The sequence below is a fragment of the Procambarus clarkii genome, chromosome 71, assembly GCF_040958095.1.
Source record: "Procambarus clarkii isolate CNS0578487 chromosome 71, FALCON_Pclarkii_2.0, whole genome shotgun sequence".
Taxonomy (NCBI): Eukaryota; Metazoa; Arthropoda; class Malacostraca; order Decapoda; family Cambaridae; genus Procambarus; species Procambarus clarkii.
Window position 1 is genome coordinate 18,911,330 of NC_091220.1, and position 144,179 is coordinate 19,055,508.

Here is a 144,179-nt window from a genome sequence, read left to right on the forward strand (position 1 = left end):
GGGGTGCATAATAAGTGAACTAAACTAACTATGCCTTGCAAAGTGCTGAAGGAGGTAATCACGGTCAGAATGAATTAAAAGGAAGCACGCGAAAAGGGTAATTAGTGTAATGGACAGGGATAAATCATGCCTAGCTGACAGACATGATTACAAGGTCTATATAACAAGGCCACAACATGAAAAATGGACGGGATCGCCATAGCCTGTGCTACTTGCCCCGCTCCTGTGCCAGGTAAGTTACGGGCTCACCATAGCCCGTGCTACTTGGAACTTGTTCCGAGTAGCTGAATCTATAACAAGAATGAAAATGACGCATTTTCCTCGAGATTGTCACACAAACATTTGATAGTATATTGCCTTATATAGTTATCAAGGACTGACGAATACAAGATATGAAGGGAATTAGGATAATTATGGCCTCGTGGCTTGCTGTTTCAAAGTTCAACAAGCCACAATGTAGGACTGAAAACAGGAGATGTTTTTTTCACTCACAGGGTTATAAACCCATGGAACCGCTTACCTGCTAAAGCCGTAATTGTCATAACTTAAATTTTAAAATCCAGCTGGAAGATCATGGCAAATGGGGGGACCTTAGACAAGCCGCCGGCTTCCTATTTTTTAGAGTTATATACAAGAACTCTAGTATATATAAATACATACATATCCTGTTGACCAGACCACACAATAGAAGGTAAAGGGACGACGACATTTCGGTCCGTCCTGGACCATTCTCAAGTCACAATCGACTTGAGAATGGTCCAGGACGGACAGAAACGTCGTCGTCCCTTCACTTTCTAGTGTGTGGTTTGGTCAAGATGGTCTGAAATATGGTCAACATATTTCAGCCACGTTATTGTGACTCCTCGTCTGTCTATACATATGCTCGTCAGGGCCACTAGTGCTAGTGGCCCTCGGGTAAACTCAGGTAAATTGTATCTGTTATATTTAACCATAGTCCATAGTTTATACATTCCATTCACAGTCGTTATAGGTACTATTACTTTTAGAGGATGGGTTAGAGAAACATTGAATTGGGTAAAGGAATACCTGACGCAGAAAAACCAAAGAGCCACAATTAGAAAAGAGGTGTTGTGCTAGCAGGGTGGTTATCTTGAGATGATTTCGGGGCTTTAGTGTCCCCGCGGCCCGGTCCTCGACCAGGCCTCCACCCCCAGGAAGCAGCCCGTGACAGCTGACTAACACCCAGGTACCTATTTTACTGCTAGGTAACAGGGGCATAGGGTGAAAGAAACTGCCCATTGTTTCTCGCCGGCGCCTGGGATCGAACCCAGGACTACAGGATCACAAGTCCAGCGTGCTGTCCGCTCGGCCGACCGGCTCCCTGGTAGCCTCTGCGAGGATAGGAAATGCAGGTTGTTAAAGGGTTTAACCCTGAACGTGAATAAATTAATAAACATCGATGGGATAGATAGGCCAGAATTTCGCGTACCACATGTCAGACCAATCCTGGAGTATGCAGCTCCAACATGCGAATTCATACCTAGTCAAACATAAAACGAAGATGGAGAAGGTTCAAGGGTTTATTACCAGACTAGTTCCAGGACTAATAGGTCCTGGAACACTTCACTTCAGCCTCAACATGGTTGTTGAGGCTGACACTTCAGCCTCAACAACCCGAGTGCAACTCCATAATCTCCAGAGACTGCAGGGGTGCCTACCATTACCATAAATGGGAATTAAAGTTCAATTTATTGTTCGTGTATGCCTAAGAATCTTTCCTCTATTCTGAGTTTGGCTTACGCTGTTGTTTGAGAAGATTTTCTTAGCTGAGAGTTAGGCTGATGTACATAAGAAAGAGAATAAGTTGGCCGCGGGCAGTATAGGAGTAATGTCGGTCACGGTAACATGTTGGTTTTTATCACTTAGATAAGATATGGCAAGATGTGGGTGTATTGAAATGAGGAACTCCTATATCCAAAACAGTCGGCATACTGTACAAAAGCAAATAATATCTTCCCTTTCCCCCAACTCTGCATTTTTAACACTACTACTCAATAATTCAACCCTATCTAACTTATGTATCTATGCCTATGGTTCACCTTCTATTAATACCTCAAACCCATCTTCACTCAGCAAAAATCAGTTATCACAGCGATAACAAATTCTGTCTTTTGACAACATACAGCCTTTTTTTTTTATTGGAGATCTATTGAATAGTAAACCATACATATTAGATATTTTATTTTATTATTTTGTATAGGTCAATTGACCCAGGATGCAGCCTACTACAGTAGCCTAACTCCCGGGCACCGATTTTCACCTCGGGATCATTTAATTGAAGTAACCTATCAGTATTTTCTTATCAGTGTCTATATACGGGAGAGTGATATCTAACTTTGTCCATCTTACCAACCTTTTTTAAATACCTGTTATGTTATCCTTTCTTCTGACGTTTGAATTCTTTGCCGAATCTGGCCCTAATATTGGAGGTGGCTTCCACAACTTCTCGTTTCAGTGCATTCCACTTGTTGACCACTCATACAAAGTACCAGTTTTTCCTTATATTTCTTCGACTCAATATAATGAGGCTTTCTATTTTCTCTGACGTTCCAAACAGAGGGGCAAGAACACTGTATAGTCTCTGACACCAATTTGTAGCTTTCAGATTCAACTCCATTAAAACTACCCTATGAGTCCTTAAGGTAGATCATATATATATATATATATATATATATATATATATATATATATATATATATATATATATATATATATATATGCGTGTGTGTTATTAAATATGACCGAAAAAGTTAGATTAATAATTCTAACACGAATTTTCTCAATATTTTTTATGTTTCTTTTCACTGTCGATGGTAATTGAAAAATCAATTCTCCAAAATTCATTTTTATTTCTAGTCTGACGCGACACTTGAACACGTTTCACCCTGTAACCTATCTCTTGTCTTGTCACCCTGAGGTCCCTCAGGGTGACAAGCACCGGCCCCGCCCCACACACAGAGAACACTGGGAAGCTAAACCCAAATCTTGGCCCCCAACTAAAACCCGAAAGGCATCCGGTGCCCTCCAGAAGAGCAGGTACTAGGCCCACCACGTCCGAGGACCCACCAAGAGCCCACCACGACTGAGGACCCACCAGGAGCCCACCACGACTGAGGACCCACCAAGAGCCCACCACGGCTGAGGGCCCACCAGGAGCCCACCACGGCTGAGGGCACACCAGGAGCCCACCACGGCTGAGGGCACACCAGGAGCCCACCACGGCTGAGGACACACCAGGAGCCCACCACGGCTGAGGGCACACCAGGAGCCCACCACGGCTGAGGGCACACCAGGAGCCCACCACGGCTGAGGGCACACCAGGAGCCCACCAAGACCCACCAACTCCCGGCACCTCTGGACCAAGCCGGCGCCGGACACCGTCACCCCGCCAGAAGAACCAGCCAGAAAACGTTCAAAATATCCAACTATCCTGTGACCCGCGGCGCTATGTGCGCCAGGCGTCGTAACAATCCGGACCGTCGAATAAGGATGCCAAACGACAGTATCAAATAAAAAATCGCGAAAACAATGTCATCCGGCGGCTCCCAGGCGGAGGAGGTGTCCAGACGTCCGCTTCTCGTCAAGATTGAACCGAGTCCGAATGCAAAAAAGTTGACACACAAAGCTGATTGATTGATTGATGAAGATTAAGCCACCCAAAAGGTGGCACGGGCATGAATAGCCCGTAAGTGGTGGCCCTTTGCAGCCATTATCAGTATCATTATCAGATCTGTGGATCGAGTCAGTAGTTGTAGTAATAGTATAGTAGTTTATTTACATTAATAACACAAGGGAAATACAGGGTACAGTTTAGACTCTCATAATATTTTGTTTGGAAAATAACAGAACAGAACATAGAGTAATATAATAATTTAAGGTCAATGGGGCCACAAAAGATTACAGGATTATTATTTACATTCGTATATGCATTAAATACACGATATTATAGTCTTGTCACAAGAATATATGTCCCACTTATCTGTGTATATATACTGAAAAATGGCTTTGGTCCTGAATTACGATGTAGGTAATGGTTGTTTAGTAAGCTTATATTATTATATTACGATGATAGGACTTAAGTCCAACACTAAACGAAATTAGTCGTAGAGTAAGCAATGAATGAGTGAACTATGAGGAGAAAGCTCCAAGCCATTACGACGATATGCGATAGCTATACTAGCTATATGCTGTATTGTGCATATTAATTTTTGTTAAACTACCATTCAAGCTGTCAATGCAATCAATCTGAGCTACCTATGTGCTTTAATATATCTACAAATTTCTCTCATCTTTTATTTTTTTTCTTGCTATGTATCTGTTATCATTTTTATAAATTTTGCTAGTATTTACCTACTTAAAATTTTCTTAGATTAAGGACCTGCCCGAAACGCTGCGCGTGCTAGTGGCTTTACAAGAACGTAATTACTATGCTATGTAGCCTCACAATCCAAATGTACCTTCTTGTATATATATAAATAAATAAATATAGCACTTGGAAGAGGTCAGGATAAGGATTTGGGATGGGACGAGAGGGAAAGAAATGGTGCCCAACCACTTAAATGGTCGGGGATTGAACGCCGACCTGCATGGTAGAGTAAGCAAGTAATTATCAAAAGAAGGCGTCAAGCCGGTGAGACTGCAGCAGTAATTAATACTTAGTTTAGTCCATTTATTATGCACCCCATCTTGTGGGCGGTAGTGGAAAGGGTTACAGAGGCACATAATGGGCTCAGGGACTGAACCCCACAATTCGTTTAGCTAAGTAAGTTACAATCTTCATGAGCTAGTTACAAAATTCAGTATAAGTCGAGCAATTAGTAGTGTGGCTAAAAAGAGTTAAAGTTTTTTTTATTATTTTCTACCACAGACGTGGCCACACATTTACAATGCTAACCAACATATATACATTTGCTTCTGTCCTCCATGGACAGGGTTAGAGATGTGTTAAACATATAGCTCAGCGATTTATTGAACAATCAACCACAGAAGGTGATTCGGTACTTTTAAAATGCTAAGCTAACCTACATACGTAAATACATAGATACACAGATTTACGTATGCCCTACATAAAGTGTTCGAAGTGTCATTAATGTGTATTTACAAATTGAAATGCAATTCTGATCAGCTTCCATATGTACTTTATACACCAGAGTTAAAGTGGCGGGTCCGGGGTCGAGGCGCCCCGGCTGTCACCCACGTCACTCCGGCCACGGACCACAACCGATCCAAATAGTGACTAAGCCTACGAGGACCTTTGTTGCGGTCGCTCTCCTTAACTTCTTCAAGTTCCAGTAGTCAGGGGCTATTGACGTGGCTCATTTCGAGGCGGTTATAACTGGCTGACAGAAGAGCCTTGTACAATGGCCAGTGGTGGCGTGTACAAGTTCCGTTGTAACCTGTTGGGACACTCAAAGGATGTGCGGGCTGTGGCCACCACACCGGAAGGTCACATCATCACAGCTTCCAGAGATACCACGGCTAAACTATGGGTTCCTCAGGACAATGGGTGAGCCACTGCTACTTTGTGTTGGGCATTTGGGTTCTCTTAACCCAATCAAAGCATTGGCCAATTACTCATTAACCCAATTGATTCGGGTTCGGAAAGTGCTCCGAACCCGAAGCATTATTGGTAGTATTGTAGTATTGCTACACCATTGCTACTCTGTTGTTTTTTTAATACAAATCTAACCTAACCTAGCCTATTCTATCCTTACCTAACCTAATAAGATTAAACTGACATCACGAAAGTAATCTTGTTGCATCTGTGCATATTTATTGCAACTCTTCGGGCTGTGCTTGTCTAAGCCATGGCCACATCCTAAGATATGTTCATAAAGTTGAATGTACCATGTAGCCAATTTTTTTTAATATAAATATTTATATGCAAGGCTTAGGATAGGTTTGATTTGTAAGGTTTAGTTCAAGTTAAATTAGGTTAGGATAGGTTAGGCTAAGAATAGGTTAGATTAAGTAAGGCTTAGGATAGGTTGGATTAGGTTAGGCTTAGGATAGGCTGGATTTGGTCAGGCTTGGGCACCTCTGCTTAGGCACACTAGCCGCCTCTGTCGGCAACAATTCAAGGTTAAACTTGGGATAGGTTGGATTAGATTTGCTATTTTGGTTCTGTTTGCAATTATTATATTATTATGTCTAAAACAATAAGTATCACTAAACAATAAATGATTTATTGTTTAGAATGATACTTTATACAGAAGCCCATATTTTTAGGGGAGCACTGTACTGTACTATACATTCCAAAAAGCTATTTTTTATAATCTGGACCTATACTGGTATCCAAATAGTGAAGAATCTAATGGCAAGTGCTTTGATAACTAATCAAATAACCTATTGTTATTCTTTATTAGGTGCATGCCATAATAAATTCTAAGTATAAGAGACTTGTAATGCATTTATTATGTGTATATATTTACTTGGAAAATAAAGAGAACATTGATATAATTGGCAAGCTAGGCACAAGTTCAGCCTTGGTTTAGTTCTATTTAGACATACAGGATATGCCTGGAGCTGAGTGGGTCACTCTTTATAATGGCTGTTCTTCTGCTAGATAGGTTAAGCAGGGCTCGTAGGTGGAAAACATTTAAACTTTGTCTGACCATTCATTGGTCACAATGCAGTGATGAGTAGTGTACTAAAAATGATGCTGTGTATTAAAAACTGCTGTTGTATCAACTCGGTACTGCATTTAGTCAATTATTCAACTTGTGTGCTTGCAGGTGTGTAGTATTGGATAGGTTTGTATCTGCCCGAAACGCTTTGCGTAATGGTGGCTTTAGGCATTGTATATACTAGCCCTATCTATAAATCCATCAATCTTTGTAAAATCTCTTGTATATATGTACCTTACCTAAATAAACATTTATTTATTATTTATTATATATTAATTAGTGTACATTGTAAATTATTATTATTCTGTGTGGTTCTCTATAATTCTTTTATAATTTAATTAACTTTTTGTCATTTCCAGGATATCATATATAGAGCAACAGGTTTACAAGGGCCATACTTCGTATGTGACAAGTGTGTGTGTAGTGCCGGGTGATAGTGACCATCCTGAAGGCTTGGTTGTGACAGGATCCAGAGATACAACCATCTTGATCTATTCAATGAATGGTGGATCACCTTTGCATGCACTTACTGGCCACTCGGATACCGGTACATTATTTTTTTTCTGTTGGAAAATTTATTATCTTCTAAGTAAATTAACTTCGTACTGTATTTGGCTTATGAAATAATCATACATGAACTATAGTCCCTATATGAACACCTCTTATTTTACTCTATTTACAGCTTAATTCAATAGTAGAATGTCTTTATTATAATTCAATATATCAAGTATTAGATATACTGTATAGTTATTCATTTATTTATCTGTATCCATCTTTAAGATAATAAAATAGTTTTATTAATGTACAATATATAGTTTTTACACAATATAAACTTTGTCAACAGTGTCATGCCTTGCTTGGGGTCATGGGCTGTTGATCTCGGGTTCTTGGGACCACAGCGGTAAAGTGTGGAGCAACTGGGAGTTCAGTTACGAGTTAAAGGGGCACAATGGACCTTTGTGGTGTGCAACATTTGTGCCAAGTAAAGGAGAAAGTGGAGATAAGAAATCCACCGCCATACTCACTGCCTCGGCCGACAAGACAATCAGGTTGTGGGTAGATGGAAAGGTGAGACTGATGCAATCTTTTGTTTAATTTACTGTATCTTTGCCCAGGAATTCAATATCGTCCAATTTGTATGCCTGTATTTTTTTTTTTAATCTTTGAAACGTACCCAATTTGAAATCCTTTGGAATTGTTAAAAACGGTAATTCTTGTCGTCCACAATTTGTCAATATTTTTCAAATCTAAGATTTGCTTAGCCACTTAGTGCCCTTCTAGTTTCTATCTTCATGCCTTCTTTAACGTAAACTTATTTCCATTTAATAAAGTGAATTTGAGCTTTTGTTTTGTTTCCCTAAATTATGCCTATTATTCATCTAGTTTACTGCAGTTTGAAAGAGTATTGTTTTTGTTGTAACTTTCTAAAGCCTGCTTTAGTTTTACTTGCCATAATCACTTGATAATTTCCTTGTTTTTTGTTTGTTGCCTCAAAATTCTTAAATATTTTATACACTACAGTAGATTTTATTAATAAACTTTGATTTGTTTTTATAACCTGCAGGAATGTAGAACATTTACTGGTCATAAAGACTGTGTCCGAGGACTGGCGGTTTTAAATACAGAGCGTTTTCTGTCCTGCTCCAATGATGCTTCTGTTATTCTGTGGGCCATCACAGGAGAGGCTCTTTCTACATATTATGGACACACAAATTTCATTTACTCGTAAGTGATTATTGCATTCTTAAATTTTTCTCATGCCATTACAATCTAAATACTGTAGCAGATTAATTTTTAAGATTTTTTTTTTTTTAAATAGTCGTCTGTATTGGTTCAAGTGTTCAAAGAGCAACTCCAATCACTGGGAAAATTTTCTAAAAATATATCCTATTATGAGGTTATATAGTAATTTATTAAAAGGGCTACTCTCTCCCTATTCTTCTATTCTTTTCCACTTCTACTCTTATAATCCTTATGCCCATAAATGATGACTGGTACAGGCTGATGTATGACTTCTCATGGCACATTTGAAGATGTTTGAGGTAGCATGTTGCCCACACAGTGGAAACGAGCAATAATTGTCTCCCGCACTGTAACCAAAGGATTCTGGTACAGTAATTGCTGTGTGTGTGAAACTCGGCTGAGAAAGGGCTGTGAAAATTACATATGCTCTGTGCTGTGACAAGTGAAAATGAAAAATCACATGAAGTGTATATGGAAAAGCTCCTTTGTGAGTAAGAGATGCTTATGAGGAAAGTTAACTGAAAATTCCATTAAACAGCATTGTGATAGTCAGGGCAGCAGAGTGATATCTCCCACCTGTGCAACACAAATCTATACAACAATTTTTGTTGGGTTATATTGGTGCTACAGAGGCACTGTAGATCACCACAGTAGCTACACAGTACATAGTTATAGGAAGCTCACTCCCAAACACTCTAAGGGTTTTAGAGCCCTACCTGCATCAGCATCCACACCAACCTTGGGTTCCCTGCCTTGAGCCCATCACATTCTGACTGTTGTATAAAAAGATCTGTGCATCAGAGAATCAGGGATTCAAAGGGGGGAAATGGGAACATCTGTGCATCATGTTCTGAAAGGGGCTTTTTATATTACTACTGTATTGCTTACCTAAGCTACTAATATATCTATCCTATAAATTATTATAGCATGTGACATACTTCCATCCAGTCCCACCTTGCATCCAGCTAAACTGCTACAACATACCCCTTTCTCCCTCATTCCACCTTCCATCCAGCCCAACTATTGCAGCACCACTTATGCCTTCTGTACACTTCAGTATCTACAAACTGACACCCATTAGTCAGTATTTTGTCAGTGTTCTTCTCAAACTTTTGATACTTTTATTTCTGATGTGCTCATTCTCTTGACTCATTTATACTTGCTGGTATCAAAGAGGTACAAATTTGGCCATAATAAAATAATTGGGTTTGGAGAATAGAAAATACTATATCTGTGCCACCTATATACTAACATGGGTTCATCACTGACATTTCCAGGATAAGTCTCTTGGGCAAAGGACAAGACTTTGTTACCGGAGGGGAGGACCGAACGATGCGAGTTTGGGGAGCCAATGGCAATTGTATTCAGACTATTCACATGCCTGCACAGTCGGTATGGGCTGTAGCAGCCCTCCCAAATACAGATATTATCTGTGGATCAAGGTAAGATTAAATAACGTAAACATTTACATTAATGGTGTTGAGCCCCCTGCAGCTATGTTTGCAAGCAATCAGTCATTTATAAATTTTGTTTAATTATTTTAGTACTGAATATTGAATACAAGTACAGAGTGATGTCACTATTCTCTTGTAAATTTTAGCAAGTATTCTCTTAATAGTTTAATTTTAGAGCTAGAGATAATAGATGTTCTGTGGGCAGCATTTTAATGCTTTTTCTAAGGTTGTTTCCTTCTGTCCTTTCATGTTCATCTTCTGTCTCGCATGAATGCACATGCAGAGGACAGTTGTTATTCTGTGCACACATTCTTCTTTCCCTATCCAAGCAAGTAGTTAAGGCTTCACTTCTGTATACTGTAGCAAAGCCAGTATGTGCACTATGTTGACAGACATTTTTGGCGTTCATTCCAATCTCTTTTTAGCTCTTGAAGGTATTTCGTCAGTGACCTCACGATTACAGTGCCAGATGCATTATATATCTTTCATTCAATTAAAGGCATGTGAGATATTTGGAAAAACTGTGTGGCCATTCCCTCAAGGATAGGAAAGTTCCAAGCAGGGGAAAATGTATACTGTACTTAAATTTTTTATTGCAGTGTGGGGAAAGAGGGACATTGTTTTTTAGTTATGTCAACAGTGGTTTATGTGGTTGTTTAATTTTACCCAAAGTTTAGAAAAATAAAGGATCTTTTTACTTGTATTGGTTAAGCTCTTATTATTGGATTATCTGCAATATCAACAATGAATCAGGCTTTCAATCGCCACTTTTTATATATTTTGCACATTTTGGTCACATTCTTGCATCATGGCACCTTTGTGTGTGTGTGTGTGTGTGTGATTACCTAAGTGTAGTTACAGAAAGAGAGCTATGTTTGTGGTGTCTTGTCTTCCCAGTACTGTTTGTCGTGTGACGCTTTGAAACTACTGACAGTTTTTAACCTCCACCACCTTCTCGCTTAACTTGTTCCAACCATCTACCGCTATAATGAAGTGAAGCATACTGTACATGTTCTAGTGTAGTGTTGTCAGGGACAAGAAGATTGTCAGGCTTATCGGAGTACTTAGTCAGTGGCAAGGCTGTATGTACAGTGACCCTTCCAATTACTGGTCAGACCCAGTGGTGATTGTGTATGAATGTGTGCCGATAGTTTATGTATTAATGCATGGGCATGGCATGTGGGTGCTTAAACAGAAGTTACTATATTAGAGACGCATCTAAACTCATTCTTCAGCTTTCACCTTGCCTCTCTGGAGCTCTGACCTCAAGAGTGTGCCAAAGTAATTACATCAGGATTATATTTGTGGCTGGAAATTGAGGGAGAGTATTAAATAATGCTAAGATGTGCAATTTATTAAGAAATTTGAAAAAATTTTGCTTTTGCAAGTATTTAGGATGTCTGTTTAATCTCGTCTGCATTAACCCTCAAACCGCTAGTGTAACAAACTAGGCTGTTGTAAGAATTATCCAGAGTGGTTTATCGACAAAAGAGAATAGGAAGCTGAGCCGCATGGTGACCTGACCCCCAGGGGAATTCGCGGTGGAAATAACCAACGCTTTGTTCATAGCTGCGTAAAATGAATCATCCTATAAGTATTCAGTAATTTAGAGAAAATTAGCCTTTATTCATTTTGCATTAAAATTATATTGTATAATAGTACTGGATACAATATCAAGAGTATTCTAATTATTGAGTTTAAGTCACCATCAGTGACGTCACGAATCGGATCTAACTTTTAAGGCGGAGTGACCGGCGGTCATAGGTCATCAGGGGTTGACAGGTCTACTATTTCTACTATTTCTACTATTTCTACAAGTTTTAATAACCATTTTTGTGATCGGGAACAGCTCTGCCGTTAGATGTTTGTAATTTAATTCAGTAAAATAATTCAACCAGTCTGGATCAATTCAGTATAAACAGAGGATAATTGTTATAACTTAACCTTGCTAAAGTAACTGGGTAAGCGATGCGGAACAATACAATACTCTGTCTGGGGTAGTCCAGACAAGGAAAAAATCAGTGTGGTCACGGAAGCAGCTAGGAGAGGTCAAACATCTTACCTCTCCCCAAGAACAGGCCCAACACCTAGAACTGTGGTCGCCCAAGGTATAGTTGCTATTGTTAAGTATAGAAATAGTCTCATTTGCCACTCAGGTCAAGTAGGGAGTGTTAAATTGATAGGGAGTGAACATATTTAGATTTTGTTTTAGTTTTCGTTTAATAAATTAAATTTGTTATTAATTTGCATTTTATTGGTTCCATGTGTCTTATGTGTATACTTGTCCTGGTCACGTGGTCCACACGAGGCAGAGTTGCATTGGGCGCCGATTCTAACATCGAATCGGAATTATCATTACCGTGTAATTTATTCCACACTCAAGGTCATCGTTTATAGTGGGGATCAAGCCCCTAGGTTGATTAATTAGCGTGATCGATCCAGACCTCGATCATTGCTCTTGTATTACTGGTCTGGTGGTGGCAGCAGAGGTGACTCTAGGGTTTTGTTCAGAGCTTAGGTCACGTCATACTGGGTGTAGAATCCTAAGTCGGTCAATCGTCTTAGGACCACGTGGCGTGGAGTTGGCTTTGGTAAAAGTTTTGGAGTCCCTTGGTTTAGAAATAAAAGTAAGAATACGGGTAGAGGGAGTAGAAAGAAGGAAGTAAAGAGAGAGGAACCCGAACCCGTGTTACACTAGGGGCCCAAATGGAATTCACACCCACAGGCGCAACAACAAAAAAAATTCCAAAAAATTCTTTCGTCTTATAGAAGTGTTCATTTTTGTTCCCTGATCACGGAAAAAATAACAAAAAAATCGTAGGTGGCATATTTTAGCCGCAATAGGGTAGAGAAGTGTGGCAAAAAAGGGGCGTTGGCAGAGCCTTCGCCAGATGAGGTCTACTCCGCCCGAGCTGTCAGACGGCAGTTGCCACAAATATATTATTACCTAATTATTTCAATGTCTCTGATTTTTTCTTAGTTTTTTGCAGTAATATTATTCCATACAGTGAATTGTGGTATATTTATATTATAAAATGTGTGAACCATCGCTGTACTCAAAATTATGGTGTGCATATTAGTGATTCAATTATTATGTTCATAAAACAATAAACAAATAGTTTTGCTGTTGTTACACTATATACACAGGTTATATATAAGTATTTGCATGTTTTGTACACCATAACGAACTACTAAGTTGGTCTTGTGAGTCAAAAAGCAATGAGGAGTGACCGCCAAACACCAGCGAGCCACTCACTGCCACTCCCTCCCTCAACACCACTTCACTCACCCTCATTCACCTCCTACAATACTCTTTCTGTATTTATTCACTATACACAGACATTATATATACGTATTTACATGTTTTGTTCACCATAACTGTACATCTAAGCTTGTATGGTGAGTAAAGGCCACAAAGACGTAGCTACTCACACAGTCAGCTGATCGGCGGCCACCCTCAAGGCCAGACACACTAATATTTGTCCTTCAACAATATTGTTTGTGGTGTTATTACGCTATTCAGTATACACATATTATATATAAGTATCTACCTGTTTTATTCACCATACCTGAACAAATAAGCTGGTATGGTGCCCAAAGACCATAGTGGCCATCAGTAAACACCATGCCAAGACGTGCAGACGACGCTCCTCCCTCACCAAAATGGCGGCTCCCAACCTACTCCTCTCGCTGTTATCACACTCTATACACACGTTATATATAAGTATCTACATTTGTGTTCACCATATCGAACCACTAAGCTGGTATGGTGAGTGCAGTCAATAAATGGTGGCCACACACAGTCAGAAGACGACGCCACAACCCTCCCTCGCACAGCCTTACGCCTCCCTCCATGGAGCACAGCGCTAAATATCGCCACAATCCTGCTATTATCAGAATCCTGGTCAGTTTTATCACAGTCAGGGGGCTTCAGTAATACTATCACTGCTAAATAATAGCAGTATCATTTATATTATGGTATTTGTAGGCGATGCTGTGGTCACAAGCTGAACAGCGGTGCTGTGAGCTCATGCTGCGTGCGCCAGCCTTGGTGGCTTGCTCAGTACTGACGCTGTAATACCCAAGAATGTTGGCCTGGATTTTTTTTCTAGGTGGCATCTGGCAACTATCAGTCGTGGCTGTACTATAGCTGCCCCTATCCCAGGCGGGTTGTTTAAATTATAGCGCTAGACACGAAATCATATATAAATGATGTGCGCGGTTTCGGTTTTGTCACTGATATCATTTATATATGATATGCGCGGTTTGAGGGTTAAAGCTTGATTTGTGCGGGTTTGGCATTGCACAGGTTTTGAAAAAAGAGCACAACTCCCACACAGAACAATGGCTGCCTGTACTACTTTTGCATTATCTTTAGCAGGATGTGTAAAGTTGGCACAATAGCTTAGCTTGTGCTGGTGGATCTTATGTCATTGGATAGCCAGAGTATCATTGTGCATAGTGCTAACTGAATCATTGTTATGCAGCATCATTATACCATAGTCCTTATGGAGATGAATTCCTTAATGCAGAATTTATTGCCTACTACCGTACCAAAATATTAAAAGTTCATGGAGTTGCTGGAACAATATTACGTGTGATAAGCATGCTATTATAAATATACAATATGCTGTAGTTGCTCTCATGTTCTTTGCATACAAAACAGAACACTTCCAGATAGCTCCCATATTTGTCATTCATGAGAAGGTGAGTGAATGCTGGTGGGGGAGAGTGAGCGAGTTTCCTAACCAAATTTTCCCATCCCATTATCACTAGGAAATGTGGCTGCTGGTGCAGCATAGTGTGGTTACTGAGGGGGGTCACTATATACATAATTCCTTAAACTTAGATTTTTTCCTGTAAGTGGAAAGGTAAATTCTAGGGTTTAGCGAGATTATTCTTATTCGGCTGTGGTTTAAATAATTCTATATTACAATTTTTTCTTAATAATCATTTTATTCATATAATTTTGCTATCTTTTATGTTCCCATTGTAGATACAACTGGCAAAGATTCAAGAATATCAGTGCTAGAGGTTTGGATGGAGCATTAATAATTTTGTAATATTGTAACAAGTTCCTCAAGAAATGCATAGTTTAATATACTCTGTTTTTTACAGTGATGGTATGTGCCGTGTATTCACGAATGTTGCAGAACGGCAGGGTGACGCAGAGAGTCAAAAGGAATTTGAAGAGAGTGTTGCCAAGTCTACCATGGCTGTAGGTGATCTCGGAGGTATCAAGAAAAGTGAGCTTCCAGGTAAAGAGATTCTTCTGGCTCCTGGGAAGCGTGACGGACACACAGTGATGGTTCGTGAGGGTGAGAAGGTGAACTGCTATTCTTGGTCAGCCTCGGAACAACAATGGACTGCTGTGGGCGAGGTAGTGGGCGGTGCTGGAGGGTCACAGAGTACCTCTGGCAAAGTGTTGTATGAGGGTAAAGAATATGACTTTGTATTTGATGTTGAGCTTGATGAAGGTAATCGGCTTAAACTGCCTTATAATGCTTGTGAAGACCCATATTTTGCTGCTCAACGTTTTATTCACCATCATGAGTTGCCTCAGGAATTTTTGGATCAAGTAGCAACATTTATTATCAATAATACGAAAGGTATGACTCTAGGAGTGGAAGCTAGTGGTCAGTATACCGATCCATTTACAGGCGGTTCTCGCTACCAGCCGAGTACATCCCTTGGATCGGCTCCTCTTGATACCGACCCTTTCACAGGTAGTGGCCGATATATTCCTGGGTCATCGAGTGGCAGTCTCGGAGAGAATATTCCAACTGGTTCATCAACTCTGGGCGCATTGAGCGTCGCTCCTTCCTCCTCTCATTTCTTTCCCCAGTTAATACCTTTAAAGTTTGAGTCTTGCAATACTACCGGTATGCTCTCAAAATTAACAGAGTGCAATTCCATGTTGAGTCCAGAGAAACAGCTTACTAGCCAAATGCTTGAACAGGTGGTTGGAACTGTGTCAGTAGCCAAAAACTCTGATCCAAAACTTTTGGCTCCCTTGGAAACTGCCTTGCAGTGGCCGGTAGAACAAGTGTGGCCAGCCCTAGATGTGTTAAGGTTGGCATTACAGTCAGAGCACATGCAAAAGGAATGGCTAGTTAAGGAACGTGGATTAGTATTGATTAACCATCTTATTTCTCTCGTTCAACCGCCTTCATCAACTAATGCACAGCTACTTTCCCTTCGTTGTCTGACAAATATGGCTGCCCATGAACCTGGACGTGGTGTGTTATTAATGGCATGGGAACAAGTGGTCCGTGCTGTAGTAGAAATATCGCCATATCCTAACAAAAATATGGAAATTGCAGCAGCAACAGTACTTCTCAATTACAGTGTTATATTAAGCACTGCTGGAAATATAGAAAATCAATGTCAAGTTTTGAGTGGTGCTGGTGCAGTGGCCTTGTGCTCAAAGGAGCCGGAGGCACAATTCCGTGCTCTTGTGGCAATTGGAACTCTGCTGCATCACAGTACTGAATGTCGTTCCCTTGCGGGTTCTCTAGATTTAAAGTCTGTGGTACAAACCTTATCAGGGATTACATCACCTTCTAAAGTTGGGGAGTGTGCTGGACACGTACTGCGGCTTCTTTAGCAGTGAGGAGCTAGTAATGTGTACAATACTTTGTATCGTCTGTAGATGCTCTTTTAATACTGTAATGTCATATTAAAAGATTTGTATTAGCAATGAAATTGCCTTACATACTTGTAAATTTAACTGGTGTATAATTTGAATGTTGTGTTAATATTTAACATAACCACAGAAATTCAGCAATATGATTGTGCTCTTGTAGTGTGCAGCACCTGAAGGCTAGTGTTCATATTTAAAACAAAAACTGTATTGTAATAAATGGAAAATGTATGAAGAAAAATAAAAGCAACAAAATAAATACTTCAAACTATTTATACACTAAATTTCCTTTTGGTTTGATTTATCATGTTTCTAAATATTTGTATTGGTAACTATTGTTGTAATTAGTTACAGGAAAGAACAATGATTGCCGGCACCCCATCTTTGTCACCTGGTTTTGTGTGTGTGTGTGTGTGTGTGTGTGTTTGGGGGGGGGGGAAGAGATCCACCTACCTCTAGGGGCCTTGTCTTATAGCTATTATTATGATAAATGATAATAAATGTTTATTCAGGTAAGGTACATACATACAAGAGATTTTACAAAAATTGATAGATTTATAGATAGAGCTGGTATATACAATGCCTAAAGTCACTATTACGCAAAGCGTTTCAGGCAGGATTATCTGGTGCACTTCTGTATATTTTGAAAAATTCAGTACTAGTACTTAGATTTTTAAACCTTTTTAAGAAATGGGCCTTCCTACTACCCTTTTTAAATAAGTTAGCTTGCTATTTTGATTTATTTGCCAGCAAACATTCCCTCTTGGAAGCAAATTAAGCTAAACAGGCAAATAAGTACTTTTGCATCTTCAGAATCCATGATGATATTTCTCCAGATACTACCATACTTCATTTTCATCCAGATATAATAGTTTCTTCAGTTCCTAACACTGATAAAAATGGTTTTGAGAGCTAGGTATATAATAAGACAATTGCCTGGATTTATGTTTGGGATCGGAAGAGGGGGTCCATTCATAATTATAGTTATTTTAAAATGACAGACTTGACAAAGAATGTAGCTAATAAATATCTTGATTAGTACAAAGCTGAACATAAAAATGGAAATTGAGAAGTAGTAATATACTGTAGCCCTGGATAGGGAGCCGGTCGGCCGAGCGGACAGCACGCTGGACTTGTGATCCTGTGGTCCCGGGTTCGATCCCGGGCGCCGGCGAGAAACAATGGGCAAAGTTTCTTTCACCCTATGCCCCTGTTACTTAGCAGTAAAATAGGTACCTGGGTGTTAGTCAGCTGTCACGGGCTGCTTCCTGGGGGTGGAGGCCTGGTCGAGGACTGGGCCGCGGGGACACTAAAGCCCCAAAATCACCTTGAGATAACCTCGCCACCCTTTCTACCATCACTTCCTAGCTAATGTTAAGAAATCCATTGTCTTTTGGAGCACATGATTCATGTTGCAACCAAAGTCCCTTTTCTCTAAGTGTATATACATTATGTGCACCTTTATGTACCAACATGTATGTTCTTATTGGTAGGGAAAAATAAGTTGTTGGGCCCACCTCTTCACCTATGGGGACTGTCCTACACTACTGTTTCTATGAAAGTTTCGCGAGTATTTATCCAATTGTAGTTGGAGAACTGTGCTTGTGATGTACCAATGTTTGTTTATACTTTATCTTGTACTCAATGAAAGAATGTGAAAGAAAGAAATAGTAGTAGTTCTGTATGGTTGGTCCGTAAAGAAGATACATAATACAAATAGTATTAGGAAAAAAAAATGCCTTATGAACTATGTTGGCACAGAAGAACAGGCATAACTGCTTCAGATTCTCGCTGAACCAAATCAAGTTTTTGTTTGGTTACTGAAACCAGTTCATTCTTCTAAATGGTAAATAAACTAATAATTTATAGTCTTCAAAATTACTGTCAGTAAAATAAATATATAAATATATTCAATTCTTACCCTGCATGATTTGGTTATGCACCCCATACCCATGCCATGACAGATAGTGGAAAGGGATACAGACAATGGGTTCAGGAACTGATAAGATAAAACAGGCAAAAATAAATTATGTATTGGATTTAAATATTTATTGCAAGTTCAATCTTACGACAATCTTATTTAAAAATTCTTTGAATCACTTCTAAGGTGATGAATATGAAATTTTCACACAAAATATACACACCGAGTCTTTAAGAAGCTTGTGTAAAAAAATAGCGTAAATACTGTACCACGCATAACAAACTGTTTACAAAACACATTGCCAGTTACAGCAGTAAAAATTTACTAAAGTTTTCTAAATTCATTTATAAACAAAACTAGAAATATTGCATAACTAGTGCTTTACTATGACTAAAAATTGTACAAAACTAAATTTATAGGAGCAGTTGAGGATTAACCTAATACATTATTGACAATAATAATAATACTATTATTAGCAAAACATTTTAACAAAGCTTCGGATATTGATTCAATGTAATAAACTCATTCGCTACAAAAAATTTAAAAACGTTATACAGTACAAAAATATTTTTGTATTATCTGAAAAAGCTAGTAAAATAATTTTGTAAATGACATTATATTAATTAGTTACTTTAAGAACCACTTAAAAATATTCCAAAGTAACATGTTTATTTTAAATAGTCAACCATTCAGACGTAATACTTTTCTTCAACACTGCCATGGTAGATATACTCAAAACCTGGCTGCTGACATATACTGCATTATCTTTATGTCAATGTACATGTATAAGCAGTATGTGTGTATTTATATTCCTACTGTATATATATATATATATATTTACACATACATTATATACAGTACAGTACGTATGCATTACTTTTATTAAAATATCTACAAGCAAAAATACTGCATTATAAAAGAAAAATGGTAGATTTAAGAATCTGTGAATTCTGATACTGTACTGAGAAATTTAATAGTCTAGGATTACAAATATTAACATTTTGTATGTCATTTCCCTAATGACAGGAAAATAGCAATGAGGGAAGAGAAAAATACACTATGAAAGAATACATAAATGGCAGTATATAAAGAAAAAGCTAAAGTGGCATTGCAAACGGACAAGACTGTGTGTGTGTTTGTGTGATAAAAATGCATAAATGAAATTGTACGATGAATGAGCAAAACAAAAATGAGATAAAACTAACAATCAACAGAGTGAAAAGCAGTACGTGTGTTTGAGAGCATAAACTTTTGTGATCAGTATGGTATATGGCTTTTGAGCATTTTGCAAGAGTAACTTTTTCAAAGTTACAAACCATCCAGCAGTTTATTTCAATATTAATTTTTGTTGTATACTGAATTCTCTATTCATGTATTAATACACTGTACAGTACTGTTATGCAGTGCAATTTACAATCCATTGAATTAGATCTTCATGTGTTTGTTTCCCCATTCATTTTTGTGCAAGCAATTTCTTCACTACTCTGTTTAGCAATATAGTCAGTTTTGTTGTCCACATTACTCTCTTGTGGACCATAAACTACCAACGTCATATGGTTATCAAAACAGTCATCTCCATGGGTGTGCATTTCATCTAAACAGTTGAATGCCCGACCACAGCATGGACATTCATCAATAGAAGACCGAATGGAACGCTTCAGTTTCTGTGGAAAAAAATTAAATATTGATATATATATACACTGAATAATGTATGTATATCACGAAAATAAACACGTGATTAAAAATGTGACAGTGTCAGACCACGGAGGAAAAATGAAACGGGAATTTCCTTAAGTACTTTCATATTCTGACACTGTCACACTGAATAATGTATATACCATATAGTATATTTTAATATTAGTATATTTTAGTAGTATTTTTTTTTCTTTTTAAAGTTTCATTAAGAGCAGGGCAAGTTATGCTTTACCCTGCTCTGCTCTGCTCGTTTCAACTTGGGTCTAAGGCTACAAGTACAGGACTGAATATATACGAAACTAAGCAAGATGAAAACATGCAATAGAAGGAAGGGTGATGTGCTCTGATAACTTGCTCAGTATGGAAATTATTCAACTGGAAAGTTAATACAATTAAACAAATTAACACCAATGTCTACACTAGCAATAGATAGTCACTGTTATGAAATAGATCCTAAATGTTGTATAGCTGCCACCCATCAGGGATAAAGTCACAATCACCACTCCATATATCACACAAAACAGATGGTCATTTACAAAGTAGATGAACACACTGAATGATATCTTGGTAAGAAATTTGAAATGCAACAATGATACAAATATTGTTAATAAATACAATATTATATTATATAAACAAATATTTAATCTACTTATACATGTACCAAACCCTTTGAAGAGAACCAATATACAGTGGAACCATGAGTGACGAGCGGCTCCAGTTACGAGCATTTTGAGTAACGAGCAAGCCACTCGCAAAAAATATGTCTTGACTGATGAGCTTTTGCTTGATTAACGAGCGTTCCCGCTGGTTCTCGGACACCTCCGACGAGTTTTGTTGTTTTGCAAGACGAATTTTTCACATGACAAGCTCGGTGCTGGCAAGAATGTATCTACAATATACCTGTACAGGGATTATCTTTTATTTTCAAAATGAGATTATTCTAATAACCTACCTCTAATAAATTGGTTCCTTTAGCATTAAAAACAGCTATTACTGCAAAAATTGGGATTGGTACAATGGAGAGAGCAGCAATCACCCAGCCAAGAGCAATAGCCCAATCTGGATAGCTGTATTCTCCTTTGTTATACGTTGGTCGCTTGTAGTCCACCATTGAAAATATCCAGATGGCCTGTTTATATATAAAAACAAGATAAATATAAAATCTTGATTCTTAATAAATTGATCAAGTAAATTATATCACATATCAAAAATATATTTTGAAGTAAATTATGTTCAATTTTTGTTTAGAGTTTTATTGAGTTAAGAATCTTGATATAGTGTATTTGCATATGACATATTTGTTAAAACAGTTACTTTAAAATAATTTTATACACGAAGTCCACATATTCAAGACTTACCAAGATCAACATTGGTGCAGCAAAGTACCAACAAAATCGAAAGTACCTAGACGGCAAACGGCCCGTCATTTCTCGTACATTTCTTGCTAGCCGATCTGCACCATAAAACCATACAATGGCTGCCACTTCAAAGAAGGCCAGGTACATTAACGACACTGCTGCAGCGTAGTAGTCAATCAGTTGGAAAAAATATATGCCACCCTGAGAGATAAAATAAAATGATTACATCTGATGGTTTGGAACCCGCTGACATTGATAACCTGTGCATTTACATTATTTATGCTTCCTGTATAAGTTATGCAGATTCAGAATGCAAGACATTGACGAGATGTCAAGCTCATACAGAAGCTCCCATCTCTGATAAAATGGAAAACACACACGCAGCATTCCACACCGAGCTCAAATGGATGGAATAAATGTCATGACATAACTCAATTGCTGTACTACATAGGAAACCCATAATTACTTACTTTATTCTTACTTTGAATGAAAAAATTGAACAACGACTTTGCTTATGAAACAAATTTTTCTGAAAAATTAAAAATGTGTTACATTCCTTTCTTTCACTTTCATATACAAAACCAGTAATGTATACAGTGTGTATCTTTTTTGTCCTATTGGTGGCACATTCCCGAAAGGCAACAACTCACCCCTACAATAGTTTAGTTGTCTAATGTTTACCTAGTAGTTACATACCTATATGCCATAAATATTATACATTAAAGTGTTACCTTCTAAATTACTGACAAACATTTCTTGGTTTTTATACAATGTTCCTCAACAACAGAATGAATTTACACAGTCATAATAAACCATATTTACAGGATTCAATAAATTCAGGGAAATGAATAAGTTGGCACATTTATGTGTGGAAATAATACTAAGACAGGCAGAAAAAATGCTCTCCCACCAATCATTAATTGCTTTGGTAATATTCATTCAGTGTTGTCACTGGCCAATATATTGTTCTATACTCTTCGACTATACTGAACTGAAAGGACTTTCAAAATTTACAATTATTTTTTAAGTCATTTTTTCCTACTGTAGTACAGTATTTGATTGTTACCATCAGAATAGGCTAGTTTACTGTGCACTTCATAGTCATCACGTGGGTCTTCCTTGCACTAATTTGTTCTTGGAGAGATTGTTTTTTTTAATATGTTGACCAGACCACACACTAGAAGGTGAAGGGACGATGACATTTCAAGACAATCGACTTGAGAATGGTCCAGGATGGACCGAAATGTCGTCGTCCCTTCACCTTCTAGTGTGTGGTCTGGTCAACATATCTTAGCCACGTTATTGTGACTCATCGCCTGCATTGTTTTTTTAGACATTTTAAAAACTTTGTGAAGTTACTGACTTCTGTTTAAATGCCACCTACTGTACCCTCAACCCTATTTACCCAAAATAAATATAGCCTTTAAGAGCCATAATTTTGAAGTTGTATATTTTACAACGCAAAACATATCCACTATTGACCTATGTCAAGGGAGCCGGTCGGCCGAGCGGACAGCACACTGGACTTGTGATCCTGTGGTCCTGGGTTTGATCCCAGGCGCCGGCGAGAAACAATGGGCAGAGTTTCTTTCACCCTATGCCCCTGTTACCTAGCAGTAAATAGGTACCTGGGTGTTAGTCAGCTGTCACGGGCTGCTTCCTGGGGGTGGAGACCTGGTCGAGGACCGGGCCGCGCGGACACTAAAAAGCCCCGAAATCATCTCAAGATAACCTCAAGATGTCAGTCTTAATCTGGCTACTCTTCTGTCAAATAGAATTTCTCTGTTGATAACTTACTTGCATGACATTGGGAAGGCCAAAGAAGAAAGATACGAGGCAGACAACCAACACCAAGACTTCGTGATGCCTAAGGTATTTCTGAATCCATTTTGGGAAACCATCCTGAAGAGATGTGATGATGACCTAAAAAACAACCACCCAAATTCATGCTTTAACGCAAGATTTCACTTCTGAAATGCAGCCTTCAAAGACATTAAACTCATTGTGTTACAGTATTTCTATTGTATTTAGGTATTTATGAATCATCCTAGAATACAACAGATTATAAATGCAAAAAATATTAACTTGGTTCTAAAAAAACAGGGAACAGCTTAATTGATTGTTTTGCATAAGGAATTTAAAGCATCAGCAAAGATTGAGCTGATTAGTGATAAACAGATACACACAGTAAACTGACCTCAACTGTTGCAAACTGTGAGTCAAGGCCTAAAATAAGAAGCATCATGAAGAACAAAATCGCCCAAAGATTGGCATATGGCATCTTGGCCAGAGCTTGTGGATACACCATGAACACTAGTCCAGGACCTGTAAAGAACATGATTATATTTGTGGAGAACTTAATATATTCTGCAATGTTAATAACAGTCATTTTTAGGAATTAAGAATATTAAATGCATCAATAACAATAAAGAAATATTATTTGTACCCAGCTGTTCCTTGAGGAATAGTGACAATTCAGAACATTCCAGTCCTTCCTAAATCTTAAATTCCCTATTACCATTTGCTCCCTGGGTTGCAGTCCAACTACTTGGGCTGGATGGTAGAGCAACGGTCTCGCTTCATGCAGGACGGCATTCAATCCCCAACCGTCCAAGTAGTTGGACACAATTCCTCCCCCGTCCCATCACAAATCCTTATCCTGACCCCTTCCCAGTGCTATATAGTCGTAATGGCTTGGCACTTTCCCCCTGATAGTTCCCTTCCCTTCCCTGGGTTGCATTAACAATGAAGGCAACAAATATACACTGACCAACCTGACTGGTTCCAGTAACCTAAGTCCAGTAACCTTAGACTTAGTCTAAGAACCTTAGACTTAGTCTAAGAACCTTAGACTTAGTCTAAGAACCTTAGACTTAGTCTAAGAACCTTAGACTTAGTCTAAGAACCTTAGACTTAGTCTAAGAACCTTAGACTTAGTCTAAGAACCTTAGACTTAGTCTAAGAACCTTAGACTTAGTCTAAGAACCTTAGACTTAGTCTAAGAACCTTAGACTTAGTCTAAGAACCTTAGACTTAGTCTAAGAACCTTAGACTTAGTCTAAGAACCTTAGACTTAGTCTAAGAACCTTAGACTTAGTCTAAGAACCTTAGTTCATTTCATAACCTTAGTTCACCATAACATTTAAGAAATGCAGACAGACAATATAACTCCAACAATAATATAAATATGGAGATTGACTGCAGTGAATATTTTATGCAAAATCAGAATCAAGACCACCACCAAAGGGGTAAACACTATACAGTAGTTTGAAATAATTGTGCTAAAGAATAAGTGACCCGTACCAAAACTTAGATGTGAGGATTTATTTAACAATTCGTGTGTCTCAAACACAAGCCAGGAGCAACACTTCATCTTCAAAGATACTGAGCTGCTTATCATAGAAGAAGACATTAGGAAACTGTGTAGAATCAAACTCAATAAAATAAAATTCAACACTGTTGCCATTATATCTAAATGAGCATAGCATAGTAAAGTATTTTAAAACTATAAATTTTAACAACATCCTCCCATTATTTGCTTTCTCCTCCTCCTGTTTCTTCACAGCGGATGCCTCCGTTTACATAGCAGTAAATATATACGTACCTGGGAGTTACGTGACTGTCCTGAGACTAGTGGGACCTCAACAAGCCTAACAGGCATCCTGTCCCAGACTATGGGAAATCATACTTAGAATATTCAAATCATTCCTCCACAAAACATTACCACCAATACTTATTATAAACTTTGGGACACATACATGATACAGAGTAAATGGTAAAATGACAAAAAAAGCTTGACTACAGTGTGTGCACATTGAGAAAACCATCTTCTTGAGGTTATCTCGAGATGATTTCGGGGCTTTAGTGTCCCCGCGGCCAGGTCCTCGACCAGGCCTCCACCCCAAGGAAGCTGACAGCTGACTAACACCCAGGTACCTATTTTACTGCTAGGTAACAGGGGCATAGGGTGAAAGAAACTCTGCCCATTGTTTCTCGCCAGCGCCCGGGACCACAGGATCATAAGTACAGCGTGCTGTCCGCTCGGCCGACCGGCTCCCTTACTGAAGTGTGTGTGATGAGAGGTGTGATAGGAACCTTTGAAGATGAAGTGTTGCTTCAGGTTTATGTGTGAGACACAAGAATTGTTAAATAAAAAATATGAAGCTCTTATGGAGAAAAGAAAATGTAGAGAGGAGGAAGAATGGTGGCTAGGAAAAGGGGAATGTTCAATGCTGAAGACAATATTAGGAGTACCAGTAGATGGAGAAAATACTTTGAAAATCTAATAAGTGATGAAAGAGGCATTCAATACTGAAGACGATATTAGGAGTACCTGTAGATGGAGAAAATACTTTAAAAATCTAATGAAAGTGATAAAAGAGGTGTTCAATTTGAACATAAATCGATTTGATGACGAGAGATGAGTGCATAATCCGATGGTGATGGCAGTGATGGTTCAATCTTTAACAAAAGTCTAGTTACCTTCCGCAACAACATCATCGATCTCTTTCCCTTGTTCCAGTGCAATATTGCCGAGTGTAGAGAAGACGATCATGCCAGCCAACAATGATGTGAATGCATTAACGAGACTGATGATCCAGGTGTCCACTACTATGTTGTTATTGAACTTGTTGTAAGATGAAAATGCTATCATTGATCCAAAGGCAATGCCTATACTGTTGAAATTCTGAGCAGCTGCATTTACCCACACCTAATGTGAAGAAATATTAATGAACTTTTGGTATTAATACATAAATGAGCACATAAAAAGTGCTCAGTTTATTAAGTGAAAGAACTTTTTCAGTGAAAAAATTCCCAAATACAAAATATGGTTCAGGAACCAGAAACAATTGCCTTAAGTACTGATTGGCTTAAGTACATCTTTGCTATGGTCCATGATTGTCTAGCAATTTTTTGTATTATTTTGTTTGGTCACAAGAAACATGATAGTAGATGATAATGGGGGACCAATGATCATGATATGTAGAACTTAACCAGTCAGCCAAATGCTAATACTGTTCTGTACATGATAACATATATCTTATTACATTTTGTAGACAATCCTCTAAGACTCAAGTGGTAGTACTGTACAGTTGTTAAAATAGTAAATTAACTCATTCCAAATTATGTTTAGCACACTGAAGGGTCATTAAGTAAGACATACTGTACATTACATCACCCTTATTGTAGGAGTCAAAATTTGACAATACACAAACAAATTATTTTAGTTTTACTCAACTAAAAATTAGATTTTGATGTAGATTTGTTATTACATGGCACACAAACAAAACACTATATACAGTATAGCACAGTATTTTTATGTAACCCAAAACAGTAGAAAGAACAACAAATTGACCCCAGAGGGGAAGGGAAAGTGTGTCTTTTTGCACTCGACTGAAATCCTGGTGAAGCAAATATGGTTAGCCCAATAGTTCATTTAGAGTAAAGACCCCACACACACACACACACACACTAACAACAAATAACTGCTCTATACTGTACTGAACTATGTAATATTTTCTGTGAAAAAAAACTAATATAAAGAAGATAGGCAACTTCCATAAAAAATGCTTCTATACAGCAATGAGAGAAAAATATTAAAGCAATATTGTCAAATAAAACTATATTTTTCAAGAAGTTTCCAGTATTCCATCCTACACTACCCATGCTGTAAACAGTAGCACTTTGATAAACAAAAAATTATCATTTATCATTTAATCATCTGAAGCTCGTACCAATGAAGATACAACTTTCGCTTCCTTTAAATGTCATTAACTGAAGTAAATAGAGTATAATAAGCATTAACATTAACTTATAATACCTGAGCTTTCAGTAGAAGCTCCCATCGAGGTCCAAAGAAGTATTGAAGACCTTTGTTGGCACCCGGTAGTGTCAATGCTCGCCAGAGGAATGCACCGATCAGCAAGTACGGAACAGTTGCTGTCACATATACCACCTATAAACATCACCGTAAATTCCAGTTCATTCTCTGTCATATATTGTACAGTAATAATAATAAATGATGATGATGATGATGATAATAATAATAATAATAATAATAATAATAATAATAATAATAATAATAATAATAATAAATCATCATCAGAGAGTAATCACACTAATATGATGTGTCAATGAGAAAATTGTGGGAACATACGAACACCCACCGCATAGGTTCAAACCCTCATCACGGCTCCTACGGATTTCCTCAGCAGTAATAATAATAATAATGTTTAATATTTCTGCATTGTCTCACTCAGTTGCTTCCTTAGGCATAACACTGCTGGTCCCCTGAATGGTATAACCCAGACAGGGCAGGGAAACATCACGCAGTGGCATAACTGATGTCTTTTAAAACTTCTCTTGTCAGGTCATACTGTTGCAAGAGAGATGCAAGTGAGTAGCCCATTTATATAAAATGTCCATCCAAGTCCTGCCAAGCTACATGCTTGCTGGCCTGACCAATAGATATCGAAAATCATCACCAGAGGACAGCACCAACACAAAAAAAGGGGGGTTCACAAACTCAACCCTATTAACATTCTACCATACGCAGGCGATGAGTCACAATAACATGGCTGAAGAATGTTGACCAAACCACACACTAGAAGGTGAAGGGACGATGACATTTCGGTCCGTCCTGGACCATTCTCAAGTCGAATGACCATTCTCAAGACAATCGACTTGAGAATGGTCCAGGACGGACCGAAACGTCGTCGTCCCTTCACCTTTTAGTGTGTGGTTTGATCAACATTCTACCATTATACCAGACTGGTTCCTGTATACAATTCAACCAGGAAGAGAAGAAAACACTTCAATTAATCAACTTGTGCTTATTCTTAGAAAATGTTTATTATCAAAGTCTGAGTATGTGCATAAATGTTCATTATGTTGTGCATTGGGATTGTGAAATTAGTGGACATTTCTCGTATGCATTTATACACAATAATTTACTGCCTGGTTCAGTTGTGTAGCAGATGATGTACTCTACCCTCAAGTTCACTACCAGAAAGCTTTAGATACAGTCCCATACAAGACTACATGGGGATAAAAGGACAAAAGACTCGCTGGAAGGATGTTAAACAACCGTGGACCTCTAAATGTTCATACAGTGTTCTCTGAGCCTATGACACCCCTGCTCTTCACTGCCCCAATTCTGCATTCTCTTCCATATCTTTCACTCCAGTATGTTCATATATTACTGTGTAGATTTGGTACCTGGCCCTCCATTTTCCACGTGTATATTATTTTATATCTCTCTTGTCTCTTTTCACACCGCCCAAACATAATGAGATCTCTCACTATATAAAAGATCCTGAGAAAAGTAGACATAGCAGACAATGGAAGGTTATTTAAATCAAAAGGAGGTTGATGAAGGTGATATCAGTGGAAACTGGACATGCATCGTGGATAGGAACGAGAGCCAGGGCCCATTTGGTTTTGAGTTAATTGTGCTGACAACTGTCCTACAGAAGTTTATGGATCACAGCAAGACATGAATGTAAAGATGCCACGAACCACCTCATCAAAAACAGTAGTTTGAAATAACATCTTGAGGTTATCTTGAGATGATTTTGGGGCTTTAGTGTCCCCGCGGCCTGGTCCTCGACCAGGACTCCACCCCCAGGAAGCAGCCCATGACAGCTGACTAACACTCAGGTACCTATTTTACTGCTAGGTAACAGGGGCATAGGGCGAAAGAAACTCTGCCCATTGTTTCTCGCTGGCGCCCGGGATCGAACCCGGGACCACAGGATCACAAGTCCAGTGTGCTGTCCGCTCGGCCGACCGTCTCCTATGCTGGGAATAGATATATTGATGTTGTTATATCCTCAAATTTAAGGATATATGGATAACTTATGGATATAATTTATGGATAACAAATTGTAGATATGTAAAGCAATCTTAAGTTATACTCACACGACCTGAAGATTTGACAGACTTCCAGAGTGAGAAGTAGACAAGAAGCCATGCGAGAAACAATGCCACTAGCAACTCGATCCTCATGGACCCCATCTCATTAATTCCGTCACTCTTTTGTAGAACTACTTCACTGTAAGTTATAAACATTATGTAAAGAAAATTCAGAATATGAACATTTAACGCATCTTTTGAAAAATTAGAACAACAGTATTAAAAACTTACAACACAAACCTACACTACAGAAACAAAATATTACACAACATATGATACATAAATTCAAAATACTACAGTACAGTGTAAAGCTAAATACTAACTCAAAAAACTCTTCAGTTGCAGACTTAGTTCCATTTGGTGCCTCAACCCCCGGGCCATAATCATCAAAGCAGTTTACAGCCCACGTAGAGTTGCAATTACTCCACGGCAATTCGGCATAAAAGGATTGCACAAGATAGAATATTGCCCATGCAATGATGACGTTATAGTATGTACACAGCATGAAGGATATCACCACACTTCCTACTCCAGCACCTGCAAAGACACGGCTTCAATTGACTTCTTGTATCATATGGTCACTCCCTTGATAGGACTGACTCCTTGTACACCATCAACCTAAACTTGCATATTCTGCTTCCTAATATACTGTAGTATGATCCATCACTGCCTTATGCAGATTCATTGTAATAATTGTGACTTGTCGAAAAAGTTCATCCGTCATAGTAAATAATCTATCACTGGTGTATATAATGATCCCGCAGATCAAATGATCAATTAATTAACACATCATATTACCGTACCGAATATGTTTTCATTACAACCTACCTACTACTACTACTACTAATAATAATAATAATAATAATAAATACAGTAATAATCATAATAATAAACAATTATAAACAATAATAATTACAGTAAATAATAATAATAATAATAGAGAAATCACACTAATGTGAAGAATCAACAAGAAAATCCGTAGGAGCCGTGATGAGAATGCGAACCTATGCGTTGCGTATTCCTATGTCATGGCCTAGTTGTCTGGGGGTGTGTGCCTGGGAATACCCAACGCATAGATTCGAATCCTCTTCACGGCTCCTACAGATTTTCTCAATAACAACAATAATTAAATAAATAAATAAATAAATAATAATTACAGTTAATGATAATACAGTATGTAATAATAATACTGTACCTGTAATGTAATATTTTACATTACAGGTACAGTTACACAATCTGTAAAATATTACAGATTGTGTTTACAATGCTGTATGTATGAAATCCCAATCTTCTTAAGCAAAAATAAAGTACCTGTACTGTACCTGTAAATACAGTATAAACCTCAAAAAATGGCCTAATTGGTTTCAAACCCACTGTGAACAGTATCTTTTTGTAGATCTGCCTTATCCTTGTTAGCTATCCGATCTAACTCGTCAAAATGTGTCACGGAAGATTTTTCTCAAGATTCTTTGCCACCAGAACTCACTCTTTCCTGGCAATGTACTCTAAAACTTGTACTTTCTGCTAATTCCAACACAAAACATTTTAGTTAGTTTCTTCACATCCCAGCCGTCATTATCTCTATGAAACCAGGTAGCCTTTTCATGCAATTAAAATCCTATTTACCTTTGACTTGGTCTTTGCCAGACCACTTATGTTGGTCGACATCTTTTCTGCTCAAACATAATGAAAAAGAAACATGCATGAAAATCTTTGAGTAACAAGAGGTAACACCGCACTAGAGAGAGAAAGGCAGAACTTGACCTCATCACACCGGAGAAGAGAAAAGGAACAAGGAGAGGAAATGATAATGACATACAAGATCCTAAGGGGAATTAACAAAGAAGAAAAAGAAGCAATATTCAAAGGGAGAAAGAGTAGTTCTTGGGCCATAGTTTGAAACTACGTATAGGGGAATCAAGTGAGCAACAGAGATAAAAAAAAAAAAATCCTCAGTTTAAGTTGTAAATTTAAGTGGAATTTAGGTGGTTACATTAAAAATGGTGGAAGCAAAAAACAATTGTATTAAAACTACTAACAGTTATAAAGGAAAGATCTAGGAGCTGACATTCGACCCTGAAACCACATTTAGTTAAGTATATCTAGGTGGGTACTCTCACCTATTTGTGCCCCTTATTTGTGTTAACAGGATCAAGCTTCACCAATTGGACTCTGCCTTTCCAATCATTAGTCAGAGTCATTGCAGTAGATGATTGGAAAGGTGGGGTACAAAAGCTGAAGCTCATTGCTGCAGGTATAAACAAAGACAAAGATATTGCTGAACATGCGAGCACACATACATGTCTAACCTTAAATACACACATTAGCAGCATTATCTCAGACATTATAACAACCTTTGAATAGAGGGCATATTTTCTCCAGTGCAGCCACGGGTCCCCTTCGTGTGTACTGGCCCACAGTCAACTCCATCAGCAGTAGGGGGATGCCACAGATGAACAGCATGATGAAGTATGGGATGAGAAATGCACCTGTTGAGAAACTTTCAGTCACTACCCGGAAACTTGCATCACTATACAATACTTGTGCTGCATTTATAATATTGTATTCACAGGGCCGGATTGCCCAATAGGCCAAGTAGGCAATGGCCTACCAACACTATTTTGTACCATAAAAATGGACAAATATTAAAAATTACTTTATCACACTGCTCTATTATTTTTGTATGTAATTCCTGTACTGTACACATCATTTTCTGGAAAAAGGAACTGAAATTGTATCGGTATTGAAATATGGCCTCTGCAAAACTATACATAATATAACCTGCATATAATATTTATATGTACAATATAACTTTGATTATTAATGATTACATATTATGATATAAGCTGTCTACATGTATATGTTCAGCCTTTGAACAGCCACATTGACAAGAGGGTTTAGGGAGGGGGGGGGTGGCCTACAGTCCAAAAATGGTTAGATCCAGCCCTGTATATGGGTACTGTATATACAATAATCATAACTCACTCAATATATATGTGCATGCTTGCAAGTATGGTTTTTTATATAATTCTAAAGGTTTAGAATTTAAATGTGATTAGTCTTAATTATGAAACACAAGAACATTAGTTATATATATACACGAAGAAATCACACTAACGTGATATGCATCAATGAGAAAATCAATAGGAGCAATGAGATAACGCAAACTAACAATTAAGAGTACTCTCAGCTGTCCACTTTACCCCTGTACCATGACATGGTATAAGCTATACAACCTGGGATTCTACAGAATCCACAGGAAGTCTATTGGCTGCTACTGTCAAGCCGGTACAAGTTTTACACACAACCCCTCATGCAATCTTGTGTAGATATACATCACATTAGCATGATTTCTTTGTGTATCTGAAACTAGAGCACACAGTTGGTGAACTACTTTACCTACACAAGACTGCACAGAGGGGGTATATGGAAAAACCTTGTACTGGCTTCAGTACAAGCCTCTCAACCTGGACTCTTTAATTAGTTATCCAAAAAATTAAATTTAGCAACAATTAAAAAGGAGAATAGACTATTACTGACCGCCACCGCTCTTGTAGCATAGGTAAGGGAAGCGCCAGAGGTTGCCCAGGCCGACAGCCGAGCCCACACAGGCCAGGACGAACTGGGCCTTGTTGCCCCAGGTCTGACGAGCCTCCAGGCCCTTGGAGCGTCTTGGATCATCCTGCCAGCCCCTGCATCACACACATCAATGTTAACATTATAATCCTGCACCACAACGTTAAAACAACAATCCTGCTTCTCACACCACAACGTTAAAACAACAATCCTGACTCTCACACCTCAACGTTAACATTATAATCCTGCATCACACACCTCAATGTTAACATTATAATCCTGCATCACACACCTCAATGTTAACACAATAATCCTACACCACACACCTCAATGTTAACACAATAATCCTACACCACACACCTCAATGTTAACACAATAATCCTACACCACACACCTCAATATTAACACAATAATCCTACACCACACACCTCAATGTTAACACAATAATCCTACATCACACACTTCAATGTTAACACAATAATCCTACACCACACACCTCAATATTAACACAATAATCCTACACCACACACCTCAATGTTCACACAATAATCCTACATCACACACCTCAATGTTAACACAATAATCCTACACCACACACCTCAATGTTCACACAATAATCCTACACCACACACCTCAATGTTAACACAATAATCCTACACCACACACCTCAATGTTAACACAATAATCCTACATCACACACATCAATGTTAACACAATAATCCTACACCACACACCTCAATATTAACACAATAATCCTACACCACACACCTCAATGTTCACACAATAATCCTACACCACACACCTCAATATTAACACAATAATCCTACACCACACACCTCAATGTTAACACAATAATCCTACACCACACACCTCAATGTTAACACAATAATCCTACACCACACACCTCAATGTTAACACAATAATCCTACACCACACACCTCAATGTTAACACAATAATCCTACACCACACACCTCAATGTTAACACAATAATCCTACACCACACACCTCAATGTTAACACAATAATCCTACACCACACACCTCAATGTTAACACAATAATCCTACACCACACACCTCAATGTTAACACAATAATCCTACACCACACACCTCAATGTTAACACAATAATCCTACACCACACACCTCAATGTTCACACAATAATCCTACATCACACACTTCAATGTTAACACAATAATCCTACATCACACACCTCAATATTAACACAATAATCCTACACCACACACCTCAATGTTCACACAATAATCCTACACCACACACCTCAATGTTCACACAATAATCCTACACCACACACCTCAATATTAACACAATAATCCTACACCACACACCTCAATGTTAACACAATAATCCTACACCACACACCTCAATATTAACACAATAATCCTACACCACACACCTCAATGTTAACACAATAATCCTACACTCATTATTATTACATTATTAGTCGGTAATATCATGCAAGAGACAATTCATAAAATTTATATACAATATAAAATAAATAATGCACGCATTAAAAAAAAGAAAAAACATGCAGGCAAAAGAAATAAAACAAAATTATTATTCGTAATATTATCTTTGTTGCATGAATTCAGTATTCCCAAAGTTCAGGGCATGACACGAATGCTGGGATAATTATACCAGCGATTGCCTGTAGCTATGAGAAGTTAAATGAAGTTTTAGTGTACAATGGTGGCTATTGTCCCACGTGCCTTTTATATTTATCTATGTTCTAATTCCATCTCTTTACCACCTCCACTGAATAACTTAGAATTACCTTGTTCCCCGTCTCAGTTGTTTAAGATTCAGATACTGGGATGTTAAAAATGTCCCAAGTAGCACGGGCTATGGCGAGCCCGTAGTTAACTTACCTGGCACAGGAGCGGGGCAAGTAGCACGGGCTATGGTGAGCCCGTAGTTAACTTACCTGGCACAGGAGCGGGGCTGTAATTGCTCATCTCAGCTGTGTTTCCAGCCTATATAGTCTGGAATCAGGCTTAATGCTTTTCCCTTTGATAATGCCTCCTCCTCCGGTTTATAATTATTTTGGCTTGTATCTACCTTTCCTCATCCATAAAACAGGCTACATATATCCATTTCATAAAAATATGGCATCTCAGTATGTTATCATATCACCCCTGGTTCTTCTCATTTTCTAGCGAGTAGGCGAGTTATCTTAATTTCTCTTCATAACTCGTATAGTCTCAAGAAAGTTCTAGGCCTTCTCAAATTTTGTTCTTGTGCTTTACAATGTGATGTAAATTTGCATTGTAAATTTACAATTTACAATCCGCGCTGGTGATAATATTCTAAATATGGCCTGACATATGCTAGGCATGTTCTGAACGATTCATAGCTTAACCATCTAAATATCTTTACGCTTGCAAATGTTGACAAAATGTTTCTGATTTAATATGCAAATTTCGGGGTTGACATGAATATTCAGGTGGTGATACATTTCCCTTCCCTCAATCCTCGCGTGAACACTCAAATAAAAAAATAATGTCGAGCCATCCAGAGAATGCCGAGGTCTGAATATTGAGCCAGATGCGTGTGTGTGCGAGGCATTTCAATATGAAGTGGGTGGCAATTTACGGGTGACCTTGCAGCAAGTAAATCACCCACTACCACCACCTTGCATACAAAACCTGCGCTCCTTCGTACATATCTGAGCACTAGGTCGACATTTAAACGCAAGATGTTAACCCCTCTGATCGAGCGAGCTGTGATTCATATTTCCTGATTGCGAGCAGTCGAGTCTAAAAGCCTGATTGCCAGCCTACCAACCAGGCCTGCTTAGAGACCGGGCCATGGAGACATTGGTCCCAGGAACCGGCACAAGGTTCTGTTTTTATCAATTTAAGTGAAGACCACCAACTCTATTAGTCTGAAGGTATGGAGAAGTGATTTGTGGTAGCACCACATGCCTTTCTTCCTCCATTTCCTGAGGACGTCTTAACGATTTTCAACTGAAGCACTTGTCTTCTTAGTATTTATGACTTCTATTTTAATGTCCTCAAATTTGTTCACTTTATAACATTTTAAAGGTCACACTAAGATCAGTCCTGTCAAAGTCTTGTTAGAGTTGTTAGTCACGAGGTCCTCAGCCTTTGAAAATTAACCTAAATTGGGTTTGATTTTGTCGGTCTGCTTTGTCGCTTAAAGTTGTCCATTGCAGCTGTGTCTTTTTGTAAATGAGGTCTCCATGCTGGGATACACAAGTCCTGACCGAGCCATATATGGGTGTTATGGGGATCTCATGAGAGAGACCACTCTCATTTTCGAAGATCTGATTCATTATTCCTAGTTTTATGAGCCTATTTTTTTTTTTAATTGCCACCTCTCCTACCTGATGAACAGCTTCTAACAATTAGTTTTTTTTCAATCTGCTACACGGTAGGGTTCTTATGGACTTCTGACCATTTGTAGAGTTCAAGATATAATTGTGCAAGTCCGCATGTCTTTTTCACTTCTTACTTTCCGGCAGATCTTTGATGTTGTTCATAATGGTGTTATCTATGCCATTGATGAATAATTGAACATCTAAAAATAATTGGCTCTACAATGGAACTTTGCGGTACTTCCTTCACAACAAATTTCCAGTTTGATTCTTTTCCATTTACAACGACTATTCCTTTATAATATGTTTGAACTATGATTTTATTAATTTCAATATTTTATCATTGATTCTGTGTACTTGTAGTTTCTGGGCGTGTCTTTCGTGTGCTTCCTTGCCTAAACCTTTAATTAAGAGACGTTCATGTACACTACATTTAATTAAATTGTGTGTGACTGATTACTGTTTTCAGAATAGTGATCAGCTTCATTAACCAGATTTAGTTTTTGGATTTTTTTTTACAAAAATCGTATTATGATACTGTTACAAGATTGTATTGGGACGAATTCTTTCCTCAATGCTCTTAGTGAGGTTAGGTTGATTGGTCTGCAATTTTCTGTACCCCTTCTGTTTTTTTTAAATTAGGAATGATGTTTGCATATTTCAGAGAGATTAATGGATGTTTTCACTACGTTTTTTAAATGTTTCTTTTAACTGATTTAATTTACACGATGGCTACATTCAACACTTATTGTAAGTAGAAAAAAGTGCAGTGAAGTGCTGACAAGCTTGTACGATAAGAACTAGGTTAACAAAAGCCTCATTACACACGTCAGTAATAATACAGTTACTAATGCATTCACAAATTAAAACAAACATGTCAAACTGAACGATAAATAATAGTAAAAAAAAGCCACTATAAGTAAACAAATAATTTTAGCAAGCTACCACAAATGTAGTGCATTTTGCCTGTTCACTGTGTGAACTAAACGACATCAAACAAAATCTAAACAGCCCATCAGGAACAGATAGACCAAAACACTGGAAGTGAACATAAAATGTAGCAGTGCAGAGTCTGCGGTGGCTGGATAAAGGGGAGTGTGTGTGTGTGTCGTGGTAACCGCCTGCCTACCTTCCTGTCTGCTGACACAACACCCCCTGCTCAGCTTGATGCTTGTCTGCTTCTTCCTCCTCCTCCTGCCCATCATCTCGTTCCTGCTGCAGCTGCTCTTTCTCTTCCTCCTCGTGTTGGCTACTGTGCCGTTTTCTCTTCTGGGATTCCAGACACATGATAGCAGGTCCAGTCACTCCTCACACTCCACTGGGGGGTAGAAATAGCCTACGCTATTCTATCCCTTTGAGATGTATTTTTTCTTGTCTCAATAAACATACTTGAACCCAACATGCACTGAGCCAATGTGTATCCACAGAAAATTCTTGCACAGCTTTAAATAAAGTTCCTTTGCTAATTTAGGCCAAATTAAATATGTGGGGCTTTTTCTATGTCTGTTCAATTAAAATGGGCTGGCATTTTTTGGGTCGTATTAGGCTATTCTCTTGGTGAACTAGATGTTGTTCTGGAGTACTTTGGCTTTGTCTTGGCATGTTGTATGAGCTTAGCTAGTGCCCTGCAGACTGTATTCTTGAGTGCATACAACCCTGGTATCTTGGCACTGGCTTTTGTACTACTAACGTTTCAAGAGGAGGCAAAAGGGAACGAGTGAGTGAGTGTGTAATTACCTAAGTGTAGTTACAGGATGAGAGCTACGCTCGTGGTGTCCCGTCTTCCCAGCACTCTGTCATATAACGCTTTGAAACTACTGACGGTCTTGGCCTCCACCACCTTCTCACCGTGTGTGTGTGTGTGTGTGTGTGTGTGTGTGTGTGTGTGTGTGTGTGTGTGTGTGTGTGTGTGTGTGTGTGTGTGTGTGTGTGTGTGTGTGTGTGTGTGTGTGTGTGTGTGTGTGTGTGTGTGTGTGTGTGTGTGTGTGTGTGTGTGTGTGTTTCTCTCTCTCTCTCGCTATGTGTGTGCGTGCATGCGCACTTGCTGTTGTTCTTAATTCCTGTTACTGACACTACACCTGCACAGTCAGTACATCTCACACACACACACCATCTTTCTCGCCATACCCGTTGCCACTGTTACGTAAGCTCTGCTATACAAGCACCAGGCTCATCTCACATCTGAACAGCCATGTATAATAAGAGTCCAGAAACGGATAATTTAATTAAGACAAATTCAGAGCCCTTCAAATAAATTAAATATTCCACCGAGTGCACTAACTCTTAAGTTTTATTATATTAAATGCACGAGAAATCACAGTTTTTAGCAATAAGTATAAATATGTATTGTATAATTTGTTCACAAAAATGTAAATAAAGTTAGTTTTAGCCTCATCATTTAAACTGAGAAGCGTTTGTGTACAAGTTGGCTTAATCCTTGGTCTGCTAACGTCGCCTATAAGCGTTCTTCGCTAGCCTGACATAATGTATTAACTAAGTATATAAAACGGTGAGGTAGTGACAATGACTATAATTTAGTCTGCCAATAAAATCATAAAACTAACAAGAACATATGTAGCGATACTGCCATATCTAATTGATTTATTTACAGTGCAACTGAATTCAGCAGTTTAAGGGTTAAAATGATTGGACATGTGTATAAAGCACTGGATATATGTTGTTATGGAGCAAGCCAGGAGGAGCCATTGCTTTGTGGATAGATATTAGTTCTCTAATATCTCACAGATATTAGAGAACGCGCTGGTGTTTATGAAAGAGAACCCTGAGTAGTACTGTGCAATATTTGATTTCTAACAGCCTCAAGAAAAATGTAATTAGGTTATAGTAACCGATGAAGCCAGGTTATGGTGATCATCTTTATAGCTGGATTCTTAGCGTTGATACGTGTGCAAGACATTTTGCTGGAGTTGACAGGTGTAAAATAAATCTTCGCTGTTAGTAGCTGACTTGGGAGCCTCCTTAACGGATATCGTTTGATAGCTTAAGATACAATTTTGCTAATATTGCTGTTTGATGTACCTAAGTACCGTGACTAGTTATGATTAGGAGTACACTATGTACATAAGGTAGTGGCGACAGACCCACACCGATATGAAAGCTCTCTGGTGGTACTCTGCCAGTTCTGCTGACACAGGCCTACAGAGCAGCTTGAGGTATTATGTAATGTGATATTATGCAGCTTCAGGTGTGGCAATTTCATTGATATTGGTGGGCACACTGTAGGTAACTGGACTCGCACATCCGCCGAGTTCATAGTAACAGATGGCCATATCCATTACTAGCACTGGAATGTGTGTAATGCAACTATGTTTGACCCTTAAAGGGTCTGTAAGGCTTCTTTCTAGCTTGACAATGAGGATACTTCAGAGGTTGCTGCCGGTTTGGAATGGTTCTTCTTAGTAAATCATTGCTGGCTTGAATTTTCACAAGACTCAATGGCTGTTTACAAACAAAAAACAATCTTAATTAGAGGAGCAATGTTAAGTAATTCACAAGTTTTCAGTGCATACATTAATGTTCAAAATACACAAAATTGAGAAAATATTGAAGCCATACTTAGGCACTAAACACCCTGGACATCCCACCACACACACCACCGTAAGAACCTTCAACATTTTCTATAGATATATCGCACTCTTACGATTTCATTATGCACCAAAGCAATGCGTAAAATGGCGATGGAACTCTCACTGAGGATAAACACATCTTTCAAGTTTTCATAAAAGCGAGATAATGGATAAACAAAACAATGGACGCTCGCTCGAACGGAACCCGCTTCTCTGAAAAGTCGAATGTCATCCATGATTTCCGATGGTAAAGTTTTGCTGACAATGGTTCCATCACACATTATTGGCAAATTACTAATAAAACAGGCACGAATATTCGTGGACCGGAATTTTCGATATACGAGGACATAACTAATAACCATAAGGAATTCTCAAGATGTTACAAAATTAGATATTACAAAATCAGACTACTTAACGCATCATGCCCCTGGACTCAGGGCATAACATGTGTGTTGCATTTCTGCTTATCAATTGCTACTCTAAGTCATTTCATCAACAAAAATCTAAATGGCTTCTTGAAATGACCACCGGGGCACTAACTAATGTAATAGAAACCTTACTTTATACCATATATAAAAGTTTTCGAAGCTTTACACACGTAGACTCCCACAAAATATAGCATGGGAATCGATAGACTTCCTCCCCCCCTTCCCCCTAAAAAAATATGCATTCCCCATACTCGAGATAACCTAATACCACTTTTGCCTTAGAATAGTATGCACATTCGTAATTTAAATTGCTAGGACTCAAGAAATACAGAAGAATGATAAAAATATAGTAAAATTATCCCAAAATATAGCATCAACCAAGAACTACGTGATGATAAGGTTGTTCAATCAGGCTGTCTTTACAGCTAGTCTGTACAGCTTTGTGTGGATATTTATATATGGGTGTGTGGGGGGGGGGGGGGGGTAGTAAACGAGTATTGATGGGGGGGACTATCAGGAGAAAGCGCCAAGGCATTACGACTTTATAGCTCTGTGAAGGGGTCAGGATAATGATTTGGGATGGGACGGGTGGAAGGAATGGTGCCCAGCCACATGGACGGTCGGGGATTGAACGCCGACCTGCATGAAGCGAGACCGTCGCTCTACCGTCCAGCCCAAGTAGTTGGGGGGGGGGGGGTGGAAGTGTTGGTTGTACTATGATTTTTTTAATTGCCAGTTGATACCTGGTTGATGGGGTTCTGCGAGTTCTTCTACTCCCCAAGCCCGGCCCGAGGCCAGGCTTGACTTGTGAGAGTTTGGTCCACCAGGCTGTTGCTTGGAGCGGCCCGCAGGCCCACATACCCAGTTCTCGTTCTATATCTCTAAGAACAAGACATGATTCAACGTAAACACACTAGTTATCATCAAAGTACATAGCCCAACAGCACGAGGGAAAGAAATATTATAATCCTAAGTAATGCATAACTGACGTAAATAGGACAAGATATTTTAAAGAAATCGTACGGAAACTAAAGCAAAGTTGCACTACGGCTACTGTGTTGAAATATCAATAGCAGTTATACCTTTTGCTCAAACTGTGTGTATTTTAACTTCATGTAAATGAATCGACTTGAGAATGGTCCAGGACGGACCGAAACGTCGTCCCTTCACCTTCTAGTGTGTGGTCTGGTCAACATATTTCAGCCACGTTATTGTGACTCATCATCTGCCTGTGTATTTTAAGTTTGAAATCAAGACGAGGCGTTCTCGATGACCAGGAAATGTATATATAAATTATATGATAAGGTGGATACCTACCACAATCCAGGGCTACCCTGGATAACTACCACAACCCAGCACTGTGACGATAGACAGGGTTATCAAGACCAGGGAGAGCGCGCCAGGCCGAATTGTGGTGGTGGAAGTTTGAGATGTCAATATTGATGTCAATATGTCAGGGCACCGGCGGCTGTGGAGATATTGATAAGTGTACATGTTTGCCATGTATTCTCGGTCTCGTGATTTGACAAGTGTTTAATATGTACCTTTGACTTAACCATAAGTGTACGAACCTATAGATCAGGGGCCAGATTCACGAAAGCACTTACGCAAGCAGTTACGAACGTGTACATCTTTCCTCAATCTTTGACGGCTTTGGTTACATTTATTAAGCAGTTTACAAGCATAAAAACTTGCCAATCAACTGTTGTTATTGTTATAAACAGCCTCCTGGTGCTTCGGAGCTCATTAACTGTTTAATAATTGTAAACAAAGCCGCCAAAGATTGAGGAAAGATGTTCAGATTCGTAAGTGCTTGCGTAAGTGCTTTCGTGAATTTGGCCCCAGACCTCCAGAACTAAGAGAGATGAGTTACGAGGAAAAGCTACGCGAATGATGACAATTGTTCAAGGAGACATGATTACCATATGCAAAATTCTAAGGAAAAATTGATACGGTAAATAAAAACAGATTATTTAACACGGGTGGGGCTTGCACAAGGTGGAAACTGAGTATCCAAATAAACCTCAGTCATAAGAACTTTTTCAGTATCGTAGTTAATAAATGAAATGTACTTGGAAGTGATGTAGTGGCTGACGCCACACACAGTTTCAAATGTAGATATGATGGAGCCCAATAGGCTCAGGAACTGTACACCAGTTGATTAACAGGACCAAAGATCCCAACCTCAACCCCGCAAGCACAACTAGACGAGTATCTACATGGCTAGTAGGAGGTGTATGAAGAACTAGACCTCACTCACTCCTAGACACTGGTAGGTAGGCGAGTACTAACACATCAAACAAAACATGTCTACGGGGCAAGTAACAAAATCAGTAGACAGACATTGTCATATGGGGGTGCATACTAAACTATTACTCACAGGATGAGTATGGGGTGCACACTAAACTATTACTCACAGGATGAGTATGGGGTGCACACTAAACTATTACTCACAGGATGAGTATGGGGTGCACACTAAACTATTACTCACAGGATGAGTATGGGGTGCACACTAAACTGCTGCTCACAGGATGAGTATGGGGTGCACACTAAACTGCTGCTCACAGGATGAGTATGGGGTGCATACTAAACTGCTGCTCACAGGATGAGTATGGAGTGCACACTAAACTGCTGCTCACAGGATGAGTAAGGAGTGCACACTAAACTGCTGCTCACAGGATGAGTAAGGAGTGCACACTAAACTGCTGCTCACAGGATGAGTATGGGGTGCACACTAAACTGCTGCTCACAGGATGAGTAAGGAGTGCACACTAAACTGCTGCTCACAGGATGAGTAAGGAGTGCACACTAAACTGCTGCTCACAGGATGAGTAAGGAGTGCACACTAAACTGCTGCTCACAGGATGAGTATGGGGTGCACACTAAACTGCTGCTCACAGGATGAGTAAGGAGTGCACACTAAACTGCTGCTCACAGGATGAGTAAGGAGTGCACACTAAACTACTCCTCACAGGATGATTATGAGGTGCACACTAAACTACCGCTCACAGGATGAGTATGGGGTGCACAATAAACTACTGCTCACAGGATGAGTATGGGGTGCACACTAAACTACTGCTCACAGGATGAGTATGGGATGTGCACACTAAACAACTGTTCACAGGATGAGTATGGGGTGCACCATAAACTACTGCTCACAGGATGAGTATGGAGTGCATAATAAACTACTGCTCACAGGATTAATCGAAACCGAACCTCTTTGACTCAGGGAGCGACCATATTGAAGAGCCTAAACTCTAAACAAACCATCTAAATTTAGACGGTGTCATCTAAAAACAAGATGACACCATCACCAGTTTGGACGGACACCAACTGCGATAAAGTGTGAGGACCACACGGTAAAGAAACTTGCTTAATTGGTAGATAGTTTATAGCCAATGGGTGGCTTCGGGACACGTGTGTGAGCTAGGAGGAGTTTGACAAAAGAGGAAAGGAGGGCTGGGTGAGAGTTTGACAAGAGGAAAGGGCTTGTTGGGGAGGCTTGATTGAAGAATGGGGCGTCTTGAGAATGGGGAAAAAGAGAAGGGATATGGTCAGAAGGTATGGCCGTGGACAGTACTTACAGCAGCAACAGCAGCAGCCGGTGGTGGACAAGGAGTGGCTCACGTGTTCCACGCACACCATACTTATCCCAGCCCCCCCACACACACACACCCAGCCTCCCAGACAGCAAGCACTTGGCGCACGCAGACGCGCATACCCTTCCCACGCCCCTCAAGTCGATCATGAACACCATGCAAGCAAGTCCGTCACCCTGAGCAGAACACACAGTATCCCCACACTACAAGTGATCATCCTGTGATGCTCTCACATACAGATATGTCTACACAATATGATAGAGCCCAGTAGGCTCGAGAATCTGTACACCAGTCGATTGACAGTTGAGAGGCGGGACCAAAGAGGCAAAGCTCAACCCACGCAAGCACAAATAGGTGACAGGATTCTGCCAATACCAGCTACACTGGCCTGTCCTTTACCTACACTCGCTGAGACAGTAAACCACCATGCTGGACGGACTTCTGTCACCCACCCGTCTCTACTAACATACAAGGACAAATACAAAAATAAGTACTTTAAATAAAACATTATATTCTCCTCTCACAACCAAACTTTTAACAAAAATTATGCCTGGAATAAAGACACTAACAAAACCCATTGCTAAAGGTATACATCAACAACAATAACTGAACAGAACAATTCAGTAACAACTACACAATACACCAGAATACAACCAAACCTGTAAAGTCTCCAACTTTAATAGTCCACATTCATATCAATACAAATAGATAAATTAATAAAAAAAAACTGCGAAAATAAATATATCCCTGTAATTTAAAAGTACAGGGACAAAAATATATGATTTTTTGTATAATTAAAACCAGTATTACAATGGATATAAAAGGCCCTTGTATCATAGGCTCTATTTTCGTCCAGTAACGCAAGCTAATGTAGCCTAGTGTATTCAGGTACTCGCAGGATTCTCACAAAAGCCTACTGGGTGCAAGAATTAGTACGCGTGTTACTTATACTAATCCATTTGCATTTGTGGCGAACTATTTACATACAGGATTTTAATGTGCCAATCCTTGCCCACAACGAAGCCTGCTATGGATGGAGGGAGAAAGTTCCAGGGTAAATATTTCCCACCCACACACTACCAAATTTGGGATAAATTGGGCCGAGTGTTGGAACAATAGAATTTATAACAATATTTTAGACATCTTTTCATCGTTCGCGATAAAGATATATTTCAAATTCCTTAATATTTTGTCCGTATGCCATTAAATAATGATGCAGGGTACGTAGAACATTTTTCCATAGTTTACATTGGTTTTTATTATAGAGGGATTTTGTCAAGCTGTGCGATATCCTGCCCCCACACACACACGAGGGCGGGGCAGTGGTAGCCCGCCCATCTTCCCTACGGAAAGATCAAGTTTGAGGAGCTGTTTACTTGAGACAGTTATAAGCAAGTCCCAGCTGTGTCTGGGTACAAGTGACAGGATGAACAACCCAGCGGGTTTTCTTCCTATTGGGGAGTGTTGTACATGCTGCTATGGCGGTGTGTCCACTCACAAGATGAGTGGCGCTGCCCAATAAACTCGCCCCTTGGGGCTAAATTTAAATCAAGACTTCCACGTCACCCTCCTCGCTTCCCCTCTCCTCCCAGCACGCACCTTAGGCCACCATTCATTATTCTTGACTCCCATCACTTGGGCTGGACGGTAGAGCGACGGTCTCGCTTCACGCAGGTCGGTGTTCAATCCCCGACCGTCCATAAGTGGTTGGGGCACCATTCCTTTCCCCCGTCCCATCCCAAATCCTTATCCTGACCCCCTTCCCAGTGCTATATAGTCGTAATGGCTTGGCGCTCCCCCCCCCCCCCCGAAGAATCGTTAAACGAACTAACTCTCACAAGCCTACAGGAAAGATAAAACACAGGGGACATGATTACAACATAAAAGATCCTGAGGGGAATAGACAAAATCAGCCTCAAAACACACAAGTCGAAGAAATGCAAGGAATTAAAGTACTAGTTCTTGAAGCCACCTCCATCCACAACTTTAAAAGGCCAGGTTTGACAAAGAATTCGAACGGTAGAGTAGTTCAATTATCAGGCAATGGACATAAAGAGCCAAACTTCACCTGCACATGCTCAAACAGAAAACGGGACAGTACATCATTTTCGTGAGCCGATTTCATTTCAAATCACGTCAATTTTTGGCCTTACCGCGCATACGAGCGAAAAGCAATGTTATTTTTAAGAGGACGGGTTGCTCAATGATCTCTTCGGCTACCCCACGCGCCTCTTATCACCCAATTCAATTAAAAAAATAGCAAATAGTTAACGGAGTCTTGGGAGATTCCACAAGGGACGTGCCGCGGCATGCCACACTGGCATGAAGCCCAACCACCTGTGGGGCCAGATTCACCAAGCAGTTACGCAAGCACTTACGAACGTGTACATCTTTCCCCAATTTTTGGCGGCTTTGGTTACATTTATTAATAAACAGTTTACAAGCATGAAAACTTGCCAATCAACTGTTGTTATTGTTATAAACAGCCTCCTGGTGCTTCCGAGCTCATTAACTGTTTAATAATTGTAAACAAAGCCGCCAAAGATTGAGAAAAGATGCACAGGTTCGTAAGTGCTTGCGTAACTGCTTCGTGTAATCCTGTTTTTTTTTTGCGCTACCGCTCACAGGATGAGTATGGGGTGCACAATAAACTAGCCTCCTCCGGCGGCAACAATAAAAAAAATAACTTGTGGTGGTTCCGAGGATCAACATCCCTGAGGCCCGGTCTATGACCAGGCCTCCTGGTTAGTTATCTGGTCAACCAGGCTGTTGGACGCGGCTACCCGCAGCCTAACGCATGAATCAAAGCCTGGTGGATCAGGTATCCTTTATACGCGTTTATCAAGTCCTCTCCTGAACACAGTGAAAGGTCGGCCAATTATGTTCCTTATGTGTATAGAGGGATAGACTCATAGACTTATGTGTATAGAGGCTGTGACTCATACGTCAGGCTGCGAGCAGCCGCGTCGAACAGCCTGGTTGATCAGTCCAGCAACCAGGAGGCCTGGTCGACGACCGGGCCGCGGGGACACTAAAGCCCGGAAGCACCTCAAGGTAACCTCAAGGTAACCTCAAGGGAGATTATTGAGAGGTCTTGGGCCCATGTTGATAGAGCTCTCTCTTAGCGTACCTATTGAACCTGTTTGTCAATAGGCCTATTTTGCACATCCTTCCATGCCTCTTGGTATGTAGGTTATCTTGAGGTTATCTTGAGATGATTTCGGGGCTTTAGTGTCCCCGCGGCCCGGTCCTCGACCAGCCCTCCACCCCCAGGAAGCAGCCCGTGACAGCTGACTAACACCCAGGTACCTATTTTACTGCTAGGTAACAGGGGGCATAGGGTAAAATAAACTCTGCTCATTATTTCTTGCCGGCGCCTGGGATCGAACCCAGGACCACAGGATCACAAGTCCCGCGTGCTGTCCGCTCGGCCGACCGGCTCCCTTTACAGACATTATGAATAGAAAAAACCATCTAATAATTATTGAATGGGGCATATGAAGTTAAAATCAATTGTGTAATATTAATCGAATACTCGCCAATGTTTCATTAATAGTTTCTTATTTTGTTTACTTCGTATTTTAACGAGTCCAAGCACGTGGTCGCTGGCCCGCCAGCACTCGGCAACCCTCAGGATATAAATGCCAGGAGTTGCCAGTACCCAGAGCCAGCACTGTGGCCCCATGTCAACTATGAAATTGAAATAAGTTTATTGAGGTCAAATACACACAAAGGGATGAGGTAGCTCAAGCTATTCTCACCCCGTTCAGTACATCGTGTTAATACATACATAGACACACATCACAAACAATAAACATATTACCGAACATTCTGAGAGATAAACATATACATTTCCAACAAAAGTTTCCAACCGAGTCATTGCCGAGTACAGGAAGACTGTGTGTGTGTGTGTGTGTGTGTGTGTGTGTGTGTGTGTGTGTGTGTGTGTGTGTGTGTGTGTGTGTGTGTGTGTGTGTGTGTGTGTGTGTGTGTTCAAACCTTTTGGCATAAATACTAAACAAAAGGGTGTTGTTGTCAACACAAATCCGTATGTTTGGTAGGTTGTCATGCATTGTCATGGCAATTATCCTTGACATTTCTTCTTGGCACACACACACACACACACACACACACACACACACACACACACACACACACACACACACACACACACACACACACACACACACCCAACCTCCACCCACTAACCCCCCCCCCCTTCTCCCCCCACTACACACACACGTAGCTAACTTATAAGCAGAGCCCCCACACACCCAACCCACACACCCACCCAACCCACACACCCACCCAACCCACACACCACAATAAGAGCATGCATGTTGATGTTAACATAAGTTAACAAAACTAGTGAAGGAGCCAAGACTGTCAAGTATGGGGGGTGTTTCGAGACAGGTTTGGACAACATGTATACACATACATGGTCTGTGAGATGAGGAAGCTCCAACTGCCAGTGTGGACAAGGAGGTTATCTTGAGGTTATCTTGAGATGATTTCGGGGCTTTTTATTGTCCCCGCGGCCCGGTCCTCGACCAGGTCTCCACCCCCAGGAAGCAGCCCGTGACAGCTGACTAACACCCAGGTACCTATTTTACTGCTAGATAACAGGGGCATAGGGTGAAAGAAACTCTTTGTACTCGCCTAGTTGTGCTTGCGGGGGGTTGAGCTTTGGCTCTTTGGTCCCACCTCTCTACCGTCAATTGGGGTTGAGGCTGGTATTAAGAGACCACAGCCCCAACGCCCAGACCCAGGATTTGCCAGGCATTCACACAACCACTTACGAAGCCTGTACATCTTTCCTTAATCATGACAGCTTTGTTTACATTTAATAAATGATTTATGAGCTCGGAAGCACTACGAGGCTGTTTATAACAATAATAATCTTGGGTTTTAGTGTCCAAGCTCGTAAACTGTGTAAATATATGTAATCAAAGGCGCCATGAGCAAGGAAAGATCTACAGGTTTTGTAAGTGGTAGCGTAAATGCGTGTTGAATCCCAGTCCAGTCGTTGCCAACACACACACACACACACACACACACACACACACACACACACACACACACACACACAAGGGGACACAGGTGGAAACTGAGTACCCAAATGAGCCACAGAGACATTAGAAAGAACTTTTTCAGTGTCAGAGTAGTTAATAAATGGAATGCATTAGGAAGTAATGTGGTGGAGGCTGACTCCATACACAGTTTCAAATGTAGATATGACAGAGCCCAATAAGCTCAGGAATCTGTACATCAGTTGATTGACGGTTGAGAGGCGAGACCAAAGAGCCAGAGCTCAACCCCCGCAAACACAACTAGTTGAGTACACAAAAGAAGGCTGGTCCTAGAGCAAAGAGAAAAGAACTGCGAGGAAAGTCCTGACTTACAATTTGAGCCGTAATCTCTTACCAGTCAAGTGTTTGTAATTGGATAACAAGTCCACAGAATCACCTCATCTGGCTTAATCTACCGCCTCTACGAGCAAAGTCAACTAGGTCAGTGGTGGTTCCATTTGAGGGGGTCAAGATAAGGTCACAAGCGCGGAACCGACGTTATCATACTAGCGTTATCTATCTTTTTAGACAATTAGCACATCAGTGTACACACGTCCCGCTGATAGCCCACCAGTCCTGTACATCTTGAGGTTATCTTGAGGTTATCTTGAGATGATTTCGGGGGCTTAGCGTCCCCGGCCGTACATGATCTCACAATACATATATTACTTCCCCCAAAAGAGCCGCCACTTAATATATCTATCTACACAGCGTTTCAGTGTCTAATATAGTGCTTCCTCGACTTTTCGGAACTCGCGGTCATATTTTCCAATGCTCGAAAATAGGGTCACACTTTCAAATTTGAAAAATGTCTAATCGGGGTATTCATTACATGCTAATTCTCGATGGTTCGGATATATTAGTATTCAGAATTTGGGTTCAGCGACACATCTGAAAACATCTAATGTCCAGGAGCCAGATTCACGAAGCAGTTACGCAAGTACTTACGAACCTGGGGCCAGATTCACGAAGCAGTTACGCAAGTACTTACGAACCTGGGGCCAGATTCACGAAGCAGTTACGCAAGTACTTACGAACCTGGGGCCAGATTCACGAAGCAGTTACGCAAAAACTTACGAACGTGTACATCTTTCCTCAATCTTTAACGGCTTTGGTTACATTTATTAAACAGTTTACAAGCATGAAAACTTGCCAGTCAACTGTTGTTATTGTTATAAACAGCCTCCTGGTGCTTCGGAGCTCATTAACTGTTTAATAATTGTAAACAAAGCCGCCAAAGATTGAGGAAAGATGTTCAGATTCGTAAGTGCTTGCGTAAGTGCTTTCGTGAATTTGGCCCCAGACCTCCAGAACTAAGAGAGATGAGTTACGAGGAAAAGCTACGCGAATGATGACAATTGTTCAAGGAGACATGATTACCATATGCAAAATTCTAAGGAAAAATTGATACGGTAAGTCAGCCTCCACCACATCACTGCCTAATGCATTCCATTGGTTAACTGCTCTGACACTGAAAAAGTTCTTTCTTGAGTCCCTGTTGCTCATTTGGGTACTCAGTTTCTACCTGTGTCCCCTTATTCGCGTACCACCCGTGTTAAGCATTTTATCTATCTACCCTGTCAATTCTTCTGACAATTTTGCAGATAGTGATCATGTCTTCCCTAACTCTCCCGTCTACCAGCGACGTTAGGTGCATTTCACGCAGCCTTTCCTCGTAACTCATGCCTCTTAGTTCTGGGACTAGCCTAGTGGCATACCTCTGCATTTTTTCCAATTTCATCTTGTGCTTGACAAGGTACGGGCTCCATGCTGGGGCCGCATACTCCAGGATTGGTCTTACATACGTGGTATACAAGGTTCCTGAAGGGTTAAATGAACAAATCCATAAGGGCCGCGACGAGGATTCGAACCTGCGCCCGGGAGCATCCCAGACACTGCCTTAATCGACTGAGCTACGACAGGGTTAAAAAGAGTTAACCCTGTCGTAGCTCAGTCGATTAAGGCAGTGTCTGGGATGCTCCCGGACGTAGGTTCGAATCCTCGTCACGGCCCTTGTGGATTTGTTCATTTGATGTATCACGTTAGTGTGATTTCTGTGTGTTCCTGAAGGCAGGCACACGAACGTACGTACGTACGTGTGTGTGTGTGTGTGTTTACTATTTGTACCTGCAGGATCGAGCTACTAGTCTTGGCACCCCGCCTTCCTAACCCCCAGTTGTCCGAGGTAGCGACGTCACCCTAACCTGTCCTAGGCCGAAATAATCAACCCAGGACCTAAATAACCCCTCCTAGGCGGCCTATACGCCAAACGTAGGCCTAATTTACTACAAATCTGTGCTATACCAACCCTAGGAAATGTTATAGTTTGCTCATTCCCTTGTTTGTCGTGCTAGTTACAATAGTACAAAACAAACTTGTTTGGGTACACTAGTTCAATTTTGTACGCTCGACCCTTAGTTCCTGTAAGTACTATTTAGCACTTACAGTAAGTGCTAAATAGTACTTACTGTAAGTACTATTTAGTACTTACTGTAAGTAGTAAGTAATCATCCATTTTTTGGGTGAAAGATTGGGATATGTAAATGAAAAATGGCCGAAATAAACTTTGCCCCCAAGTAAAATTTCAGAAATATTTGGTGGCGATATTGTGAATGGCTTGAGGGGATTCTATGGGGGGATTGTGGGGGGGGGAGGGGAATGGTAGGGGGTGGGGGAAGGAAGGAATTATCAGGGGGACAGCGCCAAGCCATTACGACTATACAGCACTGGAAAGGGGGTCAGGATAAGGATTTGGGATGGGACGGCGGATGGAAGGAATGGTGCCCAACCACTTGTAGACGGTCGGGGGATTGGACGCCGACCTGCATGAAGCGAGACCGTCGCTCTACCGTCCACCCCAAGTGTCTGGGCAGGGATGAGGGGGGGGGGGAGTGACAATGGTGTTGGGAGGCCACACTCAACCACCCCCCCCCCCTCCAAATCACGTGCTCCAGCACTCATTCATCATGAGTCAACCACCAACACACACATCCATCATGAGTGAGCCACCAACACTCACGCTATCCTTGCTCGTGTTCTCTCCAGCACGCACACCACGCCACACACACGCACCTAGAATATGAGAAAATCACTAGGAGCCTTGAGAAAGATTCGAACCCGTTCACTTGGTACTCCCAAGCTAGCGCCCTTGAAGTAGATACTTCAAAGTCGGTTCTGAGGGGTTCTTCAACTCCCGCCACCCAAGCCTGGCTCCACCGCTGCTCTACCTATTCATTGTAGCCGGTCGGCCGAGCGGACAGCACGCTGGACTTGTGATCCTGTGGTCCCGGGGTCGATCCCGGGCCCCAGCGAGAAACAATGGGCAGAGTTTCTTTCACCCTATGCCCCTATTACTTAGCAGTAAAATAGGTACCTGGGTGTTAGTCAGCAAGGCATGACTTTCCTTGCACACATGTTTAAAACATGTGTGGGTTGCGTGCCTAAAGGAATTTACACGCCATGGCATGCGTATGAATGAGACGCCATGACAAATGGCAAGTGACACGCCATGACACAGCAAGATCGACACACACGACCATGCGTGTCGATTGAAATACCAGGAGTATCCAGGGAGTGAGCCAGATACAGTAGGACAAGTAGGTGTTTCTATAGGTTCTGAAGCCCATAAACTCATTAACCCGCGGGGGTAGAGGTGATAAAGAGTGACTCGGCGCGGGACCCAAGAGCCAAAGCTCAACCCCCAGCAAGCACAACTAGGGGAGTACACAGGGAGGCTGGCTTTATGTAATCATATCCACTATATCCACACGCTCGGAGAGTGTAGTGTTGGGGGCTGTGTTGAAGGGTTAGGATTACCTTGCTCTACTTGGTGAACAGAGTCATCAGGTGAAAGGAAACGTGCCGAACCATTTCCGGCAAGCCCGGGATAGAGCCCAGGGTGCTCAATTGTAACTAGAGAACATAACCACTGTACTACAGAGCCAATTAAAACAAAAACTGAAAATTAACAATCTCTGAATAATACCCATCCCGGATGAACAAATTCACAAGGGCCGTGACGAGGATTCGAACCTGCGTCCGAGAGCATCCCAGACACTGCCTTAATCGACTGAGCTACGACAGGGTAAAAGGGTTGAAACCGAAAAGGGTTGAAACCGAAAAGGGTTGAAACCGAAAAGGGTTGAAACCGAAAAGGGTTGAAACCGAAAAGGGTTGAAACCGAAAAGGGTTGAAACCGAAAAGGGTTGAAACCGAAAAGGGTTGAAACCGAAAAGGGTTGAAACCCATCCCAGATCCTTATCCTGACCCCTTCCAAGTGATATATAGTCGTAATGGCTTGGCGCTCCCTCCTCACAGTTCCCTTCTTTAAATGTATAATTTATTACCGTAACACAGTGTATAATCCTGATTGGCGAACAGAATTATGCAAGTATGTCCTCCAGCTCCGGGATTTTTGTTGTTAGAGAACTTCATTTTCTATTGCCAGCCTTTAATATAAGGGACACTTTAGTAAACAGCTCAACTACCTCATTACATAAGGCCATACAACTATTCACTGAGATAAATGTGGCCTGATAGCTTAAAGCAATACTGATCTTTGAATAATAACACATTCTTAACTTTATCTAATTCTGTTTATATATATTCTAAGGAGGTGGTAAGGTAATTATCAGGGAAAAGAGGGTAAGGATAAGGATTTGGGGTGGGACGGGGGGGGGGGGGAAGGAATGGTGTTCAACCACTTGTGGACGGTCGGGGGATTGAACGCCGACCTGCATGAAGGGAAATCGTCGCTCTACCGTCCTGCCCAAGTGGTTGGACATTCTAAGGAGGGGGTCACAGACAATAGTAACTTACAAAACAAACTTGCAACTTGAAAGGGGCGTCTCTCGTAGTTTATTTTTTTACCACAGACGTGGCCATATATTTATACAATACTAACCAACATTTAAGGGTCTATATGCTGGTTTAAGGGTCTATATGCTGGTTTAAGGGTCTATATGCTGGTTTAAGGGTCTATATGCTGGTTTAAGGGTCTATATGCTGGTTTAAGGGTCTATATGCTGGTTTAAGGGTCTATATGCTGGTTTAAGGGTCTATATGCTGGTTTAAGGGTCTATATGCTGGTTTAAGGGTCTATATGCTGGTTTAAGGGTCTATATGCTGGTTTAAGGGTCTATATGCTGGTTTAAGGGTCTATATGCTGGTTTAAGGGTCTATATGCTGGTTTAAGGGTCTATATGCTGGTTTAAGGGTCTATATGCTGGTTTAAGGGTCTATATGCTGGTTTAAGGGTCTATATGCTGGTTTAAGGGTCTATATGCTGGTTTAAGGGTCTATATGCTGGTTTAAGGGTCTATATGCTGGTTTAAGGGTCTATATGCTGGTTTAAGGGTCTATATGCTGGTTTAAGGGTCTATATGCTGGTTTAAGGGTCTATATGCTGGTTTAAGGGTCTATATGCTGGTTTAAGGGTCTATATGCTGGTTTAAGGGTCTATATGCTGGTTTAAGGGTCTATATGCTGGTTTAAGGGTCTATATGCTGGTTTAAGGGTCTATATGCTGGTTTAAGGGTCTATATGCTGGTTTAAGGGTCTATATGCTGGTTTAAGGGTCTATATGCTGGTTTAAGGGTCTATATGCTGGTTTAAGGGTCTATATGCTGGTTTAAGGGTCTATATGCTGGTTTAAGGGTCTATATGCTGGTTTAAGGGTCTATATGCTGGTTTAAGGGTCTATATGCTGGTTTAAGGGTCTATATGCTGGTTTAAGGGTCTATATGCTGGTTTAAGGGTCTATATGCTGGTTTAAGGGTCTATATGCTGGTTTAAGGGTCTATATGCTGGTTTAAGGGTCTATATGCTGGTTTAAGGGTCTATATGCTGGTTTAAGGGTCTATATGCTGGTTTAAGGGTCTATATGCTGGTTTAAGGGTCTATATGCTGGTTTAAGGGTCTATATGCTGGTTTAAGGGTCCCGGTATTTCAGTCGGGTTCATTCTCTACCCCCAATCGTAGAGAATTCCTGGTTCGAATCCCAGACGGGACTGAAATGGTTGGGCGCATTTCCTATCACCTAATGCACCTGTTCACCTAGCAGTAAGCAGGTTCTCTTGATTTACTCAACTTGTTGTGGGGTGGCATCCTGGAGGGGGTCAGTAATTTGCCCTTGAGAGGAGAGGGAGCTCAATATATGCCTAACGTGTATGAATACACTCTGGCTACCTGTCCCCCGACACAATGAATTATAATTAAATAAATTTTCATCTGTCCTACGTAAACAATCAATTAGCAATCAGTTAGCAATCAGTTCTCCAGGCCATATTATAAAGCAGTGGATTATCACAGAATAAAACTGGATATGATAAACCGTTGCGAGGTCAGGTTGTTACCAATCACTGATCGTCATTAACTACTATAATAACCACTTTGACTGCTAAGAGCATCATCAATACAATGATTAGTACGACACCTTCCTCTACCGTCCATCACAGGAAGCTAAATACTAAATCCATCACAGCCTCAATATGGAACTTCTCACAGTCTCCATTAAATATAAACAGGAGCATGCTTAATATAGATGGTGTAGCCGGTGAAAGTCATGAACGCACACAGTCCTAATAGTGCCACTTAAGACCGGATATGGTAAGGGATAACATGGATTCACTCTTGCAGCTTATGCCACAGGAGTGTGGACCAAACTCTCACAAGTCAAGCCTGGCCTCGGGCCGGGCTTGGGGAGTAGAAGAACTCCCAGAACCCCATCAACCAGGTATCAACCACAGGTAGGGTGTCCCTGGTCCTGACCCAAGTAACTTGGGTCAGGGCCTGACATTGGGGGAACCCCCCCCCCACAACCACTACAATTTGTAATTTACTAGTGAATGCATTAATGTATTGGCGCAGACTAGGTTTCCCATTCTCAACCAATAACTGTGGTGGTGGTGTCGCCAACACGCACCGCTAGGTTAGGAATGGTTATGCTAATTAAGCTGTGATGGCTTCAATATTTGCAAAACCTGGCGACTGTAATTAAACACGATGGTTATGGATGTGTTAGCAGTTTGTATCTAAGGTCAAAGGCCAGCGATTCCCGACCATGGTTCCGCGAGGCTATGGGGTTCCGCGGGGCAATGGGGTTCCGCGAGGGAATGGGGTTCCGCGGGGCAATGGGGTTCCGCGGGGCAATTACGTTCCGCCACAGCATGCAAAAGCTTAAAAAAAAAGTACAACCTACCATGTTGATAGCATCCCGAAGCTCCATGATTATTTGTACCCGAGACGAATTCTCGATATTACAAATTCTTTACCTCTGCTACCTCCCTTTCGCCCATAATGATTGGCGTCGCCAGCAGCTGTAACCCATACTGTATCCAGCCACTCCTCTTGAGTTGTCACAGCGGACAAAAAATGATGTACTAAGCGAGGACCCTAGCATACAAAATGTGAATATTTGTGAACCGTTATGATTTATAGTATGTCATATTTTGACTGTTGGAGGAATGTGACGTCAAACTGTGATGTATTATTCGAGAGCACAAGTTGTTTACAGCCGTGGAGATCCAATGTTGTTATTGTTCTGTCCACTTTCCTCGGTTACCGTATCACGGTGCTGTAGATCACGGCCCAGATTCACGAAAGCACTTATGCAAGCACTTACGAACGTGTACATCTTTCCTCAATCTTTGACGGCTTTGGTTACATTTATTAAACAGTTTACAAGCATGAAAACTTGCCATTCAACTGTTGTTATTGTTATAAACAGCCTCCTGGTGCTTCGGGGCTCATTAACTGTTTAATAATTGTAAACAAAACCGCCAAACATTGAGAAAAGATGTACAGGCTCGTAAGTGCTTGCGTAATTGTTTCGTGAATCTGGCCCCAGGCAACTAACCCCCCCCCCATCAAATGGCGAACACTGTTTTTAAACACCATAAAGTTGTAAACAAAAAAATGTTATTCAACGCGTTCGTATTTTGTAGTGCGCAGTGGCCGAAGCCAGGCTGCTGCTTCTTGTTTTAGATTCAGCTACTGGGAACACAAGTTCAAAGCAGAACGGGCTATGGCGAGCCCGTAGTGGACTTGGGGCCAGATTCACGAAAGCGCTTACGAACCTGTTCATCTTTTCTCAATCTTTGGCGGCTTTGTTTACAATTATTAAACAGTTAATGAGCTCCGAAGCACCAGGAGGCTGTTTATAACAATAACAACAGTTGAATGGCAAGTTTTCATGCTTGTAAACTGTTTAATAAATGTAACCAAAGCTGTCAAAAGATTGAAGAAAGATGTACACGTTCGTAAGTGTTTTCGTGAATCTGGCCCTTGGAAGCCAGGCGCCACTCACAGTTAAGGGCATGGGCCTCCATAGTAAAGAAGTGAAAGAGTCATTAAAGAACGGTGTCCCTCAGCTTGCCAACACACTACCATCATTGTACACGCCACAGCTGCCAAAAACTATTCTAGTAATGCTTCATCAACGTCGATTCCTTGTTACATAACGTCATTTTCCCAAATTTGTATATAGTACCATCAGCGATGGGTGTGTCCATGACGTTAGAAAGTAATGCAAATTACCTGTTTCCCTTGTAGACCAGACCACACACTAGAAGGTGAAGGGATTGACGACGTTTCGGTCCGTCCTGGACCATTCTCAAGTCCCTTCTTACATGTGCCAATAATGAACACATTGTGAACCAAAACAAATATAATTCAAATAGTCTTAGTACTAACCATAATACAAAATACACCTACATACCGGTCCTGGCTCGCCAAGCTATGTTCATCGTACTCAACCTGGGAACCTCCATGTTCAACACAAGACACCACACACGCTGCTGGCTCGCCCAACACTTGTTCAGGGGAACAAACACCGTCCATTTCGTCGTTCCCTCCGGTACAGTTCATCTTCAGATCTGAGCAACTGGTGGTGGTGGCAGTTTTTAAGGTGGGCGAGGAATCGTCGCCTGCAACCATCGTGGTCGCCATCTTCTCCAGCACTGACTGGCCGGCCCAGAGCAGCACATAACACTGGTTAATTCAGGCCGCTTACTCTTCAAAACACACGTTGAGTGATAGCATCTTGAAAGAGTTTGATGCACCAACATCATAATGCAATCACGCACACTTTATATAACCTGATTTTCTATTAGGCTACGTATATTTTGCATACGTAGCCTAATATAACCTGATTTTCTATTAGGCTACGTATATTTTGCATACGTAGCCTAATATAACCTGATTTTCTATTAGGCTACGTATATTTTGCATTAACAACTCTTCACTATACCTAAGAAATAGGGTACAAGAACTTATGAAATTGCTTACATCATTAAAGGTAAAATATTACCCCAAATCCTACCCACGTATCCCAAGTTTACCTATCGTGGGTTAGTGCATACACTCCTATAACCTCGCAATACCTACAAATCTCTAGCCTATTATGATAACATGACCCTAACCTACAATCTAACAAGCACTGTTGATATGTGCCTACTACCCTTGAAACTGGCTCGCATACTGGAAGAAAAATCAACACTAGTTCATAAATATAAATGCCTTACCTTAGAGAACATTAGCTTTAACTTGGAACCAATTATGTAAAAAAAACCTTTCTATCCTCTTCCCCCATCCCCCATCCCAAAAGGATAGGACCGAAGTCCATATCCAAACTAGAGCTTACAAGCTATATTTTAAGAATAAAATAGAACATGTGGATAGTACATCAAGGAATCGAAACACGGACTTCAGAAGGGTAAACACAGCCTCACCAGCCTAATATGATAGGAGAGAGTGGAGGTCGGGCTAGATAATGATAGGGTGAGAGAGGGGGCAAGCGGTAAATTGCCCTTTCTGTTTTGTTTGTTCCTGCCAGATGATGATGAGGTGATGATAATGATGATTTAGTTACTTGCGAGTAAAAACTCCGTGCAGCATAGGCTATCGTGAGCTCATTGGCGGCTAGTTCAATTTGCACCTCCATACTCATCCTGTGAGCGGTAGTTTATTGTGCATCTCATACTCATCCTGTGAGCGGCAGTTTATTGTGCATCTCATACTCATCCTGTGAGCGGCAGTTTATTGTGCATCTCATACTCATCCTGTGAGCAGCATTTTATTATTTCATACTCATCCTGTGAGCGGTAGCGAAAAAATGAATTACAGAGGCCACAAAATATCTTAATCAAATCTCAGCAGATATCTTTTTCATTAACAATCACATCTAACCTGCACACCTTACTGGTTATCTTGAGATGGTTTCGGGGCTTTTTAGTGTCCCCGCGGCCCGGTCCTCGACCAGGCCTCCTCCCCCAGGAAGCAGCCCGTGACAGCTGACTAACACCCAGGTACCTATTTTACTGCTAGGTAACAGGGGCATAGGGTAAAAGAAACTCTGCTCATTGTTTCTCGCCGGTGCCTGGGATCGAACCCAAGACCACAGGATCACAAGTCCAGCGTGCTGTCCGCTCGGCCGACCGGCTCTGGTTGAGTTATTGTTAGGTTTGGTTACCTTAATGCAGTCCATTATTCTCAAACTTGTGAAATATAAAATCCGAAAACTATTTGAATATCCACAATTTCAAACGGTAAAAACATTTGAAATTGATCATTTCATTTAAAGAACACCAAATTCTTTAGACCGTTTCAAAGTAAACCAGTTAAGCATAGACTTTTTATGTTTTAAGCCAACGATTTATAATACAATTAAGTTATAACTTGAGAATAGTTTCTTTGTTCAGGACAAAACTTAATTTGCCAGTTTAGAACCATACTACTATTTGAACAGTAATATACTTTCAGACTATCACAAAAATCTAGATAAATATCCAGGTGTTTAACCAGGGCGCTTAGCTGGTCACTGTAATCACTTTTCGCTGACAACAGCCTGACCAAATTTCATGAAAATCTACGGTGTTCGGATTGAAATTTTCACTTTTTGTGACGATTTGGCATGGAATGACACGGAAGAACCGGAGGGAGGGACAGTGTGAGGAGGAAGAGAGAGAAGAGGGGGACGGAGAGAGGGATGGCAGGAGGGATGGACAGATGGAGAGAGGAAGGGAGAGAATGGGAGAGGGAGGTAGAGATTGAGTGAGAGAAAGATAGAATGAGAGAGAATGTGAGAGATAATGGGAGAGAGAATGGGAGAGAGAGAGGGAGAGAGAATGGGGGAGAGAGAGAGAGAGAGAGAGAGAGAGAGAGAGAGAGAGAGAGAGAGAGAGAGAGAGAGAGAGAGAGAGAGAAATAACAGTCAATTTTACGAGCGCCTATGGATTTTAGTACATTTTATGACCCTAGCGGATTAATACACCAAAATACCATACCCTATTCGAGAGAACGGGTTGTTAACACAGCCTGGTTAACCACACCACCAACCGGAAGACCTGGTCAGAGACCGGGCCGCGGGAACATTGATTCTCCGAGACAACGCAAAGTAATAACGAATCACAGCTTTGATCAAGGTAATAAAGCGAAAACACTAACCAAAAGTATGACCATTGCACCTTGAAGCATGATACGAGAACAAGAAGCTCGGATGAGGTTGGTGCCTAACCACTTGGATAATCGGGAATCGAACCCCAACCTTGCAAGAAGCGAGGTCTCGGCCCCACCGACCTGTCCAAGTGGATGGGTCGCAGCTTCAGTCTGTAAACTTTCAACAGCGTATTTTAACACCTCTGGCAGTACGTATCTGTTTGTTTGTTTCGCTACACTACATGAATTTCAGCGTATCGTCCTATGAAGTACATAGAACGACCCTGACGAACGGGTCCTCTAGACGTAATCTTCACTACATGAATCTAAATATAATAAACAAAAATTACGTACACAAAATTCACAAAAAATAATTACAAAATATAAAATAAATAAAATAAATAAATGTTTATTTATTTCAACTTCTAGTGTGTGGTCTGGTCAACAAATAAATGTTTATTTAGGTAAGGTACATACATACAAGAAATTTTTACAAAGATTGGTTGACTTATAGGTAGAGATAGTACATACAATGCCTAAAGCCACTATTACGCAAAGCGTTTCGGGCATAAATATAATAATTACAAAATTATTATTAATTAATTAATAATAATAATTACATAAAACAATAATTACAAAAACGTTTAGCAAGCAAGCAATGCAGAAAACATGATGTTCAGGGTTGAAGTCACTTGGAGGAGCCACCATCTCCCTAAAAGCCAGAACAAAGGGTAGCTTTCACCACCAGGGAGCCTAGCTAGCTGCTGGACTATGTTAACTCATTATCTCCACGCCTCCAAGTTTCAGCCCCGCTCCTGTGCCAGGTAAGTCCATCACGGGCTCACCATAGCCCGTGCTACTTGCAACTTTTAGTTCCCAGTAGCTGAATCTTATACAACATCCACGCCTCACTCACACACTTACGGGCTATTCATGCCCGTGCCACCTCTTGGGTGGCTTAATCTTCATCTTCATCACTCACACAACACAACTACAGCAAATCCAAAAAAGAACAAGCCACTAAAACTCTCTCACTCCCTCAGTCTCCATCCTTTGATTTGATTGTTGCTTTAGTTTATTGTGCACCCCATACTCATCCTGTGAGCGGTAGCGCAAAAAGCATTACAGAGGGGCACAAAAGGTCTTTATCAGACCTCATCTTAGATTATTACATAAACAATTTCATCTATCCTTCACACCTTATAGTTACAATGTCAGCTAGTTACAGAGAAAGTGCTATTTCAGAACTACAAATCTTGAGGTTATCTTGAGATGATTTCGGGGCTTTAGTGTCCCCGCGGCCCGGTCCTCGACCAGGCCTCCACCCCCAGGAAGCAGCCCGTGACAGTTGACTAACACCCAGGTACCTATTTTACTGCTAGGTAACAGGGGCATAGGGTGAAAGAAACTCTGCCCATTGTTTCTCGCCGGCGCCTGGGATCGAACCCGGGACCACAGGATCACAAGTCCAGCGTGCTGTTCGCTCGGCCGACCGGCTCCCAAACATTAACATAACATAGAGACCATAACCCGTGACTAGAATAAACGTCCACAGTTTTAACTAGTTACCACTGTAATTATATGTCCACAATTACAAACGCTAATGTAAAAAATTTGCCAACGTCTGAGTAAGTAAGACCTTTGTTGCCCTTCGTAATTATTTGACGCCACAGCTCACGGGATAAGTATAGGGTGCCCAGTATCCTAGTCGCTGTTGGAGGCAGCCAAAAAATCAAATAAAAAACTATAGCATGTTTCAAAACATGCAAACAGCTAGCCAATTGTCCAAGGGTTTCGTCGATGCCTTCTGAACTTCGTCCATATTACAGTTTGTAAATAATGAAAATCATGTTGATATCAGGAAAGAAAATACAACGGTCGCCAAGCAGGACTCGCTGGTCGGGATGTCTTGAAGGGGTGATAGAGACCACAAGACTGGATTTCCTGCCCTTGCAAGCTTTAATAGCCTCATGCTCGGCTCTATCATTTTAACCCATTACTTCACTGCTGTATCATCGTACACACACACATATACACATTTAGCGTTTTATTAGTAATAAACGCCCGATGCAGTGATGCCATTATCACAACACAACCTCCACTAGCCCCCACAAGGACACCAAGCCCTATAGCACGCTCCTCAAGACCTTTCAGCCCCAGTAACCCCTCCCCCAAGAGCACTCAGCCCCAACGCCCAGCCCTAACACCACCAACATTATTAAAAGTGTCCTTGGTTCTTCAGATATGAAATGCTTTTTTTTAGAGAGAGAGGGGGAGGGAGGGAGAGGGAGATAAGAGAGAGAGAGGAAGAGAGGGAGATAGAGAGAAAGGGAGATAGAGAAAGAGGCAAATAGAGAGAGAGGGAGATAGAAAGATAGAGAGAGAGAGATATAGAGCGAGATAAGAGATAGAAGAGAGAGAGAGAGAGAGCAACAACCATTACAATTACGCTTTCAGAATTACTCTAACAAAATAAACAAACACTACCGCTGAACCACAAAAGGCCAGCCACTAGGCTACCACCGTCAAACGCGAGGGAAATTCTCACTAGAATGTGTTCGCCTGGAGGCAGTCTCCACTAACCTCTCGACCTACATAACTACTCCACCTCCAAAGCACTCATTTCCTTGCAGCTGCATTGCCAATGTGAACACACACAAAACTGAGATTTCCTGAGTAGTCCCTATGATCCCGAGCGAGAGTCTCAGACGGGTCCTCTTAGACTCTTAGTCCCAACATCATGCCGGGTTTACATGTCCTGTAAACCTTTGTACGAAACCTGTACATCTTTTCCTTAAGCATGGCGTATTTATTAAACAGGTTTAAGAGCTTGGAGGCGCAGGGAGGTTGTTCACAAACCAAGGTTATTATTGGGATTGGCATCATCGTGGCGCTTTGGAGCTCATAACCCGATTAATAATTGAAAATTAAGCCGCCATTGACCGAGAAAAGATGGACAGATTTGGTGAGCAGACAGGTAAATGATTGATGAATCCCACAGCCCACTGGACAATACTGTCCAACATGATATAGCCTAAGCTTATACATATTCCTTAGCTATGAGTCATAACCATTACTTTTTTATACTTAACACATCTTCTAAGCAAAACTGTTTACGAATAACCATTAGATCCTAATCCGGGAACTATTCCCATTCATACCGATTAGAACCTAATCTTGGAACTTGCACCATTTGAACCCACTCCAAGGATGAGTCTGGGAGTGTTAAAGAGTGTCGGGCGTTCACCACATAGACTCGTTCCTGCAAGACGTGCCGGACCAACCATGTTGTAGAAGACACGTTACCCTGCGGCCGCTCCAAGCAACAACCTGTTGGACCAATTAGAGGGGTGGAGGGTGCTAAAGTGGTGGTGGGGGGGGTTTGGGAGGTGAAGGGGGGGGGGGCTAGATGGATGGGGGGAGGGATGGAGGGAGTAGAAAAACTAAGTCACCCTCTCCAGTACCTGTGTATTTGAAGCAAGGGTTAGCGTGCCCGCGCTCCTGTCACCGCTACAATCTACCGATCTATTTGTCCAGCAGCTGGGTTAAGCCTTGGCTCTATTCTCTACAAGGCTTCCTCTTCAGCTCTACCCACTTCCCTGCTCGCGCACATGTCATATATTTTGTCTGTTCTCTTCTCTCCCAGTATTATTTTTTTTTTTGAGATATATACAAGAGTTGTTACATTCTTGTACAGCCACTAGTACGCGTAGCGTTTCGGGCAGGTCCCTGGAATACGACCCCCGCCGCGAAGAATCGTTTTTACAACCAAGTACACATTTTACTGTTGCGTTAAACAGAGGCTTAAGGATTTGCGCCCAGTAAATCCTCCCCGGCCAGGATACGAACCCATGACAAAGCGCTAATGACAAAATATCTAATAACATGCATCACCATTCCAATATATTCTAAACTCTAACAAAAAATCGGGAAGCAGCAGCACCACAGTGACTGTCTAGCAAACAGACAGAAACCAAAAAAGTTCAACAAAGCAAAAAAACAGTGTAGGAACACAAAGTGACCAGTGGGACAGAATGAGGCGGGTTGGTATCTGACCTGAGATAAGAGTTTGGGGTAAGCAAGTGAGGTACACACCCACTCGACCATCAAAGGTTTTTTGTTTTTGAGAAAATTACCCTTAAAGTTTAAAATTACAAATCACTAAGCAACATCAGAAAAAATGAGGTAGAAGGTGGACAACATCTGTCCCAAAGTCAAGGTCCCAAACAGGCTTTCAAACTCACAGCCCACTACACAGGGTATCACCTACACTGTAGAATAATATCTACGTAGATGATTTGAAATAAACAATTATGGCCACAATCATGTCTTGGACGAAATGCAACAAACGTGTAGGGAACCCAAATTATATTGTCAATTACACACAGAAATCACAATAGCGTGATGCATCAAATTAATAAATCCACAAGGGCCGTGACAAGGATTCCAACCTACTGGGATGCTCTCGGACGTAGGTTCGAATCCTCGTCACGGCCCTGGTGGATTTGTTCATTTATATTGTCAATTGTGTTCTGCAGTCGCGCACATCATGTCCAACTTCCAGTTGCTTCAAGGAAAAACCCGGCTAATATCTCTATATAACAGACCTTGGTATCCACCATCTCTGTTGTCAAGACTATATTGTTCCAAATACTCGGGTCTAATAGGAGAAATTACTGACTCGCAAAGGCCTGAAAGCACCAGTATAAAAAACACTATGATTTGTTTAGTTCCAGCTACTGCGCTATGGAAAAAAAATATCAAAAAGGAAATCACATAAAATGCAGCCAGACCTCACTATTGAAAGAAAAACCAATGTAAAAACTTTAGGAATAATGATGTCGGAAGACCATACTTTTAACGACAGAACACAATAACAAAGCTGTCAGAACTGCAAAAAAAAAGACATTTTGGATAACAAGAACCTTTCAAGCAAGAAATGTCACACCAATGATGACACTAACACACTAATGCTCTCTAGGGTGGAATATTGTTGCACACTAACAACCACATTCATAGCTGCAGAACAGATCTTTTACTGCTAGAATCCACTCAATAGAACATTAAAAAACGCTTAAAATGTTTAAATTTGTATTCCATAGAGTGCAGGTGGAAGAGATACACAATACTCCACACACAGAAAATATTAGAGGAACGGGCTCCAAATTTGTACACACAAATAACCAGGAGACCAGGAGGCATGGCAGGATGTGCAGAATACCCCCGTTGAAAAGCATAGGTGCAATAGGTACACTGAGTTAACTATCAACATCAAAGGCCCGAAACTTTTTCCAACACTCCCGCTACACACAAGGAACATAACACCTTCCAAGAATACCTGATCAACCAGGCTGTGAGTCATAATTTAAGCTGCGAGCACCCGCGTCCAACAGATTGTATTTACCACTTTTGGCAAAGTGGTTATGGTGTAGAATATATGTTTTACAAGGTCAAGCAACAGCTCACTAGGCTCCGTCGTTCTATCTCCTGGTCAGTTACATTCACTCCACACGTTTCTCGTTTTTTCTTTGGAAGCTGCTCGTTGAATTTTTCATGGACGGTATCATCTTGCAGCCTAATACCTCTGTGTGACGCATTTAGAGTGAAAAGTTTGTCCAGGCGTCGTCAAGTCGCCTTAGCTGCCATCAGTCCTCGATCTTGGCGTCTCGTCGGCTAGCTACCACACCAGTCTTCAGTTCTGTCGCTGCTTTTTACTATTAAATTGCTTCTTTGTCGGTCAATTCTCTTAAATCTGAATATATTGTACATAGTTGTTGTATCTCCCCTCAATTGTCTATTATCATCCAACGTGGAGCGTTCACTGTGGCTCTCACTGAACACAAGCCACCTCAGCTCTGGGAAAAGTCTGAACGCTTATCTCTCTACTTATCGAGTTTTACTTTATGATTTGTTAAATGTGAACTCCATGTTGGAACTGCATACTTATGGGTTGATCTTACCTAAACTATTTGCAGTATGGGGTTTTCAAGGCCTCTGTCTGGGGTTCCAGAAGGCTACACTAATATTTTACCAGCACTTGAAGGATGCTGGAGACTTTGTTTGGTTCATGTGTTCCTCGGACGACAGATCATTTTCCCTGTTTCTGGGTCCTACATTACTGACCCCAGGGACAGTACATTAGACAGTACTGTCCCTGGGGTCTTCTCTCCGTCCCTCACCTATTCCTGTAACTTTAGCCCTGACAAAGGCAAAATTTTATCTGACGTGTTTCAGATAGAGGCAACGGATCTGGCTAGTGTGGAAAGCCTCGCCTTGGGCTATAACCTCGAGAGGCTAGGCGAAGACTCGTGGTCACAATGATAGTGGTCTTTGTTGTGGCTCGTGTCTGTTTACACACATGCCGAGGTTGCTACACCTCTCCGATTTGGCAGGGCTGTTGTCAAGTTTACTCAACACTAAGCAATGCATGAGGACGCTCTCAAAATCTCACGAATCTCAACACCAGGCAATGCATGAGGACGCTCTCAAAATCTCACGAATCTCAACACCAGGCAATGCATGAGGACGCTCTCAAAATCTCACGAATCTCAACACCAGGCAATGCATGAGGACGCTCTCAAAATCTCACGAATCTCAACACCAGGCAATGCATGAGGACGCTCTCAAAATCTCACGAATCTCAACACCAGGCAATGCATGAGGACGCTCTCAAAATCTCACGAATCTCAACACCAGGCAATGCATGAGGACGCTCTCAAAATCTCACGAATCTCAACACCAGGCAATGCATGAGGACGCTCTCAAAATCTCACGAATCTCAACACCAGGCAATGCATGAGGACGCTCTCAAAATCTCACGAATCTCAACACCAGGCAATGCATGAGGACGCTCTCAAAATCTCACGAATCGCAAAGCCGGCAATGAAGGTTTAGCAACCTACGCCTGTACTTGATTGATAGTCGAAAGGCGGGATCAAAGAGACAAAGCTCAACCCACGCAAGCACAACCTGGCGAATACAACTAGATGAGTACTTCACTAGGCCAACAAGATGAATTCAAACTCGAAGCTAAAACTGGGCAATCTCTGGTCAAGCAGTTATGGACATGACACAACTCCATCTGCAAATTACCTAGTGCTGAATGATTCACTACATTATTACCGTCTATAAAATGCTGCAACTCGCATCATGCAAAGGAGGCATCAAGCTATTACTAGACAACCATTTAGAAGAAATATAAACATTCCTGTTGAAACTACAAGGCATTATTCCCCCTTACTCTGGTATGTAGACTTATATCAAAATGTAAACTGGCGCTTACAATGGTAAAGTTACATATTACATGCAGAATTTCAATAGCCAACTACAAATATAAAAAGAAGGTTGTAGGAGAAGACGTGACGGCCCCCCCCCCCCCCCCCCCCCACAGGGTATTGTATATACAATACTCTTCTTCTAGACTGAGGGGTTCCTACAATCACCCAACAACAGAGATAGTACCCCCAATATATAAATAAAAATATTCAGAATGAACAAAACATTTAGACAGCATCGTAACTAGTAAATACTGGCTGGGTCGGCGGATCTTGTATACTTGCTGACTGGGGGGAGGTGGGAAAGCGTTATCAAGCTTTGTTAACGTGTTATCTATGATTATCAGTGGCGTATCTAGCAAGGAGGACAGGAAGAACCCCTACCACGCCCTCGCCACTATAGTAAACATTATGAACCTAAAACCACACCCACCCACCGAGACTTTAACCCAACATTCACCCACCAAGAACCCAAACCCACACCCTCCCAGTAGCCCGTCCACATAAACAATGGCTAAAAGTCCGTTAATCCAGCCGCCATGCCCAGTGTTTATCAATGAAAAACACTTTACACCTAACTTGCCAGCCCGTCCTCAGACAACCCGTTCTCACACTAGGCTGTTTAAAGCAGCGGCCGGCCTCCCCAGACGCATTCATCAATTTTAACATACTGGGTATTAAAAATTGATTTGTTCTCATATATAAAAATATTATTATACCTAAAAATTCGATATATAGTTAGGGTTAGGTTAGATGTTTAGGTTTTGTTGGCGATTATTTGTATTTGAAGAACGTGGGTGAAGCATTTACAGAATTGTGGTTCGAACAGAGGACGTGAGCAAAGTACTTGTTCCGGAAGTGTTCAGACGTCATCAGTTGCGAGTCGTGTGTAAACCGTTTTTCATTCATAAACAGTGGGTTTGGCAGCTGGATTAACGAGCTTGGATCTTTTTATGTGAGGATGGGCTGCCCCAAACTATATAAACAAATGATATTTGAATTGAGCTTGAACTCGTTAGTCATCCCGTCCTCGACTCGGGTCCATTACATCCAGCCGTCGACCCCACAGACGCATTCATAAATTCTCCAAAGACCCAAAAGTGATTCCATGCACCCACCAAGCATGGTGGGTGCATGGAATCACCCACCTATTATAGCCCAAGGCGAGGCTTTCCACACACTAGCCAGATCCGTTGCCTCTATCTGAAACACGTCAGATAAATTTTTTTACATGCTGAACATATAGTCTTGAGTAGCATATAGTCTTATAGCCTTCATATAGTTTTGCGTAGCTGCACAAATGCAGATGTACCTAAATGTGTTAATAATAAAAAGTGCGTGGAATCATACTGTATATCACATTTCAAACCAGTAATGGAATATGCGGCTCCGGCGTGCAGTCTACATCAAGTCAACCACATGACGAAGTTGGAGAAAGTTCAGAAGTATGCCACCATACTGGTCCCAGAACTAGGAGGCAGGAGTTACAAAGACAGACCATTTCAGCGTTGGGTGGTACTCGAACGAGGGTACACAGATGGAAATCGAGTATTCAAATGAGCCACAGACATTAGAAATAATTATTTCTATGTCAGTAGTCAAAACAAAAAATTTTATTATTTATTCATTTCAATATACAAGAATTCTTACATTCTTGTAAAGCCACCAACGCACACAGCGTTTCAGGCAGGTCCTTAATTAATCCTAATTTTCCTCGGAATACGACCCGCCAAATCGTTTAGCAACCAGGTACCCATTCACTGCTGGGTGAGCAGAGGCTACAGTTAAGGGTTAGAGCCCAGTCAATACTTCTCGGCCAGGATACGAACTGAGGCGAAAGCGCTCACGAAGTTCCGGGCGAGTGCTTTACCACTGCGCCACGGGGTCTGCTGGGCATGGCATGCGCTAAATGTGAAGTTGTAGAGACAGACTCCATACACAGTTTCAAATGAAGATATGATAAGATCTCAATAGGTTCAGGAACATGTACTGTACACCAATTGAGAGGCGGGACCAAAGAGCCGAAGCTCAACCCCCCGCAAGCACAACTTGGCAAGTACGCTCTTCACTAACCCAAGTCTACACAAAACCCCAACGCACCTAAAGTCATCTACTCATCATGAACTCAACAATCACCATGAACCCCCATGATGAGTGTTGAACCTTAGGCTGTACTCATTCACCCCATTAACATTGATTACAATTCTCGTTAATTCAGCAGCCGCCCAATTATTTCAGAATGAAACCCCTTTCCACAGTGCGTGGCATTTCTTGTAGCCAAGCCCACCACAGTGAGCCGGTCGGCCGAGCGGACAGCGCACTGGACTTTTGGTCCTGGGTTTAATCCCAGGCGCTGGCGAGAAACAATGGGCAGAGTTTCTTGCACCTTATGCCCCTGTTACCTAGCAGTAAAATAGGTACCTGGGTGTTAGTCAGCTGTCACGGGCTGCTTCCTGGGGGTGGAGGCATGGTCGAGGACCGGGCCGCGGGGACACTAAAAGCCCCGAAATCATCTCAAGATAACCTCAAGATAACCCGCATATTTACGTGAGGTTTACCTGTAGATAATTTCGATAGCTCTTCTATCCTTGCTTGGTCTAAGGCCAGTCTTGTTCATGCTTATAGCCTACAAAGCCATCACAACCAGGTTGATCCGGTAACGCTCAAAGAAACTTTTAAAGTTCTCTATTGCAAACTTCGACTGACGTTCCCCTCTATATATCCTATACTGTGACAAACATTTGAAAGGCAGCCGTATATCTCTTGCTCTAAGTAACGTGAAACCATTTTGACCTCTACAGTTGTGACAAGAGAATACGAATCTACTGTAATATGTAGTTTATTATTATTATTTTCTACCACAGACGTAGCCACACATTTACAATGCTAACCAGCATATATACATTTGCTTCTGTCCTCCATGGACAGGGTTAGAGATGTGTTAAACATATAGCTCAGCGATTTATTGAACAACCACAGGTGATTCGGTGCTTTTAAAAATGCCAAGCTAACCTATCTACGTAAATACACAGATACACAGTAATATGTAGTTAGCGTAGCGCTCTCTGGCCTCGTAGTGTTAAAGGAAGCATTACGATATATTGCAAAGCCTAGTTGAGCAACAATCACCCGTCGTAATTACACATAATGACTACACATCACCCCTGTTTGTTATTCCCAACGACTCGCCTTGCATCATCCTGCGCAGGTCACATTAATATATTAAAAAGTATTGTTTGTGTTGGGTAACAGTTGAACAAATACAGGAGGGCGCTTTTGTCTTCTACGTTATCGTAACGTTCTCGTAACGTTATCATAACGTTCTCGTAACGTTCTCGTAACGTTCTCGTAACGTTCTCGTAACGTTCTCGTAACGTTCTCGTAACGTTCTCGTAACGTTCTCGTAACCAACGTTACAAAAGCAGCCTATTAACAAACGGCTCACAAATATCTCACGTTTTCTATGCATTGGACTCGACAGGTTAGGTAGGCTGTTTGGGTGCGTACGTTTCTGGTTAGGCTAAACTGTTGCATTTTTACGTCATTCAAGGGTCTGACCCAACAGCTGTAGCGGGGGGGGGGGGGGGATTTATTCACGAAAATATATCGTGAACACGTGCCACATGGGGAATGAAGCACGTGCCGCATGATGAATGAAGACCCGTGCCGCATGATGAATGAAGACCCGTGCCGCATGATGAATGAAGACCCGTGCCGCATGGTGAATGAAGCACGTGCCGCATGGTGAATGAAGCACGTGCCGCATGGTGAATGAAGACCCGTGCCGCATGGTGAATGAAGACCCGTGCCGCATGGTGAATGAAGACCCGTGCCGCATGGTGAATGAAGCACGTGCCGCATGGTGAATGAAGCACGTGCCGCATGGTGAATGAAGCACGTGCCGCATGGAGAATGAAGACCCGTGCCGCATGGAGAATGAAGTCCCGTGCCGCATGGTGAATGAAGACCCGTGCCGCATGGAGAATGAAGACCCGTGCCGCATGGAGAATGAAGACCCGTGCCGCATGGTGAATGAAGACCCGTGCCGCATGGTGAATGAAGACCCGTGCCGCATGGTGAATGAAGACCCGTGCCGCATGGAGAATGAAGACCCGTGCCGCATGGTGAATGAGGCACGTGCTGCATGGAGAATGAAGACCCGTGCCGCATGGAGAATGAAGACCCGTGCCGCATGGAGAATGAAGACCCGTGCCGCATGGTGAATGAAGACCCGTGCCGCATGGTGAATGAAGACCCGTGCCGCATGGTGAATGAAGACCCGTGCCGCATGGTGAATGAAGACCCGTGCCGCATGGAGAATGAAGACCCGTGCCGCATGGTGAATGAGGCACGTGCCGCATGGAGAATGAAGACCCGTGCCGCATGGAGAATGAAGACCCGTGCCGCATGGAGAATGAAGACCCGTGCCGCATGGAGAATGAAGACCCGTGCCGCATGGAGAATGAAGACCCGTGCCGCATGGAGAATGAAGACCCGTGCCGCATGGAGAATGAAGACGTGCGTATTCATACACAGTGCGGTACATCCCTTTCAAAATTATAAAATGAAAAAATGTCGCTGTTGATAACGTCAGACGTGTCTCCGCCAAATATATGGCTTCATGCTACTACTTCGTTAGCTACTCAGAACCAAGTGTCCATGTAGCACGGGCTATGGTGAGCCCGTAATGGCTTCAAAGGAGTAAATTTACCTCGTAGTGTGAGGTAAGGTGGCACAGGGGGGGGGGGGGAGGGGTAGGCCAGTTATTAATTAATAGTGTCTGATGTTGCAGCGTAATTTTTCAGTTATATAGAAATATACTCGTTTGAAAGTTAAGATTCTACTTAAAAGTATAGTCTAAAATATCTGTTTATCTAAGATCTCAGAAATTATTTTCCTCATAAGAAACCTTTAAGACCTGAGCGGACCCTTTCGCCTTGAATTTTCCCATAAGAAACCTTTAAGACATTAGCGAACCCTCCCCCCCCCCTAAAAAAAGAGGACCGCTAAGGTGTCCATTTTCCGGGGCCAAAAAAAAAGGAGCCACTAAGGTGTCATCCCTTTTTTTATTATTTGGAAAACTCTTCCAAATTACTATACCTCCCTCAAGCTATGATTTGAAGCGAAGTACAATGCCTAAAGCCAGACTCTGGTCAAGGAGCGCTCCCTCTCCCAAACACTGATGCAGACGATGAGTCACGATAACGTGGTTGAAGATTAGACACCCAATCTACAAATCAGAAGATGAATTAACGACGCTTAGGTCCTTCCTTGATCATTATCAAGTCGTGTAATTACAATTACTGCCTGTAAAGCCTACTTAACACCAACACTTAATAAGTAGGCTATTTTGCTCTAATCAGCTGACATAAGATTTATCTATAATTTCTAAATGTCAATATTCCTGAAAAAATGCATGCGGCTGCATTGATTTTGCCTTGGACTTAATACCGATCTTCTGATGTTTTCACTGACCTTAATATTAGCTGTAAATGAAGTTTACAACATCGAATTTGTGAAAATATCCCCCCTAATAATTTAAATAAATTGTGTGCTGTTTTATTTTTAATCAAGCTTATAATATTACTAATAGCAACTGATACTTCAAAAACCTCATCAGATAATGAAGAGGAAATGGGTGGTATTGTGATAAGTCTTTTATCTGGCTCTTTATTAGATTAGTGTCATTCTTCTCCCACTATATCTGATAACATTTATAGAGGAAGTGAAGGAATAAAAATATTAATTCTTAGGGAAGAAATGGGTAAACAAATGTAAAAACTGAACCTTCACATGTTCCCAGGCCCTGATGAAGCACCACTTGTCAAGGTCAGATGATAATGATAAGCTGGGGAAACTAACCCTGGTCTGGTATAATAAATAGAGTTGATGCTGACAACTCCAGAGGGTTTATAAATGTAGCTCTAGATTTTATAGAGGATAGATTTCTAGCATCACACTATCCTCCCAATAAAGTCAATTGTGGTAAAATTAAATTAAGAAATGAGTGCAAATGCTTTTCGCATTATTCTTTACACCAAAGAATACATTCACAAAGGAATAATAATGTTTTAGAAATTCACTTGTTTTCCTCTCAAATATTAAGAAGAGAATTACAAAGATTACGATAATTTATACCGAGGTGTCCGATATGGTTCCCACACAAGAGGTTGTTTAGAGGAAATAACGAAGTCGGAGAGAGAAACACTTGCAACTTCCACTACGGGCTCACCATAGCCCGTGCTACTTTCCCCGCTCCTGTACCAAGTAAGTCCTCTATGGACTCACCATAGCCCGTGCTACTTGCCCCGCTCCTGTACCAAGTAAGTCTTCTATGGACTGACCATAGCCCGTGCTACTTGCCCCGCTCCTGTACCAAGTAAGTCCTCTATGGACTCACCATAGCCCGTGCTACTTGCCCCGCTCCTGTACCAAGTAAGTCTTCTATGGACTGACCATAGCCCGTGCTACTTGCCCCGCTCCTGTACCAAGTAAGTCCTCTATGGACTGACCATAGCCCGTGCTACTTGCCCCGCTTCTGTACCAAGTAAGTCCTCTATGGACTCACCATAGCCCGTGCTACTTGCCCCGCTCCTGTACCAAGTAAGTCTTCTATGGACTGACCATAGCCCGTGCTACTTGCCCCGCTTCTGTACCAAGTAACATTTTGAACTATATCATATAATTTTTTGAGTTACAATTACTTACGTATAAAATGACCAAACCTAACCTACCTACCTAACCTAACGCCTCCGCGGAGGAGGCGGAAATGGGCAGTTTCTTTCATCCTGATGCTCTTGTTCACTTAGCAGTAAATAGGTATCTAGTGAGAGTTAGACAGCTGCTACGGGCTGCTTCCTGGGCATGTGTAACAAAAACGAGGCCTGGTCAAGGACCGGGCCGCGGGGACGGTATATACCTAACCTAACAAAGTCAGTAATTCATGTCCATAATATAATATTATTAGAAATAAACCAATTTAAATGTTTTTTTTATAAATAACGAAATCAACAGCATCATGTTCAAATTTAGGAGTGTGTTGCATACGATCCCAAGGTGAACAGTGGCTTGAGGTGAAAGAAAATATGCCCGACCTTCTCTTTTCGACAGCGGGCCTCTAACCCGGGTCCCTGGGTTGTGTGCAGACCACTGTTTGAAGTTACAGTATAAACACTACTCATATCTTGTGTTGTTGACAACCAACAACACTGCATGGGGCCCAGTTGCTCAACCCATTAAAATTACCAACAGTTTACTAACAGTTTACTGACAGTTACACGAGTCTGTAACTGTTAAGCTGTTTTTTCTTCCCTTCCTTCCTTTAATTTTAGGTCAGAACTTTGAATAACGTTTTCCGCTGTCCACGAAACAAAAAATAATGAATAATTAGACTACGATTAGTGGAGAGGGAAAGAGACGACGCTACCTGTCGACTGATGGGATGAAGGGAAGCTGCTCCGGGGAGATGACTGCTCCGTGTACCGTCACGTTGCGGCCGTCAGTGCTGCCTACGTCAACGCTGAGGCCGCCCGCTGATCGCACAGTCAACTGATTGATAGACTGAAACGTAAGCTGTTCTGGCGAGAGGTGCGGGAGGCGGGCCAAGCTCTCTTGCGGACTCGACGTCTGCCGCAGCGACAAGTGGTTGAGATTAGTGTAGGCCGGCATGGTGGATACCCTGTTTATCGTTACTGGCCGGTTGCCTAATTCTTTACCCAGTGGACTCTTATTAGGGGACACTGGGGACATGTGTCCCCTAGGCATCACCACAGACGCCAGGGATGGTGGTACGTCACTCACCCCATTATATGGCGGAGTCTGAAAACACGTCGACCCACCAACACCATATTCTCTGCGAGAATAGGTAGGCACTCGCTGTAGACCGTACTCTGAGCGCTGGTAGGAAGATGGCACCATACCAGAGATGGTGTGGTAGGGGTTGTAAGGGTCCGTTTCCGTTCCGGACACGACCTGGAAAGGGTTATAGTGTGTTGCGCTCATTCTAGCCCCCGTCATAGTCTGGTAGGGGTTATAGGAAGCCGGGCTTAAACTTGATCCCGTAGTTCTATAGGTGTTATAGGATGTGAGGCCTGTACTAGCACCTGCCATGGCCTGGTATGGGTTAAGCAACCGTCGGCCCATGACGGCCCCTCTTAAGTTGGTGTTATAGGTAGAGTGCGGAGCGCCAGCTTGCGAGGCAGCAGTTCGGGTCAGGTAGGGGCAGATGACCTGGTCTGTATTGTGGGCTGGGGTGGGTGAAGCACGGAACGAAGACTCGGATTCACCTCCGTGCTCCGAGTGCAGCTCACTACTATTAACAGGAACGATGGTGAATAAATGATGAGGTCCCTGTAGCTGCCTCCCGGTTGGACATGTGTCTGGGGGCGTTGCTGGCAGAAGGGTGGTGGTAGGGGGGTTAAATGCCCCAGGAGTGGGAATGCCACATGCCCCAGGTGCCGACGTTACAGTGGTAGCCTCCTCGCCTTCCCCCCCACTACTGTACCCAGTCTCTTCCTCAGTGGGTAGAAAAAATTTGTATCTTGAAGTCGCTCTATTATTCTTCTCGGAGGTTTCATTAGCCGAAACATCTGGAGAATTACGGTTGTATCCAAGGTACGGCCTGTGGTCACCTGTTTTATACCTACAGTCACCATTCACTCTACACACTTCAGCAGCGTGCACTTGGAGTGCACACGCTAATTCATTACTATGTTTCTGAGTGTGTGTAGTGGGAGGTGGCAGCTGGTGAGCGGCCAGCTGAGGCAAGTTATCGGGGTCAGCGGTCCTGGTGTCCTTACCCGAGACACGGGATTCACTCGCACACACCAATGCTTTCCCTCCTACACTCACAACCCTTTCTCTACTGCCGCATTTAACGCGATTATCAGCTCTGGCCTCTTCCTCAGGCATGGTGCCGATAATGTGACCAAGTTAAGAGGCTCAACACGTCACACGTGGTAGGTATACTGCATGACACTTGCGCCAGTGTTCACCTCCCACTGTCAACCATAACACTGACGTGCTGCCCTCTCCCGGGGACCGTGCTAACTCCAACCCCGCTACGGAGAACACCACCAAGGCCTGCCTATATACCTCCTTTCATCCTCTAATTACATTAAATAACCACATCAAACTAAATAATACATTATAACAATGTCATAAACACTAGAAGGAACTGTGGAAGCCTAAAGAAAAAGAGAGATATCCTGCAGTAAGCAGGTACAAAGTATATTCAATGGTTGCCTTAAAGCTTCGTGTCTGAAGACAGTTGATGTATGTGATGCAACTCACAGTAACCAACCACCACAGTTAGCCAGTATCATGTTCATGAGCCTAATGTAATGACCGCATACACATTGCTTAGATTTATATACGGGTTATGCATGTTTTTTTATTGTAGATGTGTACCCACTTCAATTTTGAGGTGGAACTTTCTCGACATTTTTTTTTTATCATCCTGTAGGGAAACTTGCTACACTGCATGGATACCAGCATCGCAATCTCATTCTTCCATAATAATTACTTCCTCTAAAGTTTGTCTAAAATCTATGTTTTGTATTATTATACATAGCGCCCGAAACGCTATATGCGTACTAGTGGCTTTAGGTATTGCATGTACTAGCTCTGTCTATAAATCCAACATTATGTTTGTAATTAATCCTCTATGTATGTACTTTTACCTGAATAAACATTTGATTTGATATTTTTACCGTATATCAATCATCCATTATGGTTGCAATCATATATATAGTGGCTTTAGGCATTGTATGTATTAGCTCTATCTATAAATCTATAATTTTTTGTAAAACCTCTTGTATGTATGTACCTTACCTGAATAAACATTTATTTTATTATTATTTATATAACACATTTGATTTAATAATTCATGGTGTCAGGGGACAGGCAGCTAGTGTAATATATATTGTTAATAGTGTATATGTTAGGCTTGATTAAAATTCGAACCACAATTTCGAACCACTGACCTTAGGATACATCCTTACAACAAGCTCACTAACTCCTGGGTACATATATACTGCTAGGTGAACAGGTTCACCAGGTGAAAGGAAACGCGCCCAACTATTTCTGTCCTGCCGAATGCAAAATTCCCGATTCTGGGTCGAGAACGAACCCAACTGAACTACTAGGACCCTAATTTAGGTCAATAACATCGAGACAGTCTTATCATCAGTTGTCACTTAGCCGAGTTCACCCACGGAACTGTAACTTGTTCCTTGTTACTGTACTGTTAGTCCATTCACGATACTGTTATTAGCTTTTTTTTGTATTAACACCGTACATCTGCGTATATGCTGCTACCCTAGACTATATAAAGGACACACATAGTGTATCAAGTACCTACGTGATGCTAAAAATCCCCATTACACAGGATGGTTAGTAATCAAAAGTCCTATGATCATAGAAATTTTGATTACTAAGTCCTATGATCACTGGGAATATCACCAAGAGCATGATGGTGAAAGGTAGCAATGATCCTGAAAATTTCCATCTCACAGGATGGTTTTTTGTTAGTAGCCTAACCATACAGGGCAAGGTTACCAGTAGTTCATCTTGCCCTGTATGAATGGACCTATAGAATGAATATAAATTAACTAGAACGCGTCCAGCGTAGGACGACAAAGTTAATCCCCCAAATTAGAAATCTTTCATATGAAGAAGGATTAACAAAGCTTAAATTGCATTCATTGGAAAGGCGAAGAGTCACTTCATGGAAATACGCTCACAGGAATGGATTAAGAATGACTACATAAATAGTGCTAATATCTACTTTCTATGGTCAGGTTGGGTTAAGGTTACTTTAAGTTAACGTTTGATTCGGTTAGGTTTCACTACGATTGGTTATGTTAATACAGTGCATTAGTGATGATAATGTGAAATGTGGAATTTAAAACTATTTCAGTGTACCCAAGAATTCCGTTTATAGAAAAAATCTTCAAGGAAAATGTTTTCAGCATACATTTTATATTTTAAACTAACGACTTATAATATAATGAAGTTATAACGTCAGCATAATTTCTGTTTAGGACAAAGGTTCATTTGCCAGTTACATGTAGACTATTACCGGAACCATAATATGCTTTCAAACCATCACAAATATCGATAACTATACAGGTTGTTTGAGGTGGGTGTGGTTTCTCATGGTAATGGATTTGCTCTGAGGATGGGCTCACACCAGACATGATACTTGTGTAAAGGAGGAATGTATATATTTATCTCTCAGAATGTTCGGTAATATGTTTATTGTTTGTGATGTGTGTCTATGTATGTATTAACACGATGTACTGAACGGGGTGAGAATAGCTTGAGCTACCTCATCCCTTTGTGTGTATTTTACCTCAATAAACTTATTTCAATTTCAGTTCAACACCAGACATGACGGCTCAGTGACAAAGCACTCGCCCGGCGCTTCGCAAGTCCTTTTGTGTAGGTTCGTATCCTGGTCGGGGAGGATTGACTGGGTTCCAATCCTTAACTGTAACCTCTGTTCACCCAGCAATGAATTGGTACCTGGTTGTTAAACGATTTTGCGGGTCGTATTCCAGGGAAAATTAGTACTAAGGACCTGCTCGAAAGGCTATGCGTGCTAGTGGCTTTACGAAAATATAGGAACTCTTGTATAAATAATAATAAAAAAAGGAGGATCGATGTTTATATACCTATAGGGTTTTAAATGAGTGGAACCGCCTACCCACCAAAGCTGTAATGGCCAAAACATTACTTCGGTTCAAAATCCAGTCGGAAAAAAATCATCAGGCACAATGGGAAAATCTTTGACAAGCCATAGGCTTCCTATACACGTCGAGGCCACTAAAGAGACAATGGCCTTCAGGCAAATTCAGGTATTATTCTAGCTGTTGATGTTGTTCTTGTTTTAGATTCAGCTACTCGGAACTAAAAATTCCAAGTAGCACATTTCAACTTAGATTCAACAGAGCAGAAGAAGTTGTTAAACACATATGGCAAAATCTTACTGAAGGGACCATACGAGTCATAAATACTCATACTCCGCCCAAGTAAAACAGAAACAAACAACACTTAGTGGGCCAGCCAGAGGCTTAGGGCCCACGCAGGAATATCCCTGCATAAAAATTGACAAAGAAGTTAATTTCGTATTCTACAGCAACTTTACCATATGGAATCAATGGTGTTTTGTTTGTAGCCTATTTGACTAAGTCTTAGAACATTATAAATTACATAATCAAAATAGGAATCAAATCTTTTGCACTTAATATTATTGGTAGATTAGATATTGATACACCCTAGAGATGTTTATATCAATTCGAGGTAACTCATAGCAACCATAATCTTAATTAGTGATTTTATCATGAAATGCGTTCCTAAATGTTATTGTAATATTTGCACCTGCAGGTGGTTGGACCCGTCAGGGTATAGATAACTTCAATCTTGGGTCATATCCTGTATGCACTGTCACCACATACACCTCTCATGCCTATTTATAATGTAACAAAAGGTGCGTGGTAGCCTATTTTGAAAGACGATAAACAGCTGCGATGAATGGCAATATAAATTCATATCAGTAATAGCGAGAATTCGTCTTGGATACAAATATCCATGGAGATTCGGAATGGAAACAACCTTTGAGCAGCAGAGTTGCAGAATCTGTGGTGAGAGTGATGGACATCGCCTTGACCACTACCTGAGAGAGTGTGGACATCTAAGAGTCATTAGAAATATGTGTAGAATAATAAACCCCCCATTGTTTGAGTTAGGAAAACACTATTTGTCAAATATAGATACTGTTCTTAAAAGGTTCCCCCCATTTTGCACCCGCAAGATAACGTAAGATTTTAAGGGTTGACGAATGTTAATCTTTTTGTTTGATAAGCTGTTCACTTGAGACAGTTATAAGCAAGTCCCAGCTGTGTCTGGGTACAAGTGACAGGATGAACAACCCGGCGGGTTTTCTTCCTATTGGGGAGTATTGTACATGCTGCTATAGCGGTGTGTTCACTCACAGGATGAGTGACGCTGCCTAATTAACTCGCCCCTTGGGGCAAAAATAAAAAATAAAAAAATAAGAAAACAAATCATATGTATGCCCTACTTATCTACAGTAGCATTCCTTCTAGACTGAAACTCGGGATTTCCGGGTTTATATCTCGGGCGGGACAGGAATAATTGGGTTCGTTTCATATCACCTAATGCTCCTGTTCACCTAAATAAGTACATAGGAGCTAGTTAGGTTGTTAAGGAGTTGCATCCTAAGGAAGGGTCAGTAACCTGACCTTGGGAAGACCTCGATATAAGGCTAACATGTGCATATGATGATCAATATCTCTGGAACTACATTAAAAGTGAAGGAATGCTAAAGTGCTGTCAACGCAGCAAGAGGCTTTCTTCAGTAGCATGATTTAACATGTCTGCCTGTCCCCCGACACAATGAATTTTTGAATTATACGCACAATTCTAACAGTAAATGATGTGCCGCATTGCTCTAATGGTGTACTTCATGGTACTTCATTGTTCTAATGATGGAGTCATGCTTTAGTAGCATGACTTAACATGTCTGCCTGTCCCCCCGACACAATGAATGTTGAATTATATGCACAATTCTAACAGTAAATGATGTGCTGCATTGCTCAAATGGTGAACAACTTGTTGAGGACAGCGAGTGGTAGAAATAAAAGGGTGTGCGATGAAGGCCCTTATCAACAAGTGGTCGAGTCATTAGAGATAACCAGTGATTGAATCAATACCACCACATGCACCTGTATTTAAGGAATATGCATGCAAATACATGTGATCCCTGCTTGGAACACTCAGTGTTCCTAACTTGAAAAGGTTTACAGTTTTGGGCCATTTGTATGACTTTTGAGGGATTTATCTCAATTTTTAGCATCACCCAAAGGGTACATAATTGATAAGCATAAGATAGGAAGAAGAACAACAAGTAAAAGCTGTTTGTCAATTATCCATATATAAACGCATCCAAAATTTAGCGACTGGAGTTAGTGAAAGATTTTGCAATCTATTTAGAGTTATCCAGTAGCTTAAAATGAACTCTATATCAAATTATAGAAGATTGATTACCAAATACGACTCTTACTTGTTTTTCTGCTCCAGCTCTGGACGTAGTCGTCAGTCGTCTATACTGTCTGACTGAGGTGCGGCCATGTTTTGATTGCTGAGATGGGGAGTTTGACAAATATAAGATAAAATGCCAAGTTGTAAGCCCAAGACACGTTTCATACCAGCCACGTGTGCTTGGACGCTACTTCTAGCATGTACTACACTATTTTTCGTCTATCCGTAAGTATTTACGCCGAGAAATGCGCTGAAATGACCGGGAATCCGACTTGTGGATGTTGAACCGAGAGTAAACAGGCGGTTAGTTATCACAATAACCTCTATATATGGCACCGTTGGAAGAGAAATTTGGCAGTTAAAGCTTAAGAAAAAGCAAGACACATAACTTATCTTTGATAGGATACAAATCTTGCGTTATAAACGTGAGAAAATGGTAGTCTGGGAGAGGTAACTTGTCAGATGGTGTCGAGAAGCCATATCTACTCTGCTCTTAACCTGTCAACAACACCCTCAAGGAGGCACTCTTAAGCCTTCCTAAGGATGTATTTATTAAAATCTGGTATGAATGATACAGCTGAATGAATGGTTTCCTCTGCTTATGGACGGGGGGGAGGGTTGTGTAGATACACCCATTATCTGGGCATTAGTTTCACTTTTGTGGAAGATTGTGTGTGTGTGTAAAACTGATTTCGCTACTTAAGTATTGTCAGTTTTGGCATTGTGTAAATTAGTTGTGCAGCTATGGTAATTCTGGGTTAGGAAGGAAGGAACTGTCAAGGGGAAAGTGGCTGGAGCTGTCAAGAGAGCTAAATTTGACGGGGTATAAGTGACAGGATGAACAACCCAGCGGGTTTTCTTCCTATTGGGGAGTGTTGTACATGCTGCTATGGCGGTGTGTCCACTCACAGGATGAGTGACGCTGCCCAATACTGTCACTATGGCGGTGTGTCCACTCACAGGATGAGTGACGCTGCCCAATACTGTCACTATGGCGGTGTGTCCACTCACAGGATGAGTGACGCTGCCCAATACTGTCACTATGGCGGTGTGTCCACTCACAGGATGAGTGACGCTGCCCAATACTGTCACTATGGCGGTGTGTCCACTCACAGGATGAGTGACGCTGCCCAATACTGTCACTATGGCGGTGTGTCCACTCACAGGATGAGTGACGCTGCCCAATACTGTCACTATGGCGGTGTGTCCACTCACAGGATGAGTGCCGCTGACCAATACTGTCACTATGGCGGTATGTCCACTCACAGGATGAGTGGCGCTGCCCAATACTGTCACTATGGCGGTGTGTCCACTCCCAGGATGAGTGGCGCTGCCCAATACTGTCACTATGGCGGTGTGTCCACTCACAGGATGAGTGGCGCTGCCCAATACTGTCACTATGGCGGTGTGTCCACTCACAGGATGAGTGGCGCTGCCCAATACTGTCACTATGGCGGTGTGTCCACTCACAGGATGAGTGGCGCTGCCCAATACTGTCACTATGGCGGTGTGTCCACTCACAGGATGAGTGGCGCTGCCCAATACTGTCACTATGGCGGTGTGTCCACTCACAGGATGAGTGGCGCTGCCCAATACTGTCACTATGGCGGTGTGTCCACTCACAGGATGAGTGACGCTGCCCAATACTGTCACTATGGCGGTGTGTCCACTCACAGGATGAGTGACGCTGCCCAATACTGTCACTATGGCGGTGTGTCCACTCACACGATGAGTGACGCTGCCCAATACTGTCACTATGGCGGTGTGTCCACTCACAGGATGAGTGATGCTGCCCAATACTGTCACTATGGCGGTGTGTCCACTCACACGATGAGTGACGCTGCCCAATACTGTCACTATGGCGGTGTGTCCACTCACAGGATGAGTGACGCTGCCCAATACTGTCACTATGGCGGTGTGTCCACTCACAGGATGAGTGACGCTGCCCAATACTGTCACTATGGCGGTGTGTCCACTCACAGGATGAGTGACGCTGCCCAATACTGTCACTATGGTGGTGTGTCCACTCACAGGGTGAGTGGCGCTGCCCAATACTGTCACTATGGCGGTGCGTCCACTCCCAGGATGAGTGGCGCTACCCAATACTGTCACTATGGCGGTGTGTCCACTCACAGGATGAGTGACGCTGCCCAATACTGTCACTATGGCGGTGTGTCCACTCACAGGATGAGTGGCGCTGCTCAATAAACTCGCCCCTCGGGGCTAAATTTAAAAATTTAAGGAGCTAAATTTCTGATGCCCTCTTCTTGATATGAAGTAGCCAGTTTCTGATAGTGTGTATATCAGTACTGTTCTTAGGAAGTGGCATGTAAAATCAATAGTGTAGCCTTGCCTTATTCAAAACAAATGTCCACAATCCTGTACATTGAATGTGTACTCAATCAGGAAAGGTTAGGTAAGGTAATGTGATGTATTCGTTACAGGGAATAAGTTTTTCTGTACCTGAATAACACAGTAGTGGCTAAAAGATTTACCTCAGGATTATAACCTCAGAAACTATAATAAGTCATTTTATGGGATACATGCTCGATTCAGGTAGTTTTTAAAGCTACAATACTGTATTTTGTCTGTAATGGTCATATTTTCAGCATAGTATTTTGAAATTACAATACTGTAATTTGAAACTGTCAGGTGCCTCATAGGCTGTGAGATTTGTTATTACAGTATTAGGTATGTTATGTTTATAGTGTTAGTTTAATGCCAGTAGACCTAGTGAAGTAAAGCTTGACGTGTTTCAGTAGGTCATGGTTTGAGCCTGGCCTCAGGCCGGGCTTGGGGAGTAGAACAACTCCCAGAACCCCATCAAGCAGGTATCAAGCAGGGTTCATGTGGGGATTGCTAAACTTGCTCTAACCGAACCTACGATATATGTTAGGTATATGTTAAGCAAAATGTTTAATGTAGGTGTACAAAATGATTATCTAGCATGAAATGTGGTGTTCAAAATAAATTCAGTATTTGTATAAAATACTTGTATACAAAATGTTAATGTCCATTTTATGTACAATTTGTATGAGCTTTGCCAAACAAGCACCTAATTTCTAGTTGCTATTGTAATAAGATCTTTTGCTGGCCTTAGGCATTACTTTATTTTGTTTACATAAACATTCTAATGACAATTCAATTTCTCAATTTCTTTCTTTATTATGCACCCCATACCCATCCCGTGGGTGGTGGTGAAAAGAGTTACAGAGGCACATGATCGGTTCAGGTATTCTGGTGACAGACAAGATTTTATACACAATTGTTGCTAGCTTGAAGTTAATATTCTGTGATTGATATCTGATCAGTAGTGAAATGTTATTTGTTTTCAAACATTTCTGAAGTAGCAGTCACGCTAGGTCTACAGGGAAATTAAAGTTTTGTCATGCTGTTTTATTTATTTATTTATTTATATATATATATACAAGAAGGTACATTGGGATTGTGAAGATACGTAATACAGTAATTACAATCTTGTAAAGCCACTAGTACGCGCAGCATTTCGGGCAGAATTATGTATTCTTTTATGTAATATTTATGTATTCTTTAGTACTGTATTTGCAACTCTCATCAACAATTGGCCCTGATCATGGGTAGAGCCTTGACATGAAGTAGGAAGTTATGAAAACTGTTTTAGTTATTAAGGTAATTTAAAAATATAAACCTTTATTCTGTCATAGTGGCAAGTTTTTTATTTGCAGTATAAAGTAAAGAATTAGAGCTATAGCAATGTGCAGAAGATGTAAAATAATAATGTATAATGTAGGAACTGTAATGTCAGGATCTTTTGGATATACTATAAGAAATTCAAATTATGAACTTGGTTATTCTATTGAAACCTTATTACGATACCTGATTTACCCAAGGCTCATCTTCTATTTAGTAGCATCTTTGGGGAGGAAGCTAGTGGCTTGTCAAAAAAATCCCCCTAAAAATGCCACCAAAAAATGGTGGTTTGTCAAAAAATGTAGAACTGCACAGGCACTATCTTCCACAAAAGTAAAACTAATGCTCAGATAAGGGGTGTATCTACCCAAACAACCTACCCCTCCATGAGCTGAGGAAACCATTCATTCATCTGCATCATTCATACCCGATTTTTTTGACAAGGAAAAACGCTGGAAGGAAGCTGGCGGCTTGTCAAAAAAAAAAATTCCCCCATTTTTCCTGAGGATCTTTACGAACTGGAGAACTGCACTTTTTTTTTTTTTGAGATATATACAAGAGTTGTTACATTCTTGTACAGCCACTAGTACGCGTAGCGTTTCGGGCAAGTCCTTAATCCTATGGTCCCTGGAATACGATCCCCTGCCGCGAAGAATCGTTTTTTCATCCAAGTACACATTTTACTGTTGCGTTAAACAGAGGCTACAGTTAAGGAATTGCGCCCAGTAAATCCTCCCCGGCCAGGATACGAACCCATGACATAGCGCTCGCGGAACGCCAGGCGAGTGTCTTACCACTACACCACGGAGACTGCAAAAAAAACTGTAGTTTTTTTTGCTCTTTGCGTTTTTTTTACTCTACAGTTTTGAACTGTAGTAATGTCTCGGCATTTACGGCTTCAGTGGGTAGGCCGTTCTATGGGTTTATAACCCTATGGGTGAAAAAAAACATCTTCTGTTCTTCATTGTGGCTTGTTGAACCTGAAGCTGTTGCCCCTTGTATGTGTCACATTTGACCTTTTAAAAGCTGGTCTGAATTAATGACCTCCAACTTGTTCAGTGTTTTAACATTTTTGATGAGATCATCCCAGTCATATTTAGTTTGCAGTGTTGTTAGTCCTGTGGCCCTTAAACTGTTCCTGGTATGAGAGGCAACTTAGTTTTGGAATGATTTCTGTCACTCGTGTGTTGAACTATCTCCAAAGCAGATATGGTATTCTGAAGATAAGGTCTCCATGCTTGGATACAGTAGGTAAAATGGAGGTGCACCAAAGATTTGTACAGTTGAATAATCACTGTTTTCCTCAGAGGTGCAAAAGTTCATTTGAGTATTCCTAAGGTTCAGTTGGCTTTTCTCTACTGCAACCTTGTTGCAACCTTGACGATATGACTGTTGTCTGCTGGTGCAACTTTCAATGACTGATGCATTCTGATTCCTAGGTCCATCAATGACTGATGCATTCTGATTCCTAGGTCCATCAATGACTGATGCATTCCGATTCCTAGGTCCATCAATGACTGATGCATTCCGATTCCTAGGTCCATCAATGACTGATGCATTCCGATTCCTAGGTCCATCAATGACTGATGCATTCCGATTCCTAGGTCCATCAATGACTGATGCATTCTGATTCCTAAGTCCTTTTCTTCATCAATCTGCAAGGTAGTGTTGTTGATTTGATAGTTGTGGTGTGCATTGTTATGCCTTACATGCAAGGTCTTGCATTTTTTCAATAGTAAATAGTATTTGCCGGTCTTCTGACCATTTTGGAGTTCATGTAGATCTCTTTATAAGGCCTCAATATCATTTTTGATTCCAACTTTACCATAGATAGTAGTGTCTTCTGCTCATTTGATGACATAGTTTTAAATATTCTCATCTTTGTTATTTATGTATTTGATAAAAAGACATTGCCCCCAAGATGGAGCCCTGTGGTACTCCAATCACCACATTTCTCCCGTCAGGTTCATTTCCATTTAGGACACCCCCCATACTTTGTTTTTATCATTATGTTATCCATTCTAGTACTTTACCATTTATTCCATGTGCCTGTAATTTCATGGTCAGTCTTTTATATGGTACTTTATCAAATGGCTTAGAGAAGTCTATGTATACTATGTTTACTGGAAGTCTTTTGTCAGAATAGCGGGTTATCTTCTCTAAAAATATGAGCAGGCTTGTATGGCAGGAGATTTTAATAAAACAATGTTGGGTTGATATTACTAGTGTGTGCGCTGTGAAAGTAATTCCTTTCCTTAGGAATCTCTCTGAGCTTGCAGTTATGTGAGAGTAGGCAAATACAGTGCAGTTATAAATCAAATTGGACTACTCATGAAATATAACGTCTACTCATGACATGACATTATCTTATTGAAACCAACATAAACATCATAAATACTTTTTGTTCACACTTCACAAAGTTTTGTTCACACAAATTACACAGGTGGGTAAGCCAGAGGCACGAGACTCATGCAAGAATCGTCTCCCCTCTCTCACCATTCCCCCATTCCCGCATCCACTGCTCCCTCCCTTCCTTTCCCCAAACAAATAGTTGCATAGTGAACAGTATTGAACAAGAACTTTTAAATGCGAACCTCCAGTAATTATTATTGCAGTAACTACAAATTATAATTGTTAGTTTGCTGCAGATTTACATTGTAAAACATGTTGATATTCAGGCAGTTGTTTAGTCTAAACTTCAGTACAATATTTTTTATATTTCCAGTTAATTAAATTTTGATGAAAGAACTGAACATTTTGTATTGTTTGTAATAGTACAATTTTCTTTTGTTTGGGTTTCATTCTTGACATGTTGAGGGTTCGTAGATGTAGATAAATGTGTTAACGCTGTTCTCCTTTGCAGGTGTATATCTTTGTACACGAGATGGGGCATCTACGTACCTGTGTACCAGGGTGTCGTCACACTCTTTGTGGTGCTCAATTTTTCTTTAGCCACTTTCATGGATCCTGGAGTTATACCAAAAGGTAAGAGCAACGTTTCCAGTGCAAATCAAGATTACAAGATAGTTCATGAATTTGTTTATTTACAGAGCATAGAATTTTTCTCTTTAATGTGTCAAATTTGAATACTATTCAGCCAATCTAAAATCACGAATCAAAAATTTCCAAACACCGTACATTACCGTAAGACAGTTTACGTTCCCTTCTGCGTCAACGTATTAAGCTAATTAGATCACTGGAAAGTTGAATGATTTTTGCTAAATAACACAACAGTTTTCTGGTATAGTTTCCTCATTTTCTTGTGGGTGCTCTAAAGGTTTTAAATATTAAATGAATTGCATTACTTTAGTCATTGTTGAAATTGTTGGTTTGTTATTTATTTGTTTTTGTTTGGTTTTGCTGGTTCTGCAGTGATGCAGCAGGTTAGGGTTGTTGTTTGTTGTTGTTTTTAGATTTAGCTACTCGGAACGAAGTGTCCATGTAGCACGGGCTATGGTGAGCCCGTAAGGCCAGGTTAGGGGTGGGTTTTATCTAGTTGGCATATTGAACTGCTGAGCCAGTCCTAGTAAGATTTTATTATGTAAAGTGTTGTTATATTACAGTTGCTACGGCTACATAACATAAGCATAGGGATAGGAAATTTTAATTGTTATTAAACTAATACACTAATTTTTGATTGTTATTAAACTAATAAACTAATCTGATATTTCTTCAATATTTCAGCCTCAACAGACGAAGACCGGGATGATGACTTTAGAGCTCCGCTATATAAGAATGTTGAAATAAATGGCATCACTGTCCGTATGAAGTGGTGTGTAACATGTCATTTTTATCGGCCCCCTCGTTGCTCACATTGTTCCGTATGCAACCATTGTATTGAGGTGAGTTACTTTCCCTTGTATGTACACTGGTTTGAGGTGGACAGTAGAGTTCACATTTTTGTATATTAAGGTTAAATCACTACATTTTCTATTGCATTTTGTTTCGTAATCTACCACCAGTCATGTAAATAACTTGCAGAAACACCAGTAAACATCTGCCTCATTGGTGTGTCCTTTAATGCAACTTCACCTTGGGAATGTCGTTTATGAAACTGCCTTGCATTTCTTGCTTATAGCCTTTTAATTATATATATATATTGTTTGAGAAGCTTGGAATAGTATTTGTTTGTAACGTCAATCTGTTATTTAATGGGTATCTCTAGCAAGGATCCATGTGCTAGTGCCTATGTATTTTTTGCATCCTTGCAACTTTGGTTAATTCTGTGTTTTACGCTGTCCTCCCTTTTGGCAGAAACAAACTTGTCAACTGCTTCCCAACATTTCTGAGCGAGGAATTCCATCATGTCTTGTATGGTCCTTCCTCTGAGTTGTGTGTCAAATGGTACATGTACTTCTGATAGACATACTCTTACTGCCTCCTAATTTACCCTTCAGTCTGACAGCTTTGCACCATCTGATCCTCTTTACTGAACCAGTCATTCCTACTTCGGCTGTATACTAAAAATGCTAATTCAGTACACAGAACTTGCTCATCTCATAAGGGGCTTTAAATCTCATTTTCCATATATCTGACTCAATTTCCATATATCTGACTCAAGAGTGAATATCAACTCAAATCTGGCTGGTTGGTTCATAGTTGCCCCCCCCCCCCCTTGAACTTCCTTGTAATTCCCTTGAATGTTAGTTTAAAATAATTTCCTTAAGATCCTTAACAAGTTATAGCACAAATCAGTTTGATGACATTTCAAGGAATGCATCCTTCATGTTAAAAAAAAAAGAGAGAAGGAATTGGGAGTCTTACTATATTTCACAGCATTTAATTTGTTTAAAATAGTTGTTGTATTGTAATTCATGCTTTAACCCCATTCAGTAGACTGAGAAGCATGTCCATGTATACAATTTGAATGGCTGATTTAGTGTTTTGTGTTGGAGCTACACCACCATATTTCATTTCTTAAATATCTTTTATTTGTATGGATTTTGACCATTTCATTATTTTTCATTTTAATAACTGTTTCTTTCCTGTGTATCATGATTTTTGCCTTTTTAACATTTTTTTTTTTTCCAATAGCACATGCTATTCCTATCTTGTTTATTCTTTAACTTATAGGTTATGGGTTAATATTTTATAGGTTATAGGTTATCTTTAACATTCGGTTGTGTTGTCAGTGTAGCGCCTCTGTATGACTGTCGTCTGGTTGTGTTGCCAGTGTAGCGCCTCTGTATGACTGTCGTCTGGTTGTGTTGCCAGTGTAGCGCCTCTGTATGACTGTCGTCTGGTTGTGTTGCCAGTGTAGCGCCTCTGTATGACTGTCGTCTGGTTGTGTTGCCAGTGTAGCGCCTCTGTATGACTGTCGTCTGGTTGTGTTGCCAGTGTAGCGCCTCTGTATGACTGTCGTCTGGTTGTGTTGCCAGTGTAGCGCCTCTGTATGACTGTCGTCTGGTTGTGTTGCCAGTGTAGCGCCTCTGTATGACTGTCGTCTGGTTGTGTTGCCAGTGTAGCGCCTCTGTATGACTGTCGTCTGGTTGTGTTGCCAGTGTAGCGCCTCTGTATGACTGTCGTCTGGTTGTGTTGCCAGTGTAGCGCCTCTGTATGACTGTCGTCTGGTTGTGTTGCCAGTGTAGCGCCTCTGTATGACTGTCGTCTGGTTGTGTTGCCAGTGTAGCGCCTCTGTATGACTGTCGTCTGGTTGTGTTGCCAGTGTAGCGCCTCTGTATGACTGTCGTCTGGTTGTGTTGCCAGTGAAGCGCCTCTGTATGACTGTCGTCTGGTTGTGTTGCCAGTGTAGCGCCTCTGTATGACTGTCGTCTGGTTGTGTTGCCAGTGTAGCATCTCTGTATGACTGTCGTCTGGTTGTGTTGCCAGTGTAGCATCTCTGTATGACTGTCGTCTGGTTGTGTTGCCAGTGTAGCATCTCTGTATGACTGTCGTCTGGTTGTGTTGCCAGTGTAGCGCCTCTGTATGACTGTCGTCTGGTTGTGTTGCCAGTGTAGCGCCTCTGTATGACTGTCATCTGGTTTATAGGACAGTTTTCTACTAATTCCCTCTACTGGCGATGGTTTTGTTTGGTAGATTATTGAAGGGTTATTACAATTTGAAGTGCTTGATAATTTTGTTTGCGTTCTGGCCAGTGGTTAGATAAGCTTTGTTGGGCTTGCCGCAATGTATAGTACCTTCAATATTTTATGTCATTCGCTATATAATTTCATCTTCAGCTCCCCCTTCCCCTCTTCCACTTTGTCTTGTAGGTTAAAGCTCTCTTCGTAGACTGCACGCAATGAATGCCTACATTACACATTGCTTTTCTCCTTCCCTCCCTGTCCACAGACTTCCTCTTCTACCTCTGTGAGGTGTTATTTACTGTTCATCTGACATCAGGAAAGAAATGCAAAGAAAAAAATAAACGTTGTCATGTAAGCATTGAAGATGTCTATTTTTCAGTCGGTATTTATATTGTTATTTTCCTTTGTTAATATGTTATCCTTGGTTTCTTATTTGAAGATTTTCCATGGGAGAAATAGAGTTGAGTGTTTTTTCTGTCAAAATCAAATAGGGATTTATATTATCACATTTACATAATTAGCGGTTTAATTACTTGAAACACATTATTAGAGCACAGTTGTGTTTAGAGATTCAATTTTAATCATTTTTTTTCAAATTTTGCTTTCTGTTTAGTCACCCTTTTCCAATTCACTGATTTCTAATTTCATCCTCTCATTTATGGGCATGTGTTGATATTTGTGCATTCTGAAGCCACTTTTTATTCTTTTCACTCTTAATTATGTCTTTTCATGCCCTTTGAAGTGGTATTTTAAGTTTTATGTTGCCAGTGCCTCTCCATATATCTGCTTGCCTGTCTCTTAGGTTCTAGTCTAATCAATAACATGAAACTTGAGCAGAATTACTTGTGTTTTTAGCTCTTAGGCTTATGATGTTGAGACGATGAAGAACTAAATTGCTTGATCAGTAGTTTTTATCAGTCATACGGTTTTTAAATGCAGAAAAAAATTTGGAAGATACATGAAAATAGACTAGCAAGTAGGTAGGTTCATGCTCTAATGTCTCTATTTACTTCCAGACGTTTGACCATCATTGCCCATGGGTTAACAATTGCATAGGCCGACGGAACTATCGCTATTTCTTCATGTTCCTCTGTTCCCTCAGCATCCACATGATATCCATCTTCACATTTTGCCTCATCCATGTACTTGATAGAAAAGAATATCTTACAGAGCCGAATACTATTGTGAGGTAAGTAATTATTATTTAGTATTATTTTGTGTGTATACATCATATATAGTATGGATTTGGATAAAATAAGATTTGGATAAAATACTAGTGATATGCAGTATGAAATATACAGTGGAACCTCGGTTGACGACTGCCCTAGAGTACGAATTTTTTGGTATACGGCGTCAAATTCATCATAAAATTTTAATTGGTGTTCGACGTCTGATCGTACGTGTATGGGTCGAATGAGCACGGGTGCTGGGGGTGCGGGGGCGAGGCGCACTCAGTTTGTTTACAAAGTACTGTGTATTCCACGTAGTGATGACGGCGGCCATGCTTGAGTTTATTCGTTTGCCTTGTTCGGGTTAAATGTAGACACAGTATTGGCTTTTGTATATATTTATTGAGTGAGGCAAACAGGTGTATAACTGGCCAGCCGAGGTCCACCTACTCTGAGTCTGTGAGGAGAACTGAGGCTGCTGGGAGCATGGCTGATGCTCCTCTGTCTGGCATGACATCAGAGGCCTACTTGCCTGTGATTGGTTATATTCCAACTGACATAGAATTTGAGTATAACAAGTTCTTTATGAAGAATTTCATTGTTTGCTGGTATTTTTGTTTTTTTTTAACATAAAAGTTCTTATTATATATAATGCTGTGGGTTGTGAGAATGACAATAGAGGAAAAACAGATCATTCATAGAGAGACAATGTGATGTCTCACTACAGATAAGTGTTAAAACGTTGGAAAAAAACAAGTGTTTATAGACAGATTCTTACTAAGACAAGCAAGCAGTGAGCCACAACCAGGTCCTAGTGGTATGCCTGCAAAACGTAGGAAAGAGAGTACCCCAGAAATATCATTGCTGTTATAATGGAAGGGGACTTCCCTTCTCAACACTAACACCTCTCCTCCTCACTGTCTTCCATACGCCAACAAGAGTCATCAATAAAGGTAAGCAATAACTTGTACATACTTTAGTACTAAAGATTTGGGTGAATTAGGTATAAAATTGACTTTGAAGTTAATTTTTTGGGGAGTGTGGAATGGATTAATTCAATTCCAATTATTTCTTATGGGAAAATTCGTTTCGACTTACGATATTTCAACTTACGATACGTCTCTGGGAACGGATTACTGTCGTAAGTGGAGGCCCCACTGTATATGTTACAGCCTATATTACTATTTATAATGGAACGATATTTGATAGTGGGTTGTTATTAATATTATTAATTTGTCATTAGTAATATTGCACACTTGAATTAATACAAAAGTATCCATGTAATGTGTGAGAAGTCTTGGTGAAGTGTTAGTGTATTAAAGAAACAAGACTAAAGGGTTACGGTTATTACAATATTTGGGAAAACCTCACAAAATGATGAGGAAATAGATAAAATAATGAAGACATGCATCATTCAATAGTGAGAACATGAGTCGTCAAATAATAAGAATGGTGTAGTGGTTAGGGCCCCCCTCCCTCTCACCTGGCTACGTGACAAGAGCACCCAGGGTCTGTACCCTGGGCACGGTGGGACCCTTGGCCACTCTTCCTTCACTGGTTGCCCAAGTGCACCCAGCACCAATTGGAGACTTCAATATACCACAACTTATACATTATGTTTTATGGAATTTTTTGGGTTGCAACAGTTCAGTATTACCATCCATAATAACTATTGTTTCCATACTTTCTTTTGTGGATGACAAGTTGAAATATAAAGACCATTCCATTCAAGAAAAGTTTTAAAAGTATGTGCAGCTGCTGTACCTTAGTAAGGTAGAAAATGAAGGAAAATCCAACCAAGAGCCTTTAACTTTGTTTCTAGGGGGGTATTCTCTAGAGTGCCAAGCCATTTAATATAAATAAATGTGCCATTTATTTCCATAAAATGTATAAATAATTTTGAAGCGAATTAGAAACCTTAAAGATGTAAGAAAAGTAGGTACAGTGAGTGCATAATATTGCTGAGAAAATAGTTAAGCATATGTGTGGCACTGAGAGCTTCTCCTTGTAAACAATTCAGGATAGTGTGCCTATGGTAGATCTAACTGGAGTAAAGGTAGTTTTTAGGATGACTACATGACTGATGAAGTGACACTCCCACAGATTTACTAACAACCCTGCAGAGTCATTGATTGGAAGGTCAGTGGTGTGCCATATACTGTACCGGGTAGTGTAATGCTGATGATTACGTTGAAATTGGCCTTTTGGAGAGTTGTCAAGTTCATGCTTACTGCTGTACTCCGCAAGCTTGCTCTCTGTACCAATAGATTGAAATTAGGTAATTAATGTTGAGTTATAATTTGACATTCTTGGGATTTGTAGTTCAAAATGTCCCATGTTTTCTACATTTTCTTGGAGTGTTCCCCTCAGTAGCTCTCCAAGCTAAATGCTGGTCCAGCTAAGCCTTAGGCCTTTGGCTATGCACCAGGCCTCTGAACCCCACCCTAGCCTATGAGGAACCAGGACCAGAATCTGGCTCAATGAGAGGGGAGCTTGTGGGATCAAAGATCACTACAAAACCCTTCCCCAAAACCATAAGCACAATGAAGCAAACAACCAGTTGAAGAAAATTAGGTACCCAGGGGTGGTAAGAAGGAGAATATTGATAATTGTTATAATTAATATTTATTACTCTTCTTGTACTGGGCCATGAAGGAAGCCGGCCTCGGGTGAAAGGGGACTGTGACGATCTCTGTCTGGAATCCGTAGACTCCGTCGTCCACCTCCCAGGGCTCGTGCGGCTCGAGCTCTACTTTGTTATGATAGGGTGGTTCTTCTCCGGTCCTGACCATGGTGGTCTCCGGGTTTGGAGTCACTGTGCCTTCTGTTGCCAACTTTGAAGTAAACCTCGGAGGTGGAGTCCCTAGAGCAGTTCATTGTTGCCTTTAACCTGATTCTGATTGTTCCTGCAACGGCGCTGGAACCAATCGCATTAGTGTTTGCCTTTCCATTGGAGACTTTCAGCACCATGGAGAGGGGGGGGGACCTGCTGCATGGGTGACAGCTTCTCCCCCGTATCTACCTACCCTGGCTTTGCGCCCTGGAGAGGCCACTCCAGACCGACAACCAGAGCACATCTCCATTAGTCTACTGAGACTGATGGAGGCCTACTACTACTGTACTACTAAACACCCTAATTGTGATCCGCATGTTGCCCGAAGCTCCATTCAACCTTACCCCTTCATAAACGAGCAACATGAACCCAACTCCTCCACCCCATGATGGGAACAAGGGAACAGGATGTGGATAATGAACTACCGAGGCTCCACCAGAAAAAAAATCGACTACATTCAGTGTTTAATTTATTTTTTTATCTCCATCTTATAAAAAGTTTCCCCATATGCACATTTTGAAATTAATGACCTGTTGCACATAAATAATAATTCACGAATATTGGTTGAAAAGCTCTTCCAATTTTTAAATGGTCATTTTATGGAATATTTAAAATGTGGTAATGAAAATAAGGGTAATGATACCGATAATGTGAAGGGGAACAGTTACCTTGCGATGATTTCGCGGCTCGACATCCCTGCGGCCTGACCCTCGACCAGTCCCCAGGAAGGTTATCTTGAGACGATTTCGGGGGCTTTAGTGTCCCCGCGGCCCGCGGAAGAGGAAGCTCAAGGAGGTGAAATGACTGCCAGCCGACAAGTGTCATGGACATGCAAGTGGAGTACTGTACTCATGTTAATAGATTGAGAAACATAGTGATAGGGACGAGGAGTTAAGAAATATTTTGAAATATTATTGCCTGAAATTTTTTTTATGGCCATTTATGCAATGGGAAGTAAAGTCTGCACTTGTCAAAGATACAAACACTAATAATAATAATATATGTACTGTATATATATATTAATATTATTTAATGTTAATTTAATGTTAAAATATGTATAAATATATAATAAAGTAATAATTATACTAACACTAACAATTATGGTAATATTGTTGTGATTAAGGATTGCAATCAATGGAAAGTGTAGTGTGATCCTGTGATGAAATTATGTCCCTGGTTGGAAGTCATGAAGAACAGTTTTGTTTTCCGAGGGTGTAAGGACTAGCTACGTTGGTTTTGTGGGTGAATCAAAAGGCATTAAGGCAGCATGTGGAGTGTGTAAGGTCTAGATAGGGAACTAAGCAAAATAGTGGTGGGGGTTGTGTTTTTTCAGGGAATTAATGCAGAATTGTTGAGGGTAATATGAGGATAGGGATATATCATATATGAGGATATCAAGTTGCTTGTGATAACTGACTTGATAATGGTCCAGGACAGGCCGAAACGTCGTCGTCTCTTCATCTTCTGGTATGTGTGTTTCAGTCATCATGTCTTCAGCCGTGTTATTGTGGCTCATTGTCTGCATATGAGAAGAGTGTATGCTAGTCATTTTGAAGGTACCTTACCTTGAGGTGCTTCCGGGGCTTAGCGTTCCCACGGCCCGGCCGTCGACCAGGCCTCCTGGTTGCTGGACTGATCAACCAGGCTGTTGGACGCGGCTGCTCGCTGCCTGACATATGAGTCAGAGCCTGGTTGATCAGGTATCCTTTGGAGGTGCTTATCCAGTTCTCTCTTGAACACTGTGAGGGTTCTGTCAGTTATGCCCCTTATGTGTAGCGGAAGCGTGTTGAACAGTCTCGGGCCTCTGATGTTGATAGAGTTCTCTCTCAGAGTACCTGTTGCACCTCTGCTTTTCAACGGGGGTATTCTGCCCATCCTACCATGTCTTCTAAGAGGTTGTCAAAAAAATGGTGGAAGGATGTGATGAACAAGTCTGTGAGGAAGTAGGGTTTTAGTGTGAAAAGAGTATGCAAAGTGGTTGAGAAGGTGGCTAAGTGACAGTAAAAGGGGAGTAATTATTTATCATGTTTGCATATGAGAACACACAAAAAGCACCTAATCTTATGAAGTAATGAGATGGTTAGATTGTTGAGATTGTTGATGATTAGCTGTGGTATGTTGGTGCTGCTAGTTCTTCATGATGTTATGTGGTGTGCAAGACATTGAGAATGGATTTGTGTTATCATTTAACATTATTATCGTTCTCTTCCATTACTGCTCTTATATATCTTCTCGAGTGATTCCTCCCCCACCTTGTAATTATTAGGATATATATCAAAGCCTCTAATAAGTTATATTAAAACCTGGTGAACCCTAATGAGGAGTAGAATAAGCGTGATAAAATTAATTACACCTCTTTATGTATGTAGTGAGTTAAATAAAGATTCTGGGATGATTACATTGGAACGAGACTGTGTTGATGTTAATGTGTGTGGTACAACCTAATTTTGTTTATACGCACATATTTTAATTTCCAAATTACAGCATGGTGGTGATGGGAGTCATTGCTCTTCTCTTAATTCCCATTCTGGGGCTCACGGGGTTCCATATGGTTTTGGTTAGCCGAGGGAGAACTACAAATGAACAAGTAACTGGCAAGTTCAGAGGCGGCTATAACCCTTTCTCCCGAGGATGCTGCCGAAACTGCTGTTTTATTCTATGTGGCCCACAATACCCTAGGTAAGTTTAGCATGTGGCACATTGTAATAGATGCATGGCATGTGTGCTAAATCGGCTTTTTCCTTATTGTTTAATATCCGAGGTTTTCCCTTTCATGTCCATGACTGTATAGGCAATAATTAAGTAATTCCCTTTAATAACTATGCCAAGTGAAAATGAGAGACTGTGTGCACAAGTAATTTTATATGAACAGATGATATGCAGAACTTGTTGGGAAAATTGGAAAGAATTATAGTTAGTCTCATTATTTCAGCCACTTTAAAAGGAATTTTAATTCTAAGGTTATCAGCATCTTCAGTTATGCTGCTGATGCCATGTTCAGCAGTATAAAAAATATTTAAATATTGTAATGAAAATAGATTGTGAGAGATGAGTTGTTCCCCTTGTATGGGGAAAAAAAAAGTTAATATTTTGATCATAGAAATTCATGGAGAAAATTGTTATGAATTTGTTAAATGCTTAAGTAGAGAGAGCTTAAGTTTCTTTGGAAGATATGTGATTAGCTTGGTTGTAATAGTGATGGGGGCTTGTGGGTCTGCAAACAGCAGCAGTAGTTGTGCGATGGATCACATAGCTGCTAGGACAACCTGACCTCAAGCCACACTGTAAGGCTTGAAGACATATCAAATGCTATTGTATGTTTAAGAGACTTGTAAAGCTTGAAGATTTCCTGAAGCATTTGACAAGGGGTTCGCCATGTTGTATTGGCTCTTAAAGGTGAACTGGTTGTTACTGGTTTATACCGAGAAGAAAGAATGTGTCAACAGACAGAATTTGTCACTGTGAATTGGGGAAAAATGTAGGGCAGAAACACACACATACATCTTCTTGAGGTTATCGTGAGATGATTTCGGGGCTTAGCGTCCCCGCGGCCCGGTCCTCGAATAGGCCTCCTTTTTGTTACATACCCTCCCAGGAAGCAGCCTGTAGCAGCTGTCTAACTCTCAGGTACCTATTTACTTCTAGGTGAACAGGGCATCAGAGTGAAAGAAACTGCTTATTTGTTTCCGCCTCCAAGGGGGGACGAACCCGGAACCTCAGGACCACGAATCCCGAGCGCTGTCCACTCAGCTGTCAGGCCCCTCTGCTTTATTACACTATATAGGTACACAATCGACTTGAGAATGGTCCAGGACAGACCGAAATGTCGTCGTCCCTTCACATTCTAGTGTGTGGTCTGGTCATTATATAGGTACAGTGTAGGGAAAAGATAAAGAGAGGTAGTAGGGCAGTGTGTGGTAGTAGAAGAATGCATCGGACGAGTAGGTGATGTGTAGTGAGAGTAGCCAAACACTTACCAACGTGGAAGTAAAAGGGTCGCCCCCATTTTCCTTTCCCGGCTTTAGTGCTTTCTTGGGCTGCTGATGTCAAGTGCTCAACTATCTTTAGTAAATGCTCACATAGTCTTTTTTTTTTTTTACACAAGTATTTTGGAAATAAATATTTTAAAATACACAAACATGTTTCAGAAATTTAGTTCGAGTATGATGATTTTATTTTGATTTTATTTTTCTGATTATTTTCTATAAGAAAAGCTTCTCTGCTTTTTGGTGTGTGTTTTGTTTCTGTTCTTAATATGCTCAAGGTGTTGCTTGTTACAGTATCAAACGGCCAGCCAAATATATAGGAAGATATAAGTTCAAACCTTCATCAAGTCCACCTGCACCGGTCTCCACAATCACAAGTCAGAGTCAAGTGCGAGTCTACATGGACAATGGTGTCCAAGCCCCAAATTCTACTGCCTACAGCCAAGTGAGTATCACCTAAATTATATCTGCCACCCTTAAAATGGAAAGAATAATTGAAGTATTTGTAACACCTACATTGGTGTAAATTGTGTGTGTGGGGAATCGGTTCAGTACAAGTGTACTTATTTTTCCAGTAGTGTATACTGTATTTGTTTCTATACAGTATACAGTATATGCTTATTTTAGGTATATACAGGTTTCCTCTGCAACTTTCTCCTCTGCTTGGTAGAAAATAAAAAAGGATAGTCCACAAGCCTTCAGTGCATGAAGCAATTCTTGGTGCTCTCATGTGCTTGAAACTTATTCCTTCAGCGTGCGTGACATTGTCTCTTTGTCAATCGTTAAGCCCAACCATGCGTCTTTGAACCAAATTGTATTAGGCACACTTCAGTATTAGAATGCACACTGCTCCTCGACACCCTCCCTATACAAACTGTTCTCTAAACCAGCTTGTGTGTTACTTTACAACACTAAACGTATGTGTCACTATTCACAATCAGTCCCACAACATCAGCAAATGAATCATTATTCGATAATTATGTCTGTTCCCCTCCCCCCCTCTTTATGTGAATCTTAAAATTTATATGTCAATATTCAACAACTGCAGTAATGTACTTGTGTGGTAATCATTGACATTATTTATCCAACATGCGGCACAACATACACATTCTTGTCCATTGAGTGTATAAGTAAGTTTTAGATTCACTCTCACATTTACTCTCACACTCACTCACATTCACTCACTCTCACACACACTCTCTCTCACTCACCAATGCTCATTATTGTATAATCATTCTTGATCATCAGTGCATGTTTATCTCCACTCATGGATGCCAACATGTATTATTCATTGCTAATGGAACCAATTGCCAACTTATTCATCATTCCTGGTACTCACCGTGAATGAAGTCCTTCATCAGCACTGTAAATATTGCTGGTCATCTGAGTTGTGTACATAGTCTTCATCATGTTTAGTTTATAGAAAGGCAATCACGTCTTGTCGCTAATATGGCGAGGATGGAAACGCCTCATGGTCTCCTTGACCCAAGTCACCCTCCACACCGAAACACTTGATTTTCATTACTGCTTTTGTGGTTTTGATGGGTTGTTTTTATCTCGAGTTGTTCTGGATCGCCATAATTTCCATTTCGTGTATTGCTGTCCTGTGTCTAGACTGATGGTTTCCCACCCTTTTGAAAATGGGAAATGGGGCTAGGTACGGGGAAAGACGGTCCAATTTTTCTTTTGTAATATATTTCTATGTGCAGCAAAATAGGTTTGGCAGAACCACAAATGTGTACAGTAATTAGAATATTTAAGGTGTGGTGGATAGCTAAACTGTTGAACAATGTTGGTAGATTGATCAGCAGAATGTGTCGTGCCACAAAATTTAGTGATTTTATACCATTTTATTAATAGGTATATGTATTAATAATAGGTATTATTATTATTATTATTATTATTCCTAGGTTTGAAAACATTTTAGATTTTAACATTTATACTTCTTTGTGTTTTTTAACTGGATTTTGTATGTGTTAAAAGCAAGAATTAATGAAGAAAACAAAGGTTATTTTGAGTCCTTCTTAAATTAGAGTTACGTTTTCCTACTTTCATTCGCATCTGTGTAAAGTAGATGAGAGGCATAAATATTTGAGGATTATATGGTCATTTTAATATTTTGTTTTAAGGAAGTTAAGTTAGAATGTCGGCATTCAAAGAAGCACCTTGCAACGATTTATCGTTTCAAACTGCTTTAGGCCGTAAGAGGAATTGTGCCGTTCATCAAGTGCATACATTTATAGGCTTTTGCTTTTATGGTATAATTTAAATTCTCAAACCTTCTTGCTTACCCGAAACATCCCGCCTCATCAATATCATATATTTTTGTTCAGGTCTTTTGATGTTTCATGGGGGGCTATTAATGTTTCAATTTGTTTAAATTGTATTTACACCCTGTTTATATACAGGCATACAGTAAAAAAAATTGCTTCACTACTGTGATGTGTAAAGAATTTTCTTTCTGGTACTGCATGGTCTTTCTCTGTGGCCTGGCCCCTCAGTAGTTCCCCGGTGCTCTACGGCAACCACAGAACTATGGCTGCCGTGTTATACTCAAATAATATGGCGGTTGAGACATAACCAATCACAGGCGAGTAGGCCTCTGACGTCATGCCAGACAGAGGAGCACCAGCCGTGCTTGCAGCAGGCTCAGTTCTCTCTCAGACCCAGACCGGACACCAGGACCAGCATCCGGTGTGCTCATAGAGGTACGGGACCATGGGGATCTGAGTTTGACCAAAAATCAAGTAAACTACCTAAAAAGTGCCAAAAACCCAGTAACTACTTAGAAGGTACAGGCAAAGCAAAACAAAATTACTCAGTTAGATTAAGGAGAGAAAAGATGGAAACAAGGAAAATGGTACTTGGTGTGACATCTTCAAGAGAAAACTGGACTGTTTTCTAAGAGAAGTTCCGGATCAGCCGGACTGTGGTGGGTATGTGGGCCTGCAGGCCGCTCCAAGCAACAGCCTGGTGGACCAAACTCTCACAAGTCGAGCCTGGCCTCGGGCCGGGCTTGGGGAGTAGAAGAACTCCCAGAACCCCATCAACCAGGTAGTTTGCCCTGTGTCAACAGGTCTTATATCCAAGTGTGTCAGCAGATGACAGCTCAGGTCACCCAAGGATTCTACTTGTCTGCTTACCTTAGTTATGTCATGCTGCTGATCTCCGCAGGAATGAAGAGCTAAGAAGAGCAGGTACTTAGCATTACTGGGGCTACCTAGAAAATGCATTTCATTACATTTCTTGGCGTGACCAAGACTTTATTTCTGGCCTGGCTCTCGGTGCCTTGTATAGGCACTGTATCCCAACAGTGCCTTGTATAGGAAACTGTCTTTGGGTTAAAAGAAATGGACTAAAAGGAACAGACAGAAGGCTAACCTATTTATTGAGAAGGACAGAAACTCGGAGCTAGAGGAAATATGATAAGCAAATAGCAACACCTCATTCCAATGTCTGCAGCCAAATCTAAGCCAACAGGAGGGCCACATCTGCAAAGTTTCAGACAACCAGGAAGATGCTCAAGATCTCAACAAGACAAGGGCATTGTAATACTAGCTGAAGATGATCCCACAGCAAGGCTGATCCTGGGAGAGAAAGGGAGCCTGTCCCGGAGTCTCAGACAAACCCCAACCACATCAATAACTGGTAAGGAGTCAAGCAAAACTTTTGCTAGTTGATAGGAACCGAAATCACACCAGTTGGGTAGGCACCAACTCCCTGACTGACTAATAACTCTGCCTGGAAGTCTAAACTAGCCAGATATATCAAACTCGGATGCCCAGGACTCAGAGGTTGTAAAGCACCACATTAGTTTGGTGAAGATTCGGGGTGCCAAGTTTAAGTCAAACAGAAGAGCCCGAAATACTGTGTGATTGTATCCATAGGGAAGACTGGATACAGTTTTAGAATCTTAGACAGTGAAGAGCTCCTGGAAATCTGGAAGACTGCAAAATGTGATACTTGTATTCAAGGAAGGAGACAGACATGAGGCCTGGAATCAAAAACATCTTGGTGAAATGCAACCACTATCCACTGTACTGGAAAAAATAATAGAAGAGGATCATTGAAGACCTGGAGAAGACAAATTTTGTAACAGAGAACATGGATTTTGAGGGAAAAAGTTGTGCTTGGCTAAACTGAAAGTCTTTTATGAGACAGTCGCGAATATAGGACAAGAGGAAGTAAACGAAGTAGAACTGCAATACTAGGCCTCATAGGCACACTCCACTATGCTTAATAGCCACAGCATATATAAATATTTTTCTTGTATGCATCTTCAAACTTAAATTGCTAGAATAAATTGTTAACATTAATTACTAATTTATTTAGGTCTAGTTTTTTTTACCAATACTATATAGAGTTTTATAATAAGCATATTTTGGTTACATTTGGTTGTGAGGTTAATTTTTGCTAAAAATATAACATAGAACAAATCTATATTATGTACAGTACCTCTTTACAAATTCAGACCTCACTATAATGGATCCTTCTAAACAATGAACTAAATTCACTCATCAGCTTCTTCCTCCAAAATTCAAATTTAAAAACAAAAATTAATAAAATAAATAAAAATTTAAAGAAGAATGTAGTGAAATTCAGATTAGACATTCAACCCCCCACACCTGAAAATATTAGAAGTGGCGACATTTTGATCCATCCTGGACCATCAAGTCGTGTAAAGAACGAGTGGTAGAGAAAGTCAATATGTAAGGTGAGAATGTGAGGTGACAGACAAGAACGTAAGAAGTATAATAATAGGAATAAAGGAAACTGCAGTAGGCTTAGTGGCAAAGAGAAAGAGATGAAATAGTTGTGCGAGTTGGGTGGGTAATTTCCAGCCTGGTTATTGTGACTTACTGTCCAAAAATCCGGATTGTCGGTTCAGCGCATGGAGTTATTTCCATCAGATCGTATATTTTTACTCATTTGCAAATACATATTCAGAATAACACATTTGCTGGGTATATTTAAAATTGTATTTTACTAACCTTGTATTCTACTTTAAATTGCACAAACCAGTTTCTTTGTGGCCTTTTTACCGAGGCATCCAGCCGTACTGTCAGGGCCTGATGGTGGCCACGTATTTACCTTCTGCACAGATGTGCCCTCACTTGTTATTCAAGCGTTTTACTGAATATTCTTCTAATATATTATTATTTGTAAGTTAGTCATGTTGTGCTGCTAGAGTAGTATAGTATCGGAACATCAAACATGGGTGAGAGGACTTTCGTACCACGGATATGTAGGCAGAGTTGTTAGAAAAACGTGATCGTGGCCAGGCAGGAAAGCCACAACCAGAGGAGTATAGCAGGAGAAAAAAAAAGGTCATATATTTTGTGAATAAAATAAAGAGCATTGGTGAAAAGAGAAGTGACGTAAAAACATTGCCAAATCTTCTAGCCATGAGGATTTAGATGCTGGTATTTACCAATGGTTAATGCAACACTGTAACCTGGGGATGAACCGTTAAGTCTGTAGATGAGACTTGATATAAACATTAGACATTGAGGAATTCAGGGGCGGTTCAGGGTGACTACAAAAGTTTACCAATCGACATTACATAGTGCTATAAGTGCATTTTGCTGTCTGTTATCAAGACCAGGTAGGTGAACAAATAGTCTTATTTTTTGTGCTTTATTATTTATAGACACAAAACCCTTATATATTATTTGTGTGCCTAAATTGCATAAACATTTACTGTGGTGATAAATAGCCCCAAAAGGGGCACATTTCTGGATATCTGGCTTTCATGCAAATCTGGATCAGATCCAAAACTATAAAATTTGGATTTTGGAGGTGTTACTGTACATTAGAATTAACGAATTATCTTTCAGTACATAAAATAACAATTTTGACAAATTATATTTAGAGCAAATTTGGCATGCCAGGCAACTGGGTATTATATGCCTTACCATGAGGTGACATTGCCGTGGTTCCAAAGATCACCGTCCCTGCTGTTGGGCCTCTGATCACACCACCTAGTCGACAAGCTGTTGGCACAGCTGCATATACTGTAGTCTGATATAGGCATTATATATATATATATACTGTATATAAATATAATATATATATACAGTATATTTTTTTTATATTTTGGTATATAATATATAAAATATATATATTGTAATTTATTCTGTATTTTGCAACCATTACCTACTAATTCAGTTCTTGTAAGGATGCTGGGTGTGAAATAGGGGTTGGTTGAGCCATAGTCAAACTTACACATAAACTAATTTTTTGTAAATTTTGCTTTGGGAAACACTTGCTATTAGAGGATGTTGGAAGGGTTAACCCGGCAATTTTAAGCTGACGTAAAATTAAGTATTTGGTGTAATTCGTTTATCAATTAACTCTTATAACATTGTTCGTAGCATATAAGCTTGGGGAGGCAGAGATACATTTTTGCTACTTTCATATTATGATTGGATTGCAAGAAATAATTTATTTTTTGCCATTTTATTTCAATTTCAGATTTAGAACACTTGTTGGTAAATTGTATATTTGGCGTAACCATAAATGGTATATTTAGCATGTCCACGAAGGCACGAGAAGAGGGTGCCTGGCCTCGGGTGCCTACGCCCCAAGCCTGGCCTCGGGCGCCTACGCCCCAAGCCTGGCCTCGGGCGCCTACTCCCCAAGCCTGGCCTCGGGTGCCTACGCCCCAAGCCTGGCCTCGGGCGCCTACGCCCCAAGCCTGGCCTCGGGTCGGGCTTGGGGAGTAGAAGCACTCCCAAAGCCCATCAAGCAGGGTTAACTTTACTGTCAGTCGTGTTTGACTGTTAGGTTAGATAAACCCTCGATACAATATTTGCAATATTTTGCCATACTGTGGGACCATTGTATATTGTTTTTATAGTCTAGAATAGATCAAGCATGTGACGTGTTATTTTGTCGTGTGTATTAATGTAATACGAGTAGAATTTAACGAGTGATCATAGTTACAAAGAAAAGGAATCAAAATTAGGTAAACAAGTTACAAAGCGGGAAGATAGGTGTATGACTTATGAAAGGGAATACAGGTAGGTGTATACCATTCATTAAAGGAAATTCAGGTATGGTATATGACTTGGGAAAGGGAAGACCAACAAATTAGGATATAGGTATCGTGAAGGTTATTTTGTATCTTTTTTTTTCACCCACAAGTTTTGTTGTGTGATGGAATATTTTTCAGCTTACTCACTTGTATGCTTTAGTGGGAATAATTAAATTAGAAATAGGTAACGGGTGGGTTTGCATGACCATAAAACTGGTTTTTGTCCCACAGGATACGGCAGGCTTGATTACTCAGGACAATGTAAGTACTTTTGCATGGTGTCTTAGAGGATGTGCATGGTGGGTTGTGCATTATGTACACCCCACAGCATGTTTAATAGTAATTAATTATCAGCCTATAGTTAATTGGTGCATGGTGATGTGCATGAGTATATTGTTTGGGCTCCAGTGCCTGCCTTACCCATTCATCCATGCCTGTACGTCCCTCCTGCTTCCCCACTACACGACCTCACTTACCCCCCCCCCCCACCAACCCTGACCTTGTTCTCTTGCGCCAATAGCTTGGTGATCATCTCCTGGGTTGTTTACTGACCAGCTGTGGTGTTATATTTCTGGTCAAAATTTATTTTTGCTATGAATTTATAATGTACCGTAGTTTATTTTGGGTTGAGAATTCTAGGGGGCGTTGACACACAAATTAGCGGCAGTATTTTTCAGGGACATTAAGCCCCTGCTTTTTCTTGACGAAGGTCATTATCATTAACAATTACTTTCAAGGGGTGATATGTTCCCCCTACTGCCAATATTTTTAGTTCCTTCTCAGTTACATATACTGTACGAGTATTAGTCAAAATTTAATTTGGGTTATATTTGGCTGAGCTTTGTAAATTTACAGTTTGGTAAATTTCTCTCCCAATAAGCTTTGTTCGGTAGAGTATGGTGTAGAGGTATCTTTGGAGCAGCTTTAATCTTCTGACGGTTGTTAAGTTGGGTATTGCCTAAGAGTTCACCTTTGGAATGTTATGGCCAATGTGCCCATCCATTTTTCTTTTCCCTAATTTTTAAGCCTTCTTGGATTGATACTTAACTGTTACTGCAGTGAAGTGTTTATATAAGTTGTTTGAAAGTCAGAATCGTAACTGTCAACACCCATCAGAGGACCCACTGGCCAGGGGGAAAAGATGAGTGGGAGGTAAAGTCAGTGGTGTAAAGGCTTGGTTGTTTGCCTGATGTTGCAGATGATGGAGTTGCCTCACCCTGACCCCAGCAGCAGGTGGCTCCAAACCACCGTATAGCCTTCCTTCCCCCGTTAGTGCTCAACCCCAGTGCTCTCTCCGGGCCAGTCAGGCTGCTCCACAGGTGAGTTCCACACCATGCTCCCATACCTGGCTTTCTCCTTTAATCCTTTCCTTTCCGTTCCTTTCCTTTCCTTGCCTTGTCTTCCCCCTTCCTTTCAAGAATTATGTCCGCAGATGCATTGCCTTTCAGCGTGATGTTCCTGTATATTCATGACGTCCCCATTTGTGATTTTACAGTTTCTATCCCCGCACAAGGCAGCCATCTGTACCTCGGAAGATGTATTGCCTTTGCACCCTGGAGTTTTAATGCATAATTTTAATATTACTGAAGTGAGTATGTATACCACTAAAATACCACATGTATACCCCCCCCCCCTGATACAATTGCATAATGTTTCATGCTAGTTTTTTATTTTATGGCATCATCCTATTTGTTCTTTTGCCTGTTTGTGATTGCATTGTCATGTGCCTTCTCCCCTTCCCTCCATCTTGGTCCATAATCAATATTACTACTATAGTGCAATCTAATCTTAATGCAATTGCAAATACTACATAGTGTTTTTAATCCAAGCCGATGTTTATTTCTATTCGGTCGTGTGTTCACTTTATTTTAATTATTTTTGGCTATCGTTGAACTTTGTATTAGAACAAAATATGGATGTTGGTTAGGCTCTTTGATTCTTGTCATCCATGAATACTGTATGAATAGATCTATGAATAGTGAATACATGTGAATATGAATACATCCATGAATAGTGACATTCTGTGGAATGGCTCTATTATTTATTTGTTATGGATTAAGGGCTTGTTAGTGTAATGTCAATATGAAAGAGTGGCAACACTGTACCCAATACTCATTAATGTGAATTTGGCATCAAATCATGATTTGGAAAGATTTTGATATATATAAACCCTGACGCAATTGACGATCACAAAACACTGATCAATTTTATGTGGAAAATCCACAGAGAAATGTGAAAGGAAGTGAATGTTTCGGCCTGATTAAAGCCGTTGTCAACACCAGACTGTTGACAACTGGTGTTGACAACTGGTGTTGACAACTGGTGTTGACAACGGCTTTAATCAGGCCGAAACGTTCACTTCCTTTCACATTTCTCTGTGGATTTTCCGCATAAATCCTGATATTAGGTATTTTGGATAGTTCTCTGCAGATGTGAAAGACAGTACAGAACAGTATTTATACGTTATCAGATGTACAAAGATCAACGAGCTTTACTTTTAGAACAAGAAGTAAATTATATTCGTTCTGCAATAATTATTTTCGTTCTTGCTAAGATTTTGCTTAGTTTTCTAATTAAAATTTTCCTTCCGCAATCTAGCAGGTGTTGTAAAATATTCTTAAAATTATTGCTGAATTAAAATTTTTGCATATACTGTACTGTATATACAGCTTTAAGAAAGGAAGGTCATTTTGTATTTGAATCGCCGTATTTACGTTAAAAAATCCTATCTTGATATTTTAAAGAAAATATACACACAGTTTAGTTTTCGATGTTCAAAAGAATTTTCTTTTAATTTCAATGTTTCGACGATAAAATTAAATGATTTGTATTAATTAGTATTACACTTTCTGATTTTCACGGGGTGAGGAGACATCAGCTCGATTGAAAATATTAAAGTACAGGTACTGTAATTTTGGTAAGGAGGATTATAGACATGTACTCATACACCAGTATGTTTTGTATTAACATACATCATGTAGAATCACCAACATTACACTTCAGCGAAACCTCCACAGCAGAACGCCACCACACCACGAACACGTGGTGGATGGTGGCGTGGAACACGAACAAGGGGACACATGTTGAAACTTAGTACCCAGATGAGCCACAGAGATGTTAGAAAGAATTTTTTCAGTGTCAGGGTAGTTAACAAATGGAATGCATTAAGTAGTAGTGTGGTGGAGTTTGACTCCATACACAGTTTCAAATGTAGATATGACAGAGCCTAGTAGGCTCAGGAATCTGTACACCAGTTGATTGACAGTTGAGAGGCAGGACCAAAGAGCCAGAGCTCAACCCCCGCAAACACAACTTGGCGAGTACACCATGCCCATATACCCACTGCCCATAGATTTGGCATGTCTGCTCATCACGATAACCTTCCTCTGTTGACCAGACCACACACTAGAAGTTGAAGGGACGACGACGTTTCGGTCCGTCCTGGACCATTTTCAAGTTGATAGACTTGAGAATGGTCCAACCTTCCTCTTTTTTTTCCTCCTGCCCTCTAATTCACTTCAGTGTACAGTATACCACTCACAACATCTTTGTTTCGTATATGTCCAAGCCTCAATGTGCACTCTTAAGACTGAATACTGTATTAAGTTTCCTGCTGTGCACCTCTCCATGACAAAGGCATCTTGGGGTTGTTCAGTGTCTACCGGTCCAACTCTTGTGTTTCATCATGCTCGTGTTACACCGTTGGCTTGTATCAGTGTACAGGGGTGAGCACTACCACTTGTTCGTGCCACACAAGTGTCTCATCACTAATCGGTCATGCAGCCTTCCACCTACATTTTACTTGGGTATTATTGCTAACCATAGTTAATTTATAAGCTTAAATTGCTATTTGCAAATGTGATCAGCAGGGATTGAAATTTTTTTATAAGGATAAACAAAATATTATTCAAAGTTTCTAGGTCCTTTAGTGTTGTCATTCTTAATACAGTATCAGCCACCAAAAATGTGATCCAACGGATCTTTTTCTGTACAGTCTCTTAACTGCTTAAATTACATCATAACTACATGATCCATAGGCTGGTGTTCATGGCATGCCGAAGCATTGTTGAAACACCAATATTGCCTGCACTTGGCTTTTTTTAACACTGCTATCATTTGTTTGAAAGTCTCTTGTCTCCTTACCAGAAATGCTATGAAACCAGGTAACAAAAATTCATGAGTAAATCATCTATTATTAGCATGGTAGAGGAAGTATGTGCATGCCATTTTCTAGATACCTAGGCCATTATGCCTTAATTTTTTTTTTTAATCTCTTAGAGCCATCTGCATTGGCATACACATTGGCTGAATTTCACCAGCTTTAAAGATTGGCTTATTTTCCTCTGTTCAGGGTTACAGCCAAGGTTACAGAAACCATTCCTCTCCACAAAAAGCCATTGTTATTTACATAAATCTGAAAACATTAAATGTGTGCATACACTCCAAATACTGCAATTCATTTTTAAATGGCTGCGCACTGTGCATCATTTAATGCCAAATTTTTCACAAATAAATTATCTCCTTACCAATTTAATGCCATTTTTTTTAATTATTGGCATTGGCCAGAACTTGCATAACATTGTAAATTTGGCAGTTATGAATATGTATCTACTGCATTCTTGACTGGCTTACTGCCAAAAGCTTTGGCAGTACTCTGCTGCTGCATTAATCACTTATACTCTGCCTCATTTGAGTTCATGTTTTGTGACTGAGCATTATCTTATTTGAACCTTTTCTGCAAAAACAACAAATGCTTGGCAAAATACTTTATTATCATATCTTGCTGGTTTTTAGTCTTGGAAATGGTGCTAGTGTTAATACCAAATGCATTTTCCAGCCTATTGCCCCCACTCTCCTTTTCCCTAGATCATGTCTCCAATAATTTAATTTCCTTGTCCGTTGTAAGATGCTCCCTCTTACTTCCTCTACCTTGTCTACTGTCACTGCAAGACATCTTTAATTTTCACACATAATGACACATGCAGAGAAAGATGACTGAAAGTATAACAAGAACCCGTCGGCTGCTCATACACGTAGTTTTCAAAATGTGAGGCCAGGGCTTCTCGTGTCAGTAAGTATTAGGCTGCCAATGGAAAAGAAGCCACATCCTACTTACTGTAATTTTATAATGTTAGTCCACTTTACATGCAGCAAATAGTTTGAAAAGAACAGACCTGAATTTATGGTGTAATAATTTCAACCTTCCTTCCTTGCCTAGTTCGGTACATTGCAATTTTTAACAGAACTGACCCAACTGTAAAAATGGTGGGGGGTTTAGTAAAAATTCAAGCACTGTAGTGTTGAAGTTTTCTAAGCATCAGCGTTGATAGGTTAGGCAGATTACATCGGTGCAGAGGATTCTGGTTAGGGAAAACAGCTGTATTTTTGACCGAGAGTCAAAATTTTTGTAAAATGTAAAAATATAGTTGCTAATGCAGTACTAGAGAATGCTGAATAATTCCAGATTCTCTGCCCATTTGTTGAAAATTCACGAAAGTTTGGGTATCGCTTCTGGATCTATAGCAATTTTTTCTATATTCAAATTATTCCTGAATTTTTAGATTATCACCATATGACTTGTTTCAAGATTTCTTCTACTCTTACACCTTGACCATGCCTTTTGTGATAATTTGATCGATATGGCTGTTGCTAGTAGTGGCCCGCAGGCCAACAGAAAACACAAACCCAGCTGATTTAGTACTTCCTGCAGAAAAATGTCTAATTCCCCCGTGAAGACTTCAACCATCATTCTGACGATATTTGTATTATTTACTAGGAGGATGTTAAAAAAAAGTCACGGGTCTCTGATATTCATTCTGTACAGTGTTTTCTGTTGTGTTTATGGAAAGTTACTAATCATTGAGTATTTAAGCATAAAGAGCAAGCACACCTACAGTAGTCATGCAGTGTTCAGAATTTAGCGAGACTACAGCAAGCTTCAGGGTTGATAATCGGCTGGATTTAGCTTGAAAGGTCATTTGTTTTGTGTAGAGGAAAAAGTTAATTTGGCCATTTTTATTCGTTACTATTGCATTGCATTTGTATTGCTGTACAAATGATAACATTAATAAATTCATTTTCAATATATTTCTTGAATTGTCGTGCTTTGCTAGCATGTTAAGCATGCATTAGCCTAAATGAATGGCTTTAATTATATTCCTTGGCTTACTGTTGTAAATCCACGACATGTTGTTAAGTATTTCTGCATGATATTTTGGCCTGCCAGGAACTGCATGATCTGGCATTACGTCATATGTACAAAGCTGTGTTTACTGTTTTTAGTGTTGACACCTCTTTAATGAGCATTAATAAGAGCTTGGGTATGAACATGCATGCATATCACAGCTTGCAATGTGGGAAAAGACTGCATGACCTAATTAGTTACGGAAGAAAAGGCTTAGCACAAAGGGATTAGAATTCACACATGATCCAGTTGGTCTTCCCCAAGGTATTAATAATACCTGGAAAACATACAAAAATGAGATAATTATTGGCAGTAGCTTTTTAACATCTATTTTATACTTTATATTTTAAATCTTGTGAAATGTAATGAAGTTTTATAATCTAAGAGAAATTATTAAAGATACAAAGAGTATAAGTCCCAGTGAGGTACGTACAATGTAAACAAAATTGTATATATTGGTAATAGAAGAATTTAAACATTTTGTGTCGAGAGGAGAAGATTTACGTGCATTTTGTGCGTGAGTGAGCAATTGCCTATAGTACCTGCTCCTATTTGTAGGCACACGAAGTGAGATTTGTTCATGGTGTCTTTATATCTTTATTTACATAACGTTTATTCCAGTCGGCTATTTCTTTAATAGTGAAAAAAATGCTTAATGTTTTAATGTTTCTCTGCTGCTGCTTTGTCATTTATAACAACCAGTAAGGCCTTGTGTTCTGCTAATTTCTGCATTTAAAAATTTCATCGTCTTGTACCCCTTTGCAAATTTACTCTATTTGTGGTTACCGTATATTTTTTTCTCGAGACTCGAGGCATTGTTTGTGGTTCGTATTTCTTTGCTCGGGCCTTTGGCCTTTGGAACATTAAGTTTTCTTGTTGGATGGGACCGTGTGCTCAGTGGCCAAGAAGGTTTCTTGGAAGGTTTCAAGGGGTTTGTGAAGCCCCCTGTCTCTGCTACATGATACCTTACCTTGAGGTTACCTTGAGGTGCTTCCGGGGCTTAGCGTCTCCGCGGCCCGGTTGTCGACCAGGCCTCCTGGTTGCTGGACTGATCAGCCAGGCTGTTGGACGCGGCTGCTCGCAGCCTGACGTACGAGTCACAGCCTGGTTGATCAGGTATCCTAGCCAAGGGACAGGCTAAGAATGTCTCGGACTGGAGTCTTGTTGTGATACACAGCCATTCACCCTCTGATTTGACTTCCTGTTGGGGAATGAAGCTGGGATCATTAAATTTAACTCCATAGGTTGGACTCCTCTTTGTGTTCGTGCTGTTCCATTAATATTGTAGCCATTGCAATTTAGTCAGTCAATTCTAGCTAGGGATGCCTTGTCATTATATGTCTTTATATTTTATTTGTATTTGCATACAACAGCTGCATATTGTGTGTGTAGTCGGGTGTGGTTACCATACAACAGCTACATATTATATGTGTAGTCAGGTGTGGGTACCATACAACAGCTGCATATTATGTGTAGTCAGGTGTGGGTACCATACCTTGTGTTACCTTGTGGTGGTCCTGGAGGATCACAGTGTCTCCACAGCCAGTCTCTAGTCAAGCCTTCTGGTTGGTGGTCAGGCCAACTAGGCTGCTAGATGTTGACCAGCCCACACACTAGAAGGTGAAGGGACGACAACGTTTCGGTCCGTCCTGGACCATTCTCAAGTCAATTTGCGAATGGTCCAGGACAGATTGAAGCGTCGTCATCCCTTCACCTTCTAGTGTGTGGTCTGGTCACATTCTTTAGCCACGTTATTGTGACTCATTGCCTGCATAGGCTGCTAGATGCTGCTGCTGCTGCTGCTCACAGTTTGACATACAGTTGTCAGTTGATTGGGTATCCTTTGGAGGTGTTTATCCAGGAATTGTTACTAACCATTATCAAGGTTGGTTTAGGAATTGTTGGCTTCTTGGAATATATTTGTGAAGTATGTCGCAGAAAGTTGCAAGAGTACATACCTGTGAAGATAAGAATATTGCAACTTGAAGTTTTATCGATATATTTTCTCTTCCAGGGGGGGGTATGCAAATGGATTTAGTTAGAATAAATAATAAATATAAGAGAACCATGTTCACTTTAGTGTGGAGGGTGGTGGTGAGTGTGCATGGTTGAGAATGGAGTAAGGATGGTTGTTTAGACAGAGCCCCATTAATGATTGTTTTATATACTGTGTACTGTACACAGTTTATGTACTGTGTCTTGTCTTGATGCTCTCGTGCCACTGTGGATTTAATGCCTGATCATCTCTTGCTCATTCTCTTATTTTAGTGACAGTGTGGCCTCACTTTACATAAAGTCTTTATCTCTCGAGTAAGTTGATTAAATAAGATCAGAACTCCAAGCTTAGTGCTTTTGATAACTACTTATTTATAAAGCAAGACAAGCAGTAATGTAATTTTTCTTGTGTACCTCAACAGTGGTAAAGAATTATCTTTCTTATATTATACAGTACAAGTTATTTCAATACATGTACACAGAGCATGCACTTATGTCAATAAGTACTGTACTTGTGAACACGTGCACAGATGCAGGCACTGAATCACGTTCCAGTACGTGTGTGCACACGTGTACAACACGCTCACTTACGGATTCGCAAACAGTCAACCATTCAGTCTGTAAACAAATCCACAAGGGCCGTGACGAGGATTCGAACCTGCGTCCGGGAGCATCCCAGACACTGCCTTAATCGACTGTGTTCATTTGATGCATCACGTTATTGTGATCTCTGTGTGTCATTCAGTCTGTCTTACTTCTGCTGTCCCTTAATTACAGATTTTTAAAGAAATCAGCAGATATTAAGATACATTGTGTTTATTTCAAATTTTGTAACTAAAATTTGTATTACATCCCAAGTGGATTATATTCATGTGTCAGAATGGCTCCAAGTTGAAGTGTGTGTTATTACCAATGATGTGTTGACTCTCTCAGGGATTGCGACCACTACCAAGCCCCTGCCGTCACGGACCTTCGTGTAGCCACAATTATCATTATTTAACTATGAAGCCACGAGACTTGGAGTCTTGTCGGGGGTTAAACCACCATCGAACCTTAGCAATATAGATGCTAGCTTCCTCTAGTAAGATGGTGCTACATAGCCTTTCCCGGCTTGGTGCCTTCTTTGATAATTAATTACTGTACTTACTTCCTCTAGTAAAATTTTGTTTTGTTTTGTTATGCTTTAGTTTTACCATCATCCATGCTTGGTGCCATTTGATAATTTAGTTTCACCATGTACTTTAATCTGATGAGAGTTTTAGATTGTACCTGTGGGTTAAGTACTTGATGTACTATTTCCTGCTGCATGTTAACACACACACACTATTACTGCGATTGCCACAGGTCACCCTCATGTCTGGATAAGGAATTATATAATCAAATTTTCTTCAAAAGTAATAGATTTCTATGTAAAAGTCTTTGAGAGTACAGTACCTTGCTGTAATGTGCTATATAAGGTCAGAAAGGCAGTTTTAGTAGTTCCGCAAAGCTTCTTTCACTACAAAAATATCACCACTTTTGGGAATGTATATTTTCTAATTGTAAGTCATGATTTTAATATGATAAATATTAATTTAGTCCATTGACTTTAAGTATTTTGGTGGAGTGAGCAGATTAACTGGTCACCCCTCGTAAGAGAAGTAAACTTCATATTGTGTGTGGAGCAGCTCCCTGGGAACCCTCATACGAGATGTGTTGTAGTGTAGGTGTTAACTACCCAACAGCGCTGTCTATTTACTTTGGCATTGTACCCTCTTGGTTACCTTGACCTTGAGGTTATTCCGGGGCTCAGCGTCCCCGCGGCCCGGTCGTCGACCAGGCCTCCTCGTTGCTGGACTGGTCAACCAGGCTGTTGGACGCGGCTGCTCGCAGCCTGGTTGATCACGTATCCTTTGGAGATGTTTGTCAAGTTCTCTCTAGAACACTGTGAGGGGTCTGCCAGTTATGCCCCTTATGTATAGTGGAAGCGTATTGAACAGTCTCGGGCCTCTGATGATGTAAGTAAGGAAATTGAATTGTAAGGAAAGTAAGTTTCTTTGTAAGGAAATTGAATTGTAAGGAAAGTAAGTTTCTTTGTAAGGAAATTGAATTGTCGTTGCAAAATAATTCGGGTAGTTCTCTGTCCAATAGTATGCCAGAGCTATACGAGGTTGAATGTTGATGGCAAGGTCAGTGTGATCTACTTGACTCATATTAAGATCCTGAGTGATATTTAGGACCTTTTTGAAAGTCTTGTGACACAGAGGTAAATAAATAGCCTTCCCGATTTGGTGCCTTCTATTGACGAGTTACTTGCCGACGTGTTCATCTTAAAAGATGAAAATGAATCCAGAGATAATTTTAAAATATAGGAAACAAAGTTTCATACATGAGGCCTTGTGTATCCATGTACAGTATTTAGTCCTTATTGTAAGCAAGTTTGGCAGCATTTGCAGCATCATGTTGCTTGTATAGTGTGTCAGCAACACAACATATGAGTAGATAGTAGTAATAACTGTTAAAGAAAATGAACCATGTTTACGTAGGTGAATGTGAAGGTTTTAGGTTAATGTGATTATATTATCATTTTGTCATAATAAATAATAGGCAATTTTCAGGTTAGAAAGTAAAGACAGGGTGTGTGCATAATTACCTAAGTGTAGTTACAGGATGAGAACTACGTTCGTGGTGTCCCGTCTTCCCAGCACTCATTGTCGTATAACGCTTTGAAACTACTGACGGTTTTAGCTTCCACCACCTTCTCACTTAACTTGTTCCAACTGTCTACCACTCTTTTAGCAAAATAAAACTTTCCAATATTTTTTCAGCACCTTTGTTTCCTTAGCTTGAATCTGTGTCTTTTTGTTCGTGAAGCTGCTGGTTTGAGGAATTACTCTTTGTCAATTTGGTCGCTTCCTGTTAGTATTTTGTAAGTGGTGATCATATCACCTCTTTTCTTCTATTTTCTAACTTAGGCATATTTAATGCCTCTAGTCTCTCCTTGTAACTGTGTGTGTGTCATAGTGTTAATGAAGAGGCTATTCCAGTACTATGTAAGGAAATGAAAATGAATGTATTGGATATATCTTAGTGACCAGAATTTTACAAAATATCATACGAGTGAGCTTGAGGCAAACAAACTATTTACTGTACATTAAGATATTTAGCATTATAATCACCTACAAAATAAAATACTTAGACCGTTCTAAATAATATGGTATCTGATCTCTGATTTGCACAGAAGTGTCCTTAATAAGCTTCCCTCGCTCGCCTTTCCTTGTGTAATTATGTGTTGTGTTCATTTCACCACTTTGAATCTCCTTCATGTATTTAATATTTCATAAGCTAATACCCCTACCTGTTGATGTACAGGTATACAATTATACAACCCTGTATGGTTGTATGATTTGTATGACCCTGTATGGTTTATATTCACAAAATTTTAACTGTAGATTTGAACCACTGTGCCTATGCAGTTGATATGTACATCTGTTATATTATAAATTGTCATTAACACTTCCGTGGAAATAAACGTTCCATTTTAAGACTACTCATAGCCCGGTCGATAGAGCTTGGGTCTCACACGTGTGGGGTTCATGGTTCGAGACCCATGCAGCCCTGGTGAATGCCTGGTGAATGGAATCTGTTATATTCATTGTATAGTAGTAGTAGTAGTAGGCATCCATCAGTCTCAGGAGACTATGGAGTTGCGCTCTGGTTGTCGGTCTGGAGTGGCCTCACCAGGGCGCAAAGCCAGGGTAGGTTGATTCGGGGGAGAAGCTGTTACCCAGGCAGCAGGTATCCCCTCTCCACGACGCTGAAAGTCTCCAATAGAAAGGCATACGCCAATACGATTGGTTCCAGCGCCGTCGCAGGAACTGAGAGTTCCGGGGTTGACCTCGAAGGTGACCATTGAATACACACACGTAAACAATTGTTTACCACCTATTGTGAGAGTCCAGCATCATTACAGCCATCCTGGCTTAGCACTTTTGGTAATTGCATATTTGCTTACCACCCAGTGTGTTAATTCATAATGTCTCTTACCTCTCATCCCTCCATGTATTACATTGGTCTTCACTTCTATAATCTTTATTTCCTTTCCATACCTGGTTTTACTTAAAATTTACTTATGTTTGGTTAGTTCCTTTAGAGCAAAGTTGGGTTTTGCTGGTATCGTCTTCATTTCTAAGCATTGTTTAATCCTTACTACAGTACTGTGTTTTACTTTAGCCGATTGTGTATGTACGTGTTTCTATCACAATTTAACGTCTACGGTACAGTACAGTACATTAAAATTGTATTTTTGTCATTGCCCCCTTTTTTAATATATCTTCCACTAACTTCTATACACCCCATGATGCGTCACCTGGCTGCCCCGCACACGTTCCTGCATCCTCTGTTGTGTGTTACTCTATGGTTCAGTTTAGTTGCAGTATCTGCATACATGCAAGCACATACAATAAATGGATTTGTTTGCAACCCCCCACACAATCACATGCATATATTTTATATGTATATGTGATAACTGAATATGTAAGTGTATACAGTACATACAAATATGATACATGTATCATAAGTACAGTACACATTTTCTGCATAGATTATAGTGTGTCAGCCAATAGGACCATTTGCCTCTGTCATTGTGTAATGTTCATAAGAGTGCACTGTTATGTCAAAGAAAATAGTCATTTCTGGGGGTACAAAAACAATGATTGTCCTAAGTTCAGTGTTTTATATTGATGGAAGCTAGGATCAAGGAGGCCTGTTCGAGGACCTGGGCTGCGGGGATGCTAAGCCCCGGAATCATTTCAAGATAAGCAATATTGTACAATAGTTTTTAAAAATGGAAGTTAAATACTCTATAGATTTGCTTTTGTATGAAAGGAGAACTTTCCTGAAACTTGACCAAAACACACTTTAATAGTTGTGAGGAAGTTAGGGAAGGTTAACATTACTTTTAAATTAAGATTTAAATGTACAGTGTATACCAAAACAGAAGTATGAAAGAAAGTAAATGGTAAACGATGGAGATAGTCCAGTGTTTAAACTTTGTGTGGCACAGTGGTTGACGTTCACCCGTGTCGTGCAAGCAATTTCATTCTGTTCAAGCCCTGGGCAGAAAGGGTTAACTGAGAACCATCTACTGTTCCCACTTATGTTTAAAAAAGAAAATACTATAATGTATTTGTGACCAATATTGGGGTGGTTGTACCTGTAATTACTACTTGAACAATAAAGGTAACGAACATGTATACAGAGAGCATAGAAGCTTAAGTTAGTTTCCATATCTCTGAAGAGTATGTTGGAATTTATTGGTTTCATTTTGTACTAGTGAAATGTAAATGTATTTGAGAAAGGAGCTTTTTGAAAATAGGTTGTGGTTAGAGTTTATTGATTAACAAGTGCAATATGATCTGTTTTTCTGGAGGGGCCAAATAGTCGCTCCCTAAAGCTACATTGCTAAAGTACCCCTCCACACAGATGAGTTATGTAAGTCTTAGGAGTCGTGAATGGCTTACTATGGACCAAAACCAGAACATGGCCTTCAGAGACACAGGGAGAAGAGGATTCTTACAATTGCCATCTCCAAAGAAACATTCAGGAACTATGCGAAGCAATAAAGACAACTGCAAGATTCACAGAAAAGAACCGAGGCAGCAAATGACTCTGCAAATGATTCACTTGGTAGCTAATGCGGACCCTCTGTTTACGATTGGCTAACGGTAGGTGGCAGCACCACCTGGAGCTCGCAGGTTCCTCGTCATCAGGCCCTCAGTCTGGAGCTGAAGGACAATGAACCAACACACCTAGAAGGAAGGGAAACAAAATGGAATCACCAAAGCTCTACCTTGAAGTCGTCTTTAGATGATTTCGGGGCTTAGCGTCCCCGCAGCCCGGTCCTCAACCATGTCTCCTTTTTGTTACACATCCCCAGGAAGCAGCCCGTAGTAGCTGTCTAACTCTCAGGTACCTATTTACTGCTAGGTGAACAGGAGCATCGGGGTGAAAGAAACTCTGCATGTTTGTTTCTGCCTCAACTAGGCCATAATCCAGAGCAACAGCTGGATTGTGGGAAGTGATAGAAGAACCCCTACCTCAAGCACTTGTGGTGGATGAGTTTCATCTCGAGAAGCTTGCAATTGAGGACCAGAACCACTTAAGAGAAAAGCCACCAATTTCACTCCAACGTGAAAAGGGCCATCTCAGGGCGACCAAACATCTCGCAGAGCACTGGAAGGATGCATCGTCGATGGTTCACTCCGTGAAAATGGTGAGGATGATTATATGAATCCCCAGCTCCCTGTACTGCTGTGAGGGAGGGGGGTGGAGGGGGGCCCAGGTTCTGACTCTGGTTCCCGTAGGCCATTCAGGATTCCTAAGGCTGATGTGACTCCTCGTTTGTGGATCTTTACCCCTTAGCAAACTATCTTCAGGAGAAGCCACTGAGGCCCTACCAGAAAGAGGCATTTCATTGCAGTCAATGCTGAATTTTTCTTTCTTTTTTCAATTGGTCCTTATTGTTCATAGAAAAGGGTTTATGTTGAATGTTATTATAATGTTTTGTCCATTATATATCTTGCAAAAATTTAAATAAATCTGCAGAATACAGAACTGTGGATTTAGTTGTATTAGCTCATAAAATGCATTGTATTGTTAGGGCAATAAAATCCATTAGTGTGTTAATGCTAATTTAAAGATTTACATCAGTGAGTAAAAGACATTTGTCAGAGTAGGAAATGTTTAGCACATAAATGGATTTCTTGGAAGTCATAAGTATTTATTTAAGATTTGTGAGTGCACATGCTGTGTGAACGTATGCCTGCACATGTGTAAATGAGCATTTCTTTATAATAGTCATCAGAAGACCAAAATCTTGGCGATGTCGCCAGTATAAATTGAATTTGAAAATGATATTGCCTTCTCGAGAAGAATTGAGTTCAGGTCTATTAGGGTGCTAGGTCAGAATGATGGCCACTCTGCCAGTCGCACCCTCGGTTTGAAAAAGAAGTAGACATAGCTTTTAGACTGGTTTGTATGTGAGTGCATTTGTAAAAGAATAATTATTTGCCACAGTCTTCAGAAGAATGAAACCTTTGCCATGTAGCATTTAGGGAATGGCAATTTGTTATCACACTTTTATGCCTATGCTAATTTGCTTCTTGGCATTTTGAATGTTTCAGAACCGATTACTATGATGTTAGTGCTGTAATCTTTGACTTGTTTGATTACATCATCATTGCCTTGTACAGTATTATTATTAACAACACTGTAGTAAAGCCAGCGTATGTGAATGTTGCATAATTAGAAGCAGTGTCCAGTCTCGGGGGTTTGTTTCCAGAGTTCCTTTAGCCATTATCATGAAGCCGGCTTTTGTGTGTGAAAGCATTATTATATGCTGCTTTGCTTCATATTATTTTTAAATCCTGTATTCAGTGCTGCTATTTATTAAGATTTCGTCCAAGCTGCTATTGTTGTTAACTTTGTAATTAACGCTATAATTAGAGGTAGTGTTGGCTTAGTTGTAACTTGAGTATTATCTCCCTAACTGTAGCTGGTGGAGGGGGGAGGGGCTGGAGCATCGTCGTCTGTTGGTGTCGGCGCAGGCGGGGGAGGAGAGTGTGTGGAAGATGGCAGCCAGCCCCCACCGGGCATGAGCCAAAGTCAAGACTGCGAACCCACACCCCCCTTGCCTCGTCACCCTTCCAAGACTAACTTCTTCCAGCCGGATGCGCCACCTCCACACCATCACCCTGCTTATCACCACCACCATCACCATCACCCATACACCGACTCACCACGCAAGGCCAACGCAAGTCAGCAGGTAGCAAGACCACCTCGATCTCCACACACTTCCAGACCACGGTTAGTTGTTGTATAATGAAGTCAACTTAGTATACAGTACAGTGCAGGCGATGAGTCACAATAACGTGGCTGAAGTATGTTGACCAGACCACACACTAGAAGTTGAAGTGACGACGACGTTTCGGTCCGTCCTGGACCATTCTCAAGTTGATTGTGAGAATGGTCTCACAATCGACTTGAGAATGGTTCAGGACGGACCGAAACGTCGTCGTCCCTTCAACTTCTAGTGTGTCGTCTGGTCAACATACTGTACAGTACTATGTAGTGAGTTTTTATTGCTATTCATTGCTCGGTAAAGTCATATATATATATATGATGATTGCCATATCAGCATCATTCCTACTGCATAGGATTTAACACAGATTCAAATAATTCCTCCTTCAGAGGGGGTAGGTATAAGAAATAACCATTGTGGAATGTTTGCATCTAATGTTTATTAAGAATGTGTAACAGTTTTGATTAATAACATGAAAGGTTATTTAGGCTGTAGGATGGTTGGCCTTAGTCACCTATAGAAGCCATCTCCATTGATTTTTTTTTCCTAGGAGTGACCTCCTCAGTAGCATTCAAAGGTAAGTGCTGGTCCAGCCACACTGTAGGAAGATTCACAAAGCCTTAGAACCCTTATCTTTGCCTATCAGGAACCATTACCATAATCTGGCTCAAAAGAACTACAGTACCTGTATAGTACTGTATTAAAAGCATTAGCATCATGATCATAAACTAAAACAAAAATTAAACTTTGTCAGTATGTAATCCATTCTTATTTGTATATTCATTTGATAGAATAAAATAAGTTCGAAAATTTGAAAAAGTTGCCAGAAATGTAGGTAGTCTTCAACACATTAACCCCAGTTTAAATATAAATATATATGCTTTCTTCTCCATCAGAATACTTTTATCAGTATAGATATGAAATTTAACAAATTCCATTGGTTTTGTTGTTCACACCCTTCTCTAATACTCCTACTTGATCTTTATCATTGTGCTATCTAAGTACAAATAGTAATTCATCGTTTTATTACAGAGGACTAGATGGACGATCGCGATCTACCACACCAGATCCACTTTCCCCAGAACGGCCCATTCAAACCTCCCCACCAGCGCCAGGAGGACCACGTACAGGGCCTTCTAGCCCCAGTGGACAAGTATATCAAGGTGTTCCAGGTTCTCCTACGTTGCATCACCGTATGAAGCAGCTGGGTGGAGTTCCAACACCACTGGCCATGTCCTCTCCGCTACGTCGTTCAAATCCAAGCACGCCTACTCAACCTCGCCGCCCTGATTTCATTGGCATTGGAAGTGATGGAGGTAGAGGACCACCACAGTATTATCCTCAGTACTCTTATGAACCGCCTCATACCGCTCACTCTAATGGCTCGCCCCAGAGACGCTACATGTCTGAATCGGAATTAATGAGACAGCCATCAGAACCAAATGCTTCATATCCACGTACAACTACAATGTTTGACAATATTCAGGAGCTAGCTGGATCTCCTCAACATGGCCAGTACACATGGAGGGATCAGTCGCCTCCACAGTACTGTCAAGGTGGACCAAATGACCCTGGAACAGCTTATCAATCCTGTGGATCCCAAGAATACCGGTCAAATCCTACAAGTCCAACACAAACCTGTCCTGCACCTCATTATTATCATCTCATACATCACACCCAAGTAGCTGGTGTTCATAGTGGACATTACCCACCCACACACCAAGCCACCTATACTCATCATATGGGACACCAGCCACACCAAGGGTATCCACCTCAGCAACAAATGAATGTTGGGCGCCGCAACTCTGGTCCAAGTTATGTTGGTCCACAGTCGCCTCAAATAAGACGGAAGAACTATGGAGGTGGTTTAGCAACTCCTCCAACCCCAACAGAAGGTAGTAGACCAAGTCCTGGTCAAAAACGACCTGTGTCTTTTGTTAGGTCTTTAGATATGATGGATAGCATAGAAATGTCTTCACGAGGTCCTGCTCATATTCAAGGTCCACATGGGGCACCTCACGATTCCCACCACGGAGTGATTCATACTCAACGTGGGTCACTTGGAGGAGCCCTGAGCCCTACTCACACCCCTAAACCCGACCACCGATTAGCTACTCCGCAAGATCTTGACCGGCGTTCTGCATATGACATGAATTATGAGATTAGTGTGTGAAGAACTCATCCTGCTGCAAACACCCAGCAAGTGGGAGCTTGAGTGTTTTTTATGTGTTTGTATGTGTGTGTGTGCGTGCGCGAGTGTCTGACCATGACAAGTGGGTCAGCAGCAGGGTGTTTGTGGTGTCAAGGTGGTGACATGACATTGTGTCAAGGTGGTGACATGACATTGTGCCAAGTGTAAGCATCCACCTGGAACATTTTTATAGTAATGGGTGTGATGATTGCCCACTAATCCGAAAATTGGGCACTCCTTGCCAAGTGTGCACCTATGCTAGTCACAAATATTTGTTTCCTTTTAAAAGCCATGACTTGAAAAATGGAGCCTGAAGAGTGTTTTATAGTGCAGCTGGGGCATTCACAGACAGGACATGCCATTGTGGTAATTCAATATCAGTTGCTAATGGCTGCCATTATGGTAGTGTTAGTAGACAATTTGTTGCCCCAAATGTCCTCATTTTGATTGGATTTTGGAAATATATATATATATATATATATATATATATATATATATATATATATATATATATATATATATATATACATAGTTATATATATACATATACATTATTATTATTTTTTTAGAAGGAGTCATTTTTGTAGAAATGTATTACTAAATATGTCAGTAAGGGTTATTCAATAATTCTATAAAAATTCTACGTTATTTCATATTTCTTCCATCACTTGGAAAGGAAGTAAATTTTTCACCTCTGCAAAATATATTTTACATATTTTATGGGCCTGATGCATTTTGCACAGGTACGATTTAGTGTGCTCGGAGGCAGAGGGAAAGTGAATATCAAAAAAAAAAAAAAAAAAAAAGACAAATGAAGCACAAAATATATTTTCCGTGCAGGTATGGTTCTTGCCTTTTTACTGGTGTTGTAGATGAGGTGTAAACCGAATGTTCTCTCTTGCTAGTGTTGACGGCAGGGAACATCAAGGTGTGAGCAGGCCGTTAATAACGGAAGGATTATGTTTAATGTAAAGGACTTCTGCTACGTCTCTTCTATTCTTGATAGATTCCCCGACAATAAGAAACAAGTCATAGCAGATGCATTTTACATCAAACTGTTTCAATTGCCATCTCTTTCTTACCTTTCCCGACATCATGAGGCACTTTTCCCACCCTGTGCCGATACTTGATGGCTCAATGATCATTAGGTGTGCAAGTTCCACAGTTTAGAAGAAATTTCAGTTTTAAGGAATTCTTAAGGGGATAACCTATCCACCATTATCCCAATATGGTAGGCGTGATGTTACTCGAGCAGAGTTTCCTGTGCTTGAGGAGCCAGGGCATGGACACCTCCGTGCCTGAGGAGCGAGGGCATGGACACCTCCATGCCTGAGGAGCCAGGGGATGGACACCGGGAACCCGATATGACACCTCGCTGTTTCCCTGTCTGTCAGTGCAGCAGGACGTGCTATGGCTTGCTCCTGAATATTTGCAGAAATTTACAGACATGCAAACCAAACACGTTGAGCCTAGATACACACAGAAATCACAATTGCGTGATGCATCAAATGAACAAATCCACAAGGGCCGTGACGAGGATTCGAACCTGCGTCCGAGAGCTCAGTCGATTAAGGCAGCGTCTGGGATGCTCTCGGACGCAGGTTCGAATCCTCGTCACGGCCCTTGTGGATTTGTTCATTTGAGCCTAGATAGAGTGCCGAGGACCTCTGGGAAGATGCGAGGAGAAACCTAGTGAACCTTTGCAAGGTGTATTATGTCGATTAGTCAAAAACAGCAGAAGTAGAGTTGTAGCTTGACATTGGCTAATGCTCTGGGACCATGTTTGAATTCAAAATGTAGCTATGTAGTACTATTCAGTGCGGAGAGTTTTGTAGAACTGCTCCACAGCCTACTACTGCTATAATCTGCATAATAATGAGGACAGTCCCGACTTGAAGAAGTCGAAAGGTTAGAACAGTGAAGTGAGGTGATCATTAAATAAACAATCTGTGACATTCTTAGTGAAGGACAATGCAATAAGTAGTGAAGTGTTAAGTCTGTAATTCTTATAGAGGAATTTTGTGGCAGCAAGTCTGGGCAGTGCAGTGACCCAGTAACAAATCAACTTAAGTGTAGCACAGTCAGTTGGCAGTGATATTCACGTTAAGATGGTGGTCTCAGTATAGAGCAGCCGCTAGATGCCAGTGAAATGGGTAGTGTTAGCAAGGTGGAAGAGCAACAAAGTCTGCAATGACATGGTATTGCAGGAGGGCCTTGGGGGTCCCAAGTTCACACGCAAGTTACTTACACTTTTCGGCAGGTAGATTGGTTACTGGAATGTAACTCGTGTGGTGAGGCAGCAACAGATCCACCATGTTACCTCCCACTGTCCCCCCATATTATCCAGTCACCCAGAAAAAGGAATGTTGGAGTCTTTGGTCCAGCTGAGGATACATGGGCAAAGAGCCAAGATTACGGTCAAGAAGTGCAAGAGGAAATGGTGAACCCATTCTATCAAGTACCAGAGGGAGTCGCAGGCCGCAGTTTCTGGCTGCTTGCATGCTAAAAGGATTCTGGGAGTTGGCTGATCCTCGTCAGCACCATTATCATAGCTAAGTAACTTCCCTCCCTTGAGTTAGTTTCATTTTGAGGAACAATATTAGACTATTCTTGTACACATTTTGACTGCGCTAATGATTCTGTGATTTATTTTATCAGTGTGATTTCATATGAAAGTAATCAGGTTTAGTGGAATTAAAATTAATTGCTATAGCCAAGTGATGGCTTTATTCTGTACTTCAGTTTGAGCCCTCACTAATTATGAGGTGACAGTTACTGTAAATATAGAATTATTCATAATTGTCTCAGTAACTTGTTTCAAGTTGATGCTTAGATTATTAGTTTTATAACACTTTAAGAAATTGTATACAGTAAAGTAAACGCTTGTGTTTAAAGGGACCACGTGCGGCCAGTTTCTAATTTTGACAAGTCTAGTGCAGCTACGGAGTAATATTTATTTTATTTTCATTAAATGTCATTTTTATATGCTGCATTTGTATCGCCTTCACTCTGTTTATTTACTGATGTCCAATTCTTATACTGAATCTTAACTGATACACACTGGGGCATAAGTGTGTGGGAGAGGCTAAGCTGGAGAAAGTGTCTACACCAAACAACAGCCAAGATTCCAGGGAGCTGTATACCCGAGGTGGTGCTACTGATGTGCGAGAACAACTGAGATCCTGAATGAATTTAACGGTATGCGGGGTATCCTAGTCTCCCCAGTTATTCGGCATCTGCACCAGGTGCAGAGTTGGGAGATATATACAATGGGCACTGGGTTGGTTGAACTCTGTACTCTATCTGTAATGTTAAGGGTGATGCCCTGAAAAGGAGGCTATGGGCTGGAGTCTTCTTAGACCGCCTCATTCTACTCTTACCACCCTCTGGGAATTGCAAGTGTGATTAACAGTCTTAAGGGGAGCTGCCAAGTACATGTGCCGGTGATTGATGTGGGGAGGGGGGAACCGTAGAACAAAACACATTCGGTACAATCTTACATAAACACAAACAAATGAGAATGGCCAGTTTTACATCCCTCCTACCACCCAATTAACCAATGAAAACGTAGGACCAGATTACCCAGTCATATTAATAGGGTAACCACCTCTCATCACACCATTTGGCAAATAACTGTTGTGTTTGTTCTTTTTTTAGTTGCTTTCCTTCTGCCTCTGAGGATGATAAATTGTTACTGACTGAAATGATGTATGAGACCCATTAAAAGTATAGAAACTTTAGCGAGAGAATTTTTCAACATCCTTCGTAAGTGAAGAAGCCTGAGAAATAAAGTATAAAGATGATTCATCCTTTAATCATCGATATAACCTTTTTGGTCATATTTAATAAGAAATCTACACAAAATGACTGCTTTTAAAATAAATAACTATGTGGGTATATGTGTATGTATGTATGTATGTGTGTATATATATAATATATATATATATATATATATATATATATATATATATATATATATATATATATATATATATATATATATATATATATATATATATATATATATATATATATATATATATATATATATATAAAATAATTGTGTGTGTGCATATATAATTATAAAATTGAATTGAATTGGGCATTTCTTTAGCATTTTCATATAGACCAAAATTGCTATCCTTGGTAAGAAAATATGGGTTTAGAATTGTCTTAAACTTTAAAAGAAAAACCATTGCCATGTGTTTTACAGTTGATAAAGCTATTGAGCTGGGTTGGCTTTTCATCACACACACACACGTACACTCTCACTCACATTCACACACTCACACTCACATACACTCACATACACTCACATACACTCACATACGTACACGTACACTCACATTCACTCACATACACTCACTGTGGCCCCAGTGAACCATCCACCATACCTTACGAGCCTTGTAATGACTTGCCGTGCCTCCAGTGCCCGTATATTGTCTTTTTTTTTTCTTTTTTTTAAGATGAAGCCAAGCCCTCAAGCCATGGGCCATACAAGAGCAGCCCCTCCAGCACATTCTTTAGTTATTCCACCAGCATCTTACATTCCTGTTCTGTGTACATTTCAGGTATTTATGTATGTACTGCCCTCCCAGGTATGTCTCTAGGGCGTTACTGGAGAATTGCCCAAGTGGTTCGGTTTACCCAGCTCATTCTTCCAACCTCTGTAGATCTTGTGAAAAGCTTGCGTCCTCTCACACTAGATGTATTCTCGTATATAAGTGGCATCCATTTTTGGTAATGGATGCTGTCTACTTATTCATAGATAATGTTTGTGTGTGACTAGCAAGGTTTTCAGTGTTGAGGTGATTGGCAGTGTGATGAGTAGACATGATCACTTGAGAAATTCTTCATTAGAAATCAAAGCTCTTGTATATGTGCCAGCTTTAGTTTTTATTGTTATATTATACCTATGTCATTAATTTTGTTATGATCCTGAGAACCTTAACAGTTAATACACACGATGATTGTAATATATTAAACTCGATTTTTTATGAATATTCCAATTCAATCAGCCACTGCATATTAAAATACAGTACAGTAATAAAATAGTTGTGAGGTCTTTTGGGTCAATAGCCTACATGTAACTTGAATTGTTATTGCTCACAAAAATTCAGCTATATCACTTATGAGGTGACTTTTGTAACAATATATTTTTATTTTAAGTTATTTCATACTTTGTAATTTTAAATATAGGTTATTAGTATGTTCTAAAAGGAATAATAACTAGATTTGAATGATCCGATGATTTGGCCAGTGTGTCTTCCCGTTACGTTACTGGCACTTTGCCGCAAGAGCTTCATGTTTGTGGAATGTAAGGTGAGTGTTTAGACTACTGTAGAGATGTTTAGTGCAGCTCAAAACTTCTCGAGATTTTCTGAATATCATGCGATTGAATGACTTTAATACTTTTGAGAAAGGTGATATTGGTAAATCAAACTCAGACAGCATACTGCCTATTCTTTTGGAAATTTAAGAATAATTCAGTCTTTAAGAATGCAAAAATTTTCATAAGACTTTAGCCCATAATAATCCTATTGAATAAAAAGATGTATTGTCATTGTGTAAGAATAGATATGGACGATCAGGAAATGTGACTTTTGTTGTGGTAAATTCATCCAGAGTGCTATCAATTTCAGGGGTTAATTATGTGCATTGCGGATGCATTTTTGTTAATAATAATTTGACTTTAGAGACACAGAGAGAGGGGGAAAGATGAGTGAATGAGAGGCATAGAGTGCTATCAATTTCAGGGGTTAATTATGTGCATTGCGGATGCATTTTTGTTAATAATAATTTGGCTTTAGAGACATAGGGAGAGGGAGAAGATGAGTGAGTGAGAGGCATGATGTCCTGACGGAGGAATCTGTGGCAGAAGAATCCCCGAGGTGTGGCAAGGTGTTTGTCTTCAGTTACTATGAAAACATTTTACATTTGGAAGCATTATTATTGTGTTAGTTGATCTGTCAGATTCTACTGGATTTTTGGCATTACATTTAGAACACAAAATGTCTGATGTTTGAACCATATTACTTTTTTTTTTTTTAAAACCAAGTCTTGATATTTTTAATGTTAATTTTTGTGTACTTATTCAATGCAGTATTTGATTTTAGATTTGATTGACATTTGATACATAAGATCCAATTTGAGGCCCATGTTAAGTGCATTTAATGGTTTAGCAATAATGTTTAGCATTAGCTAAACCATTAATTAATAGCTTAATGGTTTAGCTAATGGTTTAGCAATAATGCAATGGATTATAATTCAAGGTTTAAATAGAAAATTGTACTGACAAATAATATTTTTTCAACGTAAAAAATGAAATACAGTACAGTACATGCGTGTGTTAGTACTGTACATGCATAATTGGTACACTTATGGATGTGTGCACATCATGTACACATAAATATAATATATAATTGTGCTTTTCCCTGCACATGCATCATATGCAGACAAATGAATTTATTTACTCTGGTTTAGAAAACAAAAAAAAATATCACCTCAAATTTGGATCCATCTTGTGATAGCCTTCTCTTATTGTAGGTAAATTTGTGCATGGAATTGACCAGTTTTTCATAAGGTATATTTTTTGTGTTGTCACTAATGTGTAATTGAGTACCATAGGTGATTTTAACAATTTTAGAGAACTTCCATTCTGTGGTATAGCAAAATGAAAAAAAACCACCCTGATGTGTGCTTCAATACATGTAGATTTTTATCTTGAAATGCATTTACCCATATTTGTTAAACAAATTTGTATCAAATGTATAATTGACAGTTTTGTCTGTTACAGATGTAGCTTTATTACATCAGGTATTTAAAGAGTGTGTTAGATGTGCATGTGCTCACCCGAGACTGTGGGCGGCCCGGTAGTACTGAAGATGCGAGATCATTTTGACAGGTTTTAAAATAAAGGTACATTTGCTAGATATCTTTGGCTATTAAATCGTTCTCAAGTGTATATAACAAAAAATTAATTTAACAAGAAAGAGGATTATTTTGTAGGCCAAGTGGGAGGCATAAATATTGTTATTGGTGTTGGACAAAGGAGAGAAATGTTGAAAATTCCAGAAAATTTTGGTAATGACAACCAGTGATCAGGGACAACAGGTCAAGGGTATGAATAATGGCCTAGCGGTGATATTTTTGGCTTGTTAAATGGACAACAGATGTATTTTTTACCAGATATCAATGGATTAGGATGTACATTAAGTTTCAGATGGGTTCTAGATGGGGACGATCATACTATTTTACAATAATTTTTAAAGAGAAATCCCTGGGTTGTGTGCATGTGCGATGTCATGTTGCAAAAGGAATTCACAGTTTAATGTCATTATTAAGCATTATAAGAAGTGGACATTGTTAACAATCCTCTTATTGTTTGTAACAAGCAGTAACAATAACTGAAATGGAGCAGACGTTTTGGTGATGTTCATTGATGTTTATATTGCCAGATGGATTTATTCTAGTTTAGCTGGAAATCCTTAACTCTACATTAGTAGCACCAAACACCACCAAACCTGAAGTATCCCTGACACTCACCCTTGGTCCTTAGCGTCTATTTGTACAGCCCATTTTCTATGGTATTTCATCCCCATGCTTCCATATTGGTCATTTCCTACTTCCTTATTTTCCCCTCCCTTGACCTCAAATATCTTTTTATTTGATAAGTCTTTTATGATAATTATTTTTTATGATTATCGATTTATTTCTATACTCGTGTTTTATTACGTGTTAGGTCAACCAGCTAATTCTTGGAACAATGAGTCAACTGGGTTACGACTCTTTGCATCTGTATGCAAGAGATGTACAGCACTCAAAATTGAAGTGGTTCGTTGTCGGTGTTCTCTGGGGGTTCATACGCAACATATGACTACTGCTTACAAGTAATTCTTCAAATTCTTTGCATTTTAGACCTCATATAAATACATTGATGCCAATCATAAACACTTGAATTTTACAAGTGTGTTTGGGCAGTGCTATTAGAATACAAGTACACAGTAAGTTAAATACTTACGTGTGTACGTTTAATTATTTAAACTCGTCAAATTTTGAACTGCTATAGGTTATAGTAGACATGAGTTGCAATATATAGGAACACTTGTTTCTTGTCATTTATGTTTTCAGGATAACCTCCACAAAAGTTAACAGTATCCAAGATGAACACCTTTGTCATATATTTGTGGAATGAATGTACCGTATCTTAATTTAATGTGTATTAGTTAGTTGTCTGCTTTTTAATATTTTAATCAAAACTCTATTTCCAGAATAAGGACTTGCATTTTTGTTGTTCAGTCATTCACTTTTAAGGATAGTATTTTTGTAATTAATGATCAATTACTATCAACTTTATTCCGGTGTGCGAGTGCGTGCATGTACTAAAAAATAATTTATCTAGTATAAACGAGGAAAGTATTTAATTTTTTTTTTTTACAAAGTGCTAAGTGCTATTTGTTATATAATTTGATTTTCAATTGAATTCTAATGTATTTTAAAAAATTATATAATTTTCTAATGCCAAATGCATCTTTATATTTCATAGAGATGCTTTGGGAAATTTTATCCAAATTTTTCTGATTTTAAAATAACTCAAATTCATGGAGTATAATCTCCCCCCCCCCCCCACCTCCCTCCCCATCTGTCAGGGTTAACTCGTTTATTCACTTATTCTTGAAGAGTATAATAACTTGCCTTCTTCCTCACTTGCCAGTGGTGAGGTGTTATCACATACTTCCTCCTGATGTTATTCATAACTTGAGTACCAAACTGGCTTGACCTCATCATATTACATTCTCTCATGTCCTTGGAGTGACCCCTCATAGTTTCATAAACCCCCTACTGCAGCCTCTATTAATTTACCCCTTTACTTCATAATCAATCTACAGTAACTCACTTCATCATCATTTCATTGCATCATGGCATGGTTGGCTCATTTCCCATCAATTTCCTTAATATTTCATCTGCTCGAATCATATTTCTGCTGTACTTCATATCCATATGTCCGATTGTGTCATTCACATCCTCATATTTTACTGTAATTACTTTTTCTACATTTATCATTCGAAGTTTTTTCATTCTTTTCCAAACTTGCCAGTGTGTGCCGTAGTGTGTCTTTGAACCTTACAGCGCATACTGTCGAACACAACAAACATCCCTCAGTAACTTGGTGCAGTACTGCCAACTATCCTTCTCAAAATACCCAATCTCTTGTATCACTTGTGTCTAGAATTTACCCTTAAAATTCAGTCTACTGTTGTGTTTTATTCAATTTGATAACTTCATTTAGTAGTTGGTACACCTCTCCGTGTGGCCACTGCCGATCCATAAATTCCTGTGCTTCATTTGTTGTGCCTAGCTGATAGGGTATTGGGGCTGTGGTGACAATGGCCCCTTGTTTCCTTGAAGATAGTTTTCAACTTAAATTTTATTTTAATTTATTGTAGTTGCCATACGTTCTTGTAACTTCCTGTCCTCTGCACAGATTCATTCATTTGAGACTGCTGCAGGCTTATTATCTCATCATATTAGAGTTATCAAAGTTTTTCTATTTTTATTCACTTTTATTTTGTTCATTGACATGCGGTTACTTTTTCTTTTTTTCTCTCAACCCTTGGACACTTACTTGTGCATCTTCTCCCATTCTTTATCTTCTCTTTACCTTTTCTCAAGCATAATTGCTACTCAACCTCTGTCTAAGTGCTGACTTTAGTGTCTTCTGATATATATTTGCTGCACATTTCTCTTATCTTGTTTTTTTTTCAATATTCCTGCTCGTTTGGTCATCCTGAACCCTCTACCTACTGTTCCTCTTCCTGCTTCCCTTAACCTATTTATCCTTTGAATCCCATTTCTCCCCTTCACACTTTTTTTCACCTTTCCCTCATTTACTCTTCTCTATTTATCTTTTCCCTTCTCTTGCCCTTTACATCCCACATTTTTCCTTATCCCTCCTCAAAGGTACACAAATACCTACACACAGTATGTGTACACACACACACACACACACACACACACACACACACACACACACACACACACACACACACACACACACACACACACACACACACACACACACACACAGGCTCCTTCACAACTTTAGCTTTTTTATCGCCTGCTCTGTACATAAGAGGCTGCTTGTCGATCTCCCCATAGTCATTTGTATAAAGAATTTACAAATTAAAGAGAAAATATGTACATACAAAATTTGTTTTCTTAACTTTCATGAGTTTTGTGGTAGTCATTAAAACAGGAATGTGGGGAAGAGGGTTGTGTGTGTGAGAGGGTGCATAAGGGTGCAGGGAGTCCTCGAAGGAGGTGAAGGTGTAGAAATAAGATGGTATGCGAGAGCACTGGAAATATGCTGAGAGAAGGGAATGTGTGAAGTGTATGGAATAATCTTGGAGGTTGCTGGGAGTGTGTAAAACATGGGAGTATGAGGGTGCTGGGAATGTGTAAAACATGGGAGTATGAGGTTGCTGGGAATGTAGAGAAAAATGTGAGTGTTAAGGTAACAGGAATATGAGAATATGTTGAAAAAAGTAAATATATTGATGCAGACTCATGAGTGGATGACCAATATATGAAGGAAATGTATGAAGATTTGCAGAGTATGGGAGATGTGTGTTGAGGTAACCAGTGGATCATTTGAAAAACGCTGAGGCTCATGAGTGGATGCCCTGGATGAGGCTATTCACATACGAGCGAGGAACTACAAAAATATTACAAAGGTCTTTGAACTTGTACAAAAATCCTGTACATACCAAAAAGGAAATAGACAGGAAGATCAGATGACTGACCCAGTCGATAAGAAAGATGTGTGCAAAGTAAATTCATTCCGTGAATTAAGAAATACTTAGAACTGTCACCCCCATTAGACAGATGCAGGTTCAGTGCTTAGAGGTTCATAGTGAGAAGTGGCAAGGGAGTCCTGTGGGAAACTATACGTAGAGCACTAATCACTTGAGTAAAGTACAGGAAGCCCGATGATTAGACCACTAATTTCTTGAGTAAAGTACAGGAAGCCCGATGATTAGACAACTAATTTCTTGAGTAAAGTAAAGTACAGGAAGCCCAGTGTTTAGACCACTAATGCAGTCTAAACATGCAGACTGTTTTTTTCTTGTAATATGCCTACTTAAAAAAAGGATCAGGATCAAATTGTTGTGGATCCCATTACACTGGACTGTAAAAACATGATAAAGTTGATGCCCTTATTTACACTACATTAAAGTTGATGCTCTTATTTACACTACATTAAAGTTGATGCCCTTATTTACACTACATTAAAGTTGATGCCCTTATTTACACTACATTAAAGTTGATGCCATTGTTAAACTTGCAGTCAATGAAGGTAATGGTGAACAGTTGTGAACGGCAGCCAGCGCACAACTACAATAGCCTGTTGCGTCTCATGTCATTTTTGTTGATTAATATTATATATTCAGTGTTTATCTTAAATACATATTGTTAAATACAAGTATACCTAGAGCATATAATTATAACAGTTTACCCCCAAATAACTTATAATAGTTTACCCCAGCACAAAATATGTTTTGTTCGTTGGATCATGTTTGTAGTCGGTGGGATGTTGACACTAGCGGCCGTAAATAATAATAATATAAATAATAAATAAATATAAATAATAATAATTAAATAATAAATAAATAATAGTTTATCCCAGAACAAAATATGTTTTGTTCGTTGGGTCATGTTTGTGGTTACTGGGATCAGTGTTGCCAGATTGGGCTACAAGTAACGAATTAGGCTACTTCTGAGAGCCCCACGCTCCCATTTTTTTTATTTCGCTACTTGCGACTTTTTGGGCTAGTTTAAAAGCAAGTTGGGCTATTAATATTAAGAAACTCAATGATGATTATTTATGCTTTAATAATATAATGTGTACAAATCACAGGCGAGTCAAACAACCTGATTGACTAGACCACTTACCTCAGGAGCCCTGGTCAGAGACCGGCCCCTGGGGACGTTGATCCTAGGAACCTTTGAAAGAAAAAGTAACCGCAAGATAATCCTCCCCAGGGGCTAAAATTGGGCTACTTTTATGACAAATTCGCTACTTTTAGCCCATCAGCTCCGCTACTTTCCGCAAGTTGGCGCTGGCAACACTGTCTGGGATGTTGACACTGGCGGCCGTTGTTATGAAGTCCACATCAGGTCTACATCACTAATTTTTAATAACTATATACCTACTCAGTAGAAGATTTTAACTATTAAGGGCATTATATTGTGATTTTGTAACAGTGACCAATAATATGTATGTTCGGAACATAGAAATTGTGTGTCCGTGATGGTAAATATGAGTGTGAATGGAGTGACTTAATTTGTTATTTTTGCCCCGAGGGGTTAAATTTTTGGCCAGCCAGTAATTATTGGCTGGCTAATTAATTATTGGCAAATTTATTAGGCAGCGCCACTTATCCTGTGAGTGGACACACCACCATAGTGACAGTATGTACAACACTCCCCATTTACGGGCTATTCATGCCCGTGCCACCTTTTGGGTGGCTTAATCTTTATCAATCAACACTCCCCAATAGGAAGAAAACCCGCTGGGTTGCCAGCCGAGTGTGACTCGTCCTAGTCATCTTCCAACCTTCTCAACAAGGAGCCTCATTAATTCAGCTCAGTCTCGGTAATCCAGCATCTTCAACTCAGACTCTTCAAAACAATTATTTTAATGTCTTAGTCTGGGACAGGGAGCCCATTAGACCTATGGAGACCTTCCCTCAGGCCAGCAGCTGACTTTCCCTACGTTACAACCCACAAGTTATCTAGAGTCCGGGGTTCTATTTATTGTTAGGTGAACAACCGTATCGGGTCGCAGGACCTTCGACACGCTGCTGGCTTCCTGTCCTCATCAAGGGCACTAGGGTTAGTGCTCTCAGGTAAATCAGGTGTAAGGAAACTTTGCCCAACCATTGCTGAACTTCCACTTGGCTCACACTTGGTATCATTTGGTTGTGTTGTGACTGCTGTAGCCGTTGTGTCGCAGCTCGCCGAGCCCCGTCGACTTGGTTATCATCGACGAACAACTGAAGAGAAAGCTTTGTAAACTACTCATCTTTACACACACAAATCACAATAGCGTGATACATCAAATGAACAAATCCACAAGGGCCGTGACTAAGATTCGAACCTGTGTCTGGGATGATCTCGGATGTAGGTTCGAATCCTCGTCACGGTCCTTGTGGATTTGTTCTTCTCATCTTGTTTAGCAACACTAGAACATAAATGATCTCTTCAACTACATTATAACCCGCCTTAAACCCACATAACTTTAAAATTCTCCCATGGGTTTTAAATTATTTTTATAAATGTGCTTATCTGTGTACCACATTAGTCCTCCTCCTCCAGTAATGCATAAATTAGTGGCAGAGCTGCATATGGGTGCCACTTAACATAAATACACATTACTGTATCATGATATCAAAATCAAAATATTTATTCAGGTAAAAGTACACACACAGAAGATGAGTTACAAACATAATGTTGGATTTATAGATAGAGCTAGTATATAAACACCTAAAGCCACTAATACGCATAGCATTTTGGGCAAGGTGTAGGGGGGGAAACACTTTGACTAAAGCTTAATACTGTACTAATATATCAACAAGAAAATCCACAGGAGCCGTGATGAGAACTTGAACCTATTTTTTTTTTTTTTTTTTTTTTTTTTTTTTGAGATATATACAAGAGTTCTTACATTCTTGTACAGCCACTAGTACGCGTAGCATTTCGGGCAAGTTCTTAATCCTATGGTCCCTGGAATACAACCCCCATGAAGAATCGTTTTTACAACCAAGTACCCATTTTACTGTTGAGTTAAACAAAGGCTACAGTTAAGGATTTGCACTCAGTAAATCCTCCCCGGCCAGGATATGAACCCATGACAAAGCGCTCGCGGAATGCCAGGTGAGCGTCTTACCACTACACCACGGAGACTGGTGGGTATGGGAGACTATGTGCTGGGTATTCCCAGATGCACGCTCTAAACGACTACACCACGACATGGTCAAAAAAATTGCAACCTGACGTACTACAGGTATTACACCCTCGAGAATTCCTGAGGTATCTGGAATTCTCCTGTGGATTTTCTCACTTAACAAGTTTGATTTCATATTTACAGTGTTAACCAAACCTAAATGTTAAAATAATTCTGAAGAAGAATTGTACTGTATAAATTATATGTTAAATACTGTATAAATTAGCTGTTAATTTTAAATTTGTTTCATGTTGAATACATCTTGTGACTAATATATTTTTTGTTATTAGGGTTTGTATGTAGTGCCATCAAGAAGTGAATAAGGCATTACTACCATGGTGGTGACCGGTCCAATGGAAGCCGGTCATGGCATAAACATGGATGGGGGTGGGCGGGGCATCTCAACCACCGTGTTGTTGACAGAATTAGACCGCTTCCTGAATCTGGCTTTGACAACTTCTGACAAGAGAAGCCATGGTGGAAGAAGAGATGCCATCAGTGAGGGAGAAGAACAGACGACTGCAGAAACTGCACTCTTCCTCTTGCGTAACTTGCCTCCAGCACGACCTGCAGCTCTGGCATTTTTGGCGCATACATTGTCCAGACAGGTACATACATGGGGGTTTTGTGTTAAAATGGACATATAGTTATACTTTTGTTTTATTAGGTACCACATGTAGGGATATCTTATGATATATTAAAAAAAAAATTATCTAAAGAAAACCTTTGTGTGATGGCTTGAAATATTCAAGATTTGTGTATTCTTTCTCATAATCAAGTATAGGAACCCTGTTTCGACTTAGAGTTGCCTAACTCCCTGGTACCTGTGTATTGCTAGGTTAACAGAATCATCAGGTGAAAAGAACAAGTGTCTTTGTCTTGCTGCGGGAATTGAACCTATGACCTTTTATTTCTGACCAGACTGTGTTGACCACTGCGGATGGCATTTGGGATTCACAGTCTACTGACCCGGGTTCGGTTCCAGAGAGAAACAAATGCACAGTTTCTTTCACCTGTTTCCTCTGTGGCCCTAGTAGTAAATAGGTACCTAAGAGTTAGCTGCTGTGGGCTTCAGCCTGGGAATGTGTGTAATTACTTAAATGTAGTTACAGGATAAGAGCCATGGTCATGGTGTCCAGCCGTCCCAGTACTCTTTGTCATATGATGATTTGAAACTACAATACTGACTGTCTTAACCTCCACCACCACCTCACTTAACTTGTTTGAACCATCTGCCACTGTAAAAGTTAATTTTTTAATGTTTTTTCAGCAGATTTATTTCCTTAATTTGATCCTGTTCTAATGTTCTTGAAGTTGCAGTTTTCAAAAATTTTTGTGTGCCAATTTTTTTAATTCCTGTTACTGTTTTCTACGCAGTGATCATATCACATCCTCATCTGTCTTCTAGCTTTGGTATATTGAATGCCTCTAATGTCTCCTCGTAGCTCTTGTTTTTTTTAGTTCCTGAAGCCATTTAGTTGCATGTCTTTGTGCCTTTTTCAATTTATTGATGTGCTTCTCGAGATATGGACACCATACAACCACTGCTTTATTCCAATTTTGGTCTGACAAATGTTGTAAAGGTTTTAATATTTTACCATCCATGTACAGTACATCATTTAAAAGCTATTCTAAAGTTAGAAAGTTGCCACGTAATGCTCCAAGTACTTATTTTATCTAGGTGAATTTGAAGGGCTTTACAATCGTCTGCATCTTCTATCTTCCCCAGTATCTTAGCATCATTTGCAAACATGTTAATGTAATTCTTCATTTCTTCTGGTAGATCATTTATGTAGATGATGAACATTACTGGTGCAAGAGCTGAAGTTTGTGGTACTCCGCTAGTAACACTCCTTCAGTCAGATACAGTGTCTCTGATGGCTGCTCTCATCTGTCAGTTAGAAAATGTTTCATTCCTGTCAGAAGTCTTCCTCTCAACCCTCGACCATGTTCCAGTTTCCTGAACAGCCTCTTGTGTGGAACTCTTATCAAAAGCCTTTTTTAGGTTCAGATAGACACAGTCAACCCAACCACCTCTTTCCAGTAGTTTCTCTGTGGCTCTATCACAAAACTTAAAAAGATTTGCTACACAGGATCATCTTGTTCGAAAACCATACTGTCTGTCCGTTATTATGTCAAGTTCAAGTTCAAATATGTTTATTGAGATAAGCAAGAAATACATCTCATAGGGATAGAGTAGCTTAGGCTATTTCTATCCCCCCTTTATTATGTCATTACTCTCTAGGTGTTCAACCCATTTGGCTTTAAAAAAATTTTCTAATGTTTTGACTACCATGCTTGTTAATGATACGGGTCTATAATTTACAGGTTCCTCTCGACTACCATTTTCATAGATTGGTACTGTGTTTGCCTTTTTCCACATATCTGCTACGATTCCTGTGCACAAGGATGTCTGAAATATTAATTGAAGTGGAATGCTCAGCTCAGTTGCACATTCTCTTGCACTTCACTAGTAGTACTTAAGACATACTTTAGGCAAATATGTTTTTATATTTCAGGTATCGTCTCACATGCGAGGATACAGTGCTGGAGATAGTTCTCGAAAAACTGAGAATGCAGATGATGGACTCTCTGGACAACTTGAAAGCTTGTTAGGAGACCTTTTGGAATCCACTCCAGGGGTCTGGGGACCTCTTGTTAGTCAATGGGCTGTAGAACAGCTGGGGCGATGGTCCGTCGAGTTTGCTAACACAGTAGTGGGTAGAGGCGATGCTACCCTGGAAGAGGTAGTTGCTGGTTGGCTGTCGTGTAGCCCTGCACGTACTTTAGCTTCTCTCACTGTGGTGTGCGTGGCTCATGATCCAGACACTGCTGTTGCCGCTCTTCTTGATGCAAGTGCTGCTAGTGGACCAGCCCTTGATTGGCTAGTAGCACATGTTGGCTGTTCCTTCCCAGCTACTGTCATAAGTCGAGTGCTGGCTCTAGGTCTCCGAAGTTTTGCAACTTGTCATGGTCGACCACCTGAGCACCAGCTGGCTAGCGTTAACAAGATCCTAAGTCACTTGGCAGATCGTCATTTGCCAGATATTCGGCGGAGTTTACATGCAATTTTGCTCCGTACCTTTAATGGAGCATCAGATCCTGAAACAAAGGCATCAGTTCCATTTTTGTTGTGCCTAGCTGTAACCAGTAGATCAAGGGCAGTGTTGGCTGCTCTCACTTCTGGTTTAGATACACTCTTGATGCCAAGTGACCATCTTGCAGCACTGGCTGTTCAAGTAGGATGGTGGGTTCCAAAATACTTTACATCACATAGCCAACTACAAGAAATGGTGGTTCACTTAGTATTGGATACAGGTGGATCTGCTGCACCATCTCTTCTGCGCCTTCTGCTACAGGGTGCAGCATCCGCTGCAAAATTACCCCCAGCTGTTGCTTCTGCTGTTAATAATATATTGCAAGGTGTGGTTGGAGAGATATGCATGGTTACCTACATGAGGAGAAATGCCGGGTCTAATCGTATTCACATACCATTCCTGGTGGGTCTTCGAGGAGGTGGGTTAGATGGAAGTGATGTGGGAATGGCAGTAGGTGGTAAAGCCATATCTCCTGTTGCTGGACTTGTAGAGGAAACCTTAGCAAATCCTGGTTGCCAAGCTGTAATTGGTCATTTAAAGCAGTTGATCACACTAGTAGTAGTACAACAAGGACCTGCAACAGCTACCACCACGCTCGGTCATTTGTTACATTGTCGCACTCAAGATGGAACAGTTGGCCACCAGCAAATTCTCTCGGCTGTCATCACAGCTCTAATGCTAAATCAGGTTGTCCAACATGCACCAAACTCACCACTGTCCACTGCACTTGCCGGGGCACTTCAACCTCAAACTGAGTCTTCTACTATCCTGACTTCACTGAATTGTTTGGAGACCTTACTTTGTCGAGGACGTAAGGAAAAATTGCACATTCATCCAACACTTACAGAGGCCATTTTGATAAATATTCCTCTGTTAGCTGAACTTATTAATAATCCAGCTCTTGGCACAGCTGCTGTGCAAGTGCTTTGCCAATTGCCTTTGAAAAAACCAATTCCTGTAGGTCATATCTTAAGTTTGAGCCATGCTACTATTTTTTACTTTTTCAGCAGCCTACACGAGTCCAGTGTTACCAAGAAGGTTTGTAATATTGGGAGGTGCCAGCGTGTGTTAAGTCAGTTGGCTCACTCGTCTCTTGCTCTCAACCATATTATTCGACTACTTGTTGAAGGTGTGTTCAGGCCCGAGTGTGCTCATCTTTTTGGTGCACAGAAAGAAGCTCACCTTGATTTCAAGAACATTCCAGGAGAAATGTTGATCCAAGCCAATAGACAATTTAACTCATGGGTGAAAGTTCCACAATCTCACACTAGTATCTTTCACATGGGTATTATTGGAAATGGAAGGCCTGTACAACACCACCAGTACACTACTCTCCCACCTGATATAGTGAGACTTCACACCCAGCTCCTGCTTAATACTCTTAGTATTTGCTGTTCTTCTCAAGGCAATGGCGAAGGAGCTTCAACTGTTGCTCTTCTTTTAGTAGAGCTAATATCACCAGATATCATGTTCAATGGGTTTCCTTGGCCAGAAGAGTATATCAAATTTACTTTTGAGAGAGATCTGGCCATTAAGAAAACTTTTGAAGATTTTCCTATAGCATGGTCCCTTCTGGAATTTGTGGCCACTTACCGTGCTGCCCTTAGTTACTGCTCTGTTCTTGTCCGAGCACTAACAGCTGCTCTTACTGCATTTTGGAATACTTGTCCCCTTTCTAGAGCCAAGCAAGCTCCAGAGGCTCTGTATGCTACACGATACCTTCTCGATGTAATGGTTACAGCCCAGTTCTTGCCGGGTCCATTGGGAGTGTTGCCACAGATGGTTGACAACTTGGCACCATTTGAGTTAGTATGTATACTTCAGGATGTATGGATGTACATGCGTGACCACACTCCCTCTCCAGATCGATGGCTTGAGTTACCTTCTGGGCACCACCAACGTACTTCTGATCCTCCTATGGGTTCATGCTATACGGAGCGTATTCAACGTATTATTCAGTCAAATGTGGCAACATTAGGTCATCTCATGACTTTTATGGTGAATGCAGGAGTGTGAATAGTTATTGTATTATATGAGTTATATTTGAGTGTGTAAACAATAGAAATGGCTTTTAGGAAGTGTTTTGTAACATCTTATTACTGTAATGAGAGAAATCTAAATTTTAATTCATGTGATTGCAGTAAATTGTGACCTCACACAGGTGCTTTTATTAACCTCTTCCAACCTTTACCCTCTCCCTGTCCAGCTCGTTGTTGCCATGAGGGGGCTTGGTGGGCGGCTGCCGGGGTGTGATGCTCTATGGGACAGTCCTCTGTCCTTTTGTGGCCTTGTACTCCTGCTGCTGTCCAAACTAATTTTGCTGGGCAACTTTTCCTTTTGTTTCGTTTTTCTCCCCCCCCCCCTCTTCTCCTTTCTAATTGTCATTT

At 40.5% G+C, this 144,179-nt stretch overlaps 4 protein-coding genes across 12 annotated transcripts; 3 read left to right on the plus strand and 1 right to left on the minus strand.

Moving 5' to 3' along the window:
* Positions 1 to 5,192: 5,192 nt before the first annotated feature.
* Plap (phospholipase A2 activator protein) lies at positions 5,193 to 16,758 on the plus strand. Its single transcript, XM_045726387.2, has 6 exons — positions 5,193 to 5,527; positions 7,007 to 7,194; positions 7,492 to 7,715; positions 8,212 to 8,372; positions 9,668 to 9,832; positions 14,963 to 16,758. Exons 1-6 carry the CDS (start codon positions 5,382 to 5,384, stop codon positions 16,449 to 16,451), a joined length of 2,373 nt encoding a protein of 790 aa, XP_045582343.1. The 5' UTR covers positions 5,193 to 5,381; the 3' UTR covers positions 16,452 to 16,758.
* Positions 16,759 to 18,521: 1,763 nt separating this feature from the next.
* On the minus strand, positions 18,522 to 76,723 carry LOC123745635 (sodium- and chloride-dependent GABA transporter ine). 4 transcript variants are annotated; one of them, XM_045726385.2, is made up of 13 exons: positions 43,906 to 43,994; positions 37,436 to 39,765; positions 32,916 to 33,067; positions 31,730 to 31,864; positions 29,699 to 29,912; positions 29,382 to 29,514; positions 27,283 to 27,417; positions 25,944 to 26,172; positions 23,659 to 23,786; positions 23,259 to 23,384; positions 21,462 to 21,662; positions 21,056 to 21,232; positions 18,522 to 20,072 (listed from the first exon to the last, which is right to left on the minus strand). In XM_045726385.2, exons 2-13 carry the CDS (start codon positions 37,591 to 37,593, stop codon positions 19,842 to 19,844), a joined length of 2,019 nt encoding a protein of 672 aa, XP_045582341.1. In that variant the 5' UTR covers positions 37,594 to 39,765; positions 43,906 to 43,994; the 3' UTR covers positions 18,522 to 19,841. The 4 variants fall into 4 exon arrangements, with proteins under 4 accessions (XP_045582341.1, XP_045582339.1, XP_045582340.2 ...); XM_045726383.2 differs by lacking the exons at positions 37,436 to 39,765; positions 43,906 to 43,994 and adding an exon at positions 75,123 to 76,723; XM_045726384.2 differs by lacking the exons at positions 37,436 to 39,765; positions 43,906 to 43,994 and adding an exon at positions 57,706 to 57,955.
* A 5,076-nt stretch (positions 76,724 to 81,799) lies between these two features.
* On the plus strand, positions 81,800 to 128,429 carry Zdhhc8 (zinc finger DHHC-type containing 8). Of its 3 annotated transcripts, none has more exons than XM_069312200.1 (9): positions 81,800 to 81,985; positions 88,293 to 88,414; positions 89,114 to 89,271; positions 92,472 to 92,644; positions 97,942 to 98,136; positions 99,738 to 99,888; positions 106,711 to 106,740; positions 122,193 to 122,503; positions 123,531 to 128,429. In XM_069312200.1, exons 1-9 carry the CDS (start codon positions 81,894 to 81,896, stop codon positions 124,669 to 124,671), a joined length of 2,373 nt encoding a protein of 790 aa, XP_069168301.1. In that variant the 5' UTR covers positions 81,800 to 81,893; the 3' UTR covers positions 124,672 to 128,429. The 3 variants fall into 3 exon arrangements, with proteins under 3 accessions (XP_069168301.1, XP_045582337.1, XP_045582338.1); XM_045726381.2 differs by lacking the exon at positions 106,711 to 106,740 and adding an exon at positions 107,975 to 108,067; XM_045726382.2 differs by lacking the exon at positions 106,711 to 106,740.
* Positions 128,430 to 136,713: 8,284 nt separating this feature from the next.
* omd (integrator complex subunit 5 omd) lies at positions 136,714 to 143,948 on the plus strand. Of its 4 annotated transcripts, none has more exons than XM_045726380.2 (3): positions 136,714 to 136,866; positions 138,985 to 139,302; positions 141,214 to 143,948. In XM_045726380.2, the coding sequence occupies exons 2-3, from the start codon at positions 139,030 to 139,032 to the stop codon at positions 143,806 to 143,808; spliced, it is 2,868 nt and encodes a 955-aa protein (XP_045582336.1). In that variant the 5' UTR covers positions 136,714 to 136,866; positions 138,985 to 139,029; the 3' UTR covers positions 143,809 to 143,948. The 4 variants fall into 4 exon arrangements, with proteins under 4 accessions (XP_045582336.1, XP_069168303.1, XP_069168304.1 ...); XM_069312202.1 differs by having other exon boundaries at positions 136,829 to 137,002; XM_069312203.1 differs by lacking the exon at positions 136,714 to 136,866 and adding an exon at positions 137,049 to 137,344.
* Positions 143,949 to 144,179: the final 231 nt, after the last annotated feature.

What these genes read in the sequence shown, in the direction of transcription:
- Plap (XM_045726387.2), top strand. Translation starts at nt 5,382, where the DNA reads ATGGCCAGTGGTGGCGTGTACAAGTTCCGTTGTAACCTGTTGGGACAC. An exon ending in TACTGGCCACTCGGATACCG is followed by an intron (nt 7,195 to 7,491) that starts GTACATTATTTT and finishes CTTTGTCAACAG; the next exon opens with TGTCATGCCTTGCTTGGGGT. An exon ending in GGTTGTGGGTAGATGGAAAG is followed by an intron (nt 7,716 to 8,211) that starts GTGAGACTGATG and finishes TATAACCTGCAG; the next exon opens with GAATGTAGAACATTTACTGG.
- LOC123745635 (XM_045726383.2), bottom strand. Translation starts at nt 76,606, where the DNA reads ATGCCTGAGGAAGAGGCCAGAGCTGATAATCGCGTTAAATGCGGCAGT. An exon ending in CGATGATGTTGTTGCGGAAG is followed by an intron (nt 23,787 to 25,943) that starts GTAACTAGACTT and finishes TGTTCTTTACAG; the next exon opens with GTCCTGGACTAGTGTTCATG. An exon ending in CTGCACCAATGTTGATCTTG is followed by an intron (nt 21,233 to 21,461) that starts GTAAGTCTTGAA and finishes ATATATAAACAG; the next exon opens with GCCATCTGGATATTTTCAAT.
- Zdhhc8 (XM_045726381.2), top strand. Translation starts at nt 81,894, where the DNA reads ATGCCAAGTTGTAAGCCCAAGACACGTTTCATACCAGCCACGTGTGCT. An exon ending in ATAATTTTAATATTACTGAA is followed by an intron (nt 108,068 to 122,192) that starts GTGAGTATGTAT and finishes CCCTAACTGTAG; the next exon opens with CTGGTGGAGGGGGGAGGGGC. An exon ending in CCACACACTTCCAGACCACG is followed by an intron (nt 122,504 to 123,530) that starts GTTAGTTGTTGT and finishes GTTTTATTACAG; the next exon opens with AGGACTAGATGGACGATCGC.
- omd (XM_045726380.2), top strand. Translation starts at nt 139,030, where the DNA reads ATGGTGGTGACCGGTCCAATGGAAGCCGGTCATGGCATAAACATGGAT. An exon ending in CGCATACATTGTCCAGACAG is followed by an intron (nt 139,303 to 141,213) that starts GTACATACATGG and finishes TTTATATTTCAG; the next exon opens with GTATCGTCTCACATGCGAGG.